General features: G+C 41.9%; 5 protein-coding genes across 5 annotated transcripts; 3 read left to right on the forward strand and 2 right to left on the reverse strand.

Annotated features, from left to right (window-relative positions):
• The first annotated feature begins 12,570 nt into the window (after positions 1 to 12,570).
• pdgfbb (platelet-derived growth factor beta polypeptide b) lies at positions 12,571 to 24,899 on the forward strand. Its single transcript, XM_070982103.1, has 8 exons — positions 12,571 to 13,439; positions 17,360 to 17,456; positions 18,584 to 18,640; positions 20,044 to 20,237; positions 20,352 to 20,534; positions 21,001 to 21,853; positions 22,503 to 22,653; positions 22,781 to 24,899. The coding sequence occupies exons 1-7, from the start codon at positions 13,374 to 13,376 to the stop codon at positions 22,634 to 22,636; spliced, it is 1,584 nt and encodes a 527-aa protein (XP_070838204.1). The 5' UTR covers positions 12,571 to 13,373; the 3' UTR covers positions 22,637 to 22,653; positions 22,781 to 24,899.
• Positions 24,900 to 29,708: 4,809 nt separating this feature from the next.
• Positions 29,709 to 36,806, reverse strand: csf2rb (colony stimulating factor 2 receptor subunit beta). The gene is made up of 14 exons (XM_070981099.1): positions 36,592 to 36,806; positions 34,966 to 35,083; positions 34,575 to 34,756; positions 34,253 to 34,407; positions 33,658 to 33,802; positions 33,224 to 33,356; positions 32,970 to 33,124; positions 32,350 to 32,483; positions 32,080 to 32,260; positions 31,861 to 31,957; positions 31,294 to 31,360; positions 31,123 to 31,202; positions 30,827 to 30,989; positions 29,709 to 30,432 (listed from the first exon to the last, which is right to left on the reverse strand). Exons 1-14 carry the CDS (start codon positions 36,755 to 36,757, stop codon positions 30,025 to 30,027), a joined length of 2,184 nt encoding a protein of 727 aa, XP_070837200.1. The 5' UTR covers positions 36,758 to 36,806; the 3' UTR covers positions 29,709 to 30,024.
• Positions 36,807 to 47,628: 10,822 nt separating this feature from the next.
• On the forward strand, positions 47,629 to 90,866 carry pvalb6 (parvalbumin 6). The gene is made up of 5 exons (XM_070981686.1): positions 47,629 to 47,891; positions 88,300 to 88,365; positions 89,227 to 89,359; positions 89,469 to 89,578; positions 90,079 to 90,866. Exons 2-5 carry the CDS (start codon positions 88,305 to 88,307, stop codon positions 90,102 to 90,104), a joined length of 330 nt encoding a protein of 109 aa, XP_070837787.1. The 5' UTR covers positions 47,629 to 47,891; positions 88,300 to 88,304; the 3' UTR covers positions 90,105 to 90,866.
• Positions 90,867 to 93,368: 2,502 nt separating this feature from the next.
• Positions 93,369 to 106,906, reverse strand: baiap2l2a (BAR/IMD domain containing adaptor protein 2 like 2a). Its single transcript, XM_070982092.1, is given in 14 exon segments — positions 93,369 to 93,447; positions 93,906 to 93,946; positions 95,439 to 95,586; positions 96,988 to 97,071; positions 97,649 to 97,862; positions 98,525 to 98,594; positions 99,670 to 99,768; positions 100,954 to 101,085; positions 101,193 to 101,273; positions 101,523 to 101,594; positions 101,679 to 101,740; positions 103,725 to 103,811; positions 106,355 to 106,430; positions 106,853 to 106,906. Coding segments are annotated over 14 exon segments (1,299 nt in total).
• A 5,390-nt stretch (positions 106,907 to 112,296) lies between these two features.
• nptxra (neuronal pentraxin receptor a) lies at positions 112,297 to 123,525 on the forward strand. The gene is made up of 5 exons (XM_070981011.1): positions 112,297 to 113,322; positions 117,485 to 117,767; positions 118,195 to 118,436; positions 119,809 to 119,988; positions 120,570 to 123,525. The coding sequence occupies exons 1-5, from the start codon at positions 112,609 to 112,611 to the stop codon at positions 120,798 to 120,800; spliced, it is 1,650 nt and encodes a 549-aa protein (XP_070837112.1). The 5' UTR covers positions 112,297 to 112,608; the 3' UTR covers positions 120,801 to 123,525.
• The last annotated feature ends 14,170 nt before the right edge of the window (positions 123,526 to 137,695 follow it).

Consider the following 137,695-nt stretch of genomic DNA (forward strand, 5'->3'; position numbering starts at 1 on the left):
GTCCTGGTGGTATGTGTGCTATGACTCATCGCCTCCTTTCTCCCACGCAGGACACACACACATGGTGTGGTTCACACGCACACATGTGCTTAAACAGCCGTACACAGCTGCTGCGAGCCAGAGCTCCATAGTGACACACAGACACACACATACACAAACACACGGTGCATCAGTGGGTATGCGGTGCAGTGCGTGGACAAAAAGGGACAGGGGCTGCATGTAGGATGTGGGGGCGGACTGATGGACATGTTGCCAGGGGCAACTGATATCCCAACACAGGCCTGACCCCGGTAACGACTGTGGCTTATTGAATCAATGACAGTATTGATACACATGGAGAGAGTGAGACAACAGAGGAGAGCAATGAGAGAAGGACACGGAAAGATAGGGTGTGTGTGTGTGTGTGTGTGTGTGTGTGCATGTGTGTGTGTGCATGTGTGTGTGTGTGTGTGTGTGATTAGCTGCTTAGTTTGTATGCTTTATGTATTACTGTTTACAAGTCTTTGTGTACTTTTATTGTTTTTACCCAAATGCTGAACTCTGTTTGTTTATTTATGTGTGAGTAGATGAGATGGAAAGTGAAAAGTGTGTGCGCATGAATGTGTGTGTGTGTGTGTGTGTTTTTGTGTGTGTGTGCCAGTGTGGTGAGCTAAATAAATCACTTCAGCCAGGATTAAGTGCATAAGACATAAGGTACATCGTGAAAGCCTTAACAACATTGGACTTTCTCAATAGCTATCAATGAAAACTTTGTACTTCATGTCGTTTGTTTTATGAAACTTCCTGAAGTCTAATTTCCCTCCTCACTATGTTTCATTTGAAGTAGCTCTTGCCCTGTATGCCATGTCACTGACCATAAAATACCCAAGAAGCCATGTGCCTTATGCAAATCTTCTAATTCTGGAGTGTTGTACTCGAACACATTTGAACGGACTTCATGTGTTGCATTTCTGGAAACTTTAAGATTTAGAGTATTTACAGATTTTTTGGCCTGTGGGGGCAGCAACTATAAACTGTAAATGACAAGAAAAGCCACAATAAAGCAGTTGAATTAAACCAAACTGTAGCACATGTAGAGGAACTTTCTGCAAGCTAACGTGTGGTTGTTCATAACAATACGCATACACAAGAGACCATTTTTTTAAAGTGCTGTCTGTTAATGCAGTTGTCCGTACATCCCGACATCCTGACACTGGTTAAGGATAAAGCTGTTCCATACAGTATGATGCTGACAGGATCTATAGCTCATCTGCTGATGCTGGGGCCGATAAGGGAGTATCTACAACAAACTACCTCTGGCCATCAAAGCTATCCTACTATTGTTCCCCCACACACAGGAAGCAAGATTTGTTGTGTTATTGTTGGATGAGGGAGAAAGAGCAAGGGAGCTGGGCTAAGGCAGTGTGTGTGTGTGTGTATGTGTATGTGTATGTGTGTGTAGCTCTGAATTTGATTATTGTGTATGTGGGGTTCTGTCTGAGTTTCAATCTGTGAACAGTGTGTTGAATGTGTGTATATTGATCAGTGTGTTGTGTATGGCGGCGAGGGGAAGCCATTGGTATGCTGTACCTGAGTCAGAACGGAAGAGGAGCTTAAGCGGCGCTCTGCTCAGCGGAACACAGAGCCGTGCAGGAAAACACCTGGGAGCCGGGGGGAGAACAAACAAACCAGAGGAGGGAAGAGGAAGAAGAGGGAGAGGAGGCAGGATGAGGAGGGGAATTAAGCAGAGAGAGAGAGAGAGAGAGAGAGAGAGAGAGAGAGAGAGAGAGAGAGAGAGAGGCTGAGCAGCTGCTGTTCAAGCTATGTGGAGTCCAGGAAGAGGAAGAGTTCCGCTTTATACGTCAGTGTAGCATCATTGAGATTGAGCTGCCTTAGAAAAAGTTGCTTTGTGACTTTGAAAACTAGTCGTAGGCTTTCATGAATGATCTTGCAGAGTGTCCGATTACTCTCTGGTTCACTGAAGTTGTACAAATGTTCCAGTTGTGTCAGTGGCCAGAAAGTCGTGGCTAAATTAGATTTTAAAGGAAAAGCTTTATGCCCTGCGATTGACTGGCGACCAGTCCAGGGTGTACCCCGCCTCCCGCCCGTTGACAGCTGAGATAGGCTCCAGCCCCCCGCGACCCCGAAAGGGATAAGCGGCATAGAAAATGGATGGATTGGTGGATGGATGGAATAGCTTTACATTTTGGAGATATGCATTTGCTTTCATGTAGAGGTGTAGTAGATGGGAAGATTGATACCACCCTCATGTTTGTACAGAAAATATATGCATAGCTTCCACCACAGCTTATCGTATCTTGTTTATTTTGCTTATCCTATTTTTGTTTAAATCCTTTTCAGAAGGATTACATGTAAGATATTAAATTGTGAGGTTTAGAAGTGCTAGTTGGTGGATTTTATTACCTTACAGATGTTTCCTAAAATGTTGAATCATTGCTTTAAAATGTTTGGAGGTTAAATGTAGAATTAGCTACATGTTTTTCATTTCCTCCTCTTGTCTCCCAGTTTGGAGCAGCTTCTTCCCCATGTGTCTGAGATTCCTCGTTAATATTAACTCCATCTCTTGGCCTGATAGTGTAGACAGCCTTGAGTTTCTAATGCACCGCTGTGGGTCACCAGTATTTTTCTTTTTTAGCTTTCTTACTTGCAACTTGTGTTTTTTACTTTACAAGCTCTGCTATACCTGCTGTTGTTCTCAGCCACAGTACAAAAAAGAAAGAACAGCAACTCGTGAACATCATCTCAACATAAACTGGATAACACACAACCAGCTGGGGTGCTTCAGCCGTGTGTGTGTCTTAAGGTGGGGGTATGCTCTAGAGGAACTTGTCTGCATGACCAACACATTCCCTTTGGCATTGGGAATAATAAATGTACAATATCGTCAGCAACGTTCACTTACACTTTCAAAATAAAGCTTGCTGTGAACAATTATAAAGACATGGTCAGCATTGTGATATGGTCGCACTTTGGTTAAGTTTAAGCATCAATACTACTTGGTTACGTACGGAAAAGATCAGGGTTGGTTTCAAATAACTACGTTAGTGATGTACGTTCCTTAAGTACGTAACTTTCCTCTGTACCCTTTTGTTCACTTTTGGTCCCACATAAGACATGAACCCTGGTCTTCTGAGAGAAAATTCTGTGCTTGATCCCTTCAGACACCCCAACCTCCTCCAAATGCCGACTTATCTTGCTCTTTATACCACATTATTTAATGAGTTGGGCGTGATAGCGGGCTGTCTAGTGAAGCTTAGCGGACTACCCTACATGTTGAAAAGTGATGCTGAAGAGTTAGTTGGTGCCTTAAAAAGTGATGCCAATGGGTTTGAAGGCAAAAGTGCTTACAGCTGAGAGAGGGTGGAAATGCTAAAGTTGCTTCAACTTTGGGTTTACATTTTCAATCAGTCTCTCCTAGAAGCCATTTGTATGCTACACTCCTTTGTACACATGAAAAATGATGGAAGTAGTTGATTGATGAATGAAAACAGAGGGGTTTTGTTAACTTTATGCAGAAAAAAAAAGAAAAAAGAAGCAGGTCAACACAAAGTAACACAGACACACACCATAGACTGGCCCAAACAAGGCGCACAGAGGACCTGCTCTGTTGTAGTTGTCCAGACATCACATCCTTGACACAGTTCCCTGGCTGCCATGCAGCTGAACTGGGCCACTCCGAAGTTTCTTCCCACTCTGTCTCTGCAGATGGCATTGTGTTCAGACACAATTTTCATTGTATCTGGAGTAGGAGGGGATGGAAATGACTGCTACAGCAGACGCCAAGCGGTTTTGTACTCAACGACCCTCAACGACAGTTGAGAGTCCCTTGCAGGTCTTCTTGCCTGCTATCCTCCCTCCCCTGGTCGTGTTGCCCTTCTCCACCCCTCCCACCCCTCCCACCCCTGTCTTCTGGGAGGTAAAGCCTGGATTTCCCCGTTTCCACTCTCCCTAGCTCTTTAACAACTAACGCCTCGCTCTCACCCTTTCATTTAGCACCACTCCTCTCATTTCCTCTCCTCCCCTGTTAAACCATTATGTCCTTTTATTCAAAAAGCTTCCTCCTCCCCTTTTCCTCTGTGCCTACCTGCTCTGATCATCGAACCTGTCTCCATGGCATCAGACACTAACAACAGCATATTTTTCCTTCATTTTTTCATTGTGCCATGTTTCATCAGAGGATCTCATCCTAAAGATCTCATTACTGTCCTTGTCCCTTGAAATTTGCTATTGGAGCACTATTTGCTTCCACATATTTTCATGTTTCCTGTAAAAATGGGAAGCTACGGAGGGACTTGTCATGGATATTGATTGATTTTTAACAGTAGCCAATATCTCTATCTCTGTGCAGCTAACAGTCAGCTAGTCAGCTAACAACTAATAGCTGCCTGATTGGGACATCCCAGTGAACATGGTTGGCCCCTGGCTCCCTGAGGCTGAGTCAACTAACAGAACTGCTAACGTCCATCAAGAAACTTGTAATTACCAAGAGTTGAGACAACTGGTGGACATCTGAGGTAATACCAGAAAATATTTTGTCCATAAAATATGATCCAGTTTCACTCAAATCAGTGAATTAAGTTACAAAGTTGTGCTTCTTTTTACAGTAATCTGTGAGGCCTGGCCCCCAGAAACACTGTGCACTGGTGATGTCCGTCACTTTTTACATCCACGGCACTGTCATAAAAATGAGAGGAAACGTTTGATTGGGTGCAAAATTAGGTCGGTCATCAGCATTTTTTAAAATCAATTTCCAGGAAATTACAAACTCTAAAATACCATTAAGAATACCTGCAAAATTGCTTTTTTTAGCATATAGTTGATGTGTACCGCAAGATGTGATGAAAACACTTCAGCATCGATTTTGACGTCATGGCAACTTTAAAGTTGTATCAGTCACACTGTGATGTAAAAATGCGCATATGCTTGTGTGGCGCAATGTCTCCCAAACTCTGATCTTTGATTACCTAGAGGACCCGTTTTTCTACTTCCAATCACCATGTAGAAAGTGCCAACACTGTTTGCTTTTTTCCTTCTTTCTCCGCACCTTCCCCTAATCCATTGGATAAGTAATTACCTCCATAATGTAATTATCAGGTACGGCAGAGATATTTAAGGCATTTTCGGATGCAGTTTGGTATTCACTGAGTGTTCCCTCTACGCCACTTCTGTGCTGTCTGGACCTGTTTGATTGTTCGCTTTGATTACAGGGTCCTCGGCTCAACCGAAGTATTAGAACTTCCTACAAAGTCTGTTTGAGATGCGGCACAGACTGCAGAGACTGCGTGTGTGTTTGTGGCAGTGTGTGGGACAGATGCACCGCTGGTTGAGTGTGTGTGTGCATGTACAGCTTATGGGTGTGTGCAGTACATTATACATGTGGCTGTGATTGCAGGTGTGCACACTCTCTCTGTATAAAAGCCTTCCAAAAATCTGTGCGGAGGACTTGACATCTGTGTAATTTATGGCACTCAAGGATTTTCAACTTTCGGTGAGCAGCTGCATGGCAAAGCAACAAAGAGAAGCGCTACCAAATTACAAAGGTGTCAAGCGCGGGTGTGTCACATTAATTACCTGCCGCCTCCTGACCTTGTATTTTATGCCTTTTTCAGTGGATCTTTAGAGTCTTCATTTCCCACTTAATAGACCTAACACAGACTAATACGGCACACTAGGGTGCTTATAAGCAATAGATACTAATGACTATGTAGACTTTAAAGCACGTGCTTAAACCCTCAGACTCTCCTGCAGAGTTACTACTGAGTTTTTAGGTTTAATAAAAAATTGGATAGCGGTCTCAGTTTGTCTACAGCCTAATGTCTGCTGAGGAAATGAAGGCAAATTCAATAAATGAACATGTATGAGCAAATTTCACCCTTCTGTGGCCTCAAATTTAAGCAAGAAAACATGCAGGTGTGATGATGACAGATAGAAAAACACAACAGCAGCACAATGGAACACATTTTGTCCAGTGACCAATATTGGGCAAGTCATTTGAAAAAATCTAGTCACTCAAGGTGCCTTTAAATGACTCCACAATTCTGCATTTAACACATGTAGAAACATGATCAAGCAGACAGACTACAGTTCAGCGGTATTTACTTACCACCAACAGCTAGCTTAGCCCCGGTGACTGCACGTATATAGCGCTTTTATCCAAAAGGCTTTACAATTTGCCTCTCATTTATCCATTCACACACACTCTCACGTCATGCCCCAAATGGCTACAAAGCCAGAAACTTCACCTCAGCATGTGGGCTGCCAACCCTGTGATTAGTGGACAACCTGCTCTGACTCCTGAGCCACAGCTGCTCCAAGTAGCCATACCTGCCCAAGACTGCATCAGACCTACAGCTGTTACATAGTTGCTTGCTTCTTTGCTATAAGTACTAATGATCCCCTGATTTTCTGTGTATTTAATACTACCTTGCTTTGGTCTTTTGCTGGGTCCTTCTTCTTAACTTGCCTCTGTTGTTACTGAGCCCTTTAAGGGTTTTTTTGGCTTGATGGTTTTATTTTGGTTTTATATTCACACACACATAAAAGCACACAGCCCTTCTATAAGCTACTTAAGCAGCTATCACACAATAAATCTTTAAATCGATCTTTAAATTTGCTGGTAACCAATTTTGGTTGTGGTCCAGCTGGCCAGGTTATGACAGCTAGATCAACTATTTCAAATTTGCCATTCAGAGAACAAGGCCATGTCCTCTGTTCCAGGATGTGAGCATGTGCAACCAACAGACAGCACAGCACACATTTAGAAAAGTGAACTCGTCACCAAACAGTTGATGATACTGAACCTCAATCGGAGACGGTTTAGAAAGGAACGTGTGTATGTGAATCTATGTAAAAAGGTTATGTGGAACAATTCATAAGGACAACATTAATTAATAAAGTCACACACGCTCACAGACACACACACACACGCACACACGCATATGCATAGAGGGGTCCTGATTTCTGAGAGGAATACCAGATGACGGGCCATGACACACTCAACGTCATCAGGAAGCAGCCTTGTAAACAGGAATGACTGGGAGGAGGCTCAGCCACTTTGCAGAAAAAAAAACGGACAGAAACAAAGTTCAGGGAGGCATTTTTAGATTGACTGTTACAAATACACCTGTAATCCTTTACCCCCTCCTCCCTTTCTAAATCTGCTTCCCTTTCTATTTCTGCTATGTGATGAATCTCTGTCGCCTTCTTGTCTGTCTGACGCACCATCCCCCTTTACTCCCTCACATGCTTCACTCTCTGATCTTCACCTTTTCACTCCCTTCACTCTCCAAACTGAAAACATGCTGAAAACTAGGAAGTATGTTAACACAGCTGTGTAATGCAGACCCCACCATGTTTCTTTTTTTTGCTTCTGTTGAACCAAAAATTAGATGCTAAACACTTAACATACTACCATATACTGTATTGACGAGGTTGCTTGAATGCAGTAGTAGTCGAGGCTGATGGGAAAGTTGACCTGATGATGGAGCTGGATGAAAAGTGAAGGGATCCCCGAAGTTATTATCCTGAGACCCTTGATCCTGAGAGGAATGAAACTGAAATTGAGCCACTAGCCAACAAGTGGCCTCAGTGCTGATAGATGTAGCCTGTGATTGACGAGACTCATGCACACTTGAATGACAGCATTAAATTCACTGCAGTGCTCATTAATGTAGTACTGGTGTTCAAGGCTCTCAGAATGAGAATAAATTGAGTGAGTCAAGCTTTTCAAGGACAGAGGTAATTCATTAGCACGAATGCATGGCGATATTAATCATATAGCTATTTACAGTATAGCAGGTCTGCGTGGTGCTCATTAGAGCAGTGTCAGTACAGTAGAGAGCAGGGGCGTCCCCTCGAACCAGGACAGGGAGGGGAGGCTGGCAGAGGAATGCTGCTGTATACAGCCTCTCTGAGCTGAACAAAACCAGGCATTCCTCATGGTGGTGTTTATGCTCTGCAGCGTGGTGTGTTCCATCCTCACTGGATCTGTTAGTGTCGCCGTCAGCAGCATGCTCATCCAACAGAAATAAAACATGTTTAGGAAAAAATGTTGACACATTGCGAACAGCTTGCTTTGGCCCTTTGTGGAAAACAGAACACACACAGCATTTTTGGCAAAGGTTGAAGAAAGAATAAAGAATGTGTTGATTATACTGAGAATTTAAATCCATAAAACCTGCCACTGTGGAAATTTCTCCACAACATACCTTATGGTGTGATGGTGTGAACACGATGGTCCAGTCGTGTTGGGTCAACCATGGGTGTAAAATTTAGGAGAAGAAGGGAAGAGACGCACTTTTATTATCACGACACAAACATGCACACACTACATGCACACGCCATGCTTTGTGAAATTACTTCTCTGCATTTGCCCAATCCTGGAATGTCGTTCCTCTGCGGCAGACCAGGAGTGGTGGGCTGCCAGCTGAGAGCGGCGCCCGGGGACCCAGGTTCCTTTCCGTCACCATTGGTCAGGTGGCGATCTTCTTGCATGTTTTTAGTGGGGGTATTTTTATGGAGGATACCCCAGGTGAACACGGGGAGAACATGCAAACTCCACACAGAAATCCCCTTTTTCCCTAACCCGAGCAGCAGGCACCGAAGGCACGGTGAAGGACACGCCCCCAGTGTCCACAGCAGGAATTGAACTGGGACCTTCTAGCTGTGAGGCGACAGTGTTTCCACCGTTCCACTGTGCTGCCTAAAGGGGGATCTATTGGCAATCTATTGACAAAGTATGACAGAGATGTAATGCAATATTCATAAGTATGTTTTCATGAGCCTATAATCGCCTGAAAATAAGAATCATTGATTTTTTGTTACCTTAAAATGACCTCTTCATATCTGCAGAGTGAGCAGGTCCTCTTGCACAGAGGCTGCCATGTTGCACCGCCAACCTCACCACAAGATGCCACTAAATCCTACAGGCTGGTCCTTTAAGTGTACCGAGAGTACAGGCTGGCATTAGCGTACAGGATGCAGCCTTAAAGCGTCTTAGAGAGCAGTATCAGCCTCTCTTGCAACAGCGGGGCTACAAACATCAGACTGCCTGCTGGCTCTGGCCCAGAGGCAGTCTGACAGAAAGGACTGTATTACAACACATAGACACCAATGCACGTCTACCCGCATGTACTGTGGCTTTTTTATCAGGCATTTTTATGGGTTTCAATCAATTCTGTCACTTTGCATATCTCAGTGTCCCTCTCTGTCTGTCTGTCTCCCATTTTCTCTACCTTCCTCTCTCTCCAGCCTTGTTTCAATAGAGTGCATTCCAACAATTCTTCACTGTCAGTCTCTCTCTCTCTCTCTCTCTCTCTCTCTCTCTCTCTCTCTCTCTCTCTCTCTCTCATTCAAACCCATTTGTTAGCTGCTGTTGACAGATCCTTGCTAAGACATGAAGACTTTGAGCTGCTTTAACTCTGTGAGACATGGCAACAGCCACACTCAGCTCATTCCTGTCAGGTTACTGACGTCAAATAGAAACAAAAATGCACCTGAGAACATACTGTTAGAGAATCAAACTCACTTAGAGGCCATTATAACAGCCCCGTGCCTACGCCGCATTGCTTGATGTAACTGTACAGACAGAGTACTCAGGGTGTTTTTTAATGCTGAATATAAATAAATCAGCCACTTGTCTCCTTGCGCCTCAATCTACCCCTGTTTCATCTTTTGATGTGCTTCAGCCACATTCCTCCTCCTGGGATGTGGAAACCTGAGAGCCGGGGTGAGTGGTCATACTCCAGGCTGGAGGGGCCAACTAATGACTTCCCATTAGTCCATTTGGTCAACATGATCCTCTATTATCTCAGAGACACGCGCTAGAGAGAGTCTATCCCCACGGCTAATCGAGGGTCAATTGTCTCCCCTCTTAACTCTGATGCATGTGACAGCAGCCAAACGTGCACCTCTGCACACACACGAGCGCACACACAAACCCATGGCCCTTTTGTACAACATAAATACAGTAGATTCATGTTTTTCATCTAGAAAAGCTGACCGCGCGTGGGGGGGCCCAACTATGCGATTACTGCGTCAAATTAACCACTGAAGCTTTTCAGCTAACGACAGAAGAACGCATGAAATCAAATGCCATCTTTGTTCAATAGGAGATTAGTTCAGGGTGCTCTGACCTTCTCCGGATCTTCTGAAAAGCTCTTAAATATTTGAGCGAGTGCTGTCATTTCTCACTCAATTGTTAAGCATAGAGGGTCCCTCTGTCCTCCATTCATGAAGAAATCGGTCACCAACTCTGGACAGTGAGCATGTGCGTGTTTGTGTATGTGTGTGAGCCAATACTTGAGGGATGGGATGTGCTCTACACAACAGTGCTTTAACATGTGGGAATGCTCTTCATGTGCAAGTTGTGCAATACTGTGTTTGTGGGTATTTGTGTGTACATTTGGGTGTGTGTGTGCACATGCAAGAGTGTATTGGCATGCATGTAGGATTGAACTTTCTTCAGATGCATGTGTTTATATGTATTCATGTATGAGACACACACACACACACACACACACACACACACACACACACACACACACACACACACACACACACACACACACACACACACACACCCCACTGAGCTTTAGAGTGCATGTACAGTTGCCACTGTAAAAAATGATGGATGGCTTTCTCCCAGCGGGATTGTGGTGAAATGTTACGAGCACAGGTGTGAGTGTGTGTGTGAGAGAGCGAGAGAGAGTCAGCTACAGTGTGACATGCATGCATGTCCTGATGGGAAAATCCCTACCTCTAGTCAAGAACCTGCGCCCCCCCTCCTACTCTTCCTCCTCCTTCTCCTCCTTTTCCCTTTTTCCATAGAAACCAAACACACCACACACTCCTCTTTTGAAGGCCACAACCAGAGCATGAAATAAAATATGTTTTCACATGTGCAGGGTCATAAAATTGGCAATGCTAACAGCAAAGGTCAGAGGAGGAACATTATCAAAAACCCGTTAAAACCCTCAATTTTATCTCTTTTTTCTTCCCTACAAGAATATCTTTGGAACTTTTTGCAACACCATTTTTACATCCACATATGCAAAAAGATGTGACGCGCAGTTTGATCATTTCGCTTTACATCACCGGCGTTTCCTTAGTGCTGCATTGCGCTGGTATCCTTAGTCACAATTGTTACCCCATACTGCCGGTGGCCTTGGTCAAACGTGCGAATATGAAACGGCGTGTAAATATAGCTCCATAGCTCATGCTGTTTCCTCCATTGACTCTTGTTAGAAAAACAATGGCATCCTATTATTCACCGAGCCATGATTGAACTGGAAGAAAAGACTAACTGTGGGGACTTTGTTTGTAGCCACAGCACAGTGGTGTTTGAGCAGACTCTGAGGATCTGCCTGAAATGCCTTCAGACACAAACAATGTATGAATTTATTGAGCCTTTTTCTTCTTTCATGCGCCTCACCTTTCAAATGTTTTTTTTTCCTGATAAAAACTTTCCTGCTCTTTCCCTCCTGTCATTGATCATCATACGTCCTCAAGGTTGGCTTGCTGACATACTATTTTCAGGGTCTGGGACTGGCTGAGTTTGAGCGTTCAGAGTCACCGTCAGGCATTGTTCAAAAATGTTCCCTAAACATCAGCGACCGTCAAAGGTCAGGACTCTGAGAATAACTCCTGTGATATTTAGAAACACCTTTTGTTTCCTGATAGCCCAGCTAGCAGTGATGCTGAGGTAACAAGAGGAGTCAGTTGGCATGGCAACTATCCCTGTGACCTCTCCAGTAATAGTACCTGCATAAAGGTCTGTTATGCAATAGGCTCAATTTTGGGTCATGGGTTATTCATAAGTGCTGACCTTGCTTAGAGCACCTTTTGTTTTACATAAACTTCATGAATTAAAACAGTGAGTGCAAGCTGAGTCATGCATCTTTAACTTTTCAGTGAATAACTCACGCAGCAAACTTTCTCACTGTTGACAAATGTTATTATTATCATTATTTAAACAGTTATTTGAAGTTGCTAATTACAATGATGTTGTTAATTATATGTCCGTCAGAGCCAGAATTTGTCTACATTTGCACAAACTCTAAAATAAAAAGGTAAAATAGGCATGTTGAGCAAGTATTCACACCCTGAGTATTCAGATACTGGGATCTGATGGTAGTGGAGTGCTTCTATTGGAAATTGTACTCAAGTAAAAGTACATAAATGTACTTAAATTCTGAAAAGTAAAAGCAGTCGGTGTCGTCAGTCGTGTGACTGTGTTATGTATATGATATTATTAGATTATGAATACTGATGGTTCATGTGTTAGTAGCATTTTACTGTTGTATTTGTCAAGTTGGAGCCAACTTGACTTTAAATACTGTATGTAATAAGCTAGTCTGGTCTACTCTCTGCAACTAGGTTCGTATTTTTACTTAGAGTCATTAATACTTCTCATTCTGTGGTAAAGTTCAGATCTTTTGGCATTAACAGAATTCAGATGAACAGACAAGCCCTCAGCACTTGGCCCAGCCTCAGGAATATCTGCATAAATGATTCACGACAGAGGAAATATTGCTCAGAGGGGCTGGTGTGAGGCTTTGTGGGCTAATGTCGCTCCTTTGTGCGCAGATTATCACCCATTCTTCAGGCAGGGGGCGGGAGAGAGATACTGTTGAGCGGACCAGCAGCAGACTCTTGGAAATCTGCTCTTCCCCTCACCACCACCACCAGCGCTGCGTAATCAGGCAGGTCCAGGGCTGAGGCGCACCGAGCCACACAGAGCTTTGCTTATTGATAAGACTCCTAGGAAGGAGAGGACCGCAAGCTACCGTGCGACGTTATTCAGACGTTCAGCCTGTGAGCTGGGCTTTGGGACGCGACACGGTTAAAGAGAGCCTTCGAAAAGAGAAGTCAGCTGGATTTTTAACTCATTGTCACTGGAATAATTGAAACTTTACTCACTTTCCGTCCTGGATAGCTCTCTCTCTTCTTGTGAAGTTTTGGAAGTTGTTGCTTGGAAATGTCGTTAAATCTTTTCTTAATTAAATGTATCGCAATCCACTTGCGCCTGTAGCGGAAAACGCGCACTTGTGCGCGAGCTGAACTAAATAGAGAAGACTGAGCATCACGCTGAAGAAGAAGAGTTTGAACTTGGATGTTTGTTATTTATCCAGCACGGAGGATTTTTTTTCTACTTTTCAAGTGGGACTTAAAAGTTAGAAGCGCCCAAGCGAGCACGAGCGCTTTCTTTTTCGGATATCTCTGCTGGAGACGCCACAGTGGGCACAGGCGGTCTACGCGCGCGCAGTTCCGCAGGGCGAGCCGCTGTCCCCCCGCGCGCAGTGCTGAGGAGAGAGGGACTCTCGCGCTTCCATAAATGCCCGGTCCGTCGAAGAGGCTCGAGGCTGGGCAGCAAGATGAGCTCGTGGGTACAGCTGCTGCTCGCGTTGCTGGCGGCGTGTCTGCGGTGTGGCGTAGCCGAGGTGAGTGTGCGTCAGTCTGACGAACTTTTAGAGCTCCTTCACCTTCACTGTTACAGCTATAAGTAGTCCGACGTTAGAGTTAACGAATATCATAACAATACATAAAACCCCGAGTAAGTTTTATTGGAAATACTGTAAAAGCATGCTATTATATGTAAACTTACGGTTCTGTTTAAACCATAGATTCTAACAACTACTTCCAAAATATCACTTCAGCATTATAAAATATGGTGAAATACTGCATGGGATGAATATTTTAGAACTCTGGAGCTCGTGCACCTGTTTCGGTCTAGACTCAAAATTCAGTCTTTCCCTTCTTGCTTCTGAGAGATCCTTGCAGAACATAACTGTTATTCCTCTCATTAACTGGCGTTATGAATGGATGCCCAGGGGCAGACACATGCAGAGGTCATCCTCTGTGGGTGATGAGCCAGCAAACAGAGGCTGCCATGATAGGCTCTATTACAGCTGGATGCTCCATGTGGGTGAAGTGAGGCATGCATGGATCCAGATGATGAGCGAGGCCATAAATCAGTCAGAGAGCAGCATCACACTGTAGCATCATGTTATAGAGGCCACATGTCGGTTACAGTAGACGACCAGGGGAGGCCATGGTTGCAGTGACGTTTTTTTTTTTTTCTTCTAACTTTGACACCCAGTGTGAAATATATCTGCATCAATGCAATGTTAATTGCTTGTCTTGCTCAGTGTTGGGTGTCTAAAAGGTGAAATGCAGACAACAGCAGCTGAAAATGTTTGTTTTTTTTTTTTTTAGTTAAGGGATATTGCTGTGGACTCAGGCTATGCTCTTATTAAGCCTGTGTCTGCCTCCAGTTCTGCACTGCTGCTCCATTTTAAAACAATTGAGTCTGAATAAAACTTTCTTAAAAACGTGTGAAAATGAACAGGCAGCGGTGAGATATGGGTGCAGGGTTGATGGGCAAAGTCTGGGGTCAAACAGGAAGACCAAACTTTACTCAGGGTCTTGTCTAGGTCAAGTGAGGCTTGACGATAACTGACATTATGCTCATTTGAGAAAAATCTTGGCCTCTCTTGCTAAAACAAAGTCCATATACAATTTCTGATGCTCATTGAATCATATTTCTGCCTCTGTTCAGATTTCATCTGTGTTTCTCACCAAGACAATTCTTCTCCACAATGAACCGCCAGTGTCAGTCACTTGTAAAAGTAAATAGGGTCAAAACACACACAATTAACATGGGAAGTGGAGGTTTGAACAAGTCAGCAAAGAGGGCACAGCCCATTTGTGAGTTTGCCTTAGTTTTTTTTTTCATCTACTCAGATGGAAGGGGGTGGTTTGCATTGCTCGACTGAGGGACTTTTGCACATGTCGCAAACTATTAGCTGTCAGGTAGAGTTAAAATAATAAAAAAGGATTGGAAACAATGCACACAATCTCACAGCAGGAAGTGAGCTGTTAATGCAATATATGAGACTCATCTCTTATCATGAACTGGCGTCAACAGCGGTTTCATTCCTCCTTTAATTCACTAAACCCATAGAATTTACTGTGTGCATATAGTCTTCCATCACCGGGACTATTTCACATAAAGGCAGAGTTAGGGTGAAGCACGGTTATGATGGATGGCTTTAAACTCCTGTCATCAAGCCCTCGTTTCATCTAATGGCCTCTGCAGGCACCACATGTAAAAGAAAACTCAAATCTGACAGGCCGAGTGTGTTGGAGGGAGAGGGCTGCAAAGGCTTTGAGGTATACAACCAGGAATTCCCCTTGTTTAATTTTAAAGTTACAGTATGGCAGCTGTGAAATGATGGAGCCTGTACACAACGTTCAATCACGTCTTATGAAAAGGACATTATTGTTAGAGAACGTCTTTGAGACACATCTAATCTTGTGAGTGGGTGATAATTCAAAAACCTGCCAACGTAAGAAGTGCTGCTTATACTGAGCATATATATTGAATGGGACCACCAACGAGACTTTTAAATTCAGCGAACACAAACTCATCATTATCCTTACTTGCATCAGGTGCCTTTCCAACTCACAGCTAAATTATGACAACAAAATTAATTAACGTCACATTTATTCACACATTCCAGTTTTGCGCACGTGTAGGCAGTTTCATTGACTACATGTGAAACCTCACACGTGTGCTGCTGCTGCTGCTGCTGCTGCTGCTGCTGCTGCTGCTGCGCCGGCAGCAAACTCGACCCCCTAATTATGTACGATTAGATGTTCCCTCTCCTCCCCTGCCCACTGCAGCCGCTGCCTGTACCTGGCATTCCTCAATGTGTCCAACAGACCTTCAGGGGATGGGAGCTGGCTTCAGGTGAAAAGTGCTGGATTGTGTCAAAAGGGTTTTGTTTTATTTTTTTTTTTGGTTAATTGGTTAATGTTAATTGGCAAAAAGTATACAGACAACAATATGAGAGCAGTTTGGTTCAGCTTCTGAGAAGAAGAAGTCTTCTGTGTTGCTGTAGTCAAAATGAATAGGGCGCTCCTGTACCTATTATACTTCACAGAGCCTCTTTAAGGCATGGATTACCTTAGGCTTACTGATTTCATCCTTTTATACTCCTGTATACGTACGCACAGGTCATATGAAATTCCCCCTATTCCAGTATCTTGAATATGTCATTATCATGCCGGAATTGAACCTTATCAATGTGTGTTTCCACATTCTGTGTGTGGATTCTGAATCTGTTTACATCTGTTTTGTTTATCAGAACCAAAGTGTTTATTTAGTATTTCCTGCTACACAAATCGTCATGACAGCAGGCACCGCCGCGAACAAAGGCACACATCCTATAATTAACATCAGACACAATTAGCCAAGCGGGCAGATTTGCTCCGTTTGGCGAAGGGAAGAAATCATCGTGATGACTCCTCTGGGGCATCGGCAGCTCTGCGGTAGAGATGTGAGCGTAATCCAGAAGGCATTTCCCTGCTGTATAACTTGACTCTGAAAAGAGAACCAACAATAGGGGAAAGTCAATGGCGTACAGTATGGGCAGGATGAGAGTACATGTTCATGCATGGCTGGCTGCTTCCTTTGGCTAAAACCTGCTTCCCGTAGGGCTTCATTATATTCTGCAGAACCTGAAAGGAATCTCACACAAAGACACAAAAATATCAAGGCAGACAACCTTTCACATATTGCATTTTTCCAAAAACTGATCAATGTTAATTATCAGACAGTGAACATTGTGTTTACTGGTGAACCAGCCAGAGCACATGTGCTGCTTTGAGACCATCTTCACGGGTTCCATCTCACCATGAGCTGACAAACCACATTCACAGCATTTAAACCAGTGTGAGGAAGTGTCTCGACCCATGTCTGATCTTTGTCCATTTTAACCCGTCTTTTATTCATCTATTATCCGTCTTTTTTTCAGATCCACCGCCCTTCTCTCCTCCTCTCCATATCACTCCTTCCCCCACTTCCTGACTCCTTCCTGACTCCTTTGACCCCTAAATGTTAGCAGATGAGAAGACACAACGCCAATAGTCATTCACCCTTCTCTTAGTGACCATTGTGTGTCTGCTTTGGTTAATACTCCCACCCCGCCCACCCCCACCCAAGCTGTCTTACCCATTAATGACTCGGGGGGGTTAAACCCACAGTCAGTCCATAGAATCACAAAGCAGAGCTGTTGCTTGGTTTTTGGTGTGGTGGCATGGCATCATATCTTTTGTTATTATCAATAAATCCCATAAGAATGAATTTTCCAACAAAGAAGTGTTTCCTGTGGAGCCACAGCCTGATATTGTTCATGCCTTCATGCTAATGGTTATTCTTCTCATCATGTGCACTGCTGAACAAAATGTTCAAATGCTTCCATTCCTTTTCCCATTATCACGTTCTGAGATGGTGCAGGGTGTCGTATCTTATTTCTTTGGTCTCTGATATTGATTTGTACATACTCATGTGTTTCAGGGGGACCCTCTGCCTGCAGCCCTGGTGGAGCTGGTTAGAAACAGCCCCATCTCCTCCATAGAGGACCTTCAGCTCCTGCTGCTCTCTGACTCCGTAGGTAAAGACCAGCGCATTCTGATATTACTGTTCATAGATGTGGGTGTTATTATGAATCCTAACACAGTTATGCTCAGTTTCTGTTCTTATTTTAATCATAACAACAACATTAAACTTTCACCAGTTTCACCAACAGTTTTATTTCAAATCTTATGCCAACACCTACGCATCTACTTATAATAACACTGTTTATACACAGGTGGCATCCATAATTTTGTGTATCTGGAGCGCATTTATTAAGTTTCATAAAAAAAAAATAAATATATATTTTAGCTGCAAATGCAAAGGTGGAAGGTATTGAATATGTTGGCAACAATCTTATGAGAGACATCATTGTCTGCTTTTCATTGCATGCAGTGTACACATTAAAAAGGCAGCATAAAGCCAAAGTAGAAAGTAGTTGTACAACCTTTGGCGTGTGAAATCCTTTCAAAATAAGTGCATAATGTTTTGAAATCAAGCAAAAAGATTTTCTTACTTCTAACAGATGGCAGTGGAGACATATGGTGGATGTTGTCAACAGCTCAATAAATGAACCCTGGTGATGCAGAGACAACAAATTTAATGCACTAAATATGCTGATTTATGTAAAGATGTTCTGTCATAAGTGTCGATTTTGTCATTTATAGAATGACGTGCAATTTTATCTGCAGAAAATGGATTAATAAAAGGGACGTGGGCTGTGCCAACATGACCTGAAAACTAGCATGACAACAATAAGTAGCTACTTTTCAAGCCTAATTGTGACTTGTAAACATCACCAGCAATAAAACTGACTCAGACAAACACAAAAATACACACACACTGACACACACACACACACACACACACACACACACACACACACACACACACACACACACACACACACACACACACCAACAAACACAAAGTCAGAATTATAATGGTGCAACAATTACTTTACTCACATGTGAGCCCCACACCCTCCATGTTTCTCCCTCTCCTGTCTGTCTTCCTGTTGATGCTCCCATTTACATGGCTGCATGCAGAGGGCGCTATAAGGCCTTAGAATAAAATATACTCCACATGCCAAAAACAGACCATTCATAAATCAGCTGCTATGTTTACATAAGTCAAATGCTGCATTTGTTTATTGTTTTGTCTCAGATGAGGAGGACGGGACTTCTGCAGCCAATGGAGGTCATAGACTGCCGAGGAGCCTGGGTGAGCTAAGCCCCCCTCCTCCCTTTTATGCCATTTGAAAGACCAGTTTGTTGAGTATTGTGAATGGATGCTTCACTGCTTTTACTCTCATGTGGCTTCTTTTAATCTTAAAAACCATGACATAGCTGACGATGAATGCATCAGTTGAATATCTCTCTGTTCATACTCATAAATAGGTTAATAGAAGGTTGTGCTGGCGTGGAAGATTCCTGATTGTGAATGTAGAAGTACTTCATCCTCATTAGTGCGTGTGTGTTTGGTCCCACTTCCTGGGAGCTGATTAATGTGACAAGTATGGCTTTAGTGACACGGTAAAATCCTTCCCATTAACCTTTTTCTGCGATCATGTTAAAGCAGATGTCTGAATTACTAGACACCAATCTACAACAGTGGATCTACACTTTGCTGGATTCCCTCTAGCATGAGGAGATACTAATGACCCTACATTAATTGTCATGTAAACTTTGCCTGATATCTTATCTGTGTCCTTCAAACAGAACAGTCTAATCGAGCAGTGAGACTTTGTGAAGCAAAGCGGAGTGAAATTCCCTCATATTTCTGTGTAACAGACCAACACAAATCACTAATCAACAAAGTAAGATTAGAAGAGGTTGTAGCATATCTACTCATTTGAAATGCATGAGTGTCACATTATAATCCGCCTGGATGTTTCCGCTTCACAGCTGCTAGAAACAGGCTGCTGTGCTAATGCACGATAGTTGTAGGTGAGCAGCATAATCATAGCCACCATTGTGTAAAATGGTACAATGGGCTTCAATGATGAGAACTTCTTATGGCACTTCTGCATAATGTTAACAAGCCAGGTGAGTCACGATGGATGAATGAGCACTGGAAATGAATGTTGTGAATTAATGAGGCCTCTCATATTTGCCAGACGCTCATCTTCAAGCAACCTGGGAGGGTTTAGATTTCTGCATATTTGAATTTTTGTGTTTTAGTCTTTGTTCAATAAACACACATACACACATATTAAACAGGGGTTATTGGTCTTAATAGAATTGATAATAGAGTATGACCGGTAATGGATGGATTACTGAATAGGCACAAGCACAGAGGCCGAGGGATCAAGGGGCCCCCTGTGCTTCACCTGAAAAATGTCAAAGAAAGACATGCAAAGCGAATAGAGACGTAAAAACAACTGGAACAAGATGCAACATGACCACAAATAAAAGCAATATGACATCAAATAGACAGCGTCAAATAGCAGACAACCACAAAGACACACAAAGTGACCACAAAGAGACGCAGAGAGACTGCAAAGAGATGCACAACAACTAAAGATATAAAAACAACAGCAAATAGATTTTTACATGCCTGTGCTCAAGAGCAATATTGCTTCGTAATCCATCCATGCTCACACTCAGTCATGTCTCATCCTTCAGATGCCCAGCCAGCTCAGCAGGCTCTGTGTAAAGTTCGTACAGAGGTGGTGGAGATCACCAGGGCAATGTTGGACCGTAGCAACGCTAACTTCCTGTTATGGCCACCATGCGTCGAGGTGCAGCGTTGCTCTGGCTGCTGCAACACCAAGAGCCTGCAGTGTGTCCCTGTCGTCACACACACCAGATACTTGCAGGTAAACAACCACACACACACAACACAAACGCCTGAACATTTCCACGCGCAGCATCCCAGACAGGTTTGTGTTATCGTCCTCTGACATCTGCCATCGTCCTCTCAACCTCTCCAGGTCATGAAGATTGAGTATGTCAACAAAAGACCCACTTATGCTAAAGCAGTGGTGTCAGTGCTTGATCACGTGGAGTGCCGATGTCAGCCCGCTCCACGTCCACCTGTGCCCAAGAAAAAGTCATCTCGCAGACAACACAGCCACCAGCATCGAAACCAGACACTCAGCTACGGACATGAACAGGTACAGGACAAATGCTATCAGCTGTTGGGTAGTATGTAGTATACTTTATGTACTGCACACCTTAGGTATGCAAAAAAACTTCTGGCACAAAATAATAACAGGACAAACGCATCCCAGCATTGACATTGGCACATTTTAGAATATTGGTTTAATCAAGCGCTAACAGTTTTGTTCAGGCTAAGGTGTGTAATCAATTTTCCTTTGTGGCCTTCATGGTTTTTTAGTAACAGCAATAATGCAGTGGGTTGATTTTAAACTAGATGTTCAGACATATTTTAACAGTAAAATTAAATACATTGAAGAATCTTTCTGTAATTTTGTGTGGATGTCATGCAGATGCCTACAGCATGCATGTTACTGGTACACTGAATGTATGCAAATGTGTAGGATTAACATGTCAGAAGAGTGTCTGTGGGCTAAACTGAGATTTAGCTGAACTGATTTTTGTTGATTTTTATTGTCAAAGGTCAAGATGCACTCCAAGGATGAACTCCATCAGTGGGATGAGCTGAAGCAGAACCAGAGGGCCCACCTGGAGGATCTCCTGGAGCAGCACTGGAACCCCAGAGGAGACACCTTTAATCAGCCAGGAGAAGGATACAGCCTGGCTGGGGAGGACCCGTCTCGCTCTGGAGAGGCTGTTCTTTTTGCTCCGCACTGGGCACATAACTCCAGCGGGCTGCTTGAGATTAAAGACCAAAGTGGGAATCCGGAGAATGTGCAGAGGAAGAATGGTAGGATCTCAGATGGCAACAAGACTGTTTCCTCAGTGGATAATGTTGGTGTTGAGGTAAAGAATAAGCTGGTAGAAGGTGGGGACGGGTTGCTGCCCAACAGGACTGAAGGGAAAGATCATGAGGGAAACGGGAGCAGGGACGAAGGCACCCAAACACTGAGTCCATTATGGCAAGAAGACAAATCCAAATTTTCAAAGAGCCACACGAGTGGTTTCTCTCACCCTGCGACTCACAATCCTCAAGCCAAGCTCAGTCCCACTGAGGCAACCAGTGAGAGAGCTGGGAGCAGGTTCCGACCGACCAAAGAGCCCAATCCAGAACCTCGAGATCAGGCGAGACGGAGAGACAATGAGACTCCTGAGGAGGTGAGGATATTACAGATTGAGGAGGAAAAACTGGAGCAGGAGAGAAAAGAGCTTCTACTTCTCCACAAGAGGCTAGACCAAGAGAAGGAGATACTGAGGCAGCAGCAGATGAAACGAGAAGAAGAGGAAAGGGAGAAAGGAAAGGAAATGGACAGTCAGCATCACGTGCATGGTAAACATCATCATCATCTGCAAACAGTAACAACACAGAAACCAGGTAATTCACATCATCGTGCACACAAATAAGATTCTGGATTTTTTTTTTTTTTTTTACCTTGGAAGCTGCCATTGAATGAAGTGTTAGATTTCTGTCAACTTATTTTATGATGTCCTCACCCTAAAAATAACAACTTAATAATTTATTGTAATTGTGTTAGAGCTCAAATAGATTCCCTCTTAAATGCTGGTGCGTGCCTCTCTTTGTGTGCAGCAAGCAGTGTTTTTACTGCAGTGAAAATGTTTTTGAAAGTCTTAATTCCAGTGAATATGGACTGAACTGAATATTTCATTAGATAAAAACGTGTTATGAATTGTGCAGATGATTAAAACTATCTTTATACAATAAATTTTGACTTTCAGACTTTACAATGCTCTGGAGGAGTGTTGGAATTTGGAGCACAGGAGTCAGAAACAATCATACACAGCCAAATCTTTATCTGCAACTGCACAGAAATAGGAGTTGAAACAGAATGAACGGACAGAAAAATGTTATGAATTCATCTCTTCCAGCTGTCCAGTACAGCCCCACTCTGTGGTCCTGTTGTACATTTTGATCTCAACAGTATTTTCACAGTAACAGGGCCATGACAGAGAAAGTCATAGATTTTTGGGGATTCTTTAGTAATATGTAAATCCTTTTCTGACAGTGACAACATCTACAACGACCACGCGACTGCCATCAGCTCCAGCGGGCCCCAGACCCCCAGCCCGTCCAAAGAAGAGGATGAGGAAAAATCGCAAACGGATCAGCAAGGCAGCTATGAGAGCAATGCTAATGTAGAACTAAAATAAACCCAGGTGAGTTGACAGAATGTTTGAATGAATGAATTTATGAACCAAACAGTGAAGAAGTGAATGTAATATCTCTATTTACTTAACAGTGTGTGTGAGGTTTAAAGTATGTCTCCCTATGTTTCCCCCTCAGGAACACAAAGTGAACTTGGTGCATTTCGTGGATCCAGAGGTGAAGCAGAGTGACTCCCTTCATATAAGTATTTATTCACTTGTCAGTAACCTGCTCGTCCTGTGAGATCTCCTCCGTAACACTACTAATGACCGTCTGGTGAACCTGTAACTACACCTGTAAGGAGTAAGAGGAGAGTAAGAAGAAGATGGGATATAAATAAAAGGTGGACCTTGTCAAGAGAACATTTGCCTCTACAACGACAGTTGCTGGTATGAATTAACGCGGGGCACCCGAAGACTGACAAAATTGTGTGCAAGCACAGTACCTGTGGGGGGACTGAGACTGCATGGCTGTAGAACTGTGGAAAATAGTGCAATTTCAAATCTCTTCTGGAAGCCTTGTCTTGATATCAACAGAGAGAAACTGCACTTATACTTAGAGAAAACCGAGTCTATAGCGGGTTTAAATGACAAAGTTTGTAGCTGAGAGACTTGCTTTGTGAAAACCACAATCAGACTGGACTACAAAGTGCATTTGGTGGGAAAATGGACATAAAAGTGGACACGACTCTCTTGTGTCATTGAAGAACCTGTTGTATTGTGTTTGGATAATCTAAGAGACAATCATCGATAGACTTCAGGAGCAAGTAATGTGGCTAAAATGAGCAGTATTTTCATGTGTGATAGAGGTCACATACTGAGAGCTCAGTGTTGGGAAGATAAACCTGTGCAGATTTACCCCACCAGGGCCTGATATCATGTATTAGCTCCACCAAACAGCAATAGCCTCTCTTTAATCATATTTAATTATATTTAACTCATTGCAAACACTGGAATCATACAGATGTGATCAGAGAACAAAAACAGAAAATGTTGCATTCGTTGGTTTTGTCTTTTTCAAAATCTCATCACAGGTGTGCAGAAAAAGGTGCTATCTGGATACTAAGTGATAGCATTACACTTGTGACCTGACATTGTGCTATGTTTCTTATTTATTTATCTCTACCATTACTGTGGATTAACTTCCTATTGAAACACTGCAAACGAGGTGACAGATGTGGTTGAGATAAGTAACAGTGCTTCATGACGGCTGTGTGGTTCAAACAGAAAACAGAAAGATCAAAACCTTTTGTGACCTCCCAGGATCATGCAGTGTTTAACTTCTGTGTCCAAAAAGTGTGTACATGTGTTTGTTTTGTATGCATAAGTGTGTGGTATAGTGTGTGTATGGGCTCGAGCCCACACCTAGACTTCTGTCATGCATCTCAGTACTCATGTAGAGGCATCTCTCTGTTTCTCTCTTTAATGAAGATCTGTCTTTCCTCCACTGATTCATGTTTGGTAGAAGCAGTCACATTCCTTTTTAACTCTGGGAAGAGGAGAAAGAAACACCTACCTACAACACATTTTTCTTGAAGTGCCCCCACTGTATTTGGTTTTATTAACCTTCACCACATTGTTGTTGACAGTGAATTTACAGGAAACTAAAAGAGTCAAAACAAAGAAATCCAAAAAGTTTAAAAGGACAGCAAAAAGCTTTCAAATGTAGATATTGCTTTCTCTTGTCCTGTGTGTTTCTAGTAGTAACAACATGTAGAAACACACTGGTGAGGCTATCAGTCTATAATCAGCCAAACATCTTAAGTTATTGAAAAAAAAAGGCTTGTATGTTCTTCCTGCCAACTTACAACTGTTATTGAATTTGTCTGTTTTATTATAAGAAATGATGAAAAAAACAGAAAGTTTGTGATAACTTTGCCACCTAATGCTATTTTCATATGGATATAAGAAGCTAATGTGCTCAAATCTACTTCGTTTTGTGTGTTTTTTTTTAAAACCAGTTTGCCCTCCGTATCCATGAATTAGCCTCCAAAGTTTTGTTGTGAAAAGTGTAATATGCAACTCAGAGAAATAGCCACTGGGCCAGCAATGAATGCAAATGAACCAACTGATTTTAACAAGACTAACAAGACTGTAGCCATGCTAGCGACTTTGAGCTAAATACTAACATCAGCACGCTAACATGCTTATAATGACAATGCTAACATGCTGCTGCTAATCAGGTATAATGTTTATCATCTTAGTTATTATGCTTACATTTGCTAATTTGTACTAAACACAAAGTACACCTGAGGCTGATGGGAATATTATTAGTCGTAAATGAAAGTTGGCGGCAAGTTTCTTCCTGATGGTGCTCGATGGAAAAAAAGGATCAGCAATCCAGTAGTTATCAAAACATTTGACTGAAAGTTAAAAATGCCCTCATGGTGGCACTAGATGAAAGATCTCCAAAGTCACTAGGATTCATCTAGCATAAACATAAATTACTGCGACAAAAGTGTGTCTAAAAACAAACCTTGACTTCTGCACAGCTTCACAACAGCCCCATTTTTACCATAAAACACATAAAACAATCCTTCATGCTGCATCCTGGTCATGAAGCCATCGGTTTTATTATGGAGGACACGCTAGAAGTTAGAAGGATAAAACCAGACTTCTATATGACACCATGAACTCTCTGACTTTCTTACCACCTCATGAACACAGGTTTATTTACTAAACCTGTTTGGCGTGTTGTCTCTACACAGTGCTTCTGCAGCTCTCCAGAGACAACATATTGACTCCTCAGATTCACAGGAGTTCAGGACTACACAACGAGGTTTGTTCAGTGTGACAAAAGAGAGAGAGAGAGAGAAGAGAAAGTGGGGGTTGATGTAGTGTAGGTGAACTCTGGCACGCACTCTCTTTGTGGTTTGATTTTCACATTTACTCACTTGACTGTTGGCTGCAAAAAAGCCCCGACTCAGCAGGCAGCTGCAAAGTTATGTCTGCTAATTATCACGTCAAGAACTCATCTGCTCCCCTGTCTAAATGGAATCATACGAGGAATGGCTTTGAAGCATGAAAATGCTAATACCCTTAGGTTTAAAGCATCTTTAAAGTCAACGGGGCTTACTTACACTACACGTGTGCATTTGTAGTTATGGTCTTCACACATTTGGCCTTAAAGAGCCGCACTGTTCGTCTTAATTTGTGAAAGAAATCACCAGGATTAAGTCTGCACCAAATGACAATTTTGCAGAAAGCTTTCTAGCATCCGCATTTCATTCTTAATCCCCCTGCATGTGACTGCTTCGATTCAGTGTGTATTCATGCATTACCTCCTATTGCCCTACTGTCAATCTCACACAGACGTTCTACTTCTAAACAGCAGACCATCTCCAAATTCAGCATTGAGGTGGGATGCCTGTTTTTCCGCGGGTGTCCGAACAGCTCCCAACCCCCCATGGACTTCAAACAAGAACAGAGAAGAGGAGTACGTGGAAGCTTGTTGACTGTGACAAACACACACAGGCATGCTCACGCTCATTCAAACACACACAGGGGTCAACCACCATGACAGTGAGGGAGGGTCTCCGAGGGACCAGAAACTGTGACTAAACACAAGATGGTTCATAGCTGACTGGTTGACCTTAAAGGATGATGTGGCTTGTTGGGTCTCAACAGCACTGTTACCTAACCAGCAAACAACCACTGGAACAATATAAAGACCCATCGTGACCAGAACCTGATGAACAATTTAACAAAGGACAACCCGTTTACGAACTATGACCCCACCTTTATCATTAGTTAGTTCTAGTTAAGTCCTGTTACATAACATTAACTGCGTTGTTATTCATTGGTGGCCTGCTCCTGGAGTTTACATCCTCTCTGAACTCAAGATGAGGCATCAGAGCTTTTGACTACTCGTGCATTGTCAGTTATACTAAAACTACTTTTTCCAAGGTTTCATTTCAACCTATAGCTGACCTACCCTCCTGTTTGCATATGCACCTGGTTATCTGGTCCCAAAACATGCAGGATAGGTGAACGGGTACATGTTAGACAGCAAAAGCATTCACTACTGTTTCAAACAACCACAATTAAAGGCGGGATAAAAAGCCAGCCATCATAAAGATGAGGTCATGGTGTATGGACTCATCAAAGTATCGCCAAGGGGTTAAGATCAGTCTTTGTTTGAAGCGTGAAGCAGGTAAGGCCAAATGTCTCCAGAGAATTATCGCACGCAGTGCCCTCTGAAGTGATGGAGACAAGTTTGTGTGTGTGAAATCAGGTGTCGGAACATGTGGAGGACCTCTGGGAATGTGCATCCATGCAGAACAGGAGCAGCTTCAGTGTTACTTAACTGAAAGCCTGTTCATGCTCTGTGCTTTTCTCTCATCTTGGTGTTTGGAGGACAGAGGACCCCATCATTTCTTAAACTCTTGCCCAAATGTACATTTTAAAACGCCAATGAGAAAATTTGAAAATTCATGTAAACAATGTGTACATGAATGCTCAACAAAGATGTTTCCACCTGTGTCTTTCTAACTTAAGTTAAATGCTCATCTCTCATCCTGTCCAAGGTCAGCATTAAGACATTATAGTAGAAGCAAAAAAAGAAAGAAAGAAAGAAACTAGAGGACCACATCATGCCGCCCCAGCAAAATGCATCTAATTGTCTTATCTTTGGCATAACTGACTCTGGCCTGGATTCCCTGATGTACGGTAGTGAGGAAACAGGAGGCCTTTGAACAGGAGGTTACACAAGCATCCGTGTGGCGCCACGCACTCCCTACACCTTCCAGCTCTTTTATTTTCCTGTTTTTATGTACGACAGAGGACAGGGACACGCTGTACACAGATGACCACATAACTGCCCTGTCATCAAGCACATACACACTAACTCTGCTCTTTCCACCGACACCCTTTGTCCTTCAGCTGTTCTTTTCTCTTTACGCCGATTAGGGTCAATATGAATCTGTCACTCTTCAGTCATTCAGTCATTCAGCCACTCAAAGCTGCGTCTCTCTCCAGGGAACAATAGTCCTCTGACGATGTCTGTGAGGAATGTGTTTTTTGGGGCTTAGCGTCTGAAAAAGCCAGGAAAGCTGAGAAAACACGTCCAACGCACCTTCCTCTTGCCTTCCACTACCATGGTCAAGGCCAAACAGATGAGCGTGTTCACGTCTTTGCGGGCATCATGACTCAGTCAGTGTGTGTCAAGCTGCTCTTCAACTTCACCAGACAGGAAGTTGTACCTAACGATGGGCTGAAAACACAGGAAGTCGATATCAGCATGCCTGGAATTCCAGCCTTGTGTTTTCTCTACAAAAACAAGAATGGCTTATGCATCGCCGAAGCACAGGTTCATGATATTAATGTGTTTCAGTATTTTTGCATTGCAACCTCATACATACTCATACTTTCTTCCAGAAACTGACAGACTGCTGAATACTCCACACAACCCTGTCAGGCTTGACAGATGTGGAGATAAAAAGACCAATATATTAGATAACACTGTGAATTTGTGTGTGTGTGTGTGTGTGTGTGTGTGTGTGTGTGTGTGTGTGTGTGTGTGTGTGTGTGTGTGACAGAAAGAGAGTCTAGCTATACACAGCTCTGCAGACACACAGTCATATCCACCTGCTGCCAAATTGCAGTATGTACATAAACCAGGTGTAACCTGAAACTGTTGCACCTGATAACAAATATAAACACACACTTATTATGTGAGCAGGTTAACAAAGGTGAATGAGACTAAGGAAAAAAATGGACCACACTAAGTTTAGTGTAGTTATTGAAATGCAGTAGATGCCAATTGTACGTGTAATGTGAATGGACAGAAGGGACAGTTCAGCCATTGGCTAACTCAAAACACAGTATTATTATTCCATAGAAATGTGTAATTTTTGTGAAAACAGTTTTCAGTTTTCAGCAAATTTGCAGTATTAACTGCTCTACAAGCTGCTTTCACACTCTCTACCAGAGAGAAACTACAACTACACAGCTAAAACAAACATGCTAGGCCAAGAGAAAGCTAGCTGGAGAGATGGCCATGACTAGTATGAGCTAAAAAGATATATTACTGTATGTTGTTCAAAAAATCTAAATTCTTATATTATCTGGACAGAAAAAATACATTTTTGATTAACTGAGATCTTGTTCTAATCCTGTGAGTCACTCACAGCTAATGAGGCAGTAGATAAATTAAATAATGATGTAGAAAATCTCTGGCTAAACCTGCCGATAAGTCAGCAGACCTCAGCAGGTTAAATTCATTCATTTGTAGATTCGTGCTGTAAAACTATTACCAGTAATAGGCAGACTACCCTCATTGATATTAATGGGATGGACAAAATAATACAAAGCAACATGGTATAAAGCAACACAATTCAACAGCACCACAAACCACATCCTGGCGAAAATGGTGATTTATGTCGATTCCTTCAGTTGAATCAACACCTCTCTGTAACACAGTTTCAACAAAAACTTATCATCATAACCTTGGTGACAGCAGGATTTATTGCAGGACCGTTGCCTTAGTCTTCGTTAGGTGAACCTAATAAAACGTATGTTGTGCAGTTTGCCAGCCAGCCTGGAAACTACACAACATTTAAACCCTCCACAAAACACAGACAAATATCTTACAAGTCTACTAACACAGTGTAAAAGAGCTGCAAACATTGCAAACCATAGCAAACTTATATTATTTCATTGGATGCATTACTCATCAACATAGACATATACAATAAATAACATACATGAAGAAGATGCCTGTTTCATGTATTAAAGGTAGCTTTCATAATCTTTTCATTACCCTGTCATTTCTTTTCAATTGTCTGGATCGGCCTCAGGCCATAAATAAACACAGTGATGGCGCTGGTGCCACACAGTGCAACAGTTTCAGCACATCAGCATGTAGTTAACACTGTATATAAACATTCAACAACAGATAAGCTACAAGATTGACCACAAGACCCAAACTCACTCTGTGCAAATGTGCATACATGAAACATCTATCTATCTATCTATCTATCTATCTATCTATCTATCTATCTATCTATCTATCTATCTATCTATCTATCTATCTATCTATCTATCTATCTATCTATCTATCTATCTATCTATCTATCTATCTATCTATCTATCTATCCCTCAGAATCACATGCACTGCACTCACGGGCTCAGCTCACTACTGCCCTCCATTGGTCAGCCAACTAACCTGTTGTTTGGATAATTCATAAAACCAAAATGGTTCTCAAGAAATCCTTTCTAACATGTAAACAAACATGTATTCATGTGCTTGATTGCATTTTTCACATGCAAGCATAAGTGGCTTAAAATAAAGCTGAATGCTTATGAAAAAAACAAGAAATCACTGATTATGTTTTCCATCTGCTAAGGAAGCCTGATAGGTCCTTCTTGATATGCTCTCCCTTGTCAGGTCATTTTTTTTGCTTGCATGTGGGCTGTAGGAAGGTGGCAGTACCCCGAAGCATGTATGGCGCTCCCTTGAGGCCAGGGAGTGAAAGGTCCTGAGGTGTAAGGTGGAGGTTGGTGGCTGCTGGTGGTCTCGCCGAGGCCTGGCTGAACGTCCATGTTATCTGGCCACATTGTGGAATCTTCATGGTGCTGGTCCTGCTCAGCAGTGTGTGTGTTTGTGTTTGGGTCGCTGTGAGATACAAGATCTTGTGTGGACCTGGATTTGCATCGGTTGGGTAGACACACATAACCTTCCCCGTAAAAGGTGCAGTTCAAAGGGGAGGGAGATGCAGAGTCATCTGACGAGGTGTCTTTCTGTGTCTCTTCTCGCTTGACTTTCACTGAATTGAAGTTTGACTCTGATGCCTGTCAGACAGTAACAGTGCTGTTCAGTATATGACATTTAATGGCTGAAAGCTAATGATATAGCTAATATTTCTGACTTGCCAATTTTCATGTGCATATTTACAATCTGCTATATACAGTAGCATGAACAAGTGCTTCTTCTGAAGTGTTTTTGTTACATTGCCATAACACTCAAGTCATAATATAGATTTGATTTGATTGATATCGGGCAGCAGATATACACTGGAGTGCAGATATTTCAGCAGATATAAAACACAAAAGCATGAAGATATCAAACATTCAGATTAAATTTTAAATCTAATATCATGTTTCTGATTTACATTGAGTGCTCCAGAAGATCAGAGGACCTGGAATAAATGACAAATGACCCTGACTGCGACTGTGAATGACTGACCGGACAGAGGATGTACGGCCCGCTGAAGCTCAGGGAGGACGTGTCAGAGCTGGTAACCTCCACAGCCAGTTGGGGCTCGTTATCAAACCTCCAGCAGCCCTCGCCATGCTCCAAACACTTTTTTTCACTGTCTTTGCTTGACCACAGTGAAACATCTGAGGAGCTACAGGGAGACGCAGAGCAGAAAGTGTTTTTGCCAGATAACAGAGAATTGTCTGTAATTGATCCGCTCATGCAACAGAAGAATTTGCTTTCATTATTATCTGTCTGGAAATGCTGAGTGTGAAGCGCATTACCATGTGGATACGCTGTCCAAATGCTGCACTTTGCACATGGACGTGTTCTCACTCTGCATGAGGGTCCAGCTGGTGGCAGACTGGAGCACAAAAATACATCCTGATATAAAATCAGACAAACACAAACGTGCAGAACCATTTCCAGTCAACTCTGAAATGATGCAGTCTCACCTTGATCTCAGATAGGATTTTGCTTTTGCCTGGAGAAGGAACTGAGTCCACCCACAGAATTACCCTCCTATGTGTTGAAAATATAGCATTTAAAAGACTTACACTTTATATTAAAGTACACATATTCACTATGAGCTAGTTACTTATTATTACATTTGGCTCTTTATTAGTCATTAGAAAGCACTGGGGTTATTAAGGGTAAAGTTATTAAGATCATAATTCATGTACATGCTTCCTTCCCTACTATCAATTAGCAGAAATTAGGAGGTTATTGAAGGAAAACTCTTCGTTGATGGCCTAGTAGTTGTAGAATATGCTCATACAGATTAAGACATTGACAAGTTCTTTATAATGACTAATAAAGAGTCAATATGCTATTAATATGCATGCCAATGTAAATGAAAAAGTAACACTTGAAAACACACTATTTTTTCCCCAGACTTACTGGCTTAATTTGATTACTTTGTAATAATGTATATGTACTCTACTCCATTTATCTGATGGCTGTAGTTACATTTAATTTAACAGAACTTTAATCTTTAATAAAGTGTGTGGAAAATGAAGGACCTTTGACAAGCTGGAATGGTGCAGTAGAGTGTGAGGAAGGCTGCCGCCACAAACACACTGATGGAGAAATAGATCAGGGTGTTGAGGGACCAGGTGGCTGTCAGGGGACAGAAAACACAATAAATGATGATAATGATAATGATCATTCGTGAAATGCATTATGGTGATTTTTCAGCACGTGTTGTTTTCCACTGAACAAACGCTTTATCTACACAGTACCCTCATGTGAAGTCCAATTCACAGGATTAGTCCATTCAGAGGGGAGACCCCCGTAGATGGAATCTTCTCCAGGGACGACCAGGGACCTGACCTTCACCTGGTACTGCTGGGATGGGACCAGAGAAGCCTCCAGGATGTTTATGGAAGTGGACCCCTGTGAAATATTCCTGACAGAGCATTTCTGAAATAGAAATGTGTGCAGAATGCATTCAGATGTGCCAGTTTTGCATTCATCCAATTATGAATGTGTCTGAGTGTAATATTTCTCACCTTATCCTGTATTTTGTAATAGCACAGTTGATAATACAGATTGAGTTTTGAAGCTGTGCTTGGATCAGTCCATTCCACCATCCAGTTCCTGCCTTTCTCCCTCACCTTTACCTGCTGTGGAGGGTTGGGACGAACTGTGCAACAAGAGAGCGGTTTGTAGAATAAAGTCACTCATGTTGAAAAGTTTTTTTTAACGTTATAACTTTTCATATTTGTCTCCTCACTCCTGTAAACAGTACAGTTCAGCTCTCTGACTTCTCCTACTGCTTCAACATTGTTTCCATCTTTTCATGTGTAACAATCTGTGAGTGTTAAATTCTGCTTTATTTTGGTGAATTAGTGTGTTATGCGTTTGCTGTTTTATGACAATAAAATCAAACTGCCTTGTCCTCATGGCCGGTAACAAACTGACTGGGGTGCAGTAGTTCCATTCAGACACTAGGTGGGGGCACTTAATCACCTCTCAGTTGCTCTGCCCTGTGTGTCTGCACAGCTTTCTGCAGTTTTATCGCCCCACTGTGTGTTTTTAATTTGGCAGGACACGTTATCTCTACTCCCCCCTCCCCACCACCTCTCAGTCTTGCCTATAATATTGTGCCTGCTGTCTCGTGTCTACTCACTGTGTTGGTTGGCCTCAAAAACCTTGGCATTGCGTGTTGGTAAGAGCTCCAGCAGCAGATGTGCAGGGTCTGTGACAGTCAGTGAGCAGCTGTACCTCAGCACAGTCCCGCTGAGGTCAGAAGCGACTGTTGGGTTCACACAGCATCTCTCAGACCTGAAGGCCGGGATTAAAATGAGAGGAGGGGGGGTTGATTACATGAATGAATGAATGAAGGATAACCAGGTGGTATTGTCAGCGTCACACTCGGCTTACGGTGCAGTCTGGTTGCGTCGACAGGCCAGCTGGTGGGTAATGAAGTGAGCCAGCTCTCTGCTCACCTCCCAGCTGCACGTCACCTCCTTCTCTCCATCCAGCACACAATGCAAACTGGGAAACTGCCCAGCGTCTACAGCCAGAAAGAGAGAGAGCTGATTGCAACTGCTGCAAAGCTCCAGACTTTTCCCCAGCTCCCATAAAAATGGACAGAGGGAGAAGATTAGAAATGTGAGGAAAGGAGATAAGGAGCAGGGTCTGTTTTGCAAGAAAAGACCCTTCTGGAGTAAAATGATCCAATTCATTAAATATATGAGCTGAGTGGTTAAATGTCAGAGCTGAAGCTAATTTGTGCACATGCAGGAAAGGATTCACGGTGTTGTTAATGGGTTGCATTTAGATTTAAAATGATGTTGAATGCTTCTTTGACTCACCCTCTCCAGTCTGCCACGTCACCACAGGACTCCACTGGCTCCACTGACCCACGGTGGTCCGGGCCCTCACCCTGGCTTCATACCTGTGACCTGGAAGCAACAACCGCTTCTCGAGTGTCAGACTGGTTTTTGTAACATTCTCATTCTGCAGAGAGAATCAAAAGAGAAAATACTGAAGTCCGGGTCAGAAACATGTGTGCATGCTAACATGCTGAGCTAAGATGTGAACACGGTAGGCTACTGCTACGGTAGGGTAAGTGTGCCTGAGTACAACCTTACAGAGCAGCTAGCAAGGCAATGTTTCTTATTTTAGAGTAAATGTAGGATATTTAAATGCTTAATTGCAGCATCACCAGGGTTCAGATTAGACTTGGCCTATAAGCCGTACATTTGAATAAGAGCTGCTCCAGTGGATCTGAGCTTGCACCAATTTTCCTGCCAGAGGAAATCTCCAATATGATTCCCCGACAACCACTACCTGCTTTAGTTATCATTACTAAATATAAAGCATCAGCCTGTTCAAGTTTTCATTAAATGCAACAGAACAATATTAGTCTCTACACAGCAGAGTATATACAGTATATTTGATGCTAACCATCCAGTTGTCCTGTCTGACTGTCCTGTAGCTGAGCTGATATTTGATGTTTTTGTTCAGGGAGGATGAGGAGGGGTAGGGGCTGGACCAGCTGAGCCGTCTGCCTCCATCACCTGCATCATGTGTGGACAGATCGACTGGCGGCCGTGCTCTCACTGTATAACACAAAAACACACAGCTAACAGTGGAAGTGATGACACTGAATTCAAACGTTAGTATATGCTTTTAAAATGTATTCGTCTCTTCTCAGCAGCTCTATGATTTCTATTATTATCCTCACAGTAAAGTGGAGTAAAGTGTGATCGATGTAATGTAAACTCACAGTGCTGAGACAGAGCCAGAGGCTTGTGTGGGACGGATGAGCAGAGGGTCTCTGTCTTCTCCTCGAGGAAGAACACAGTGTGTCTGATGCCGATGGAAAATGCACGAGTTTCATATCTACACTGGACAGTCCTGTGCTCGCGTGCATCTTGTACTGCAGTGCCGTAAGGCAAACACTGCTCCCTGCAGGGACATGGACACAGAGCTGTGGGACAGAGAACTTTGACATACCCCCGCAGTCTTACATTATATCCTCTGTTGTGACCCAAAATAGTTTCAATCCTTCAATGCAGTGCCACATAAAACACCTGTCTACAGCCACCCAGCCCCCGCCTTGCTGTGGACGTCTCTCTGCTCCCCTGTTCCTGTCCTGGCCTCTCTGCTGGTTTTACCTGGTGTTGTCTGTCTTGAACCAGAGCTGCTGCGTTGTGTTTCTGTGTTCACTCCACTCGCAGTGGACATAGGACTTGTAGTCATTGTAGCACTGTAAGGATTTCAGCAGTGGAGACTCTGGGTGGGCAGGAAGAAGTTGTTTTCAGCCAATTGGTCAATTACTGTGCAAGATATCTTATTTGCTATTGTTTTGAATGTATATTATAACCAGTGATGGGAACAGCATTACACTTAAGTAAAAGAGGTAACACAACAATGTAAAAATAGTCAATTACAAATTAAAGTCCTGCATTCAAAATCATACTCAAGTAAAGTTCAGAATTATGAGGAGCCAAATGTAGTTAAAGTACCATAAGTACATGCATGCAAGATTTTCGTAACGAGTTGATTTCTGGTGAAAACACACTTGAATATTCCTACAGTGCACTTTTTCCACTTCTTATAGGAAAGTCACACTTCAAGGACCGAATTCATTTGTCTTCTTAGACCTTAAAGATGACATGCCAAACTATCTGCCTCCTCCTGCACTGACTGGGCAGTGCAGCTGTCTCTGTCTCCCAGGGGCACAGAGGTCATAACAGGCTGTACTCTGCCCGACTCAACACTGACGACTTAGAATGTATTACATGTGACCTGAGTGTCCCGTACAATGGGACTTAAGTGCGCATAGTTTCCTGTTTTAGGATCCAACACCCAACAGATATGTGTCCAACATATGTATAGATGAGTGAAGAACAACCTTACTTGGACATGCAGTAAATCTTGTGGGTGTAGTTAGGCTTAAGTACTTCCTGCCAGGGTGTATCCTCCAGAACTGGGTGTCCTTACAGACTCTCTTGTACTGCTCTGCTCTATTTTCCTCCATCAAGCGTCAGTAAATGTCTCTGTGTAAGACATCCAGGTCTGCTGAACCGTCTTCAGTCACTTCAGTCAATCACTCTCAAGATCTCTTTCACACAGCTGACCTCATCAACAAGGCCAAAGACCCCACTGACACTGATCTCCCTCCCCCATTAACATCACACTTTAATGACATGTCTGTGCCTTCTGACTCAGTCTGACTTTTTTGGATTTCTACCATTTACATTTCAAATATTCTTGTATTGCATAATGTGAACTTTTGCACATTCCTGCACCAAACTGCACACCTCGTTCATTTTAATTGCATATTGTACTTTTTTTTCTTACATTTTTTTTTCCCATTTTTTTTTCCTATTTATGCTTCTAGACTTGTACTTCTTGCTTATTGTCTTTCTTTTGATTTTTCCTCTTCTTATTTTTTTGTTACGCAGCAAAGCACCAAGGCAAGTTCTTTGAATGTGAAAAACTACCTGACAATAAACCTGATTCTGATTCATAAATGTATTTCGACAAAACATTTGCAAATATGATATATCAAAACGGACAAAGACTTGAATAAATATATTCAGTTACATTCAACCACCGATTGCAACCATACCCTATATCTATAATTTATCAAACTACAAAAAAATGATCCAAAGATCTCCAGATTTATCTGAGTAAAGATCCAGTTTAGAATCCAATATATCAAAACTGATGAATTTCAAAAGATTTTGATTCCAAAACAGTCCTGAGTGCACCAGGTGAACACTGAAGAGACTTACTGTTCTGTAAGCTGCTGCTCTCATGGACGCTACAACGATCTGGACCAGAGAAGCGAGCCAGAGGAAAGAGCGTTGACCAGAGCACAATCCAGAAGAGAGGCATCATTCCTGGGGACAGACACGGCTGGGAGCCCCCCTTTTTTTCCGAGCTGGTCTCAGCAAACATTATTGTGTGGAATTCACATCATCGCAAAGTCCCTGGCTGAGAGGAAAGGTTGGGTACATACAGAAAGGTAAGAGACAGAAAGAAATGACTAGTTGATTTACTAGAAATAATGAAGAAATGAGTCATGACCACACTACCGGCACTCACTTCCTCTTTGAACGTCTGCTTGTTGTGGGTTGTTGCCACACATCCGCCTGTCTCTTATCTCTCTCTCTCACACATGTGATATTAAAAAGATACACATGCCGTCTCTGGAGACACACATCAACGAAAACTCCCAAATACTGATGGACACAATACTGATGGCACAGATGAGCGGTTTGCAACTCTGCTAGAAGAGGCCAATAAGTGATTGTTTACAAAAACACCATGCAATTTCTGTTTCTGTTAAAGTGATTGTCATGTGTTTTATTCTGTTTGTTTTTTCTTTAAAATGTGATTGTCTGCTCCTCAAGGCCCCTGCAAGAAAGGCCATGCATTGAACTCATCTTTGCAATTTCTGATTGGAAATATATCCTGCACTGTAAATATCACTAAAAATCCATTAAGATCCTTAAAGAGTGATGAGAATGAAAAGGTGACGAATAACATAATTCCTACATCTCTGAATGCAGGTTGATGATAACAGATTGAATATGGAATCAGAGTAGTTTAAGAAATGTTCAACACTTATTTGTTCATCACAGGTTCAATTCATTAATTTCTTAATTTGTGCCTTTTAGAATGTTTTTTTGTATTTACTGTAGGTCCCAGACGACAAATGATAAGAAATAGTATTAAACTGTTCTACTTGTTTTGTAGCATGACGTGCACAATCTTGTGCGTGTGTGTGTGTTTGTGCACGCAGCCCTTTTCACCCTTAGAATATCTTCAAATAAAACAAGAAAACAGAAAAAGGAGAAAAACAGAGGAGATGTATGATAATCTCAGCACAGCAGGCTCAATGGTAAAAACAAAAAGGGGGGATTTCAAGGGTCACTCAGGCATGAAAGACTCCACTTCTGCCTTCGCTGCTGTCTACAGTAGCAGCTTTGGGGAAAACCCACCAGGAGAATGTGGGAAGCCGACACTGATTCTGAAACCAAAAAACCCTCTTTATTGTCTGCGTGCAGGAGGTCACACTTGACAGCAGAAGACAAAAGAAGCTGACGTGAAACCTGCGGCTGAACAGAGATTGAAACGCACATAAGGCTTGAAAACCTGCGTATGAAGGCAGCTGAAGGTTTGAATAAATGAAAAGCTGACTCCGCTTGGTGGCTGATTTGATCAAACAGCTGCATTGCTTCATTTCTGCTTGCTTGTGAGTGTCACTGTATTACACAACGCTGGTCTTATTATGAAAATTCACTGCAATTCAGCCTTTTTCTGCGTCATTGGGTGTCAAAGAGACGCATGTCACGTCACCACTCAGCACTTTTTCACATCAGCTCTAATGAAGCCCAACACGTCCAGCTGTCTTTGACGTCCTCCAGATAAATGACTGTGTCCTCATGTTGTCATGGCAAATGAAAGCTGGACACACATGAATATCACTACACACTATACATGACATCAAGCTGTGAAATGACATAGACACGAGCAATGTGACCCAACCGATGCACTGAAAAACCATCTGAACAAATCAAGTGCAGTAAATACTCCAGTTACCTACCTCACATGATTTCCTTTGGCCGTCTGTCACCGTGGCCTGCTTCTTGTTAGCCAACTCCTTGTGAACACTGTCGAGAAGTCTGTGGGAGTTTCCTCTCTGACAAGTTCAGTTTCCTCTTTCTGACCACAGCGATAATGTTGTTCTCACTGCAATACAACAGATGTTTTAATTTGCAACCTGCAAAATGCTCCAGCTATTTGTTGTTCATTCAAAAGCTCACATTATTCTGGAGATACCAGGCACGACACCAGAGTCTAAGCCATGGCCACCCTGATACACCCTAACCCCCCCGCCTATGAAAAACTTCTTTAGGAGCCACTGGGATATGCAGCTGACGCAGTTTTGTCTATTCTTCCACTTTTTGGCACAGTAATTATATGAACTCATTAGGAGGTTGTAACAGTAAAGAGTAAACCTGCTAAAAACAGCTAAAACATAACATGTTTTCTTTCACGTTTCCTGTTTAAAGGCAATAAATCAAACCACTTTTTTTCTTTCTTGTCTCACAGAGGATACATATTTTGGTTTCATGATGAAGCCTATTCAAGATTAACCAGGTAGATATAAGTATCAGTGGTTAATCAACCGCATGCTTTGAGATAACACACACAGCTCTGCCACATGCAGATGAAGCCTCTGTTAGAGATCATGATCACTGTGTTCCATTTGTTTACAATTCCAAATTACAACACTTTAATTCATTCATTCATCCATTGTGTGCAGCTGTTTTCTATTAAACTGTCTGATTTACAGTAAACCGCTGCCTCAGAAACTTTACATTTTCCAAATGACTTTAAATGTCCCACAGAACCGGCTGGCTCAAAGGTGGGTGTAGTGAGTGTCGTCAGTCAGCGCTGGTTTCATGTGGTGCAACCACTTCACAGTTTCATAACTGCACGTTAATTAAATGTTCAATTTGGCACAAGACATTAGATTAGATTAGATTAGATTAGATTAGATTAGATTAGATTAGATTAGATTAGATTAGATTAGATTAGATTAGACTGACAGGGAAGTAGAAGAATTTATTATATGGGATAAAATATCTATTAATGGTTTGAGTGATGGAGACAAAAGTTTAAAACTATCTTCTTCTGCTCTGTCACTGAATGAAGCCGAAATGTAACTTATTACATTTACTTAAGTGCAATTTTGAGGCAGCTGTGCTTCACTTGAGCTTTTCTTTATTTTTTATTTTTTTTGCCTCTACTTCATTTCTGAGGAACATTTTGCTCCCTTACATTTATTTGGCATTCATGACTTTACAGATTAATGTTTTTACAAACAAACATTTGATCGGCTTCTAAAATGTGATGCACTGTTACAGATGAAAGCACTGAACCAGGATAGGAGGAAGTTAAAGTTAGCTCCACCTCAAGCAACTACAAGATTGAATTAAACAATAATAGGAAACTCTGAGAAGCTCTTTTCTGCATAATGAGTACTTTACTGCTGCTCTTGTTTCTGTACTTTTACTTAAGTGAGGCATTTTAGTTGTAACTGTGTGCATTTTCTTCCACCTTCACATGCAGAGAGGGAAAACATTCTGAAAGACTTTTACAAACAGGGATGTATATTAATATAAAATATTTTATAGGCGTAGTTAAACATTGAGTGGGCTGTAATTCAATTGTAATTGCTGGCACTTTGCTGTATTTAGATATCAGTGGTTAGTGTTTCATTTTAAGTAAGAGAGAGCTCATCTCTCTGCTTTCCAGTTACGATACTGACAGTTATGCTGGTTGTTTGACTGTTTCTGCTTCACTAAAGTCATGAGACAGAATAACTCATATTGAGTCAGAACATTTCAGTCACCAGCTCATGGTAGTTACACTATCACTGATCAACCTTTAAATTGCCATTATTACAAGAATAGAATAGAATAGAATAGAATAGAATAGAATAGAATAGAATAGAATAGAATAGAATACAATAGAGAGGATTTTTTGGAATTTCCCCTCGCGGGACGAATAAAGCAATATTGAATTGAGAGACACTGGTCAGGTTTGCGCTGATTAAAATAAATTTGAGTCACAAAATATATATTTAAAGCCACCCTCCACCCAAAATACATTTTTTTCTTGTTCCTACAGTTGAATGTTTGCAGACTGATGTATGTGCAGAGTTTGGCTGTTTTCACTTTCACTTGCTGAAAATGGAAATTTTCCCTGTGCTCATAAAAATCCAGTGTTAAAGAGGCGGGCCAAAGAGCTGATTTGTCAAGTCAATCCTGGTCCAGCATTCAACCTCCACAAGCGTGATGTGGACACCTGAAGCCTCCAGTGCACAAACACTGAGGATGGACTTAACAGTAAAGTAGAAATGACACATATTTGTATAATCATAGATTTAGGATGAGGGAAAAGAAGTAGATGTCATTTTAAGGACTTCTAGATAATATATAAATAATTTTTATATACAAAACATATATCAGAAACATATCATAAGCGTTTTATATACATCTAAAAACATTAATTGGATAATAAACAACCATTTCATAAATGAAAATGGGCTTTCATTGACTTGGAACTCCTCTCACTTTTCTCTCAATATTAATTCCTCAACAACAAATTAGAAACTGAACTCTGACTTGACTCAAATATGCTTTTCACATCTTCTTTCTCTGATGCATCAACAGTCTTCTACAAAACCAACGCACATGTTTGAGGTGCTTGCCGATCCCCACTCTGTCCCATCACACGGATTCTAGCAGCACACTTTGCATCAAGTTTGTACAGTTACATTATTTATATATTAATATGATGCCATGTGACACATCAAGGCAGTCTGATGCCTTCGAGTCATGAGGGAAAAAAACAACAAAAAACACATGAAATCCATGCGGCAAAGAGAGCCAGATGAAAAATGCAAAGGCTAGAAAAAAGCAGAAACATACACAGCACCAGATGTTTTTGATGGGATCTAAAAAACAAAGAAAGAAATCTTTGTTTAGAGACAAAAAACAACAGAAAATAATCCCGAGTGATTTTATCTGATAGTGAGTTTACTGTTTGTCTCCGATTGAAAAGCCAGTTCAGGTCAAGTCAGCTTCATTATTCACGCTATTTGTTATTCAAAGACTCAGCTGACCTTTTCTTTCTTTCTTTCTTTCTTTCTTTCTTTCTTTCTTTCTTTCTTTCTTTCTTTCTTTCTTTCTTTCTTTCTCTTGGCCTTTGACTTCCTTCCTGACTTCTGATACAGCATGACCAATTCCTCATTTCAACTGCTGCCGCTTTGCTGTGACTCACATTATTCACATTTGCGACACTATATTTAGATCTTAAGCCTTTCAGTTGTTGCACTAGACATATGAAAACCTGCCGTAAACAAAACATTTATTCAATCAAAACAGATGTACACCTTATCTTTAGATGCCACATGCACGAGAGGCTCAAAATAATAATATCTCCTCAATTTCTTACTGGTTGTCATTCTTTTTCATTGCAACACAAACTTAAACATTCAACCACCGGCAACTGTGGCTATAAAGATGTCAGTATTAGCACTTCACAGTGCAGGAAGTGTTGTGAAGACTATAATGGCTTCATTGTCAGAAAAAGAAAGACAGAAAGAACCTTGCCCTGGTTCTCAGAAATGATGAGGAACTCGTCAGACAACTTGCTGATCTCTACATGTCGGCTACTTGAGGTTTGTTTCAGCCATGAATCACAAAATGTACAAGACATAAAACAAGAGCTGATGAATTACATAGAAAAGTGAGAAGGAGCAGCAAGTGAATAGTGCCAACAGTGGGCACGTAGTTCACTCTTGTTCTACTATATTCTGAGGGGTTTTGGGCCTTAATGCAGTGGTGTAAAGTGAGTAAAGCTAATGATACTCTGTTACACATAAAAGTCCTGCATTCAAAATTTCTCTTCAAAGTAAATTAACTTAAAAAATATAAGTGCTTGATGGGCATAGTGATTGCTTTGAGAGAGTAATATTTGCCTCTGAAATGTAGTTAAGTGGTATAATAAAAGCAAAAGTAAAGAATAAAAGTGCATTATTTGAATGACTTCACAATAAATATAGTCATGCAAAAACAAGACAGTAAATTTCCAAACATTTGAATAATGTCACTTTGAATTTTCCACGCAGCTTAGCAATGCCAGTTCAACCTCAACAGCGCCACCTAGTGGTCACAGACCACAACTGCTGCACGTATGCTTACACCTCTGCTGCAGATGCATGGATGCATGATGATAAAGAGTGTGGGGCTGTTCCTACCATTATTCAACAGACTGGACTTTCAATTTAAGAGCATGACTCATTGATTTTTGAAGAAATGCTCTCCTTTAAAAACCCTGCCTGCTCACACTCAAACAGCCCCTGCTTATACTTAGATTTGCTCTGCTTCTGCTCTCTCAAATTGAAAGAGCCCACTCTTGAATAAAGATAAGAAGAAAGCCCCAGAAAGGAGTAGAAAATAACATGCTTGTGGATTTTTTGTGAAGACAGATGAATGTTCAAAAAGTAGTTTATTTTAACCTTCATTCAAATGTTTTTGCTCAGTCTGGAAGTGAAATAAACAGAGCATTTATTTTGTATGGACTGGACTGAATTGGTGCCGAGTACCAGAGGTCTGGATTGAGAGTTATTTAATTATGCAACCACCTCTGGGGGATCAAATCGGTTTCTGTTTGAACGACTTTATCTCTGTGTTTTAGCGAAGGGTGAATAACATCATCTCCACATGCCCCAAATGAAATGTCAACAGCTACAGTGTGTTTCCATTTCAATTTAATAAAGACACAATGCATTAGACACACACACACACACACACACACACACACACACACACACACACACACACACACACACACACACACACACACACACACACACACACACACACACACACACACACACACAGCTCTGACACATGAAACACATTGTCCAGTGTGCAAGAGAACACATTCAGTCTGTGTTTAACATGATTGCAGTTTGAGGAACAATGAAAGTTTGCGGTGGTCTGCGTGACAGCAGGAACCAACATGAAACTTTTATTTCCTTTTCTACACTAACAGCCATGGCAGCGTGCATCCTGTTCAAATGTGCACAAAAAGAAAATGAAAGACATCAGATTAGTGTTTGTTTGGGTTATTTTTTTTGCTGTCTACAGGGGTTATTTATTCACATATGGCAGAAGTTTGTCATGGCTTTTTATTTTACTCAAGGTGCAACCAGCTTTCTGTGCTCCACTGCTTTCGAATTTCAATTTCCAATGCTGTCCCATTTGTGATTTCTGCTCAGTGATTTGCCGTGATAAATCCAGCCTAGTGTAGCTCTGACAGAGCACGGGAGCATGAATTTATGGTCTCAATTACAGCGCTGAGGTGGATTTTACACTTATATTCATCCTTTAGGCAATTTCGGACACCTATGCAACAGTAAGTAAAAGTAATTTGCATGGAAAAGATTTTTCAGCTCAGAGAGAGGAATCTCATTGGTAGAGACACACAACTCTAACAGCAGAACAAGATTGCATCCTGCATCTGGGTAAATTAAAAAAAAAGAAAAGAATTGATCAACAAAAACAGCAAGATTTTAAATCTGAACTGCCAATTCAGTGCTAATGGCGTTTATACACGGCCTGATCCAAATGACTGCGCCAATCTGTTGTTGTTGACTGACAGTGCTGCCTTAAGGATTGGACAGCCGTCTTCCTGCTGGTGTAAAATGATACCATTTAAAGCTAATGAGAATGTAATGTCAATTAATGAGATCAATAATGAGTGTGTGTGTGTGTGTGCTTTGAGAGAGAGGGTGGGGGGTGGCAGAGCAGGGGAAATAAGGGAGAGAGTCAATTATTGGACTCTTTATTAAGAAAGGCATAGTTGCCCAATAAGAATACATTACAGTAATTATAAAGTAGTTGTAGTTAATCTGAACAGAGTGCTCTGGGCTGATAAACAGCTGCTCTATCTCTCCAGTCTCATTAATTTTGTGTCTCCTGTGCTCTTGCTGTTATTACTTTCAAAGCACAGTTACATTCCATTACTGCCTGTTTCCCAAAATCACTTGAGAAGAATTAAATCAAAAAGCAGGACGAGGAATCACGTTGAAATTTATGCTAGCGTCGATGGTGGGGCATGCAGCCAGTGAAATGACACGAGCACTCAAAAGCGTTCACTTAGCAGTGCATGTAATAGCCTGGGAGCAATGACTCAACAGTCACTTCTCTTACTTTTCTCAGATAGTGCTGAGAAAAGTCCAGATTCAGACAGTGCTTTTTATCTGAGCTAATACAGTTTGTGGTTTTATTTTCAGAGAGTGTGCAGCGCGCTCACTTCACTTCTTTCGCTGCCAGTGGTGCTTCTGCAGGACTGGCGGTCTGATCTGGGATGCTCAAGCTGCAGCTCTGGAGTCGACAGAAACGTAGCAGCTTGTGATGCGAAATCCCTCAAAGCTGCAACTGCAACTGTGCCTCTTTCTCTCTCTGCCGTCCATCTATTTTACAAGCAGAAAATATGTTTTGTGGGCTTCTCTTGCAGGACAAATTCATGCACACACTGCAACACACACACACCCATATTCTGGAGGGTGATTTGCCTGAGAGTCTCACAGGGGTGAATCCCATGGTGCAGCACATTAGTGTGAGGGAAACAACACATTACAGGGAAGCCTTGGGGCATTTTAGATTGTTTTGAAGACCTCTACAGTTGATTTTAGCAGGCTTTTATGAAAATGGACTGCCACTGTAATGTGTTTAAACAGCTGAGTAAAGCTATTTTTTAAGGGAGACAAGAAGCCCTGGGATTAAACTCTGTGTTGGCCAGCATCCACTCTGCTGAAGTGTCCTTGAGAAAATGAATCCTCGCCTCGTCAGCTCCAGAGTACTGTAGCTGACCCAGACCTCTGACACTGAATACAAAAGAGATTTTCAAATCTATCCCATCTGTATTATCACAGGGCCTTTATGCCCCCCCCCCCGCTCTACAATGATGAACAAGGTTTGACCCATAATTTGAAATTACTACTTTTTTTTAAAGCGTGTACAGGAGGTGAAGTATTTTAGCATGCTGCGCTTATTTAGTGCATTAACAGAGGGACAGTCAAATGTGCAACTGCTGAAAAGGACTACAAAGGGATGAAAGAAGAGACAAAAGACAACCACAAAGAGGCAGAACAACACAACGAGAGGCAAAACGACTACAAAGAGACACAAAACAAACATAAATAGATGCAAATGACTATGAAACAACACAAAACTAGAGGTTCAAAATGACAAAGAGGCACAAGATTGTTATGGTCTGATCTGTTTAGTTTTGTGATTTCCTGTTTTATTTCGTAGCCTCGCCTCATGTATCAGATTTGACTTGACTTCCTGTGTTTTCCCGCCCTTGTGATTGTTTGCTTGTGTTCACCTGTGTCTAATTAGGTCTCCTCACCTGTCCGTTTAAGTGAGTGTGTTTCTCTTTGTTCTTGTCGGGTCATCCCTTACATGTGGCCTTCCTGTTCCTTGTCAGTTGTTAGAGTATTTTTTGGTAAGAGTCCCTGTTTCCTCTGTTTGATCCATTTCCCTGGAGCTACTTTTGTTTTTTTTGATATTTGGATTGTTGGACACTGCTTGCCTTTTTCTGTTCGAGGTTTGCTGGTTGTGTGGACATTTTGATGTGGTTTAATTCGCACCAGCTTCGCCTACTGTGAGTCCTTTGTTGCCTTACTTATTTTGTAACATAAATTACTTGAACAGCTTCCGCCCTGCCTTTTGGTTTAAGTCTGCATATTGAGTTCACTTCCTGTTTTTTGCATGGCAGATTATACAAATTATGACAAAGATTCTGTCAAAGATACACAAGGTTATGACAAAGAGACACAAATTTACGACAAACAGCAGCAAAATCACAACAAATACAAAGACACACAAAATGATTAATGACACCAAATGAATGAAGAGTTGCAAAACATTTACAAAAAGACATAACATGACTACAAAGAGACGCAACATTACTACAGAGACAGAAGGTTATTAGAAAGAGAATCAGAATCACTATAAGGATAAACAAAATGACCACAAACAGACACCAAATTACCACAAAGACTTGCTAAATATTTATAAAGAAACATAAAATGACCACAAGAATGAAACCACTAAAGAGAACCATAAAAAGACAGAAAAGAAACACAGATGAAGACTACAAAGAAAAGCAAAATGACTACAAAAAGATGCAAACTGACTGCAGACGATGCTGCCATTGTTTTGTGTCTCTTTCAGTCTAAGTGTCTTGAGGGGGGACATTTACTTGTCTGTGCCCGGGGGGGGGCCTTTTGTTGCATAACCCATCCATAACTGTAAAGTCTTTTGAGTTTGTGTTCAGTGACTCTGTACTGTATGATACCATTCACATATGAAACCATTACCCTCCCCAAACCTTCTGAAAGGCACATGCCAGATCAGTGGCTTTTCACAATATCATCATCCTCCATTCAGCCTTCTTCTTTCTTTGCGCCTCTCTTCTTCACCACCCTTTCATCCTTGATAACATTTAGCCAGGGGCCAATCTGCTCCTCTTCCTCCACTCTCCATGTCCTGTCTATGCCCTCTGTCATTATCACCCCATCCTTTTCTTATTATATCATGTTCCCCAATTCCATTTTTGTCACCAGCTCTCACAAACCTCAGTGGGTTCCTCTTCCCTCATCTTCTCTTTTTCTGTCCCAGCCCTTCGTTCGCCAGGTCTGGCTAAGTTATTGCTCCAAAGTTAATTTCAGTCTCCGTACTGCAATACACTGACACAGGATTGGATTACAGTGTGATTTAATGGATGGAAGGACATTTTCTCCACTCTGAAATTGATTGTGTCCGGGGACTGGCAGCATGTGGCAGCTTGACATGAGTTGTACGTGTATTTTTCGGTGTCTGTAAAAGGTTGCAGTTGTAATAGAGTAACGGCAGAATTGTGATGGTTTCACATAATCCAACAAATCACAGCCCCCCGGATTATAACATACCTCCTTCCACGCTCTTTGCCTCTGTCCTTTTTGCTTCCTTCTTTCTCCCCTCCGACCACCTTTTCCTCTCTTTCTCTTCTGTCTCTGCCTCCTCACCCTTCCTTCCTCCCTCCTCTCTCCAACTTTCCTGTCCCTCCATTCCCTGCAATCCCTCCTCCTCCTCCTCTCAAACATCACACAATCCCCTCCTATCCCAATCCAGCGCACCCTCACTCTCTCCCTCCCTCTTCCTTTATCTCTCCCTCCCTCTCTCTTTCTCCCCTTCATCTCACCTCCAGCCAGCCGGAGCACCCTCCTCCTCTTCACGCAGCCCGTCTGCTCTCGTCCACTTTCTCTCTCTCTCTCTCTTTACACCTCTCACTCTCTGTGCTGTCTCTTGTCTTTTATCTCTCTTTCTTTCTCTTTCTGTCCCTTTCTCTCTTTCTGACCTCCACTTCTCTTCAGCCGCCAGAAGCTCGCAGGCTTGCCGCTCTTCCTTCATCCACTGAGGATTCAGAAGCACTCGGGACGAAGACTCTGTCACTGGAGGTGAGTGTCTACAGTGTGTCTGTGTGTGCTGATGATGGTGGTCATTAACCTGCATCAGCTGCAGCTTTGGAAGGCAGATGGGATGACTGGTGAAAGGAAGAGAATGAGGGAAGAGACAAAAAGATGTATAGGAGAAAGCCAGCTGTTCTGCAGTATAGGAGAGAGTGACATGACAAGACAGTGAAAAAGATGTGAAAGGGGCAAACAGCACTAGATGATGGTGATGATGACGGTGATGGTGTGGCAGGAGAAAAGTGGAAGAAAAGCCTGAGAAGAGAAGGGCTATTTCGATGCAGCAGTCACAATCGACTGCTGCATTAAAAAAAGAGTCAGAGAGAGTTCAAGGAGAAGCAAAGAAAAGCAGAAAATGGAAGTAAGGGCTTGAGAAAATAACTAACCAAAACATGAAAAATTAACTAGAGAGAGCAGCAAACAGAAAGTGAGAGAGACGTTTCAAGTAATGGGAGGAGAAAAAATGCGAATGGGATGGTGATGCTTCCCCGGCGTAGCAGCTACATGCCTACAAATGCAGCGGTGCCTGCCTCCTCCTCCTCTCCCGTAAAAATCCCATTCACAAACAGGACCTGAAAACACGCGATGGTGATTGGCTCCCTGAGCGCTGTGTGTATGTGTGTACTTCATTGTGTGTGTGTCTGTGTGTGCGAGAAAAAGATGGAGCAAGAGAGAGGAAGGTGGGGGGAGAAAACCCATTACGTTCCCGTGCGGTCGATGCTGAGGCTTCGGAGCAGATGCTTGAATGAAACTGCACCGTATGCGCTTGTACATTAACAATGCCATTATTACACAGCCAATATTATACAGCAACAGAGATGGTGTGTAGTGACACTGCATTTTAATTTGTAGATCCATTTTGTCATTGGAATGAAATAATGTCACAGTGACAGACAGATGTGTGGACAGACTGGGGTGCGAGTGCTGATTTTGCACCGGAGTCAAACTTCTTTTTTTTTTTTTTTTTCTAACTCTTTCTCCTTCATTGCGTCATTCTCAGTGCTGCTCCAGATTGTCATCCCTCTCCCCGCCACCGTCACTGCCACAATCTCACTGCCACTGCCAACCCGTCTAGATTAACAGCTGTCCAAACAGCGATGCTCTCCTGCCTCGCCAGCGCCCGCCAATTAGGAAGTGACATTTGTTTGGGGAATGGTGGGGGGCATGTTGGTGCGTGAGGTTTGGAGGGCAGGGATGTGATGAAGGAGGGAGGTGAGAGAAGGGAGGAGGAGGAGGAGGAGGAGGAGGAGGAGAGAAGGGTAACTTCAGATAAATTGTCAGGTCAGAATGAGAAAGAGAGAGAAAAGGAAAATAAGGCTGATGGAAAGTAGATGGAAGTAGGTATTTCTCTATATGTGGGAAAACTTCTACCTGTACATGCCTTGAATATCTGTAGCAAAATTCATGGCAGTCCAGAAAAGAGTTGTACAGATATTTTTCTCTGAACTGCAACCTCATGGTGGCACTACAGGAAAAGCCGAATCAGAGGCAAACTGATGTGGACATCGCCATTACTAGAACTATGCAGATAGCTTTCCTGAGCAGGATAAATGAGGTAGAATAATCAATAATAAAGTTCTGTAAAAACTAAATCATATGCAAAAGTTAAAAGCAAGTTTAAAAAGGTCTGTTTTTGGTTGATGTTTAAAAGAAAAAATAAAGGTCATTGTGTGGACTGTGAATGGTAATCATTCCACCATGACAGAAAATGCATCACCCCTCATTTCAAATCTAGATTTACTGTAGGAACAGCAAAAAGAGCTTTTATGCTGACCTATGTGTGCACCTGTTTATAAATGACGAACAGATATATAGCCAATTTTTTAGAGCAATTTTGTTAGTGAAAAATAAAAATTTGATCCGCATTCTCGACGCAATAGGAAGCTAATGACGGGGCCACTAAAACTGGGCTACTGCGGTTTTTTCTTGATGCTCCACTTAAAATCCAAGCTACTGCATTTGCACCAATTCACTTCAGAGATATTTTTCAACCAGTAAAATTAAGACTGAATAAGCCCTTGTCCTTGATTATCATTTTGTTCAGGTGTCAATGAGAAATAGTCCCAAATTTCTGGAAAATGACATGAAACCAATTTGTCAGGCTGGGTGAGGAGAATCTAATGATCTAAATCTTGTCCTCATTAAAGAGGCTTGAGACTGAACATGCTCAAAGCAGTCTTTTGAGGCAACAAAAGTAGAAGAATCATTCGGATTGACAGGCAGACTTAAGTGTGTATTAATTGCATGTACACAAAATGATATATTGACCAAGGGAAAGCATGTAATAGAAAAAGCAGCAGGACACAGGATTGACTCTTGAGGTACACCTCAAGCACAAGAACTAATGGAGTTACCGAGTTCCAGAGAAAATGGCCTTCAGAGAGACAGGATAAGAAGCACTTTAAAGATCATTTTGGAAAAAGAGTGTGAGACATGCTGGATGACAAAGAAGAAGGCAAAGGAAGAGAAAGAGAAGACAGCCTGTATATAAGAGGCCATTATTGTTAAAAAACAGCAGGATGCTACAGAGTACATATGGACTACACTTCAACCATCCACAAACCCCTCTGGCCATCCCTCCAGCCCTCTCTCTCTACTCTTCAACCCACACATCATACAGTACATTGCCATAAACTTTATCACCACCTCTCCATTAGATATAAAAGTCAGGCGTGATACATGGTATATCTTCTCCTTATTCCCAGGGAATTCAGTGATTTAATGAGCATGGAGCTCTGTGGAGTGTGAAATACCCAGGTGTGATATAATGCTCCTGGGGGAGGAGACCTCACACTGAGTGTGCGACATTTGTGTGTGTTGGAGACAAGAAAATGGTTCTACATGTCTGTATATGAGCTGGGCAAGAAAGAGAAGAAGAGGGACAGACATGTGGACGTGTGGATGAGTGAAGGGGATGGGTGTGTGTGTGTGTGTGTGTGTGTGTGTGTGTGTGTGTGTGTGTGTGTGTGTGTGTGTGTGTGTGTGGGGCTGTGCAGTGCTGATGCTGGTGTGTTTAGGGAAGCGTGGAGAACCAGTGTAGGAGAATTTCAGGCTGGTGTCAGTGGAATTGGCACAGGTAGACTGGGAAAGGTATTCAAGAACCGTAACAGACTTGGTGTTCACCAAGTGTGTGTGTGTGTGTGTGTGTGTGTGTGTGTGCGTGTGTGTGTGTGTGTGTGTGTGTATTGGTAATATGTGGTCTAGGTTGTCCTATTAAGAGCTAAGTGCCTCTAGTCCTCTCTGTTTTGAGGTGGCTCTTGTGGCCTGTCAGTTGCTTGCATCTGTGTGTGTGTGTGTGTGTGTGAGATGGATCCAGACAGTCCTTCACACTAACACATCATTCACTCTATGGTGGAGGGGCAGTCAGCATTGTTGTCAGCACATCTGCTGCATCTTCATGTGAAAATCATCACACTAAAATGAGAAATCCACAATTTGGGAAAAACTGAGACAGACTTGCAAGGAGTTGTAAACATAAAAAAGTTTGGGAGTGGGATTGAAACAGTATTTCATATTTTAGTGTATTGTATTATTTCATTTCTTTTGCCACTATTGCATTAAAAACAGTAAGGTGTTCTCCCTCAGCATTGCATGTAAGGGGTGATAAACTGTTCTTCTGTGTATACGACCACTTAATGGCATCTGATGTAGTCTATGATGAGGTGAATGGTGCGAGGAAGGCTTGCTCCACTGGGTTGTGTGACTGAGTCCTTACACTCAAGGATCATTGTCAGTGGGGTATGCAGATTTCTGTCCTGATGTTACTACAAATTAAGAATTCATCTAAAACTGTGAAATTATTTAAGATATAATTAGGTGTAATGTAGGGTAATTCTAAAACCTCAACTGATTTAATTTCTGGCTCTTTCAAACAGCATTAATGAAAATTAAGCACTGAACACAAAGTACAGCTAAGGCTGATGGGAGTGTCATGAGTTTTGCAGATGTTAATGGAAATCCATTAGCTTGTGGTTGTTCAGACCCATACATGAACATCTGGAACAAATGTCTTGGCAATCCATCCAATTGTTGTTGAGTGCTGTCTGGTGACTGACTGATGTTCTTCGAGTCACATGGTTAATGTGGCTAAAAATGCAAAAAGGAACAGAAACACACACAATCAGCAACCAAACAACCACTCAAGCTTCACATAGAAATTGGTTCATTATCCGCTGCTACTTTGGCTGCATTGCAGAACTATATTCAAACCATACACAATGAAGGAAAAAACACTACTAGCGGTTGGGCGATTGTGTGTAGGCATTCGTGTGTGTGTATACTTGCAGTATGCTTGTGTGTATTGTTGGGGAGCCTATCCTTTGTCCTACATTGTCAATTGCCCTCTGGTACTCTATCTTGTCTCCTCTGCAGTTCACTGCTGTATGGAGCCCTGCCTATGAATGTGAGTGAGTAGGATGGAAGCCTCCAGTGGGTGGGCTAGATAGGAATTATCAATTTACTGGGAAAGATAGAGGGGTGGTTGTTTGTGTGGGCTTGCTATTGTAGGTGAGGGGAAGGGTCAGTTAATTGTCAGAGGGAAGCACGGTGCTTATGTGGAAATACGTTTTCTAAGGTGCCTTTCATTTGATCTTGGCTTTTCTTCTGGGTGCATTTTCTTTATATTTAACATCATCATCATTCTTCTTTTTCTCTCCTCCCGTGTCTCCATTCCCCACTCATCCTCATTTCACTGTTGTATAAATCTGTTGTCAGTGTTTATGTTTTCCTCCCCTTTCTTAACGTCCTCCACCAGCTGAGCTGATACAGAACTCTAAGATAATTTGTGATTGTTGAGCATATGGTCACCTCATCACTTTGGTTTCTCCACCACTTAAGAGGTTGTCTGGATAATTAAAACACCGTTCCCAGCCACGGCACAGAGGAGGCTCAGAGACAATTTGCATTTGCGCTGATTTTGTCATGAAAAGCACAATTAACCCAGTGTTCAGGGCCCTTGTTAAAAGGCATTAATTAAAACAGATTTTGATAACGGAGAATGAAGAAGAAGATGTCTCACTTTGGCTAAGGTTTGACAAAATAAGGGAAACTGAGGGTACGGTGGCGATCAGAACACTCAGTGTTGAAGCATAATTGCATTCATCTTGTATAGCACGTGTACAGTGCACTTTGTGCAGCGCTTGCTTATCAGGCTGCATGCAAAGTCATCCAGGCTGACCGTACACACAATTTATGACATGCTGTAGTACCACAGGTCACTGAACTTTGTCGGGCAGATGCAAACTGATACAAATACGCTTGTACAGGTGCACACACAGACAAACTGTGTACCGATGCAGGACAGGTCACAGATGACATGCAGTTCTTCCCTTCCCTTCAATCACATTTACACAACACACACACACGCACCTTTAAAAATGATATCTCCATTGGCCGAGACAGAAGGCTCTGATAGGCAGACAGGCTCTCTGGAGATGTCACTAGTGAGGGTCAAGGACAGATGTTGTGTTCGACGGCTGGCATCTGGACGAGCGCTTGATAATCAGTGGAAAACGTGCCTGCTGCTGCAGGCTTGGGGCTTATTACAGTGTGTGTGAGAGCGTGTGTGTGTGTGTGTCTGCAGAGACTAATTTACACTGATGCCTGTACGTGCATTGTTGTGTGTGTGGCACCAGTGTGTGGTGGATCCGAGCCACCCACTAATAAAGAATTCTGAGCGCGAAGTGAACAGCATCTATTGAAACATCAGATGTTGAGCTTTAGCTAATATTTGAATAAGTGATGGGATCATAGCGGCACACAGTGTTCAGCTGAACTTTGTGAGGACATGTGAAGGTGTTGTACATAGTCACAATGAATAGAAAGGTGTGTGGTGTTATGCTGCCCTGTGGTGGCTAAACTGTGATACCTGCACTACTTTAAATTCCTTTGGTTTAAAGGTGTTCTGTGCTGTAGCTCATCGGTCCTTAAAAGCTTTCTCACTGCAGCTCATCTCATTTTCTCTTTGCTAAAATAAGTCACAAAACACGTCTAAGACCACGCACACCTACATGCCAGCTAAAGAGCAACTTACATTTTTTCATATAATCTTAAAGCAAAGTAGTTTTTCCCTCAAGGGGGAACTTGGGTCCAAAGGTTGTTTGAGCAGTTTGAAGGGTTGGCATGTTTGTGAGGACAGAAGTATTTTAAGAGTATTTTAAGCGAGGTCAAAAAGTGGATTCTAACTTTAGACTGTCACTAAGGTCAGCTCAGTGCAAGAGGAGTCAGCCCACTTCCAATTAGAAAGCCCGTGACCTCTTAAATGAGCTCATTAATGAACTCATGGTCAGGTGGGAGAGACGGCAAGCAAAAATGGATTGAGACTTATTTTAGAGCGTGGTCTTTTTTTTTTTTTTTAGAAAAGGAAAATTAAGCAGGGTGATGATGTGACCTATTTTGTCAAAGCCACTTAAAGACTCCATCTTTGGGGAACAAAGTCACAGTATATATAGATTCACATTGGTTTTTAAGCAGTGAATAGTAGCAGTCCGAAGGTTACACCCTTACTTGGCCAACAAATGTATAAATTCTGCTCTTTCACTGGCTAACACTTAATTTAAGGCAGCTTCCAGCTGGATTTATCGTGTCAAATGAAAATGAAAATGTGGATTCAGACATTAACTCTTTAATGACAACAGAGCTTGTACAGACACTCTACATACTCTACAATCGTTATTAAAAGCATAAATTAGACAGCTGTTTATCCTTCATTCACTCATTTATTATTAAATATTAACAAACCTGTGTGCACCTCATCATTACTTGTGCTAATTTAAGAGATGATTACTCATCCATTGAAAGAGGAACAATCATAAGATGGGTCTAATATTCTTGAAGCAATAGATTGATACCACTGTACGATGACTATGAAGCTACATCCAGCAGCTAGGCTAGCTTATTTTGCAAAATGTTGAGCAATTGATTTATTTCATAGGATTCAACAATCCTTAAGTAAAGTTCACGTTACCTACTGTATTGTACTGTACTGCATTGAGTATTTTGCTTCAGATTTTACAAAAATGTCCCCCCTCAGCATCGCTGCATCCCTCTCCCAGTCTTTAATCTTAGGCTCTTTAGTTAGTGTCCTTAAAAGTTCAAACCCGAAAAAGACATTTCCAGAAATGGAGCAGCACTTTAAATTCTTTACCTGTTCCCTTCTCCTGTTCCACGTTTAATATTTTCAAAGTAGGATTATTCAAAGTGAGTTAAAGCCTCTTGGCTCCCTGGGCAACAGAAGAGAACAAGTGGGGAAAGGAAGAACAGCGGTGAAAGCCCAATGCCCTATATGCACAGCACAGTTATCTTGAAACAGCTCAGGCTAATGTGGAGCAACGAACTGCCAATGGTCAGATGGCATGGCATTATCAACCCATGAAGTGAACGACAGCTCGTCTCAATAGCGGAGATTGGGCGAGATGAGCCGTAGCGGTGGCCTTGAAAAGCAGCATTCGTTGTGAACAATATCCATCAATCCCCTTTGAATGTCACATCCCAGGCCACATCCCGCCCCTCAGGAACAAAAGCCAGGACAGCTGCAGGGGAGTTCCATTTAGCGCTTCCTCCTCTTACTGTACTCCCCTTTCGCCTGACCTTCACTTCCAATTCCCTGACTCTACATTTAATTTAATCCGCTATCCTTCTTCCCCGCCTCAATCTCTGAATGTTGCCTGCTCTGCATCTCGCTTTTCAAAACTTCCCGCCTCTCTCCCCGTCACTCTCATTCTCTCTCCTGTGCGCACAATTGATGAGGGGTGGATGGGTTTAAAAGTGTTAATGTGCTATAAATTGTGCAAAATATTTGTGCATATGTCATGCTGCATGACTTCATTTCATGAAAAGAGATGAACAAGAGGACAATGGAGAGTCTGGAGGGAACACTTAACACAGCTGATACTTATCCAATTCAGCATTGCACTCTTACAACATTGTTGGAATAAAATTAAGATTAAAAAAAGGAAAAAAGGTAAAAATTAAAGCAGCAGAAGCAGAGATATCGTCTGATTTATTCCACGTGTTCTTCTTCCTTGTCAAAAGCTGCTGCCTGCATTACCCACAAAGCAACAAAACCTCCAACAGTTTGATGTTTGGCTGCATTATTCTAATAGCAGCTAATGTAGCCTCAAGCCACCAGCTTCAAGCAGAGATGAGGAGTGGGCTACAGAGGTCTTTTTGACTTCACACCTCAAGATTTTGTTAATATTGAAACTTGAACGTGAAATCACATGAGGAAATGTCCTCAGCAATAGCCATTTAATGTATTTACATTCTGTAATTTACCTCTCCACATAGGGGTTTCATTGTTAGTGGCGGAGTCTGCCATTCCCTGTCCTGGAGTCAGTTTGATGTCTCTGGATGCCTTTGAATACCTGACCAAAATTTGAGTAAAGTTTTGGTATCTTGGGATGAATTTGTGATGATAGACCCGTCAAAACGCCTGTCGAGTTGAACAGTAAACATTTCATATTAATCATATAGCACTAAGGCTCCATACATCTTTGAAATACAGCAAAGGAAATGATTGAATTCGTGTAGTATTTCTCTGCAGGCAGTAAGCAATAAAATGCATCTCAAATACATACTGTGAGGTTTTCATTCAGCATTCAGTGATCTGATCCAGAAGGATAAACAAAAGCCCACAGCAGACGCAACACTCACTGACAGTGTTTATCCCATATTGCACTCTTTCATGAGACCCATTCACTTCAGTGTCATATTCAATCTGCCGATGCCAGGCTGAGGCCTGTGGTACCATCGGTAAGAGGCATTAGAGACAGGCGATGCTTTGAGGCTATTTTCCTTTCATATCGGACTCTTATGGAACAAAAACTTTTGCAGCTGACTTTTTCAGAAGGAGTTGTGGGTGCATGTGTGTGTGTGCTTTTCTGTGGAAGTCAGTGTGAATGTGACAGCATTATATAGCAGTTTAATTGAAATTACCCATCCTGTGTGGACGTGAGGCATTTTTGTACATGTATGTGTCTCTACACATCTATGTAAGTGTGCACCATCATAGAAGGTGTTTGTCTCTCCTCCCCTCAGGCTTTAACACAGTTACATTGTCTCCGTCTTTTGTGGCTTTATGAATGGCTGCACATTTCTCTCCTTTATCGGAACGTGCATGTTCCATCCTCAACCCCCTCCCCTCCACCCATTTTCCATCCTGCTCACTTTCCCTTGCTTTGCAAGAGGGCTGGCCCCGGCAAAGTGGCCTGAGGCAAGTCCTAAGCACTAGAGTGCGGGCCGAGTGTCAGAATGAACATGAGAGACTGAGGGGGAGTGTGTGTGTGTGTGTGTGTGTGTGTGTGTGTGTGTGTGTGTGTGTGTGTGTGTGTGTGTGTGTGTGTGTGTGTGTGTGTGTGTGTGTGTGTGTGTGTGTGTGTGTGTGTGTGTGTGTGTGGTGTGTGTGCCCCTCTTGCTTCTTGGAGTGGGTGTCTTTGTGTGTGAGCAGTCGAGAGTGCGCTACTACCGGTGTAACTGTTAGGGTTTTCTGCTGCAAGGTCAATGGAGAGTAACCTCCTCCCATATCTCTCTCCTCCTCACAGCACTGCAGGAGTTGCTGTCAGTGACAAGAGGGTGTCAGCTGCTGCTGCTGACCAGGCATCACTGCCGGGGTTAGGGTTACGGGGCAGCACACACATACTGGCACAAATTGGCATTCATGTGCACACTCATGCGTGCAGGCCAGCAACGCTAACTCATGCGAATGCAGATTCAAATGCATGTACACACACCATGCCACCAGCACTGCAAAAAGTGTATTGATGAGCACTTGAGTCGTGATGTGTGGGCAGTCGTCCCACTCACTCCCCTACACCGCTAAAGGCATCATTGTCCAACTGTGAGGATACACTGTGAGCCTATATTTAGACCATCCTAAACAGCCACCAGTGAACTCAAGCGCACTGCAGAGAAGTCATGTGTCAATATGCAAACCACTTGTGTAATGAAGTCTAAAATGAGATGGATGAATAGTACTCCACAAGATGAATGCCTAATTACAAGCAGCAGCAGACGTGAGAATCATTATTACGATATGAAGTGGATGACGGTGCGGTGAAGGACCTTCTCTCATGAGTTTATTCTGTCTTGCTGCCTCAAGGTCAAAGTTTCCTTCCTAAGAAGAAACAAATGTGCCAACAATGTAAGCGAATGCCCCCAGACACCCGACTTTATGTCCAATGAATTTAACCAGCCTTCAAACTGTGACTTTAACAACCCCCCCTCCCCTCCTCCCCCCGCCTCTCCCCCCTCTGCTTTTTCCTCTCGCATCACAGACATGGTCCAGAATACAAATTGTGTTTTCCTTTCTTTATTTGGGTAGCCTATAATGCTGTAGGCCAGAGCAGAATGGGAGATGGGAGTGAATGTGTCCCACCAAACAAAAAGGGAGGCAACAATGGGGTGGTAAAGCTGCTTCACCGACAAAAAGAAGAGAAGACAAAGAGGTGTAGAAATAGAGACACATTGACAGGGAGAGAGAATATGTAGAGATGAATGGAAGATACAGGAGCAGCGAGAAAAGACACAAAGGCAGAATGTAAAATGATGATAAGGGAGGGTGTGCTTGAGATGTGCTAGAGGACGGGCGGCTGAATGGTCTTCAAAGATGTCGTTCGCTGTTTGTTCCAAGCGACAATGCTACAATACACTTTGTCCTCATTAGGGACCGAACGCTGAATAGTGCTGCAGTGTGTTGATTCTCAGTGGGATCAACAGTGCGAGTGACCCTTTCCACATTCAGATCTAACACATTGATCAATGGGGGTTTGACTTTTCCCCGTAAGATAATACAACACATCAGTGACTACCCGAGCCTGCTCTCACAGGGTACATCAGAAATGTGCCTCTTGTTTTAGAATGAAGGGCAACAAGAAGCAGTGAGACAAATTCAAACTGATGAATGGGAACCAAACAATTTGTTTTGCCCTTTTGCTGATATTATAAGTCGTGCACAGATCAGACATGAGACCCCTCTTGATGTCACCGGTGGCATTGATATGCAGCACCTCCTTGAGAAGTGTATATAGTGAAATGCACAGTGTGTCATTTCTGCTGCTAGGGGTCTTTCAGTCAAAAGGTGGGGTTTAGGAGTAGTGTGGGAACATGGAAGTTGATAATACTTACTGTAAAATAAGATTAAAGTATGAAAATAAAAATAAAGACAATGCATAAAAGCACACAATAAAGATGATAGATGTTGGTAAAATTGAGTTCATAGAATGCACAGAATACAACATTTTAAAAGAAGATGTCTTCATTGTTAAACCTTTGCTGAAGAAAATTAATAAGTGAGCAATACATACAATAATCAACAATAGTTCAGGGTTGGATTTCAGGTAAACGGTACATCGTGTTTTAATCACAAAATCAGTTTAATATCCTGAATTACCCCCTCTCATTTAGTGTTGCACTTTCAAATCATATCCCGACGTTTAGCTCCAAGCCCACAATCTTATGTTTCCTCTAATGTAACCCCACAGCGTCTTTCATTTGACTGCCTCAGCCTCTTTAATGCCACTTCTTTCAAACTCCACACCTTCAAACTTTGGAAAGCTCTCTCCCCTTGGAGTAGCCCTTTGACAATAACTGAATGGAAGATCACTGGTTTCATTTGTCACTGATCTCCAGAATATCCAATGCAGGGAAAATGACTCAGAGACACAAACCTTTCATCTCCAAATTAGTCTTTCAGTGACCCCAAACTGAACTTGAAGGAGCTTGTGTGTGATTACACTGGGAAGGTAGACGTATGTACTGTGTGTATACTTCATCCTCACTTCAGTCCACTAGGCCAATGAGGCATCAATATGTCATAGAGAGAAGGAAGCGATTTTCTGCACGAATAAGCATCTGCCTGAGGTGCCTCTGAGCAGTACACTTAAAGGGGTTGTTCCTACCTGTGGTATACTGACCATGATGAAGTAAGCTGCTGCTCTTCACTGGGCAAGGCTGTCCTGTGGCCCTCACAGACATTATGCAGTGAGTCAGAGTCCATCAACCCTCATTAAAATCAATGGAAACAGGCCTGTCTGCCGCTCACCCCATAGGATCCCTCACTTTGTCCGCTGGACGGAAGGGTAAACACTGTCAGTGCTTCACTCAGGCTGGCCTGCTGCGTGGGGCGGCTGGCAGAGAGCAAGACAGAGTGACGACATCCGAGGAAACAAAGCGGAACAGCGAGAAAGGACAAGGGACAGGGATGGATCGGCACCAAAAGGCCAAGGGTGTTTGTGAATAATATGCTTCATATTTTCTGTGTGTGTGTGTGTGTGTGCAGACCACTGCCTCAAAGAGGTGTGTGTGTGTGTGTGTGTGTGTGTGTGTGTGTGTGTGTGTGTGTGTGTGTGTGTGTGTGTGTGCGTGTGCGTGTGCGTGTGCGTGTGCGTGTGTGTGTGTGTGAGTAAAAAAGGAGACATGTGGCCGTCATGACTCTCTCTCACCCCATTTACTCAGGACTGAAACTGTGTCTGTGTTGCATTGCCCTGAATGCCAGAACAGCTACCACACACACACACACACACACACACACACACACACACACACACACACAGAGTTGGTGCAATCGACAGCTGTCTCGTCTGATTTAATGTTTTCCCTAAACAAAGCTCAACCAAACTGGACTCCATCACTTTAAAGCAGCCAAGGAAAAAATAGGCCCTTACATCACACTGCTGTGAGCCAGCCGGGCATGACGAAGACTGCAGTATTTTCAGAAGGGAGACACACACACATACACACACTCACTATGGCCCCCGCCACACTTTTTAAGACACCACAGTAAAAGAGTCACCCCCCCCATAATGCCGCACCTTCAGTGACAAATCACAGCATTTAGAGAATCTTAAAGTGGAGAGTAACTCAGAGTGGAGCAGCGTTTCCTCTGCACAGTCGCAGGTGAAGGTTAAAGTTACACTGATGCTTTTCCACCTGGCTCCACTTTTTTAGTTTTCGCATTGCATGAATCCATCATCAAATGCGCGAAGCCATTCATCTTAGGGTGACCGTGTGTGTACGGGTGCGTTACAGCTGCTGTGTGTTTGCGACGCTGGTTTCAAGACCTGCTTCCTGTTGAAATGAATTACATGACAGTGTTGTGACTCTTCCGGTCAGTGCGTTGTCCATCACTGTCATTCACAAGTGTGTGTATGTGTGTCGTTTTGTATTTGTGTGTGCGTTTGTGCAGTACCTGTTCTCTAAGTGTGCATGCATGCATGAGTGTGTGGGTGGATTTTAAGTGTGTGTGTATGTGTGTGTCGGCAGCTACCCTGGCCTCCGGGCTCTCTGGCCTGCAATGCTGAAAAATAAAACAAGAGAACAAGACAGTAAAAAGGATGAGGCAGCGCCGTAAAGAGACAGAGGAGGGGAGATCACTCTGACGGACGCACAGGCTGCAGGATGGTGACACCAAAAACAGACAACACTTAAAATGAGACATTTTGCTGTCAGAGGCAAGGTCGTGTGCATCATTTGGATCGGATAAGTTCTGCTTGTGAAGCAACAGCTATCACATCCTGTTCTCAGCGTGCTCATATTCAGTTCAATAGCGTTCAGTTGTGGTGTGATCATGCTGATGTCCTGGGTTTGGGCCTGTGGTGTGAGAGTGGGTCTCAAAACATGCATGTTTGATGAATAAGGGGCTCTGAGTTGCTGGTTAGTGTGAGCGGTTTTTGTCTTTCACATGCTGCATGTGTCAGGACTGGCAACCTGTCCAGGATAATCTGCCTCTCGCCCAGTGCATGCTGGGATCGGCTCCAGTCCCCCACCCATCCACATGCAACCCTGAGAGGGATGAAGCAAGTATAAAAGATGAATGAACCTCAACTCCGTGAAAACATTTTTACGATCCACCTTTAGGATTTGCAGAGACTTCCTGTCAACAGCATGCAGCATATCATCCAGACCTTTTTCTACTGCTTCACCAGGCAAATATGAAGCTAAAACAAGGGTTTAAAACATATGTAGCTGTGAGCCTTGTTATACATTTAATATGGAAGTTGTATTTATTTCTTTAAGCAGATTGTCTGAGCTATTTATAGTGTCATTGGCTCCTATGATTAGTCTTTTTTGTGTCTCAGTTTCGAGTATTAGTCTCGTTTCTCGACCTTGTCTGCAGCTTAACACACAGCACATCCTCCACCCATTCTCTCCTCTGCTTGGTGGAGCAACAGAAGGGTGTCTGTTTTCTTTACACTTGTGTTCTTGCCCCCAGAAGAAAAATGCCATTTTCTTCTGAATACCAAAGAACGCCATGCAATGACGCCTTACATGCTTGACAAAGATAGACTTTCTGGAGTAAAGCTGCTGTTTTGCAGAGCTGGGGATTGCGTAAATGAGATATTTCATTTATTATGTCTGCATTGTTTCCTCTGCACTTCAAAACCTCTTATCTACTTTTGCTTGATTGAAATTATTAACAACGGAGCCATTTCCATTTTGTGATAAATGAAGAAACGGCATAAATCTGCTCCTCCAGTTGGCCTCACACAAACATCCATACGAAAAGTAATTAATTCAAAAATTCTCTTCTGCAGTTGCAAATGTCTTACTGATTTCTACAATGAAAGATTACCTCCATTCAGAAACTCCTATTCAGATGCAGTGATTCTTCTGTCTTGCCCAACAAGTTATAATAGCCATTTCTACACCTCATTGAGCCTGGAGGCAAAATTATGATAGCGCAGTCTCAGAAACTATTGATGCTTCTGTCTGTTTAATCGGCTAGACGAATTAATCCATTTGGAATGAGAAGAAGGGAGAGGTGGCAGTAATGGCTTGGCGGAGGACTCAGTGGACGAGGAGATGGATATGCAGTACGCATTAGTCACATGTAGCCTCCAAAGGACTGGACCATGCTTGTCTATGTGTTTCTGGGTGCGTGTGTTTGTGTCTGTTTATGTGAAACTTTAACTAACTATATATAGTTTTATATTATATAAACGTATTTATTAGCTGCTGTGTGGCACTATTTTCTGAATCGGGCATTGTAGCAGAGGCTGACTGGCAAAACATGACAGATAATTCTTCTGGAAAGAGAAGAAAGAAAAATAGGAGAAACGCTGGGCATTGAAAGGTTTGTGCAATGATGGGGCCATTGGCCGCTCACTGTGCGTGTGTGTGTATGTGGACATGTACTACTCATGTTGTGGGGACATAAATCTGCTTAAACAGACAAATTGTGAGAACTCACCTTAATGTAGGTTTAGGTTATGTTCAGGTTATGGTTAAGGTAAGTCTCCAGGAAGTGTGTGTGTGTGTGTGTGTGTGTGTGTGTGTGTGTGTGTGTGTGTGTGTGTGTGTGTGTGTGTGTGTGCGTGCGAGCCATATCCTGGTCCTCATGTGGTCATCATTCAGTGCACCACACCTGGAGTATAAGAGCTCCTCTGCTGCGGCCAAATGATCGTGCCAGAGGGGTGGAGGGACACAGGAATGGAGGAAGAGCGATAAGGAGGAGGGGGAGGTGAAGGATTTAGGAGTTAGAGATGATGTTGAGGGGGATGATGCGATCACTGGTGTGTTGCTGAGAGAAAATTAAAGTGTAAAATTTAAAGAGATTTGGAGATGGGAAAAAGAGAGAGAGAAAGAGAGAGGCTCAGGGAAGGATGGCCAAATGAGAGGGAGGAGATGGATGGAGAGTCAGCGAGATAGATGAGGGTCTTAATTTGGGTTGCAGGGACGCATTGTTTCTGCAGCTTCAAGAGGATGGAGAGGAGCCACCCAGACAAATGAGGCAAGTGAAATTAAAAAAGCAAAAGGAGGAACGAATGAATAAAAAACAAAACAAGAATGGAGGAAAGACATGAAGTAAGACATAAAACATAGAATAGAAAGAACAGGTAGGGATGCCACATTCAGTGTTACTCTCTGTTTAACATTTTCACTCTGCTGGCCAGCATGGCTTCAGTCCCAATGGCTGACATCAGAGCACTGCTTTGGAGGCACTTTAACATCATTCTGGCATTAAATGGATAAAAGTTAGATCCAAGGACACACCTCCCTCCCTCCTTTGCTCACAAACTCAGTCACCCTAAAAAAGCATCTTTCAAATTGTGGAGCTGGCAGAGGCGGACTGACGCAGTGTGTAATTACTCTGTAATCTGGAGACCACGAAGAGTTTTCACACACTTTTTTTTTGGTTGATTTTTTTTTTTTTTTACTTTGGTGTGAAATGGAAGCAAATGACATATTAGAGATGAATGTTAAACTTATAGTCAGTTTAAAGGTTAGTTTATCCCCATATTTTACACCATCAGTGTATGAGTTAATACAGGTGCTATATATATATTAATATTTGAATATCAGGCCAAACACTAAATGACAAAGGTCAACATTTTGAACACTTTCCTTACATTTGACATACAATGACATACAAAGAGCCACCTGGCCATCGAGGCACAGAGTTAGGGTTAGTCTCACCTGAATAGAGAGCGACGTGATGATGAAATGAGAGAAATCAGGAACTCATCATAGACTTTGGTGAAGCTGACAGCTGGCAGCATCCAGCTAAGAGAGAGAGAGAGATGTTTTTCCTGAAGAGCAAGAAAGAAAAACACATTACTCTGGACTAGCAGCAGATGTTAGGAGAGGGGTGGAGAGAACATGGGATGACATAAAAAGTCAGGGGATCACCAAAGTGATTACATTTTATTCTGAGAGGATAATGAACGTCTGTAGCAGATGTCATGACAATCCATCCAAAAGTTCTTGAGAAACTTCATTCACAAGGTGCTGGAGGAAAAGTTAGCAAACCTGTTAGTATTCACTATCAGAGGATCATCAGTGTCTGCAGCAAATTTCATGGTAACCTACCCAGTAGTTGTTAACATATTTCAGCGTGGACCAAAATGGTGGCCAATCGGCCAAGACTTCCCTCCCCAGAGCCGTAAGACAGTCGCACACGGTTTGGCCCCTCATGCGTCTCATCACTGCAGTCGAATCACAATCACCACTGAATGAGGGGACATCAGTTCTGTTATATTTCCTCTTTCACCCCCACCTTTCCACTCTCCACCGTCTCCTTCCCACATCCCCCTCTCCAGCATCACACGCCTCTTCTGATTACTCCCCCTGTCTGTCTCCTTGTCTCCACTTCCCCCACCTCCCTGCTCCTCTCCTCACCTGTCTCATCTGTCACCTCTGATTTCATGTGAGGAGCCTTTATTGGTGGGCCCAGTTCAACAACTACTACAACCGAAATCCTCCGTGTGAGGGTGTGTGTGTCCCTCTCTGTGGGTGTGTGTGATGTGATTTGAGAGTGGCGGGTGGAAAGAGGGGAAAAAGTCTGTATGACCTGATGTGTGTGTCCCAACTCCTGGCAGCTGCCGTTAATGTTGCTTAACAGGCAGAGGAGATGGAGAATGATAAACCAAAGCCAATCAGAGGAAATCACTCTCACTCAAGCACTCCCTCAGCTCCTTCTCTTTCTGCCAGTCACTCCCTTTGTTTCCTGCTCTCTCTGTCTGTCACTCATGGTCTAATCGGATCCGTTTCCCTTCATCTCTCTGAGCGTTAGCGATCTTTGGAGCACTGGAGTACAGTGTGTAGGAAATATAGTAAAGTCTGCAGCTTTCTGTGTGCTGCCCCAACACGAACACAGAGAGAGATTTTTGACAGAGATCCTGCAACATGGCCGTAAAGAAGACCTGTCATCATGCATGCTTTGCCTTTTTACACTGAAACAAACAACTCCAGCATAAGGTGTCCGCTGTGTGAGATTTTAGAAAAAGAGGTGTGACTTCTCACCCTTTTCACATAGACGTTGATTTGCCGCCGCTCCTACCTCCACTGCCGGCTTAACAGCGGAACAACAATGCACCCCCATCCCATGTTAGCATGTTTTATGCAGAGCGGCGAGGCAGACTGACGGGGGAACGCTCCCGCCTTGAACAGGATGTATAAAAGAGGCTCGTTGTGTGTAAATGCTGACATGCAGTAGTGAGGTGTTTCAGTTTCGATGCAGGCCGCTGGGCGCTCACTCCCTTGGGTGCAGCAGCTACCCTTCAGGTGGAAACAACAAAGGTCAAAGTATTGATCATTATTCATTCTCACGAGCTCCGTGAGTTAGTGAACACAGTCTACCTTTTCTTCCGACACACACACACACACACACACACACACACACACACACACACACACACACACACACACACACACACACACACACACACACACACACACACACACACACACACTCTCTCTTCCTCTACAGAGCCTGATGGCCAGGGGGACTGCAGTCTGATGTTATGGAGCTCTGCTGACTGACTCACTCCTACATTATTGTAGCGCTTGAGGCTATAGAGTCATGGATTCCAATACTGATACTGATCACTGTTCAGTGTGCACATAAAGGCATGCACACACACACACACACACACACACACACACACACACACACACACACACACACACACACACACACACACAGGCATGATGCTGCTGTTGAACCAGAGCACTAACAAATCCCACTCACATACTGTACATAAAGTCACATGTTCATATACATCCATGCATGCCTACATAAACACATAACTCTTAATTGGACCCCCACTCTGCTTGAAACATATATATGGTACATTATGTAATGCTTCCCCAAGGCTGATGGAAGCAAGAGTTAATGAACATTAACACTGTGAGGTCACTCAGTTTGCGTTTATTATATCTGGGCCTCGTGTGTGCTACTAAAGTGTAGCAGGTAGCAGGTCAGAGAGGTAAAATGTAAAAGGATAATAATAACTTATCATGACAAGGATCAGTGGACGTGTGTGTGTGTGTGTGCGTGCGTGCGTGCGTGCGTGCGTGCGTGTGTGTGTGTGTGTGTTGTATGAAGAGGGATGACCTGTGGCCAAAGGGTAAGCCAGGAGCAGCCAAAGTCGCATTTGGAGGAGTCTGTTTGATCCAAAGCAAAGCTATGCATGAAAGCACAAAAGAAAAAAAAAAAAACTGCACATGAAATTTATCCTGAGGCTGCTGGATGCTCAGTTTTCAGAGTTCTGACAAAACAATTTTCTAAAACAACTTCTCTTCTTCTTTTTTCTCTTCTCTTTTTTTTCTTTTATCTTCTCTCCTCTACCATTAAATCGCATTAGATAAGTAATTATATTTCAGTCAGAAAGAACCTCATGGTAGTAATGTTTAGCGCCCACTGGCCAACTTCTTCCAATGGGATTTTTAATCTTAATTTGATCAATAACATCAACATTAACCACTAACTTTGTAGAGCTACAAACACTCTAGAGACTCTGTTTATAATTAAGCATTAAGGTACTGTTTGACATTAAGGTATTTGCCAACAAATTTTCGAAAATCCAAGATGATGCAAGTGAGTCTCTCTGTGATCTTGGTCAGGCAAGAATTTCCTGTGTTTCTACAGAGGGCATTATATCTGTTGCCTGATAAGTCATGAATGATGCAGTTTGTTCAAAGGTTTGCCGACACCTCACCCAAACTGCTCAATTATAACTGCACCCTGCTACCATCTCCTCCATAAAATGTACTGCAGCCAATGAACTAATTTTAATGCGGGAATTATAATTAAACCAATTTCTATCATTTGCCTGAATTCATTTAACCATCTTTACCGTCACTGCTGCTGCGTTCATTGACAGCGCCAATGACTCAGCGCGCAGGTAAAGTGAATGCTCTTTTGTCTAATCAGATGATACTGTGGTTGTAGGTTACATTAATAAGTCTAACAAGTCATGCCGCCATGGGACATTAGCAGGCGGTGGATCGATGCACACGAGATGCCAGTGCATTATCTTGACTTAATTATCGTGTCTCTCTCGAGTCAAACCCCACCTCTTCCCCCCCTGCAACACATGGATACACACATAGACTCAATTGCAGGTTAATAATTACACCTACCTAAACCTATTGCAGTCTGATACAACAGTCCTGCAATAAATCCTCCTTTCATGAAAGTTGGAATGATTTGGAGAGATGTGGAATGACAGCCTGGGAAATCTTTCATAGGAGTGGCTAGATGGAGCTTATTATGTATACGTTATGGGGGGGGGGGGGGGGGGGGGTCAGTTATTGTAACTGGATGGCCATTGTGCCCCCTGGCCTCCCCTTGGTGGTGCCCCTGATGGTGACTTTGAGTTTGTGGTACTATTGAACTGTATTTTCTTACACTGATGAGGTGTTTGTAATAGTTTGTCCACCCATTTCACCTCAGTTAGGGTAGGCTAAACAACAGACACGCCTCTGTGAGCCAGTATCAGCAGACTTAGCTAGCTAGCTTTTCCTGTAGTCATCATCGTGGCTGATTTAGCCATGCACAAGGCTTGTCCTGCTCTGGACACCCTTATTGTGAGGCCTACGTACTGGGCTGTTCCTGGGTCAGCCAAACCGAAATCAATGCTGCCAACACATCCAGGAGTGTAGCCTCCTTCCGTCCTTCACAATAAGATAACATTTTTCAGCAACTCCAAATTATACAGTAAATGCTTAAACAGTGCAGTGCAAATACAAACAAACAGGAGAGGAAAGACTTTGTTACTGAACACTGAACTACACATCGGTACCGCTTTCTCTCATCAAAGTCACTGTCATATAGTGTCAGTGTTCATGTATACATACAATATTTGACATGTAGATTCTTAAAAATGTATAAATGACATACAATTACACTTCAGTGGTCATCACCAAAAACGATCCCTCTGAAAAGAAATACGTCAGGCAGGACGTGTCCCTCTCAGGACAATGATGCAACTCAGAACACAGTGTCTATAATTAGTCTCGTACACACAACAACATGTGCTGAAGACATATTTATTAAGTGCGCACACATAATGGGCATAAATAACAAGCACACAATTAGACTGAAGGCACACATACACACACATTCCCCTCATTTAATGTACACTAATGGCTGTAATTTGTCATTTAATTGTTTGATGAATATAATGATATAGGTTCCTCCTCTCTGCCTTGCAAACAGGCAGAGTGCTGTCCAGAAGAATCCTTCACCCGAGTGAGTCCTTGACTTAAATTAGATTTTAACCGCAATGCAGCTGGCTTTCAGTGCACGCAGTTAGCCAGTTAGTATAATGTGTGTTAATGGTCCATCCACTTAGGAATGACTCTTAAACTTATACTGTCCATAAAGAGCAAATAAAGTCGCATATCTGCAGGATGAGACTGCAGAGCAGGTGCTGCTTTCTCCATGACTGCCACATTTACTATTGCTCTAATGTTTTTATAATGTGCAGCATTTAGTGGTACGGTGACACAATACCAAGTTGCCCTTGGATTAACAGAAGGAACACATGAATGTCAGACTGTCTGTGACAAACAGTCGGTGTTGGTTATTATCATAATGTGCAGATGTGGCCATGTGCGGCTGATGTGATTCAAGCTTGAGCAGGATTTAAGGATGGAATAATCTTCAGAGATTTTCTCTTTTTTATTGCCTGACACTAGTGATTTGTTGGAATTCGATATACTTTACTGCTCATAGCCCACACAAACCGTGGCAAACTTCAAGGTCAAACGTTTATTTGTTCAGTTTTAGTACGCATGTGTGCAGCAAACGTGTTACTCTACTCTGTTTGTGCATATTTGCATATTTACATGTATATGTTGGCAACATTGTGTGGATCTGAGAGTAGGAAGGGGGTTGGACGTAGTATGCATACCAAAGTGTGTGAGTGTGTGAATGTGTGAGTGCATGTGGGCAAAGACATATTCTCATTGATTTCTTCCCCTAAACTGCCATTTTTCTTTGAATAACATAAAACTCTGTGGGACAGTTACTTGTAGATATAAAGGAATAAAACACTGACATTCAGATTAATGCACATGTGCGTGTGTGTCTGAATTCAGATCAATGTTATCCCCCTCTAACAAATGCATGATGGGCTGTATGAACCATAACTCAAACATTAAAACCCATTCTGTGACCCGTTTACAGCGCTGTTTCTGCCCATTTGTCACATTGACTCCACATGATTCACAGTGTGTTTGCAACCAATATGATGCCCGTGGTCCACATTCAAACACCATACACAGTGTACGACAATGTGATCCAATCTAATGCTAAACCACAATTTTTGTCTGTATTTAGATCATATTTCATCTTTGCAACTTGAATGATGTCATAAAGATATGAATATGAAAAACTATTTTTGTATGTTTATGTGAAAAATAGTGTCAGTGTTGAAAATATTACTTCCACTTTTAAAAAAAATGGCATTTTGCAAACCAAATAAGAACCAACAATCTAATAAGAATGGCTTCACGCAGTATAAATGAACTCCTGAACATAAAAAGAGTGAGCTGATTTTGCCACAGATTAGGTTGCGGATATTGGACACCTCCTCTAGGGACGCCAGTGACCACAAACGATCTGTTTAGACCCTCACTTACTGAGTGATAACCCACCACAGGATCTGTCTGCATACATGTCTCACCAAGTTTTACTTTACCTTCCAGCTTGCTGTCTCACAGATACTTCCTCCCTCATCCTTTTAACCAAATGCGATCCTAACATAACCTTTCTTTGTTTTTACTTTGTTTGAAAACTTTACTTTTCTCTAAAAAGTTTAGTCTGTTGTTGCCCCTCCTCTCTCTCTCTCTCTCTCTCTCTCTCTCTCTCTCTCTCTCTCTCTCTCTCTCTCTCTCTCTCTCTCTGTGTCTTTGGATACTTACCAACTCTCATATCATGCTGCTGCATCTCAAATTGCCTCTGAAGTCAGTATCAACTGTTCCCTGACACCTGTTGCTGGCTTAACACTATTCTGCCAACCAAGGACCGGCACCAGATACTGTGTGAATCACACAGTCACCCCTCATCTCTCATCTAGACCCCACACCTCAGACATGCCAACTCACATGCCAACTCTTATCAGCATTCCTGCTGTGTGTCCAAGTGTACCACCACCTTTATGTTTTATAGCCATTGGATTTTTTGGTATGTTTTGGGCTTTTTGTGTGCATTTGTCTGTTGCTATATATGTGTTTGTGTATTCATTGCATCATGGCAGTTGTGTTTATACTGTTCTGAATAATACATATTCGAGCAGAATGAGGGCACAGACAAGAGATAGAAGATGTTCCTCCAGGACTATCATGCCACTGCACCTCCACCTCCTTTTGTCATTAGTTCCATCTGTGTTGTAGCATAGCATAGCATCTGTGAGTTGTAGCAGCATGCTGTGGGGACGGCAGTGTCAGTCAGTCGGTCTGCCACTTTGGTAAACACAGTAAAAAATATTAGATGGATTCCAATTTTGCACAGATATTCATGGCTCCCAGAGGATGAATCCTACTGACCTTTCTTCTTTCGCCACCAGCAGGTCAAAGTTTTCTCTTATCCCGTGAAATATCTCAACATTTACTGAATGTAGTGGTGCAAAAAATGGACAGACATTCATGGTTTGCAGATGATGAGTCCTAAAGACTTAAATGATCCTCTGAGTTTTGCTGTGGCACCACCACGAGGTTCCTATTTGTGGTTTTGTGAGAAATGTTTTGACAACTATTAAATGAGTTGCCATGAAATTTGATAGACGTCCTTGTTCCCCTGTGGGTGAAATGTAATAACTTTTCATGTAGCGTCATCATCAGGCCAAACGTTTCCGTCTGTCAAATACTTCAGTACACAACAAAATACCTGCAAACTAATGACATTTCCACTCCCATCTGTTGCACTAATTAGCAAGTGTTCCCTCGATCTCAATAGTATCGTAAGAACGATGGCAAAATGCATGAGGAATTAGACTATAAACCTAATCAGTTGTAAAACAATTCCCTTTAATGAGAAGTGTTCCCACTTGTAATGACCTTAAAGGCTGTTAATATTCCTCATGACGTGTGTACTCTTGTTTTCAACATCAGTACAGACGTCTCCAGCGTCAGCCTGCTATGCCAGCAGTAAGACAACCTTATCGACTCAGTGATGATGACAGTGGAGTGATGAAAGTGATAAAGATGCTGTTGATGACAAGAACCTTGACGCATCGTGGCTTGGATATTTCCAATGCTGACCTGAGAGATCTGATTTTCCTGGCTGTCCAGAGCAATGGACAGACACATAGAAAGACGCCTGACAGTCTTCAGTTATCACACTCATACATCTTCCTCCCTGAATCATATCCAACAAATCAATTTTTGCTCTGTGCAGCCTTTTGCCTCCTCTTCTGCCCTCCATCATCCTCTGTCAAGATTTCCTCTGTGTGTATACAGGCAGGTCAATCATTCTTTCGCTCTTCTCAGTCTCTTGGTATCTCTGTGCTTCTGATAGAGGACTTCTGTCCAATATCCTCAGGCCCTGCAGTGAGGAGTGTTTCTTAGCATCAAAAGGATCTGATTAAATAGTGTGAGAGGGAAGGATTTGTCTTGACGGCTTAATGTTTACGTAGAAAGAACAATAATTAAGCAGGTGGATCACTGCTGCATGAGCATCAGGTGAACATACACATATTGGACACACACGGACAAAAACAGACAGCAGATGAGATTGGATTGGATTTCCTATTAACATACGAATCATTCATCTTCTCTCCTGTCTCATTCACATTTTTGCTGTCAAGTATAACATCCCTGTACCCCCTCTATCTATCTATCTATCTATCTATCTATCTATCTATCTATCTATCTATCTATCTATCTATCTATCTATCTATCTATCTATCTATCTATCTATCTATCTATCTATCTATCTACAGCATCCTGCTGTTCACCATGTCATCTTTCTCATTTTTCTTCTATTTAATCTTTCTCTTCATTTTTCAGCCATCTCTGCCTTTCATGTTTCCCCTCGTCACTCTTAGTTCACTAATGTTTTTCACTGTGCACCTTCTCAGTGTAAGAGAGACAGATTAGAAACAACATGCTGACAGGGGGTAATATAATAGTGTACATGGAGGACAAAGACGATGCTGTATAACAGCTATTTTTTCTCTTTCTGTCTCTCACAAACATGCAGTATGTGTGTGCGTGCGTGCGTGCGTGCGTGCGTGCGTGCGTGTGCGTGTGCGTGTGCGTGTGCGTGTGCGTGTGTGTGTGTGTGTGTGTGTGTGTGTGTCTATCATGATCTTTGCAGTGACTGGCACAACACACAGAGTTATTTCCTCACATCAGTATTGGAGTACTGCAGGATCCCCAAATATCCCATGACATTATTTCCGTTCAACCACATAATCAAAATCTTTGAGCATGCTTTAAATCTAAATGCATTTTGCTTCAAAACTATTACATGCACTCATCCTGAAGTCTTTACTTCAGCATTTTTCCAAGCAATCTTTCTCTTGATCAAGTCTTTCTCCCTCTATCTTGTCTGTGTCTATCAACCCTGTCACTTTGCACAAACTTCAGCACTTGAACGCTGATGTGAACTAAATAAATCAAGCATGCTGACTTTATCTCAATGCAAAACCTTGTCAGAAAGATGCTGATGGTGGAACTTTGTTCTAAATGCATGATGTTCAAAGTCTTCTTGCTGTGGAGACAACCTGCGCAGTGCTGAGAACAAGTGAAGTCAAAGACCTGGAACCTCAGTTCCCCATCAGATGCTGTCTAAGCACTTAGCAGATGTTCTTATGCAATGAGCACTGGAGAGAAACAACAGTAAAATAAGAAAATCTACTGTATTTCATTTACTAGCAGGATAAGTAGTCTGGTAATGTAGTGAGTATATGTAGTATATGAGCAATAAGTGCCACGACATTAATAAAAGAAGTCTGATACTTCCATGTTCATTAAAGTGCTAACTAACATTTTTCTAAAGAAACTGTTGAGCTAAGCAAAGAGCAGGGTCGACCGTGTGGTTAGAGATGACACTGTATTGCTTTCTTTGGTATGCTCACAGTGATTAGTGATTGCATCCGCATTGATGAAAATACATTGACAGTTTCAGGACTTTAACAAATGATCATTTGCCAAAATGTTGCAAGTTATGTATAAATTCATTGTTTAGGCAGGAGCTACAGCCTGCAAGGATGAACACTTTCCTCTGCTTAGTGACATTCAAACAGGAAGTAATGCCCACAGTATGTGTCATGCCCTTTTGCAAATGCAATGATCTAATGCATATGATACTACACTTTGTGTATCATAAAGCTGTTAGTTACTGGTTACTGCTAGGATTAGAAGATGGAGGTGCTGTGCAACAAATGGATATTTGAGGACAGGGACATTCTTAAACCTGTATATTGTGGAAGAAAAGTAGAGTTGAGTATCATCTGCATAGCAAGGCAGTGTTTTGTTGTATGTATAAGAATATTTACAAAGATGATATTCAACAGATGACAAAACATGGTTGGATAATTTCTGAGATGTGATGTCAAAGCCAAGGGGCCCTGTGCCTGTTTGGAACAGGGTCAGGTAAAGGTTTGAACCTCTCAGTGACAAAAGACACTTTGTCCATGAATCTTGATTGATCTGATTGTAAAAGAATAATGAAAAGGTGGCAACGAACAAGCTGAGCAAAAAAAGCAGAGAGTCTGAGTGGTGTGGAGAGGAGGGTGGAGGGGACAGAAGAGAGAGAAAAGGTTTATTAGAGAAGATGCACACAGTTCAGTCAAATGTAACTCTATGTGAAGTTTGGGTGTTTTCTTGAATATTTCTTAAAAAGAAAACATACTTTCTGTGTTTTTATGTCTCTCTATGCTGCCCTCAAATAGGTTCACAATGACTGCATTATGTTGGCTTACCTGGAATCAGGTTCAAAGGCATCTCTCTCTCTCTCTCTCTCTCTCTCTCTCTCTCTCTCTCTCTCTCTCTCTCTCTCGTCTCCTGCCTTTTCTTATTAGGATCACTCTTTCTTTCTTGTTTTTCTCCCTGGAATTCCTCCTTGTACTTTTTTCTCATCCTCTTAGTTGATCCCAAGACTAACTTCCCTTTGTTCAAAGGTACAGGATGTAATATAAATGTAATCTCATGTTTGACTGAAAAAGCTGGAAAAAGTTAGACCAGAAGTTTGTATAGTATGTAAAAAAGAGTAGACAGTGAAAAGTGGTAATTAATAGAAGTTAGTAGTCGTCACAAGACTCACACACATGTAAGTCCAAATCTGAAATATAATTAGTGTATCATTTAAAAATTTGAATGAGTTTGTTCTGCATCACAAATATTTGATTATCATTTGTCTAACAAACTGGTGGGAGATGGCCTCAGGAGAATTTCTGAATGAGCAGTAGTTGTTTGTGTGATTAACAATATATCTGGTGATGGTTTGCATGACTGCCAAGGAATCCCTAAAGGCAAATAACACACACAGTAAATGAACCGGTGTGCAAGGTTGCAATTTTCCATTTGAATAAGTTAGCACACAACTAACTCACATTTCCATCTGAAACAATCTCAAAGAAACCTTTCTGAATGGAAGTCCCATAAGTAATTACACATGCCAAAAGTCTTTTTAATGACAGTCATTAGGAGATAATCAAATAATTTGAAGCATTGAGACAACTGGGAATGATATTCTGATGCTGTTTGGCTAAGAGAAGTTTGAGTTGATTATTAAATATGTTATGTTGCCCTTGATAAGGGAACAGAAGAAAATAACATCTCTGAAAGGTTTCCATTTTGTCTGTGGTAGCAAACCCCGGGTGGTTTTCCTTGTCAGGCCGTAGCTATACAGGCAATGGGTGAGATAAAACCTTTCCCCTGATTTGAATTTTCTCTGCCTTGTTTTTAGTCATTTTGCTTCCTCATCCCTACCCTCCGCCCTGTCCATGGCTCAATATCCCCTGGTGAGATCCATTGTTGACCTTGAGCTCTCTACGACTTCACTGCCCTCTTCTCTCTCAATACTTTTCTCTTTTGCTCTGTTGGAATTCCTCTTTTCATTTCCCCCCTTTCATCATCTACCTTTATCTCCCTCCTGGCTTCATTTGTCTCTACTCCATCTCTTCCTTCTCTCACTCCCTCCTACCTCCTGTTCCCCATGCTGAGCCCCTCGTCTGCACAAAGAGGACCACAAGAAGCACCTGGGCACATCATGGGATCAAGGAAACCCCCTCTGCGGTTCTTTGGCTGCTGTGAGGGGATTGGAGCAGGTGATAAATTTCAAGGAGTGTGTCATTAAGTGGATGGAAGGAGGGAGAGAAACACTTGTCACAAGGTTCCATCAAAATTAGATAAAGATAGTTGGTGGAGAGGTAAAAGAGAGGGGGCATGGTTAAAAAGATTTAGGACTTTGAAGGGGAAGGTTTATGAAGTGGACTGGGAGTGATGTCCCTGTGCAGTTATGCCAAGGGGAACACAGAGCAGAGGACAGAAAGAGACCAGACAGATCAACCAGTCCCCAGTAAATTAAATTAATTACTTGGTCTCGGTTTAGGAATGATTGTGGTTTGGGTGACGCAGAAGGCTGGACTTGACTTCTGGGAAAACACCAACTTCAACTTGTCCGAACATTCACCTCAGTTTTGTCTCTAAGGTCAATGTTTGGACAGCAGGAGCACTGCATTAAAATAGTGACCTCCTCATTAATTTCTATAAGCACAGTGAGAGTGCCAATGGGTAGAGCAAATAGAGAGTTGATCAGTAAGGCACTGCGTTGGCTAATCACATGTGCGCAAACTCACGTTCCTGATATTTCTACTCGTTACCTCATGATTGTGATGATGATTGTGACAAAGGATAAAAAGATTTCCATCATGATAACTTTTGTGATGGTTCATGAGCTGTTAAATCTTTCTGCAAAGCATTATAAACCACTGTTTGGCCCCCTGAGTCTTTAAACTAACTGATGTGTTACTTAAACCAGCCTTCCTGGTGTTGTTTCACTACTACCTAAAACAACACTCTCCAAAATTCTGAATGCTGGTAAGAAGTTCAGCAGTGGTTTAAAGACCTCACACTCTATCTTTGGTCCAAAGTGAAGCCAAGCACTATTCATACATCAAGAGGGCTTTGCCAGTAAGAGTATATCATTTGGCTCAAATGACCCATCTTGTCGTTTTTGTGCTGAGGACGGTCCCTTGGATTTTAGAGCTTCTACAAAACATTTCGTGATTAAGTTGCAAAGATAATAAATCTCTGCTGCTTTTAAAATGATTCTGGCCAAAAAACTACCAACATCAATAAAATATGTATCATAAAATAAATAGCTGTCTCATAAATACAATACCCTGACAGTCACCAAGATAATACCACCTGCTGTCAAAATGTCTCATACACACTCACACCATCCCCAACACGTCAACACACAAAAACATTCACAACACATGGACAGGCACTCAAGAACACATAAATCTATCCCTCCCAAGAAAACTTGTTTATGGCTTCCACGTACTTCCACGTATAGCCCTTAAGCCTCATATCAGTCTTTCCCATCCAATGCTTCCTAAAGGTCAGTGTGGGAGGTTCTTCAGCAGAACCACCAGTGGAAACAGCTGATGTTTGTTGTGATCTTTAAATACTTTATATCTGTAAGTGAGCCTTAGGGAGGATTCCTGGACTGTCAGTGCTTCACTGTCCCAGAGCGATGTACCGCTTGGCAGTGCCTCAGTGTTTCATTATTGGGGTTAGTGATGAAGAGCAATTGGGACTCTTGCAGATTCTTTTTCTGCAAAGTCATTATAGCCTGCAAAGTGGAGGTTGGAGGTTTTCTGTGTCTCTGCATATCATAGTCTGCCTATTGCTCTCATATAGTTTCACAAACCCACAAACATTTTGCTCAATTCAACCCCTGAAGGAAAATGACCCAAATAGAAGCAACCTTTGAGAGGATAAATTAACTTATGATTAAACCCCTCCCCAGAAAAACAACTGTCCACTCATAGCTTAGCAGCCCTAACTAGGTAAGGCAGGTCTGTCAGGCTTTCGATTTCTCAACAGGCCAAAGAGGTGTGCATGGGGCTGTAGTGAGAGAGACTCTGCATTTAAAGGTCCAATTTGTAGGATTTAGTGGCATCTAGTGGTGAGGTTGCAGATTGCAGCCAACTGAATACCCATCACCTCACCTTCCCCTACAGTGGCCACTAATAACACAGAAAATGTGAAAGGTGCTCTCTCGAGCCAGTGCCTGTTTTGTCACTTCTGGGCTACTGTACAAACATGGTGATGCACCATGGCCGACTCCGAGGACTTGCTCCCTCTGCACATATGAAGGACTGATTCCAAAGTAATGAACTCACAGTGGTTCTTATTTAAAAGTGTTTATACACTAATCAAAACATCGTTCTAAATACTCTATTCCATTTCTACCTCTAGATCCTGTACACCAGACCTTTAAGGAGTTTGGAGAGTGGTGGGGACTTGTTTTTTAGCCTATACAAAACAGAAAACACAACAGAAGAAGTCTAAGTAATTGTTTAAAGGTGCTCTATGTAAGAACTGGTCCCTTGACAAATGTGTACCAGAAAAGGTAGAGGAGATTTGGGCCTCATAATTTGCCACTGATGATGCCAAATGGCTCAAAGGAAGGAATGGTAGATGAGAATTAAAAGTGAAAATTAAAAGTTTAAGAGAGGAGAGACAGAGAGAGGCAAAGAGAAGCAAAGGGGAGAGATCGGATCAGAGGGGGATTAGAGGACTCTGAGCGAGGTCCCTCGGGTGGGAGGTGGAAGAAAATGAGGTGGCGAAATCAAATGGCTGGAAGGAGGAAGGAGCTTGTGTTGGAGGACGGGAGGGGCGGGAAAGGGTGAGCATAAGAAAAGACGTCTGGCTGATAGAGAGATGGAGATGGATTATTATTAATAGTAATGTTTGATTAGCATGAGTGCATTCAGGAAAGCGATACGGGCCAACCGAGTGGTCCAAAATCACTCACCCCATGCTGAACCGGGCACCCATTTTCATCCCAAAATAGTTGGAGGGGACATGTATAAAACAGGAAGAGCACAGCCTCTGATCTGTTACTGGACACCCCTCTTGCAACTATCTGGCCCTTCTTCCACCTCAGCACCCATCAGGTAAGATGAAGAAATAGCATATGTGAACTATTATATGAAGGTGTAAGCTTTGCCAGGGACAGACAGAAGAAAGATCTGTCAATAAACCTTCATGTTTTAGTGTACAGAGCATACATTTTAGCAAGTCCATGTTATTACAAGACACAAATACCTCATAGAGGATGATTGATATTGACTTCAGAGTAGCTCTACAAGTATTGACACTTACTATGTGATCAAATAGGAAACATGAAACTAACAGCAGAGGTGATAGAGAAACGCGTGAAGAAATGCATTTGCATTGTAAAAAAGTTACTTTCTTTTACAAGCTCCTCTACAGCATGAGATTAGATGATTAGAAGGACAGTGTATCAAGAAGGTAATTGCTTTTTGACAATGCTCTGCTGCCAAAATAAGAGGAACAGGTGTAATTTTGTTGGAGTGCTTGTGATTTCTGTCAAGGTCAAATTTTAATTACCCCTAATGAGATTGAATACAGTCTGCATCTGCTCTCCAGGGTAACACAACTTTGTCAAAATGCTGAAGCAGTAAAAGGCACGAAACTCCTGTTGAGAAATAATTTCCACGTACTTCTGATTCTTTGGCTGATTACAGCGACGTTTAAAATGTTACATGTACTCACACAGTAGCGTTATACAGTATGTATGAATATTCATAGACAGAAAGCGACTTAAGTGGATGCAGTCTCAGTTAATTAATGCGTAATATCTTGTATGTTTGTCACAATGAAATATGTAACGCTTTTTACCACTCAGCACTATTGCTTTCAATGGCAGATTAAATGGAATTTACATCTTTAATTTTCCAATATTTTATGCAAATGTGTGTTGAGTCTGAATGCTAAAGACTGCATTCATCCCATGTGTGTTCTGCAAATTCAAAGTAGAGTTTGTGACTTTATTAGATTAGGAATGTTAGTAGTGTCTACAGTATGTTAAGTGGGAGAAGAACTATTGCAAGGCTTCATGCATATACCCTCACACACATTTTAACCATGCTTGCAGCTCTAGAGACTGGCTGTAATGTATTTGAACAGCTACTGGATGGACTGCCATGAAATTCGCACAGAATCCCAATGACTTTGGTGATACGCCACCATAAGGTTGACATTTTCAGTTTTTTTGTGAAATGTCTTGAGGACTGAATGAACTGCTCAGAAATTTGGGAATGATATGTTCCCTTCAAGATGAACTGATACAATTTCAGTGACCCCTCAGTTTTTGCTCAAGCACCATGATCAGGTTAAAGTTTCAATTTGTTAAATTCTTTGCTTTAATACCTGCAAAGTGATATTGACATGAGCCTCTGCAGTCTTACAGTAGAGAATGTTAGCATGCTAACATGATATTGAACACGACATATACCTTCTTAACATCCTCTTTTTCGCACAGCTTCGCAGAGCTGCTGGCGCGGGCGGCTGTTGACTGTAGAATCACTCACTCTAAAATATGTAAAGAGTTCCATTTCAAGATTCTAACCATGTGACTAAAATGATCATCTGAGAGTGAGGCGCCAGAAAAAGAAACTGAAAACACACATAAATAAAAGTGATAATTCACAAGATGACTCAATCAAACAGGAAGACAATTAAATACTGTATAGTTATGAACACACACACACACACACACACACACACACACACACACACACACACACACACACACACACACACACACACACACACACACAGGACTATTGCTGTTGCCAAGATGTAACTGCGTGGTTAAGCTACCCTGTCCTGTACCTGCCAGAGGATTAGACAGTGGACAGTGGTGATAACAGCCAGACAATCCCAGGGCGTCTGCACTGCTTATACATTCACTCTCTATCAGCCACTCTATAAATTCAACCATCAAGCGTATTTGAAGATCAGCTTTGCAGATCAGGCGCAATTCAGATAAAAAGCTTTTATGGAGGAAGAGAATCACCGCTGCCCCTTTGATTCAGGAAACTGGCCTGTTAGAGTTATCCATATTTATTAGATTAATGGTGCAAGTTCCTGGGTCCCTTGATGGAGACTAGACAACAAACATGTGAAAACTTCATCCGATGCCATCCTATGAGAATGCACTATACGGCAGAACTTAATATAAAATGAGAGCAATTTTGTTTTTTGTCATCTGATCACTGGTTAAGAGGCGTTTAAGGTCTGTGCTAACCTTTAGATCTGTTAACTTTTTCAGGTTTTCAGGTATTTTGTTTTTCTCTATTAACTATGTTGGCAATAAAAGCTCACTTCCAATGGAGACCAACATTAAAATAGTTTGCACTCATATTGCTGTAAAGTGCTTTGGATTAGAATACAACAAATGGCGCCTATGCAGTACTGCATATCAGCTATAGACAAACTTACTGGTAATGATACATGTGATATCCATCAAACATAATATTACACTCAAAGTTTATGATAATTCAATATTATCTATTTCTCTTACAGTGCAATTCAAATTCATCATTTTAGATCTCCATTAGACAAAGACAACACTGTTCTACCTTCTGTTTCTATTAATATGAACAAGCCAAAATGCACTGAGTAAATCTATTATTTAGAGAAAATAATAACCTGAATTCTATTATGTAAGTGTTTTTTATGGCAGCAACACAGTTCCCATAAGGACGCAAAGACACACACAGAGGAATAGCTTTTCTTACTCAGTCATTGGTTATAAAAGAAATCCTAATATTGGTGACCTCAGTTTAAACTTAAAACAGCATAAAGCTCAAGAGGTTTATGAGTCACATAAAAACAATGATTCCACAAAACAATGCTCATTGTCAAATGCCTCATTGCTGCACACTGACACGGCAGCAGAAAGGGGGAAAAAGTCAAAGCCTGTGTCTGTGGAGGACTAGAGTTCACCACCAGTTCACAAACGCTTGCAATGATACTGAAGAGGACTATTTTTCTGCAGTATTACTTCCTTGCCTCATTTTCCCCTTAACTGTGTCTTACACCACCAAACACATGCACACATGTCTCTCTGCTTTTTTACAGACTCCCCCATAAACATACATACACCAGTCAAAGGAACGTAATGGGGCTCAGGTTTCTTGACACGCAAGTCCATTCTTCCTTAGACCTTCCACCTCTTCAGCCAAGCCTGTTTGGCACCCTCTTTGGCACACACATAAACACGCACACACATATTCACACGCTCATGCAGCTGTTACAGTAGACTGGGGAGTTGGCAGACCTGCAGCATGGTTAGGTTTCCCACACCTAGAGACCATCAGTGTGATGGGACTTCCCAGGAAGGAAACCCTGGTTCACATACCGTATTACTCTGGTCCCAAAGGCTCACAGATCGACCTCTTGTAGGACAGATGCCATCAGGAACCCTTCAAACACGCTTTTTATGTCACATATCATTAGCTGTTCTCATACAAAGCACATTCAGTTAACTATTTTCTAAATGTGTGAACTGTATCTTCAGCAGCTTTAAAATACACCACACTGAAATGAGTATGCCAACCTTAAGTATAAAGCCTTTTGCGATGAGTAACTTATATATACTTACTGCAGTCTAAATGTGTTTGATTGACTACTATTGCATGACAGAGAAGAATCCAGAGTTTGTGTTCACACAAGCTCTCTTTAAATCTTTTTTCTGACTTCTGGATGCAGACTTCAGAGCAGGCTGTCCGTACATTATATCTTGCCTCAGCATTCTGCTTCAGTCATAAAAATGTTGATTTGAAGCAAACAGCACACCTCAGGGACAGAGTTTCAAGCCTGCAGAAATCAGTGCAGTGAAGAGGAAGACAAAGACCAAGGGCAACCAGCACAACTCAAAGATGGTGGTTATAGGCGATAGCAACGACTAAACAATGCAGAGGTGCACTTATATCAGCAGTGCAGCGCAGCAGATAACCTTGGTGGAGTTTGATTGATGCTCATTTCACACCTAAATAAATTCAGATGGTTGTTTAAATTGGAAAAGATTGCTTTCAAAATTTTTACTAAATAAAAGAAAATTAAGGGTTGCAGTTGCACTCAGGAATCTTCTCAAAGCCTTAACTTACAGAATAAAAGATTGAACAGTCTATGTCAGTAAAATATTGACTGCAGTGTTTTTGAGAAGATGCACACTGTAAATCTGTAGAATCAGATGCTTGAAGCATCCGAACACTAATAAATACCAGAATAAGAAACCAGAACAAGAATCTCTTTGCCCCATGCATTAAAAAAATATCCATTGATTTTGTAGACTTGTAATATTTCTTTATTCTTTTATGTGCATTTGAGGTTTGCAATATCATCCATCTAAATTATATCTATCAATAGTCAAACAACACTGTCCTATAATTTTCACTTAATCATGTAGCAGCTTAAGTGGTACAAAGGGTCCATTATTTGAAGGGTTGGTAAATCGATCACCGGCACCTGCTGTGTACACTGCAGGTGCCGGTGACAGCCAGTGTGTACGTAGGGGAAAAAATCAACTTTTCTTGGACAAAATCTTCTGCCAAATGAATAATATAACATCCCAGTCTTGCAAAAAGTCCAGACTGTAGTAGACCTGTAATGCATAATTAATTAACTAAACCATGTTACTTCAAATGTAACATCTCTTGATTACTCTGTGTTGATCCTCTTGAAAAGCGTCAGCTCACCACCGGTCCTGAAGTTGAGCTCATGATTAGTGGCACCGTGCTGCTCACTGTACATAACACATAATAATACACACAATACACAGCACATGTGAAATCACTAACGTATAATTTTGACAGTGTTTATGCAGATTAAACAAATGAGACACAATGTGTTAATTAGTGAGCTGTAGAGGAGCTGATAAGGCCATTTCATTCAACGCACAGGTAGACAGCAAATTAAAAAGCAAATAATGTAATAATTATTCTTTTAACAGGGAGATATGCAACTTAAAATTAAAACCTGATTACATTCTGCTTCTGATTAAATTCTTCAAAATGTGTTTAAGGCAGCAAAAAATCTATATTTTTCATAGTAAATATCAACTGACAATATAAAAATGATGTGACAGTGTGAAAGGTGTCACTGCAGTGATCAATGCACGGATTATCACCTACCGCTCCACTCGGCTTTAAGCAGTTTCATAACGAGTTTCAGCTCATTTCATTCACAGCAGGCAGCTTCTTTTAAGCAGAAACCTCTACAAACCCACTTTACAATATCCGTTCAACATACATGCACATTTAAAGACAGGAACATGTAGCAGCTGAAGAGCCAAATGTTTCCTTCAGAGACCAAAAACAGAGCTAAGAGGAGAGCAAATGCTCATCTTCAATTCTCTAAACGGACAGAAACACGTCTCCATATGGCAACTGTTTGCTGTCTACTTTGGCAAACCAAGGTAACGATGTGTCAGTGTCGTATTCAGAAATTGTTGCTGCTGCACCCAGTGACCAAAAACAAAAGTTAGTGCACGTTTAACTAGCAAAATAACAAAGTATTTCAGATGATTGACTGGGATCAAAAACCTTCATAGACAGACAGCAGATCAACACAACCGCAAACGGTCTTTATGCTTTCCATTAAATAAATAATGTCTGAATGAAATATCTCAGTAAATCAATCTTATCCTCCTTATTTCACTCTGAATTGTTGCTTTTCCCAGTGGACCCATTTATGATAAAGGTCAGAGAAAGAGCTTGTGCTTTTATAATGATAAAAGACTGAAAGTGCGACTACACAAGTTCAGTGTTCAGTATTGATCTGTGTGTGCAGCAGTAGGTTATGGAAGTAGATAACACCATACCTCAAAGGAAGCTCATACATCACTGAAGCCGAGTGTGTCACCAATGGAAGAAGTCCACATACCACTTCAAATGGTGGCTAACACTACATTTATCTGTGAATAATATCTATCAAAGATCTAGCCAGGGTAAGTTTTAGAATTATATAACTGTGGATGTGTTTAACATATTCTAAGATATGTCTTAATTTCCTTTAATTGGGTCGTAACACAGGAGTCAACACAGCAAACATTGTAAAATGGTAAACTGGGGCCCTCTCAGGTCATTATCCAGTGATTTCCCCACACTGCAGCAAATATTTTACCATGTCTTAGAACTGAACTCATATGAATAATATTAGAGTTTGCTTGTGGATATTAACCTTAAATGCAGCCAAATAGACCGCTCTGTGGCAGACCAAGTAGATGATATTAGAGTAGTTGGTCTGCTTTAGGCGTGACGCAGCAAAATACTATGAGTGATTTGTAATGGGTGGAAATGCACAGGCAACTCAGACCGTATTTCCAATGAGAAGGACAGAGCGACGACACCAGCCAGCTCAGCATTATGTGCTGGGCAGAGGGAACACGGTGATGGTGATGGTACAAGGATGATGGTGATACAGTGTCGTTACTGTGACCTTTCTACGAGACAGCTCACTGTCACTGCTTTGCATCACCATCAAAGTTAGAAGGTTGAAAGAGTTTTCATACATCATACAGTAGTAAGCTGCCCTCACACACAGACAGGTGTAAGTGTGTAGCTACAGTATCTACAGTGTGTGTGTGTGTGTGTGTGTGTGTGTGTGTGTGTGTGTGTGTGTGTGTGTGTGTGTGTGTGTGTGTGTGTGTGTGTGTACGTGTACGTGCAAGAGCTCTAGGGCCTGCTGCAGACACACTATAGTAAACTGAGCTTTGAAGATTGAACAGTTGTGTACAGTGAGCTCTCCTTCACAGAATCCCAGAATCCTTCAAAACTCAGACCGCGTCTTACAAGTTCAATTTCTTCGCCATAGGAGCAGTGTGGCTTTAGGTGTTAGTCAGACAGTGCAGCACTTTCAACACCTATTAGAGCAATTGCCATGAAATTTGGTGCAGTGGTCCACTGAGGCTGAACTGCAATCACTATTTTTGTGGTTACTCATTCTACGCTCATTAACTCACATTTTTAGACAGCAGGCAACTTATACAGTGTACTTTTTCTTTAATGGTCATTTGTAAATGCTTGCATGCTAACATGCTGCACTAAGATGATGAACATTGTAAATATTACCTTCAGAAAATCAGCATGTTACCAGCACTGGTACTGAGACATATGCCTGAGACGCACATCACCATGTGGCCATGAGTCTATTTTTTTTTCTCTGGTATGCCTAGTGAAGCTTAATCTCTGTCTTCTTCTTGTACACTCCTGATAGAAACTTTTTTGTCTGCAACATTTCTGATATTAGTCAGCCCGTTGAGGACATGGAGCCTGGAAGCTGAACAAGCAGCAGTCTGTTTATATGAAGATGAAGATGACTCGCTGCACATGAAACTCTTGAACCTGTTGACTGTCTGTGGGAGCAAAGAGCAGCGACAGCTCAAAGAGGTGGGGAGTTTTGTCCATTTCTAACGGAGCGAATGGACCAGGACTCCTGCAGGCAGCAGAGTGTCTCTATGATCCTCTCACTCTTCCTTGACTACATTACTGCTTGACACTTTGATCATGAAGGTGCCTCTACTACAGATTAGAGATTAGAGAATATTAAAGATCCAAGATGAAATTGACAGAAGTTTGGCACTGAGAGGAAAAGGTGGAATTCTAAATCTGTTACTTCACGACTGATATTTCAGAGCCTCAGTCAGAGGCACAGATTTTAATTTGCTCAAACCTCAGTCAGATAAAGGATCAATGAGTCTGGCAGATTAGACTAACATATTCAACCAAACAACCTCTCTGCTCCTGCTCTCTTTGCTACCAGGGGATGGACGGCAGGTTGACTAGGGCAGTGGTTTTCAACGTGGGGGCTGGGGACCCCTGGGGGGCCGCCAGGGGGTGCTAGGGGGGCCTCAGAAAATTGGAGGGAAGTTAAGAAAAAAAGAAGCAAAAGAGCAAAACATGTTAGTTAATAATATTCTTATGCTAAACAAATGTAATAATTATTGAATAGTGAACACACACACACAATTGAGAGGTTTGATTTCTTTTGTTCTGTTCTCGTCTGTCAACAGTTTGTTGAAAAGTTCATTATTCAGTGGGAATATAAGACAGTGCTGAAAACATGTTCATTAATATTCTTATGCTAAACAAATGGAATAATTATTGAATAGTGAATAAAAGTAAGAAAATCACTCTAAAAGTTGATGTTTCTTTACATATTTTGTAGCATTGTCGGTGGGTTTGCAAAGGGGGTCCCCGGCCAGAAGCTAATGTTGTTTGGGGGGCCATGGCATGGAAAAGTTTAGGAACCCTTGGACTAGGGGGAAACGTTTTGGTCATTTTGCAGGAGGGATGGTATCCCCCTTCTGAAGGCCTGCGGGGTGAAGTTTGAGTGGAGTGACAATCAGGCCTGCTTGAAACAGTGTGTGTCCCAAGCAAATGTCTAATACTGTCTGCCAGACCACAATGCGCAGAGTGAAATCAGAGCACCGCATCCATCCTCTGATCTACGTGTCACTCACTCCTTCTCAGCACCACAGCTCCCCAGACTCCGGTCTCTTTTCACATCTTGTTTGGAGATTCTCTTTGCGCCTCTTTCTGTGTTCAGCTTCAAGTGCACACATGCTGTATATGTGTGTTTGCAATAGCAACAGAGTAGAGGAGGGCATCAGTCAGTGTCTGGGGAAAGCGACAAGCAGCGATCAGGTTCAGTCACACACGCAGAGGAAAAAGTCAAAGCACTATTAAGTGCTGGGTTCACCTTTCATAGCGTGTGAGGTACAAGGAGATTCTCCATCTAGACTGGGCAGACAAACTGAATTCTCCTGTGGTATTTCAGGCACAGCAGCAGACTCAGACAGCATGTTAAACCCCCGTTGACTTGGCCTCTGGCTCTCAGCCCTTCCTTCATCTGTGACAACTAAATGATATCACACTGATAAAATGGAAAACACTGATATGGCAACACTTTCTTGCTCCCATCTTATCACATGGAGGCATTTAACCAGGGCCGTTTGGTATCACTTTTTACTGCACTGGGAACGCCTTTAGCATCATTTCTCAACATGCAGTGCTCTGCGGTCAAGTTAGCAAGAATAAATATGCAACGTCCTGTTAGCAATGTCCAGCTAGAAAATGAAGTTTGCTGAGAATAATAATAAACACACGGTTAATAATATGACACAGTTACACTTTGGTTGGTTTTAGGCACAAAAACTACATGGGGGTCCTGACCAAGTGGTGATGATAATGTAAAGTTGGGAGTGAGAAGAATTTGTCCCTGAATTTGTCATCTGTCCCTCCCTTCATGCTCTCCTTTTCCTTAATCTTTTCCTCGGTCTTGACCCCGGTACTTTGTCCCGTAACCCCACAACTAAAGCTCCTTTCCGTCAGTCTCTCAACACCACCTTGCTACAGGATCTTTCTCTTTCTCCACTTCCAGCACAACTCCGTCCCCTCCCTCCTTTTGTCACTCCTCCTCGACTGTCTCTAATTCACTCTGTCACTCACGTGTCCTGGTTTCCTGCTCCATTTCTAGAGCATCACCACTGTAATACGAGAATGTCTCCGAGTCCTCTCTCTGCTCTCTGGCGACCTTGTTTTTAACCTTGTCCCCTCTCTGTCCTTCTCTTACTTCTCTGTCTCCCTCTCCCCTGTCTTTTTTCATCTCCTTTTTCCAACAGCCAAGATGGCAATGAGCAGCATCCTCAACGCTGATGACATCAAAAAAGCTCTAGATGCATTTGCAGGTAAAGCACTTGTCATGGTAAATCATAGGGTTCAGAGGTAGCATAGTGTGAGGAGCTGATCTCAGCTGTTTCGTCTCTAGCGGAACGAACGTGAGCCGGCCCATATATGAAATCATGCTTTATCCATCATTTGGGCAGCTTGTTCAAAATACCATATCACTCTTGAGCCTTAGCTGCTGTTGCTAGGGAGAATAAGATAGTCAGAGGTGTGAAACCATAGTCACTGAATTAATCTCAAACTGAACCCAAAGAGAATTCATTTAAGATGTAGACTGTGTTCAGTTTCTCCAACACTATAATCTTTAGATTCCACTCACTGTTTTTTAATATAACAGAAGCTAATAGAATTTTAAGCTCTGTGATTTTTTTCCAGGATGCATGGTGGGAATTGTAGTTCTACATTTAAGTTTTCGTGTAAGTTTCCCATGTGAGTCATGGGAAAAATGTCTATGGAATGAATGAATATGGCTTTAAAAAGCCTCTCCCACTTTGTGTCTTGAAGACTGCGTCTAAAACATTTTGTGGTGAAGAAACTGGTACTAATGGGTCATTTTTTGAGTTTCATTCCTACCTGTCGTTTAATGTTTGCTTGCATAACATCGGCAGACAGGAGCTCCATGACCCAGAACTGATGGGTCCTCTGGCAAACACATGCTCTCAATCTATGACTGTCACACTGTATGAAGGCTGCCTTACTCCAATTAAATCATTGCCTTTGGGCCTCATCACCTGCATCAACACAGGACAAGGAACTTAAAGTAACTTTTAGTGTGGTTCTTCACTCTATGAGTATGCACACCCACCGTAATCCAAAAATCAACATATGCCTGTGTGCCTCCTCGTGTGTGTGTGTGTTTGTAGTTGCTGACTCGTTTGACTATAAGAAGTTTTTCGAGATGGTGGGTCTGAAGGCCAAGTCCTCTGACGATGTGAAGAAGGTCTTCACGGTGCTGGACGCCGACAACAGCGGCTTCATAGAGGAGGAGGAGCTCAAGTGAGACAAACAGACATAAAGCCAAAAGATGCAACAAATGATCTTGCTGCACTACAAAACGTTAGTGTTCTGTGACACTGATCCATCCTGCTTTTCTGTCCCCGGATAGATACGTCCTGAAGGGTTTCGCCAAAGATGGCAGAGACCTGACAGACAAAGAAACCAAAGCATTTTTAAAAGCAGCCGACAAGGATGGAGACGGGAAGATTGGAGTCGATGGTAAACATCAAATTCCATTAGTGGGAGTGTCGCAGGGTCACACAAACAGACGTCACACACACACACACACACACACACACACACACACACACACACACAGGCAGACTGTCTTTACGGGCTGCAGTGTGTGTTTTAAGACATTTATCTGTAGGTCATTTATTAAGACTGCAGTTTCGCTGTTTTGATGTTTCATCAGTGAATGCTGGCATTTATTTTGCAATGTCAATGATATTATATCTATGAGATCTTACACAACAGTTGTTTTTCGTGGGTACTTTGGAGCCAAACCTAAATGTGTCAGATGCTATAACAAGCATCACTATTTTATTTTATCATTACTGTGGATGAAAATAAAGCTAAGGCGACTGTTAAATGATGCAATTTTTGCTGGGCTCATGACAGATTGCTGTTAAATATAAAGGTCCAGAAACAGTAGATAGTATATACGCATATTTTACGTGTCGGCATCCTGACTTTTCCTTTTTCTTCCTCTCTTGCAGAGTTTGCTAGCCTGGTGAAAGAATAAATCGTCACCTCGTGTGATTGACTAGCACTCCCAAGATCACCTCCTAACTACAGCTAACTCCTGACACCCACAGCCCCGCCTCCACCTCACCTCCTCACCCTGACTCCCAGCCTAGCAGACTGCAGCCGATTCCTGCTACACACACTCCTCTTCCTCACCCTCGCCCACACCGCTGCCTTCATTAGGTGCAATGCTGCGCTTAAGGAAGTAAGCCGTGGCGTGCCACCCCCTCACACACAACTCCTCAAAAGTCCCCACAGCTGTATTCATCCTATTTATTTTATCCTTTTTATACAAACTGTTCTTGTTTCTGTTTATGTATAGAGATACAACACGCCTGCAGGAATAAACGTCACATTTTAAAGCATAAAGTAGATATTTATAGATACTTAAAGTAAACAGAGATTATAAGAGAAAGACCCTAATTTCCCCTCTGTACTCCTGACTTTTCCATCTGTCTGATCTCTTCATTTTGGTTCCTTTCTTCTCATGGCTTCTCATTCTTTCTTTCTCCCCTGTTCTCTGTTTTCCCTCTTCTGTCTGTCGATTTCACTTCTGGCACCGTTCCCTTCCTGCATTAGCTCCTCTCTGTCCCTCCCACACCATCACCACCCATCCATCCATCTATTTATCTATCTATCTATTCATCCCTTTCTCCTCTGGTAATGAGCTGTTGTAAAACATACCAAAAGAAGAAAGAGGTCAAGCTGTGAAAGAATCAAATAAAATGAGAGAAAACAAAGCCTCGAGAACACCGACTCACTAAGGCTCTTCTGTTAATTCCTTACTTTGATGTCGTTTTTCTGTCTGATTTTACACTCTTAGTCCAGCTCCCCTTCTTTCCTTCCTTCTTCTATTTCGTCGTCACTATTACTCTTATCAAGCAGAACTACTGAAGCATATCTTGACAGCAACCTAATAATGCATAAAGGAGTGTACCTTAATAAGTAAGAAGGTCAAAATTAGCCCCCAGCGTCATTTGTTAGTATTCATTAGCACTGACTGTGTCATCAAAGCAGTGACAGCAGAAGAAGAAACTGCACAAAGAGCCGTTCAGAGGAGCCTTTTCTTCACAGTCCATTATGAATGCATCTTCACTGAAACAGAAAAAGGAGGTGGAGGCCACATTATTCCACTTGCCAACGAGTCTTTACTCAGAAGTGCTGTGCTAGTTTAACAGAACCATGCTGTCAAGCCATTAGCAGAATTGGATTCACACTGAGGTTCAATTTGGGTTAAGTATCCCCAGCGGAGGACCCAAACAGGCAACGCGGGAATCCTGATCTTCTTTAGTAGGCCATTTCACTGCCTGAGCAAATAAACACAGATCTGAAGCTTAGAGGCTATCACTTCAAAGAGGAGGAACAGGACTGTTTAATTCAGCGTAGCTCAGACAAGCTCATCGCCTGTCCCAGCAGATCGCTCAGGTCAGTGTCGTCTATAAGAAGGACAAATGGTGACAGGAGAGACAACGGGTTTATGGGGAGTGACATGTGGATATTTAACCTGTGGCAGTGAAGCAAACATGTTACAAACTGTCCTTTTGATAAACACAGCATTGTAATTGGGAGTGTGACGGCCCTTTTTTTTCTCCTTTTCTCAACCAGTTTTGTATCACGGGTGATGTGGTTTTCATGAGTAATGCTGTTTTCTGCCAAAGTTAGAGCAGTTTCTGAGATTTTCTGGACTTTTTGTTTTTGTCTGTGCTCGTCTTGCTGGTCTGAAGTGGGCGGGCTCTGTTGGAAAAAAGAGACCATGCACTGATCAGAATCTAAAACAAATATTATAAATATTAAAGATTTGAAATCAGTTTGTTTTGCTTTAACAGATGATGTAATACCGGTATTTTTATTTTATAATAACTTTAATCTTTATTCTTGTTAGTTACATTACATTATGGATCACTCATTGTGCCCATAGTAAAAAAAAAAAAAAAAAAAAAAAAAGCCACTCGCTAATAAGATGAAACACAGTGGTTAAAGTAATTATATGATGCTATAAAGATGGTATTACATTATCCATGAATGCACTGCATTTTTCATTACATTTCTGGCTCAGACATTTTATCCTATTTTTTACAAGATATTACATTATCTGCCAGAGGTTACATTTTCATTTTCTGCAAGCCATTTTCCAAAGTAAATTAGTAATTAATATTTATTAATGGACTTCATTCAGTGAACTATCTAGAGAAAAATGGTGTCGATACAATGCAATAAAAACCTGAAACATAAAAAAGATTATGTAAGCAGCTACATGCAGTTCGTGGCATCGTGCATTCATCCCTGAGCTATAAATTACAACTCTTACATAAAAAGGTCAGTTGTGTCACACACCAGCACATAGTTAGCATTGATTCCTAACTTCTACTGTACAGTACATACACACATCATAGATGGTAGTCATTTATTTCAGTCACATGTCAGTGCCAGTAAACAAGCATTTCAGAGAAGGAATGATGATTTCAGATCAGGTGACATCAATGCAACTATTAGGTTTTATATAGTATATATATATATTATATAAGCACATTTATATCACTGTGATTTACTCTCACTATTTTGCTTTTCACAAACACATTTTTCAGCTATGAAAAGATGTTGGTGTCTTGTTTAGGAAGATTTAAAAAATATCTACAGTCCTTGTGCGAAGCAGGAATTCTACAGTATTTATCAAAAGTTTTGTCCTCTGTCTCCAACGTTGTGTGCAGAAGTCTGGCACCATGGCACACTGACCCTACGTTTACACTTAGCAGGGTATTTTGGAAAACGGATATTTCCGTGTATACAACATCGTTTTCAAAAATGTTGTCATTTACATGAACCTGGATAAACACGCCGTCGAGCGCATCATAACGATGCCAAACCTATGGGCGTGAGTGTAAACACAGGTCGCTCACATGACGTTAAGTATTCAGTCGCATGTTGTGACATTTCGGAACCTAAAACGCTGTTTAACCCAGTTTACACGCCGACAAATAACCGCTGTTTTCAGAAATCTCCACTTTCGCCGGAATTTTTAAAAATGATTGTTTTCCATGAAAAAAACTCTTTTTGCGTGTAAACGAGAGGCCAAACCGCATGAAAACATATGCGTCTTCCCTAAGTGTAAACGGGGTCTCAGATCAGAGGTATGAAAACACTAGTTGACTCAACAACCGTCACTCAAGGACCACTTACTCACTTTCAACCATATACTGTATACTGCTATTTCCAGTGGCAAGAATGAACTGACAAGCTCATTTGTGTCAGAGTTAAGGTGTCATCATCGATTCAAACGTGGGGCTGATCTGTCATCGGTGTTCGTGGGCCTCAGCTTCACTGTGGCAAACGGGTTGGTGCCCCTTTAAAAACACAAAAAAAGCAATGAAGAGAGGGCATTAAGCGTGAGAAGAAGAGAAATAAAAGAGACAGAGTGGAGAAAACCAATATGAGAAAAGCATACCATCTTTGAGCCCAACAGTAAAGGTTATAATAAGAGAAATGAGCACTGCATTTCAAACTGTACAAGCATCATCTGGCAACCTGCTCACCTGAAGTGAGAGTGAGCGTCATGGCTTTAAAATGACCATAACTGACACGGTGTCAGCACTGAACCGCACTTCAATCTCAAATGGAAAGAAAGCGATTCTGTGCCATCAAGATCACTGCCCTCATCTGTTGTTCTATGATTTAATGGGTTCATGATATACTTCAAAAAATATCACCCGTCTCTGTAGCAGGGGACATGAGTGGCCTCCATTTAAGCATTTCACAACCTGTCTGTGCTTTAAAAGCAGAGCTACAGTTCCATTAACCGTACCTCGGGAAGAGTTCTGGTGGTGATCCATGTGGGTTTGATCTCTGTAGAAAAAAATAGGAGAACGGTACAGGTGAGTGGAAGCCAATCCAAACCACACAATGTAGACACATGCACTAATGGAGGCTCAGCGGGGTCCAGCACTTGACCCCTCGCCCTTTTGCTTTCAGTAGATCCTCCCACAAGCTGCTCATTGATGTGTTATTGCAGGCAGCTCCACACACACCTCTGAGTGTGTCCAGTTGAAACAAACTGCAAAATCAGATTTTCACAATGGAGATGAGCCAGGGAGCAGCAGAGACCATGCAGAGCCGTCAATGTTATAGTGAAAGAAAAACACACTTACAATGAATAATAAATCTGCTTTGTCGTTGGCCTTGATGACTTGAGAGCAAGTTTCAGAGCTAAATATTCTGCAGCGTCACTGAAAGCGGCACAAATTTCCATTATGACTATGTTCAAGACTTAAGTAAACAATTCACGAGCAAGGGCCCCTCCATCGACTGAGATGTGAATGAATTGTTTATTGAATACGAAATGTGTGAGTAGTGTCTGGCATGGTGGGAGCAGGGTGAGGGCTGTCGTGTGAGGAAGGTGTCAGGAACGATGTACCACTGCTTCTGTGCTCATTCACTGTCCCTTAAATATACCAGCAATTTGGAATATTAGTATAATCTGACGTTTTGCTTTAAAACCAGTCATTTCTAAAACATCACAGGTTAGCAGGGTCATCTATTACCTTAAGCTCCTGCCTGATCAAATCTCTCTGCATGCAGAAACAGAAATGCTTTTCAAACCACTGCGTGCTTGAATAGCACCAAAGAGAAAGGACACGAGCAGTATTATCACACCACAGCTCCCTAAAGGTTACACTGTGTACCAGACCTATTTAGTCACAAGGCCTTCAAATAGGTCTTCAGCTTAGCAGTCTCAAGTTACAGCATGCCAAAACAAGAGCACACACACACGCACACAAACATATGCACACAACCTCCTCTCCCAGACACTATCAGCAGCTGGAGCTTCCTCCCTGCATCCACCAGAAAGAGGGGTGTGGTGCCATTGAGAACAGCACCTTGCCGCAGTGCCCCTGCTGAACAGACTGGGAAATACCACCAAAGATTTACATTCTGTATCTCGTCACCTTTTTCTTTTTACTAATGCTGTAAATGTCAGCAAAAGGCCAATGATAAAAACATCTTTTCGTTTCTCAGGTGATAAAAATTAAAACTTTGAGCCTTATTAACATTAGTAACTGCAGACTAGTGTATGAGACCATGAGAAACACATTTCTAATGTTAAACACCAACTAATAGGCTTTATAAAAGATGCCTTGTTGGGAAGCGCTCCCCAAAATGTCTTTTAAAAAATACATCAAAAGAAGAAGAAAAATACAGCAAACTCCCCAAAAACTACATTTCAGCGTCAATTTGTCGACCGTGTTTAAAAAAGATTGATAATCTTTTGAGAGAGAGAGAACTGATTGGTATGAGCGACATGGACTGATGAATCAGACAAGCTGACTGACAGCCATACCTTTTCTGAATTAAACTCAGGCCTTCTGTCAAGAGTCAGTGTGACTGGTTGCACCTCAGACTGTCTATTTGAAGATGACGTCGGCGGTGGTGGAGGGGGCGGGGCTGCGTTGTAGCTTCCACTTCCGACCAGGCTGCTCATGCTGCTGCTGCTTCCCAGATTGGAGCGACTGAAGTGACAATAAAATGGAATTGTTTTGTTTGTTGAAAAAGTACAGTATGTGTCTTTTTAGCTTTCTTTCCTCTAAAAAAACTTATTGTCGTTCATAGGATACAAAAAAAAAAAAAAAAAAAAAGAGCAAAGCATGATTTGTGTTATAAAGTATGCTAGCTTACAGTATGTTTGATCCATATTAACATTCACATTTTAGGCCTTTAGCCATGGCATGTGTCCGCAGTGACTGTGCAAAGTTTCAGTTTAAAACCTCCTACTGGTTTTCCTCACAGCTATGGGTCACCCAAATATCTTAAATAGTTCATGTTATTATTCCAGGCTTGAGTTTCATGCTGACCCTCTTTTAAAAATGTTGGCCCTATAAAACAATAAGGGCGGCCTGAGGGAACTGCGAAATGTACTGCAAAATTGAAGGCACACATTATGCAGAAGGTGCAGCCTTTGGTTTAAAGCCCCTCCATCAATGTTTAATGACTGCAAATAAAGAATTAATTGTGTTTTCAATGTGCACTCACATGCAGCTATTTGGACTGCGTGAGGTGAGGCATACAAATGTTAGGCAGAGCACATACACGCTGTTTGACCACCAGATTCAAACCTACTTCTTGTGAGGTGGTAGTCTTCAAAATATTTAAAAATCTGATCACAAATAGTTTCATGACGCAAGCAAGGGGGCAGGTGTAGTTCTGTTTGCGCTTCAGAAATGCATGATGTCAGGGTCGAAGTGATTTCAACTCTCTCAGAAGTTTTGTATTTCATGGTTCCCACTCAAAGTAACACTTACAGCTCGTAATATGTTTGGTTGCTTAATGTCCTAAAGTACAGTATACTGTGGTGGTTTGGAAGAACTCTGGTATTGTGTGCTGGAGAGGTGTGGGGCTGTTTCCTGTGCTTCCTTTTTTGGCAGAGGCTGGGTGTGGTTCTCCAGGTGGCTGGGAGCTCCTACACAGCTGTGACTCGTCATAATCAGCACAGTATAAAGACTGTGGACTCATCACCAGATTGCTTCCACTACTCAATGGTATTGTTGGCCAGTTACCAGTGCTACTAGTGTTTGCTTCTTCAGTGTCTGTCCCCCACTGTATCATAATCTGTGACTTTTTCCTTTGTTTTCACAAGCTTTTGAGGCTTTAGGTTATGTTACCTTCAGACAGAGCCAGGCTAGCTGTTTCACCCATTTCCAGTCTTTATGCTAAGCTAAGCGGCTGCTGGCTGTAGCTTCATATTTACCATGAACCAAACTTGCATTTGAATGCTGGAAACTTTTCGCCATGATGTCTGGCATAGCAAGAGTCAGAGAAACAATATATGACAATATATTTCTTAATCAGCCTGCACTTAGCATAATGTAATGTTTCATGGGCATACTGAATACTTTTCACTGGATGTTTACCGAGAGCTGGTTGCATACGGAGGCTCATCCACTGCTTCCACATAGGAGGCCGGAAACCATCCCTGACTGACAGCAGAATAAAGATTGTAGTTAGTGGATGAAATGTAAATGTCATCAGGAATATTAGAAGTACACATATTTAAAACAATTACGAAAGACAAATGCACAAATGCCAAATTGACTTTGGTGATCCTCTAACTTTTCCTCGAGCGCCATCATCAGGTCAAAATATGTCCAGCATTTTGATTTATGACCAAATACCTGGCTGATGGCATTCCCATCAGCCTCAGCTGTATTTTGTGTGTGCCAATTAACTAAAGTTAACATTTTCCATTCATTTTTCATAGTGTAACTATACTCACTGTGTCTTATACTTATTCATCTTCTGTTTATTCCCAACAAACAGTAGCTTCTTGAAATGTAAAATGCATCACTCTTTCTCACCTGATTCTTCTATAGGAAACAGGTCTAGACATTAAATGTGAAACTGACCTACTGAATGGTATCAGTGTGCAACAGAGAGTGCAGCAGCAGCAAAAAAAGGACTATATATCTCACTTGAGCACCAGACATATTTATAATGTGTGCAGATGGTTAAGCAGGAGAAACAGATGCCTCCACATTCACACACCACATCACTCACTGTGAGCCGCTGTCAGCACGTCCAAACAGCCAGCCGTTCTTGGGCTGCTGCACCAGCACAGTGATCATCTCTCCCCTGGAGAAGGGCAGCAGGGTGGGGTTGGAGGCACTAGGCTGGTGGGCCACCAGCGCCCTCATGGATCTTCCTCCACCTCCACCTTCACCTCCCACTGACTCTCTTCTTGAGTAAGAAATGGTTCCCTGGGGAGACGGGACTGGAGGGATGACAAATGAACCACAGGGGAACAGAGAGAGTCGTTTGTTACGGCGCAAGTTAGATGATAAACCTTCCTAAATGGCAAAGTGATTAATTAAAAATATAAATGGCTACAATTTATTTCTTCATTCATTGTGGCCCTGGTATTCATAACTCAAAGAGTTAGCAGACTGCTAAGTGTCTTATTCTATGCATAATTATTGTGCTTGGATGGCGGAGGGTGCAGTTCATTGAATTATACAAAACAGTGTGGCATTGTTTTTCCCTCTAGCCGGTATCAGTTGGCCCACAGACAAGGAGCACGCTGCATACAGCGTTTCACAGAAGCCAAAGTGGAACACAAGTAAAACGAGAGAGAGAAACAGAGATAAAAGGCTTAAAGACTGATAAAGCGGGTGGTGGAGTGAAGGCAAAATCAGCCGTGACATACAGGCTGAGGCACTATGGGCTGCAAATGATTTACAGTCAGGACGTACTTTCATCCTAAACGTGGCATTACACAACTGGCACCAAAGTCAAGATCTTTTATAGTGCCGGTGTTAGCTGTTGACATTTTCAATTTATTGTGTTCAAACATGGTGTCAGTGAAGTGATTACTTCCAGAGGAATAAATATAGAGCTTTGGAATGAAGCCCTGTTCATATTACAGTAACCACTCACCCCTTGACGGCATATCGCCGAGGGTCGGCTCCTCTCTGTTCCTTCTGATCTCTTCCTCCTTCATCCACATCTGTACACATCACATGCACAGGTGCACATGACATGAATAAAGTTGTAAACTCTGGGTTCAAGTTATCTCACACAGACTGGCTTCTCCTGGAGGACTTGTTAGATGTTACAATGAGTAATGCACATCATGAAGCCCAACTCTAATATCTGTCTACACAGGTCTCACTCTGTTATAAGCGCTGATAAATCCCACGTCAAGACAAAACAAACACAGAATCCACGTTAATCCTCTGTTTGTTATTACAGTAGGATGAGGGATCTCTGTGATTCATTGGCACGTCACCATCTGATGAGGAACACACTGAGACTGACAGGGTTTATCACAGAGGCGTCTTTGTTATTCACTTGAATCCTAATTGCAGCCTTCATGAAAAGAACCATATGGTTTCAGACTGTGAATTATCCGTGGTGTTAATCCCGCTGTTCTGAGATGGGGAGACATCTGAATTCATACTCAGAGGCATTCCCTGATGATGTATATTAAAGATAAGAGTGTTTTGACAGGAAAATACTTATAGCCTTATCACAATCATTTTTTAATTACTTTCATACCAGAAAATATATGATTTCTGTCCCTCTTTTTCAGCCACAGGTTAATCTCCCTCAGAAAGCTTCCCTCTAACAGTATTACGCCTCACCGGTGTGATTCATCCTGATGGTTTCAAATTTAATCAGAGTCCAACCACCAGAGGGCACCGTGGTAACAAAAATATAATTGCAGTAATCACTGATTTCTCTATGACACACAGTCTGTGTGGAGGTATTAACCATTTAACCAGATAATACCCAGCTCCATCACAATATGTTTTCTTATCTCATATTTGTTTTATGGTTCCAACAAATCAGACACTTTAAAACAAAATTTTCAAGTTTTGAAAGGCTCACACTCTGTTATCCATTTCCAAACAGATCTTAAAGAGCTTCCCTCACTTCTTTATCTGAAGACAGGCTTATATTTCATGCCAGCAGCATATTCTTAGATTTCTGAAAGATTCAAATGCAATCCGACCTGCCTTGAATAATTCAGTAAACACATTAATATCTATAAACCGATAGAAACTTTGCCCTGAACTCACAGAGTTATCCACAGAGGTGAGCCGTCTGGTTGTGGGTCCTCTGGTGACGTTCACCTTGTCTGTCCAGGCATCAGCTCTCTGCTGGAGAGAGTCTCCTGTCTGCCACACACACACACACACACACACACACACACACACAGAATGTGTGTGTAAACATTAAACACACATGAAGTTACAGCAGTTTATGTTAATATTCACTGGGCAGAAAATGCCTCATAAACATGAATGTATGTTCGGTGCTGGACAATAAGAGAAGAGATGTAAACGGGTTTCCACATGTGGCCCGCGTTTATGATTAATTGTGAGAACTGTCATTATTGTTGTCATAAAAAATGGTTTCAGCTTGTCATTTCTATTATCTCTTTGTGCTTGTGAGACACACCTGCTCTCTTCAAACAGGCTAAAGCTGCAGATTTAACGGGTACTTATGGAAGCTCATTTGTGCCGTTAAAAATTTTTAAAAAAGTTGAGTGCTGGCTCACACATGACTTTCCTCTCCTGTGTGAAACTAATTTTTTATGTAGATGGTGCTTAAACTCACCAAAACAGTGACCATCGCTGACATGTTTGCTAGCAAGCTTTAGTTTAAAAGTCTTATTGGTCGTTACATATTCATTACTGCTTACTGTTGATTTTAATGTCTTGGTGTGACAAGGTGGACTGTCTTTACATGCTTGGGCTTGACACCTGGTCTCACTATCACATAATTTTCCCCTTTTGTTTCTTTATTTTGATTCTTTTATGATGATCTTTTCATCTTCTTTTCTCCTCCGTGTGACCTAAATGACCCTAAGCTGTCTGTGTTCATCTGGTAAATGTTTTCGACTTAATTTTGGCACCTTGCGCTGTTCAATGACGCACAGTGGAGTTATTTACACGCCTCTCATATCACATATCCATATTAAAAAGTAAAACTTTTTTAGGAGCCAAATATTTTTATTGGAGGGTGAGGGATAGAAAGTGTGCAGGGAGTCCTGAATTCAAACAGACAGCCTCGTTTGTCCTGCAGATGAAACTGAATCTGTCTCTGGACCTCAGAAGCCACTAATCTGTGGTTGGCCCTCCTTATGAAGGAGAGGAATTATAACATCTCACATAATGTTTACTCATCATTGTGAGTTCTCTCTGTTAGAGTGCCTTCCTGTTATTTTCCTTCTGACATTCACTGCAAAGAGTTGTAAGACAAACCGACCCATTTGGCACCTGCAGTCAATAAGCCATAACAAACCATAAAATATTGAATTCACAAATGCCACCTGAGGTAAGCTGCCTTATACCTTATACCTTATTCATGAGTTGGGCGATGGATTTTATCAGACCACAGTGTTTCTCAGCCAGGAAACGGTGTCGTCTCTCCTCCTCCTTCACAGCCTCGCTATGGCTCCTCCTGAGGAACTCCACATACTCACTGTTATCCTGAGGATGCACATATTTGACAGTAGTGTATATTCATATATTGTACAAGGACACAGTCATGTACAGTGATTATCCTCCTGCATGCAGAAAGAGGGAAACACACAAACCTGGCTGAATCCTCTCCTCAGCTGCCTCTCCAGAGCTGTTGCCTGGCTGTAGACTTCCATCTCATAATGCTTCCTGCTGTCCTGCATGGCAGAGAATTCACGTCACATCTTTTCCCATTCACTCTAATGGCTTCCCCAGTTGTGATGAGAGACTGTTACTTCTTTATCATCGGGGAGGTAAGTGAGCTATATTTCATCACATTAAATTATCAGATAACTAACTCCATGATGATGCCCTGCAGTTATTAATTGTGCTTTTCATTGCTGAAGGTAACAGCTTGTCATTCTCCTTCATGACCTTGCTGTGGCCCTGCTTTGGCCCTCACTCACTGATATGTAATCTCTGTCCACTCTAATGTTATTTTCCATCTCCTGAATGACCTCCACATTGAACGAGCGGAACTGGAAAGAGAAACACAAAATCATATTAAACACATCCTCAAAGGCTGTGATAGACAGAGAAGTGTCAAGTTGATGAAAACTTACGACTGTCTCCAGCTCCAAGACGAGTTTTCTTTGACTATCAGAGATCTGAATCAGGACATCCCCTTAAAGACAACAGCATTACATGTGACATTATACTCACTTAATGTTACTAGAAAACAATGTAATACCACATAACCTTTCCGTTTTTGTTCATTTCTATCTATTCATGAACCAATAGTCTATACTTTTATTGACTACCTAAGTACTTTATATTCTCTCAATGTCTAATTATCACAGTAATGTGTCTGCCTACCTGCCCAGGGACTACCGGTGGAAAATAGCGAAACCCAGTATGTTACAACTTCTTGTTCTATATGAGGTTAATGTTTTTGTGCATTTATGTCTCAGTTCAACCAAAGACACAGGAAAACATGAAAACTCTAAACACACACACAAACCTTAACCCAAGTCTTCACCCTAAAATCGTTTTGATTTATGTTATGGGGACTTTGAGTCCCCACACTGTGACTGTGTAAACAGATTTATGTCCCTGCAACATGAGTGATAAATGGCCACACACACGCACACCAGCTAACACACAAAACATTAAATCTTTTGCTCCACATAAAAACCAGATCGTGTCACTCTCCGGTCACACTGTCATGATATTAGTGTAGTTTTTTGTAAGAGTTGGGTGTTGGTTCTTCGGGATAAGCAATAGCAAAGAATCCTCCAGTCAGGCGTCATTACAGCATTAGAAGAGGAGGAAGAGGGCCCCAAAAGATGACGTAATTAAAAGAGAGCCTGTCAAATCTCAAATGATGGAGAAAAATGTAAAAAAAATCATGTTTGTTTCATCGACACTCAGTGACTTCCTTCGTGAACGTCATGATTCATTCAGCAAATCTGTTTCCATTACTTTGTTGGATTCTGCCTTTTTCAATTTACCACCTTTTCCACCTCTGCCAAGACTTTTTCAATAGTATTTTTAGGTTTGTTTTTCAAATATTTTTTTCTCTGTATTCATCTTTCAGCTACTCTGCCAATAACTTTGACTGGATTGTAACACTAAATCCAAGGAACAAACTAACATAGTATCTATAGGATCTCCTCTATTACAGCTGTTTTGTGAATTTGCTTGACTCATTTTACTGCTAACCAGTTCACACAGCAAGCCACTATAATAGCTGTCGGAATCTGTCTCTAATTTAGTGTCGGACTGACTGTTAAAGGTGCAAAAAGCGATTCTGGAGAAAGACAGTTGATTGTTTAGTTTCAGTCTCAGCCCCTCAGATACAGATGCTTTGGGTTGGTGGCTCAGGTGGAGCCAATGAGGGCGTAGTGAGGGACAGGTGAGGGACCTAAACATTTGATAAAACACTCAAAACTGCTTCCATGACCATGTTATAACACTGGCCTCGACCTGAGTGGGACTTGCCGCTGTCCTTGGAATTCATTTCCTCACAGTGAGAAAACACTAATGATCCATTTGGGGCGATATCTTTAACTCCAGCCACTAAACCTAACGCGACTCCCCTTAGTGTGGCTGGGTTAAGTGAGCGGAGCACGGCCCGCTGCCTGTCATCATCTATTATTCATGCTGTCTGCTGCCATCTGATAGCCACTCTGCCATCACTCTACTCTTGGCTTGAACTGACATAAAGACAAACTCAAACATGCACTGTGTTGCAATCCAACTTTGAACTGAACTCTTGACAAGAGGAGAAATCTAACTATACAGTTCTGCCGTAGTCTTGACTTGACCTGAGCACAATACAAATTTTAGCTGAGTCTGAGCTGCAGGTAAAAGCCTTTATAAGCACTAACTGTAAAAGATACTGTAAAATACATTCATTCAGTAACTTCTCACAGTCTGTTCTACACATCAAAGAGTATGCTAATCATGCACACCTACAATTTACATTTGCGCAAGGTCTTAGTAATTATGAAAGGAGAAATAAAGTACTGCCTGAGGGTGAACTTTGGTCTTCAGGATAGAGAAGAATATTGTTTAATTAGTTATGCCCATAAACAGAAGACAAAATGCTCACATCCTGGATTATAGATACAGAAAGCCAAACTGCATGAACGTGTGTTCACACATACCCAGGGAGTGTGAGGACATGGTGTGGAAAGCCTTCTCTCCAATCCTTGAAAGGGCACTGAAGTAGGCCTCGCTTGTTACAGCAAGAGCTGAAACACACAAACACACACAGTCATTTGAAATGCAAATTGTTTGGTACAATTCATTTCCCTGGCAAAGGATTACAAATGCAGGTAAACAGAGTGATTCATTACAAAAATGGAATGGAAAGGTTTCAGATATCCAAATCACCATTTAAACAATTATGTCTCTCCAATCATTTGGAAATGTGTTCATTTAAAACACAGTAGCATAAAGTCAGAATGAAATCAGTTTTCAGATCTTGCTCTTTGCTCTCATCGTTATCAATCAGTACATATTAACCGCCTTTCTACTGTACTTCCATACAAAGCCAAAATGCTGAAACGACATACACGGTTTAGCCTTTAGACTAGAGTCTGACTTCTCAACATCTGTTTTAACATTTAAAATGTTTAATGGCACAGACATGTCTAATTTCAAAGAAAATAGCACGTTAATTTGTGCTCACTACAAACCTCAGCTGAAAAACAAAATCCAGTTAAAGCTTGATGGGGATATCCACGGTTAGCCTTAGCCCAAGCTAAATATATTTATGCTATTTTATCCACTTAGCTGCTTCGTGTAACACATTTTGTTGAACTTTGTGAACTTTTCTGCGGTTTTGTTTATTGTACAACATAAATACGGTAGTAGCTAAATCTAATGAGCTAAATCTAAAAACTGCTGCTCATGCTAAAAGGTAACTAGCCTAGCCTAGCAGAGTAGCACCAGCTAGCATTTCAGCTTTTAACACTAGTGGTATTCATGATGTTGGTGTGGTTAAGTTTCTTTTAAATTTCATATTTTAATGTATTTAATTGCAGTATTATATTGTAAATTAAATTATTAAATACATTTGGTAATTTCTAATACGTTATAGATGGAAAGCTACACAGTTTACCCAATCAGTCTCAAAACATTAAAGAACTTTTTTTTTTTTCAACTTTAGTCATCTCTCGTTACTGTTATTTGTCTTTGTAGAGCAGTATACACCAAACAGTGTGAAAACACAGTTTTAAATAGGTAGTCCTGGTCCTTGATTATGATTTTCTGGGTGGTGGAAAGAGATGGATGAGATAGGGGAGGAAAGAAAAGGAGACACACTGAAATTATTGAGAAAGAAATAGAAGGGCTTGAATGGTCAAGACACTTGAACAGACTGCGGTGCTTTCGCTGTTTGTGACCTGGTGGGCAGAGAAAGATCTGGCTCTGATTTTAAAACAGTAACCAAAATAGAGCTTAGCCAGGCTCAGATTTATGCTACTGTGAAAGCGGAGAAAGGTGGACCCTATGGTTTTCTTGCTGGGGCCCAAACTACAAGGCTGCTGGAGCAATATCTTTACTTCTGGCAATGTGCAATTAAAACACCCCTGTATCAGGTGTGCTAACATAACTGGACACTACTTTAACTATTGCACAGTTAATGACGATATCCATTAATAAGTGTTAATAATCACCCCAATATTTAAGCAGGCTTTCCACTGCATGTTGCTTGGCAACCATTCTGTTAATCGTCCCTGAACAATGACACCACTCAACGGAAGAATGATTATTTGTTATCACTAAATTACAGCAATATTTTGGTTGCCAGGTGCTCATTTTATGAAACCTGGCCAGGTATATGTCGTCAGCATTTTACACAAGCAGTAAGACAAACAAGGCCATTGTTCACAGTGAGTCTGACAACGCCCCTTAGCTGGTCTAAAATCACTTTAATCGCTTTATTTGACCCATCTTCAGCCCGGTGTCAACCCACATCCCCGAGCAGAGCTATTCTGGTCTTTTTGACATGCGTGAGTTGTAGCTGGATTTTCAGCAGCTGAGAAAAGCTTGCCTTGTTTTTGCAACAGCCTCTGTGCAGGTGGCAATGACAGACATCAGAATCTGTATTAGTGTCTGTGGTGCAGTGGTGCTATGAATCATTTGTCGACAGTGTTGCATTAGCACTCTTGCATATCTTAAACAAACACCTATGATGTAGAGTAACGTATAAAAGCATCGCCATATAAAACTGCCTCTAGCTGAATCTCATTTGTATTTCAACATTTTAAAGACCTTTCACACTGAACACACCGCACAGGGATTAGAGGTGATTATGGTGTGAATAATTAAGACATAAAATGTCGACGCAATTACTTTATGTTCAGATTCAAATTAAAAGTTAAATCCTGGCTCTGCAATGACCTCCTCTCACAGAAACACAGTCAAAAATAGAGCATCAAAATAAATTCAGCACTGTTAGGCCAAGGCTGCATCCAATATCCTAAATCCCTGCTTCTGTTTATGGAAATCAAATTTAGTTGTGGGGCCTTGCTTGTCTGCTCACAATATGCTCATAACAACCTGTGTTACAGGCTTGTAACCAAGGATTTAAAAGCACAAAGATATCCCCAAAGCATATGGACTTTGGAATCAGGTGAAATAGATACCTGGCAGCTCCCATATTGTCTGTACCGTCGTTGCAGTTTGTTTAGTTTATAGCACTTGTAAAGGTAGGTGTGGGAATATCCCATACAGAATACCTTAAAGTGAGACATTATCAGTAGCATATTGTTCTTTCTTTCTGTCCTACCTCGGAAAGCTTGGATGTAGCTCTGACCCAGTGAAACCAGTTTCTGAAGGCTTGGATTGAACTCCTCCGTCAAGTTCTGTTTGGGAAAAACAAACACACACACGTATGCCACAGTTACTGCTGGGTTTTGAAAGTCAGAGAAACTTTAAGACCCACCTAAAGGAGAATCAATAAAATCCGTCTTTAATTCAATCTGTATTTATGAGCACAAGTCCTCCCTCCCAACACCGGAGCTCAGACAGACTAAGACTCGGCTGTTATCAAGCAAACCAAGTACTCCTTGAATTGGCGTCATGTTTGCTTGGCAGAAATGACATTAGGAGATTAACTGTTTCCATGTTCTCCAGAAACTCTCAGTTTCCTGAAGAATCAAACACAGGACAGGCCCTTCTGCAAGCACTCTTGCTCATGTGGTTATTTATTGCACTCATCTATCTCACAGGTAAGTTTGTGATCTAATTTGAGCAGCTAGCCCACACACAAGAATCTTCTACATACCAAGTAAATCTCCAAGGTGGAGCGATGCAGTTGATCACTATTCATCCCCGACATGTTAATATCCAGAATAGTGCAACTGTCAATGAAACCTTGAGAGGGTCTGCAGGTCTTATATCATCCGGCGAGTGAAGCAAAGCCTCTGTGAGGAAATAGAGTTAATCGTATTGAACTGGACGTGGAGCTGAAGAGAGGAGGCACCTCAGTGTGTTGGTAATCGACACCACTGTGGCCTGAGAGAGACCGGAGTAAATAATTAAACATGGCTCAGCTATAAAACACACGGACATGCTATAAACCCTGACTGTTTGGACGTGTGTTAGTGTGGTGTGTGTCTGTGTGTGCTTGGCCACATCGTATGTTTTATTCAAGACTATAACAGAGAGCTGTTGTATGTATGCCTGAAATCAAGATGTCTGTATATCTATATCTACATTATACACACACACACACACACACACACACACACACACACACACACACACACACACACACATACATACATACATACATACATACATACATATACATATACATATACATATACATATACATATACACACTATCTTCAGGTGTGGTTTAATACATATTTGTGAGTATTTACAGCAGCAGGATGGTGTATGTGGGATTGACTTCAATGTTCATCATAACATATTTGTTGTATGATCAGGAACGTGTCACCTGGTGCACAGGTGTGACTCACTAGCTATAAGACTTTGGCTCAGAGCGTTAACCAGCGGCCTTGGATGCACAGACTGTTCTTGTTATCTCTTTCTGGTGTGTTTTGCTGTTTTGATGATTTGCTGATGACAAAATAGATTCCCTTCCCTCTCCTTTAATATCAGTTCTTCAAACATTGCGTCATTCTGACTAATTCAACACTGAAGTAAGATACCCAAAGACTATATTATACTATGCTATATTTTTTTCTAAATAGGTATTTCTCTGCTTGACTGTGCTCTGTCTGCTTTGTGAGGTTAAAATCTGATTGATTGAAGTGTGATTTGTGTTGATTGCTTATTGAGCTGTCAGAGGAAACAGGCTTCTATTGCCCAGCAGCCATCAGGTTCATTGTATTACTAATTAATAGAGGGTGTGGTTGGCATTTCAGTAGCCAAATGAGCAATCAGCACTTGTTTGGAGCGGTAGTTCATCTAAAGAAGAATCAGTCAAGCAAAGACAATGGAGTCTCTCGCAGGAGTCTTCCCTGGGAGGACAAGTGGGACGGTGGGGGCTAAGTATCTTCTTGGTTTACTTTATCTTCTTCCTTGCACTTGAAGCAGTTCAGATTATTTGATGTACTTGCATGATTCTTGCAGTTTTGGGTCATATCCATATGGTGCATGCACTTACTCTGAGTAGCTTTGGCTGAAACCATCAACCAAATAAATGTAAGTAAACTGTGTAGTTTTGTTCTGGAGACCAAAGAGGCTGAAAATTACTTGCATAGGTAGTGGTGGAGTTAGCATCAACTCTGAGGAAAACCAAAGTGAAAAACATGTCTTCTACACACATGGATGTGAAAAGCAATTGAATTACCACAAACTTGCTGCACTGCATCTGTCTCAGTAAAGTAGAAGAATAGTGTCTCTGTGTGGATGATGCCCTTGAATATTTCTTTTTTTCTCTTGCATGTTTCTGTCCTCTTTCCAGGTCTTTGCGGTGAAGTGGAGGTCATGTGAAGTTGCTCGTCTTCCCAGTTTGTCAGTCCTCATGTGCGTTTGCGGTCTAGCTAATATTGTCTTTGTGTTTTGTTTTTTTTCCATATCATAACTCCACTGTTCTTATTTTGGTCTATTCTGAATACTGTCTGTCCCCTTTGTGTTTCTCCTTCAGGGGTTTCTTCCTTTTCTCCCTGTCAAGTGTTTTTTGGGGGGGAGATCTTCCTCATCTGAATGGAGGGTCTAAGGTGTCATAAGCTGTGCATATCGTAAACCCCTTTAAGGCATATTTGTGATTTTAAGGCACATACAGTAAATGAAATTGACCTGAGTAACATGAGCATATTCTGAAAGCCATGATATATTTAATCCCAATCCTTTAATCCTGTAAATATCACTAGTATTTTTCATTTGCGTGTGGTTCATGCAGAAAATGGTCATTTTTGCTAAAAGTCCTATCCTGATACTTTGATCACCCAAAATCACATAAACTGTTCAAGGTAAAAATGAGGCTGTGTCATGAAATACAGGGAGGGAGCTGCTCTGCCATGTTTGATCAAAACCACAAATGAGTGGAGGTAAAGTTATTGATTTCATTCCTTTACCTCAGCCATCACATTTTGGCACTAGGCCCTTCACCCAGCCAAGCTGAAATACACACAGCGCTGACAGATTCATTATTATCAACCTGTAAATGTCTGACATGTCAGAGTCAGTGAACTCCCCGTGAACTCCCAGAGGAGAAGTGCAGGTGCCATGTGGACAGTGATGTATCCCTGTGTGAATGCATGAGGGGTGGCATGGTGAGAGTTATACGAGTAGAAACACTCCAGACAGAAAGTAAAGAAGTAAACTCTGAAACCTTTTATTCCTGCATTAATTGTTCATTGTTGAACAGATAACAGACCCAGAGAGACAGAGAGAGCTTTGTACACTAGATGGCACCATCAACTCACTGGAGACATGCCTGGAATTTTAAACAGCTTCACAGCACACACTGACTCAAGCTCTTTCTTGTTCCCTCTTCTCATCATTTCTCTTAATAAAATAATATCAACTCTGGTTCAGTATCTCAGGTGTTAGCACAAGCATCCCCCTCTGCATACTAACACTCTCCTGCACTAGAAGCTGAAGTATGCAGATTTTATGCAACATATTGACTGTAGACTGTAACATATTAAATATCATCTGATCACATTGTCCATCCATCCATTATCTATACCGCCTATCCCTTTCGGGGTTGCGGGGGGCTGGAGCCTATCCCAGCTACAATGGGCGAGAGGCGGGGTACACCCTGAACTGGTCGCCAGCTGATTGCAGGGCCACATGTAAGGACAAACAACCATTCACACTCACACTCACACCTACGGACAATTTAGAGTCATCAATTAACCTAATGAGCATGTTTTTGGTCTGTGGGAGGAAGCCGGAGTGCCCGGAGAGAACCCACGCATGCACGGGAAGAACATGCAAACTTCACACAGAAAGGCCCCGCCTGACCCGGGGATCGAACCGGTAACCTTCTTGCTGTGAGGCACGCGCACTACCTGCTGCGCCACCGTGCAGCCCTGATCACATTGTATTTTATATTATTATTTTTATAATTACTTATGCTTCAGCACATGTATTTTAATGTTGTAGCTTAAATATTGTCAATCTGTAACAATTCATCATTTTATGAACTGATCTGCAAAGTACAGCTCTCAGATAAATCCTGAGGAGGAGTTAAAAGTAAAGCATTTCTCATTTCAGCCATGGAGAAGACTGAAAGAGCATCAAAATGGAAGAGACAAATAGAAATAGTACAATTAAGCCAGTATTATAATTAAGCACGGTCCTTTAGCAAATGTATTTCGTTACTGTCCACCACTGCAGACCATTGGTTTGCGCTTTGATTGAGATGTACTGTTCATTGTCCTGCCACAGTGGACCTTTAAACAGTCTACACCAAATGCTTTAGATGTATAATATGAAACAGAAAAACAGAAAACAACAGAAACGTACAAAACAATGATATTAAAAAGCTTGCAATAAGGCTTTAATACCTTTTTTTACTCAGTTATGTAGATGATGAATGCAACAATTTCTTTGTGGTAGAAGCAATCTTTTTAGACTGTCAAGTAATTGAGCAGCTCTCACCAAATCCCCATCATAGATTATGGATTAAATCCTGAGGAAAAAGTAGATTACCACGATGAACAATCCCCAAAGAAAAACTTTAAAGCCCTAATGTCACTGCAGCACACAACATAAAGGTCAAGGGTGACCTCGATGATGAATTGAGCTCAGACTTGCTGGCTGCAGAGTCTCTCACAGAGGCTTTTATAACCATAATACATCAGCAGTATGTGTCAATCATTAACTGTGCAGCAGTGTCCAAAAGTCTTCATCCACACGGGCCATTTTAATGTACTTGCACCCCTTTTATTATAGCTCTGTGGAGTGTGCATGGACTGTGCTGCAGTGTCGAACAATCATTTAGCTCCAATAAGCCAAAAGAAACATCATTTTATTCTTGTATGCTTTAATCCCCAAATGCATTCATAGACAGAGGCACTTCAATCATCCAAAAATACTGAAATAAAAACCCTTAAAAGCTATAAGAATCCCTGCAATCAACATTAGCTGTAGTACAGTGGCAGTGAGAGCCCACATTGCTGCTGCAAAGCTTTTTACAGCCAAACATGCCACTAGTGACTTTTAGTGTATAGGCTGAATACAAATGAGTGTAGCTCAGACATTACTCTTAGTTATGTGTGAGGAGTGATTGTTTTGTACTTACTTTTCCCAGGCTCTTGTCCCCATCTCTACAGCAGTACTTACCCATCTACTTTGCTATTCTGGTGTTCCAGTGAAGACTGAGAGCTATTTTCTGCTGTAGACATGCCAGACGTCTCACGCCGTTTCCCTCACTTGTCTTACATTAGAGCTTTCAGCGCCTGCGACTTTGAGAAGTCTTAGCTTAAATCCCCCTTAATTCTTGTGTGAGAATGCACATCACACCCTAATTTTATACACACAAGCACTACTTCCCTCACACAGTGAGGAGTTTTCTCACACCTGTCTTTGTCTCGCTCTGCGTGCGTGTCTCATTTTCTCTCTGCTACTTGGTCTTACAGGCAAGCATGGTTTAATGAAACTTACTAATAACACCAGGCCTATATCATGCTCTGCAACACACACACACACACACACACACACACACACACACACACACACACACACACACACACACACACACACACACACACACACACACACACACACACACACACAATCCCCCACTAGGGCTATCATTCTGTCATCTATGCTGCTGTAGAGCTGTTCCATAGGGAGCCTTGAGGCTGACTTATGGCCTTCCACACACCACATTACGGCAGGCCTGTAATGTGCTACTGAGCAAAAGAATATTAAGCTGAGAGGAGGAAAAACTAATTCATGGGTTGTTACGCATGCAAGAAAGATCCAGTTTAAAACTGCATCTTCAATGAAAGCTTGAGAAAAGACAGAGGAGACTTTCCTCTTCTTTGAGGCTGCATGCAGCAGGCATCTTAGCACACGTTGCAACATCTGCATGATAGAAAATGTGATGTTTTATATTGTATATCCCCACAATTTAAGAAAAGTACTGATTGCTGATTGATACACTGCTGGGAAAGTTAGCTCTAGGCTGCATAAAGGAGACAAAATGTACAAAAAGTGCTCTATGATACTGCATGGAGGAGTCTAACTCTCTCCCTCTCTCTCCCTCCTTCTACCTCAGTATTAACAGGCTGGATTTTGCCTGAACGCTGAGGACATGCGCGCTGAACAGGGAGAGGAGGTGTAACACAGGCTGCCTGCTTCTGATGTTTTGCTCCATGATCACTCAATTATGTTGCGGAACTCTCATTTTATAGTCGCCAGTTCTTGTGGCAAAGGGGAAAAGTGAGGAGGTGCTTTTTTCTCCATTTAGATAAATGAAAATAATTTGATACTTTTGCTGTTCTGGCACCTTTACTTTCTCAAGCAGACGGAGTGATTTTTATTAGATTTTTCTAATAATCGATCGCACCCGCCGCCACCCTGAAGTTCATTGTTATTATCTTGGCCGCCGGGATGGTGGCCTTCATCGGAGCGGTTATCTGCATCATCGCAGCCGTCCACACCGGATCCTCCAGGGCTGCCGCGGCACAACAGCAACCAGCAAACGACAACCACTCGCTGTACCCGGACGCGGCGGCGCAGACCCCCGCTGCAGGGGGCTCCGCGGCCCGGGCCGGATCCTTGGGCGCTCTCCATGGTTCTGAAACGCCCGATTCTGAGGCACCAACCTTCAACATTGGGCTCGGCGGGCTGGACGGGGTCACTGGACTCACCGGGCATGACCCAACCGTCAGTCGACTCATCTGCACGCCGATTCCCGTCGGGGAGTGCAACCCGAAAAACTTTCAGCAACAAGCGGAAGACCCGTCGCTGTACGCGGGCGAAGATTGGGGCTACCTCCGCACCACCGCGGAAGAGCTCCGGCAGACGGTCCTGCAGCAAAAGGACCAGATATTAACAGACCAGCGGACCATCAGAGAGCTGACGGGGAAACTGACGGAGTGCGAGAAGGGGCTGGACGGCAGGAGCAGCAGCGCGGACAGACGCGGCAGCGCCGCGGGGCTGCTTCGGGGCAAAAGCACGACAGAGGAGACGCACCTGGAGCGGATCATGGTGCGGGACAGCCCGGCTTCGACGCATGATGGTGCCCACCTGCTCACCGTCAGGGCTGTGGACGAACTGGAGCAGGCTATCACTCAGCTCAAAGACCGCATTGACAAACTGGAGGTATGTAGAGTGCGCGGAAAGAAAATCAGCCCTCCACATAAATTATCTCCTGCATGCAACTAAAACAACACTAGAGAATGAACCCCAAGGAGCAGCGTTTGGTCCCACATGAAGGATTTCTCTGTCATAAGATTCACTGAGATGGTGTTCATGGTCTGCCTTTGAATATTTTAACTCTATTCTAGCTCCATTTTGCGGGAATAAGTGACATACATGGCTATATTTGTCTCTTTTTAGTCCCTTTTGTATTTCTGGGCATGCATGAGTGGTTTATGAAGTAAGGGTTTTCAATTTTGAATGAGAATAAGTCAGTTATCCAAAAGGCTTTATGTGTGGCAGTTGATATTGGCAGCCAGATACTTTTTTTAATGCACCAGTTAAGTATTTAAGAAACTTGAAAAGGCAGAAGACAAACACTATCTCCCTTTTGTCTGCATACTTAGAATATAATCAATTAACTGGATCATGTGACTCAATCCGAAGCTGATAATGATGCTCACTGCTGATACCATCAACATTAATGATTTTGTATAATCATAACGTCATCTGTTCATCTCTGGCAAGGTTGCTGATTTGTCACGCCAAGAAAACAGATTGAGATTTGAAATGAAAGAAAGGAGAGAAAGATGAAAAGTGAGGCAGGGGAAACGGTGGGGGACGAGGGAGGGAGGGAGGGAGGGAGGGAGGGAGGGAGGGAGGGAGGGAGGGAGGGAGGGAGAGGGGAGATGAGGATAAAGATAAAGTGAGTAGGAGGAGGAGGAGGAGAAAGAGGAGGAGGAGGAGGAGAGAATATCGCAGGGTAACATGAACCAAGCCCTTATCTGACCAGAATCCGATGATGTATAACCTCATTTTTGGCTGAAGCAATACCATACATTATTTATGAGTTGCCTATATTTGTTGAAAGCACAGACTAAACGTGCTTCTCTACAGTGTAGTACTCCTCAGTAGCTGGTGGTTTATGTAGGACATGTCTGCACGGGTCATTTTCTTTGAAGATTATGCACACTTTGTCTATTTTCCATATTGCCACCGTTGAATAAAAACCCACGCTTCTCAGGAATTCAGACTCCACAGCTGCACAAGTTTCCTTTAACAGAACACAATCTCATTGGGTTTCACAGGTCTCAGGGTGATATGTGGTTAAAGCCTAGAACATGATACTGTAGCCAATTCTCACCCCCGCTCTGTTCCTTTTGCCATCCAAGTCACGTTTCAGTGTATACAGGTACCTGGCCTACTTCAGTGGTGTACTGGTGAATATACAAGAAGAGCACTCACCCGGGAATACTAGTCAGTTCAAATAACTGTGTTAAATTCCTCACCTCCTCAGCTTTCTTCTTGAATCTGGTCTGCCCATATGAGTGCTTGGCTAATCATGCACCATGCATACACTCCAGTAATTCTTAATGCCACTCACTACATTTGTTTCTGCAACCAGAAGAGCTATAGTGCCAACCCTTCCTCGCATGTCAGGAGAGGAAAAAGTGTCTAAAACAAGGTGATGTGGTTGTAAATGGTGTAAATGTGCAGGTACTGTAATGGTTTTCCATTTCTAGCACAGACTGTCTGATAGCAGTTTTTTCTGTAGCATCAGTATAATTTCCAATAGAACCAGAGGCTCAATGGCAGGAGGTGTTCTGTAATAGCATGCTGATCCACCTCCAGTGTGGTGATCCTTTGCACTTTGCTTTACCCTTCGTACACACTGTGTCAGAAACAAAAGTGTGAAGAACAGTGTCTTGGAGCCCATATACTGTGTGGCATCTTTTCTGTTTCAGCATTAGTTTGATCAAATGAAGGAATAGATGCTCTTTTTTCATGCTGTTATTAGGCTAACATAAGGCAGCATGGGTGGGTGTAAATGAACAACAGCATTTCAAATGTTCACATGGGCTCTGAAAATATGCCACTAATGCATTTCTAAATCGAACATTATTGCTGTTTCGTTCTGCCATTTTTGGTCCAAATACATCAAGACACGATGAAGTTCTTCAAAGAACAGTGCAGTATTTCCGGAAATACTGCACAAAACCTTTAACAGCTGCATAAAATCAGACCGAAATCCACAAGATTACAACCTATTACACCAAGTGTTTGCATAACAAGCCATAGCTGCTAGGCTTTACATAGGCAAGAGGTGCTTTGGGCTAAATGCTAATGTCAGCATGCTAACATTCTCCCAATGACAATGTTAACATGCTGATGTTTAGCAGTTTAGCGGTTAATGCTGACCATTGTTCTTCATCTTCGTCTAGTCTTCGTCTAGTCGTCTGTTAGTTAAAAGTTAAAATTAGTTAGTTAAAAGTTCAGATTTTGAACAGAAGATGGCGCTGCATGAAAAGTTATGGGGTCACCAAAGTTATTGCAATTCAACCTGTGAGGAACAAAGTGTCTGAACCAAATTTCATGGCAACCAATTCAATAATTGTTCCTTAGTCTAAACCTCAAGTGTTGACCTCGTGGTGGTGCTAGAGGGAAAAGTCAGGGATGACCAATTCATTCGGATTCATCATCTGGGAACCATGAATGCCTGCATTAAAACAGATGCTATATCTGTTAATGAAACTGACCTGCTGCTAGCATTGCATGAAAGGAAAGTTATCCTCTGGGCAAAATGACTTTCTGCACAATCTCGCTGCAATCCATCTATTAGTTGTTGAGATATTTCATTCTCGACCAAAGTGGTAGACCAACCAACAGGCTGTCAATGTGCAGCCAATAAAAATGTAATGGGCACAAAGATGTGAGTCACATCTCTTCAGCCGTCAAATCAGAGTGAGGTCCAGGCGTGTAGTATTTTAGGATATAAGAACGTAATGATGCCTTCACCACACTTACGCTGCTCAGGATATTTAGAATTTTGTTCACACTAGAAATGTTTGACATCTGCACATGTAAATACCTGCCTTGGAGCCTAACCCCAGGCTCGATAACAGAACTGTCAAATATATTTGCGAGTAGATCACCTATCACAGCAAGACTCACAGGAATTTTTCGAATTGAGGCTCCCTATTAGCATACACATGATTTAAGCAGACACGTCCATAGCAAGATGCATTGCCATCATGGTGTTCGAAGATACTGAAATATTCTGAGAGGGGAATTGTACAAAAGTGACCCAAAACTGGATAGCAAATATGTAGTTCATTTTACCACAGAATGTAATATCACCAGATAAAATTGTGTCTGAGTTTGCTGGAAAAATACTTGCTATCACTTCAGATTGTTCTATTTTCACGCAGTAGTTATCACTGTAAGAAGTGTTTGTATTTTATTCCTGTTAAACAATATGCTTATCCACGCAGGTTTTAGGCATCTTGTTGCGCCTGTATTTCCCACATTCCTTCCCCTGTGGTATGGGTGTTTATTTCAGTCAACCATTATGCAGCAGGGCCTGGCAAATTATTGTTGACTGAAAGAGTTTATTCTCTTGGCGGCCTTTTCTGACTTGCAATTATTTGTTGCGTTTTGCTTAATTGAAAGAAAAAAAAAAAAAAAAAGAATCCCTGGAGACATGAGATGGCACAGCTTAATAACGATCGGCTTATACAAAAACTTGATGAGTGACACTTGGATACAGAAGTATTTTTGTTATCGTCTCTGTGAAATTCACAAAGAATCCAGAGCAATATGAAAACTGGGCAAAATCAACAATGCGTCTTTGCATAAACACAGGGGCAAAGCTAGCATGGATCTGTCTGAAGGTCACAAAATCCACCTTCCAGCACCTCTAAAGCTCACTAATTAACATCTCATTCGAGTAATCCACACAAAACAGTATAAAAAAACTATTTGTGGATTTTATTGGAGTTAATGTTGGGAAACGCGTATTTATTTTATGGTGAGTAATGTACAGGACTATTTCTTAAAGGAATGCTGAAGTACTCTTTAAAGGACAAAACTTCACATTGACTACCGCATAATGAAAGCTCATTAAATCAGCCCTGAGATGTATCACCAGGCGTGATGTAATGTTTCAGCAAAATCAATTATTAATCAGGTCCAATAACTTCTCCTTACATAGGCATGCTCAATCGATGCTGTAACTGCAGACTATAAATGCATTATGAACTGTAGATATGTACTTAATGATAATTTCCTCAGACTGTAAAACCCACACTGTGAACCAGTTTTCATCCACTGTCTCCCTCCTCTGCAGTCAGACATTGGCCCATTTCCTCACAACCAGACGGACAGCAACACCTCAGGAGTGCCAGAGGAAGGCGGGATGTCTGGCGGCCCAGAAAGGGTGGCTGATTCTGGGCCTCGAGCTGGTGCTGACAGGCCCTGGAGGATGGAAGACTTGGAGGGGGAGCTGGAGAGGAAGGTGGAGCTGCTGGACAAAGAGAGAAAAGCCCTGAGGCTGGAAACAGAGAAACATAGACAGGAAATCGACCAAGGCATCAATAAACTACACCACCGAATCTCCGGACTGGAGGAAGGTGGGTATGAACAGAGATGGAAAAAAAGGAAAGAAATAATCAGAGCGTGTGTTTATGTGTGGATAAATGTTAATGTATCAATGAAAATATAAGAAGTGATTACTTGTATGATGACTCATGTCACTAATGATGAGAAATAATCTGGCATAAAAATGACCTCAGATGTTTCTCACTCAAATCAAGCCATGGGGTTTCTTTATGATGAATAAATTATGTTTAACTTATGTAAAAGAAGAAAAGATCAGAAAGACTATGAAATCCATGCCCCGCTTTAAAAAAAAAAACAGATCAGATGTTTTGAAGAAGAAAGTGCAGATCTATTTGATCCTCTTGCCAGATCCCTGTGCATGACTGAGCTCATTTCTCTTTACATTCTTTATCACTTGTTTTATTTCCACATCCATGCTCTCTTTCCTCTTTTCCTCAGGTATCTCGGGGCATTCTTTCCCAGAGGGCTACAGACTGTCCTTCCCAACTCGGACAAATTATATGTATGCTGTTGTGAAACACTCCATCCCAACGCTGCGTGCCTTCACCATCTGCATGTGGCTGCGGCCTGCAGAGGGAGGAATCGGGACACCTCTGTCTTACGCTGTTCCTGCGCAACCCAATGAACTGGTGCTGCTGCAAGGCCTGCATACCCCCACTGAGCTGCTCATCAATGACAAGGTGCTGTATCAGTCAAGCTGCCGCTACTGTATATTTGAACTGACATCTGCTGCTTGGGTGCAACTGATTTGTTGCATGGTTTATGTTATGGTCTATGGGTCATATTTCAAGCAATTTATTGAATAGGTTCTTAACATGTGTTATTAAGTCAACACAAATCTTTCAGCATCTGTAGTTGCAACCACATGTTCTGCAGAACAAGATGCTAAATACCACACATGCAATGGAAATATGTTTCTCAGATATCGACATGCATTTATATTTGTATATATATCTGTATTATCATATTGACAATCAATGTATTAAACAACATATTGGCAGCATACATTGCACAGTGTGCCAACCATTTCTGTTAAAAAGCAAAAGTATTTCTTTTCTGCATGTATTTGAAAATGTATGTCCCTCTATCCATTCAAACATATACTTAAATCTGCAAATGTAATTTTTCAGTCTGTGCCAATACAGTCTGTTTGTGTTAGTGATGTACAAGCTGTGGAGAACTTTGTTAGTTAGCTGTGAAGGTGCAGCCAGAAAAAACGCTTTGAATTAAGAACCTGTTACAGTGTGATGCTCACAGAATCATTCAATGTTTTCTTCAAGAATATTTCAGTGCCTTTTTAAGAAAAACATTAAAGGTAGGGTCGAAATGTATCTCAAACACAGAGTGCTACTGTAACTGTTTCTAACTTTCCTGTCAGGCAGGCTGGATCCAAGAGTCTGCAGCACTAATCTGGGATAGATATAGTGTACATGAGACTTGACGGCAACCAGTGTACATATCTTACATTATTTATTATCACCATAGCATCACCCTAGAAGAATTTCACTACTGCTTTCTACAAGGCTCTCCCACAATCTGATACTCTACCACTTGTACTGTATATAAAAAAGCATTAGAGTCTCGAGTAGAATTTCTAATGTCTATTACAGAAGAAATAGTGCACTATATTAGCATACAAATAAGCAGAACACATCAAATCAAAGAGCCAGTTTAGCAGACAAGCTAAATAGCCTCATTCATGTGCTTAAATGACAAACTAATGTACCACCTTGACAGCAGTGCAGGGTGGTGTAGTGCAGGGCCCTGGCTTTAGGTATAATTCAATGAAGTCATTATGATAATAGAATCCTGGAGGAAAAGTTCTGTGTCCTTGGAGGTAGCGCAATGTCTTTGGGACCGAGGAAATACTGTATAATAGCCAACTCTTGTACCCTGGAGACTTGAGAGAGAAATGAGATGTCAGAGAGGAAGTCAGACACTATAGAGCTGCAGCCTAATGGTACGCCTTACATTCAAATGTGTGACAGTGGAAAACATCAGATTACAAACATCTACTTCATCTGACCTGCTCTTTCGCTGTCTCTTTACTAGGTGGCGCAGTTGCCTCTAAACCTCTCCAGAGGCAGCTGGCAGCACATCTGTGTAAGCTGGACCCAGAAGGGAGGAGCTTGGCATGCCTACCAGGGGGGAAAGCTGAGGGGCGAGGGTCACGCACTGGCAGCCGGACATCACATCAGACCGGGAGGAGTGCTCATACTGGGGCAGGAGCAGGTAAATGCATGAGTGAAGATGTGAAAGGCTGAATTACTTGAGTTTTAACTGATTGGAAGCAGGTAAGGCTGGCAGGTTGCTGCAGACAAAATGCAATTTGCCCATCAATCTACTGCTGACAACAGCAAGCACGCAAATAGAAGTTTACTCACTGCAACCGTGGGTCTACTTTCTCACTCACTTCTCAGTGAGTTGTAAATAAAAGCATGAAACACTTTGAGGGCCTTGGTGAAAGCAGTGTAAATGTACAAATTTGATAGCTTCGAGTCTGCTAGCCTAAGCATTGATAAAGTGTGTGTGCGTGCGTGCGTGCGTGCGTGCGTGCGTGCGTGCGTGCGTGCGTGTGTGTGTATGTGCATAATGGTCATAAGCAACAAGGGTTATAGCTTAGAGGGCCCTCATCCAGAACTGTAGTCCTGCATTCACTTTTTATCACATCTCCTTCATCTCCCCAAAAGCAACTCAACAGTCTTGCCCACAGCACCAAAGCGGTGGAAACTGAAGTCTGTCTGTTTATGAAAGTGAAAGTGTTTTTGTCATCAATCACTTTCCAATCCAACTTGAATCTTCTTTCTCTCCAGGATTCCCTGGGTGGAGGTTTTGACTCATCCCAGGCCCTGGTTGGTGAGTTGTCCCAGGTGGGTCTTTGGGACCGCGTCCTGTCCTCTGGCCAGGTGGCCAGTTTGGCTCGCTGCAGCAGAGTAACCCAGGGCAGTGTGGCCCCCTGGACGGAGAACGGAGTTGAAGTTTATGGCGGAGCGACCAAGGACCCAGGGGAGCCATGTAGTAAACACAACAGGAGCTCCCAATGACAGATGAAGGGAGGCTATGAGGAGAGGGGATATGAAAGAAAAGCATGAGGGGCATAAAGTTGTGGTGATTTCAAGTAGAAAGGATCCAGTTTGCCCAATATTAAAACTGCTACAGGATTTTCTAAACAATGTTATCTGGCATGGACTGACTAGAGAAATGGGCAATTAATGGTATACAGTAAATTTATATGACCTGAGTAGAGGATTTGCAGTTACTTCACCAAACTTCTAGCAACCACAACTGATAGCATGAAGGTCCACTGGAGAATTGTGCAATACAAGATGAGATTTTTCATAAATAGCCCGTACAGTAGCTGTAGTGTGTGTATAGATCACATTTTTATAAGTTATTAAATATTCTAATAAAGTAGATTTGTTTCCAGATTCACGCCACGCTAGTGTTGACACTGGTCCTCACTCCTGCTCCCTGTGCTTTGCTAACAAACCAGCCAGCAGTCTAATTAGTGAAAGCAATCAATGTAAATGTTAATATGAGAAGATTAGCAAACAATTGAACCTTCTGCTAGCTTTCAATTAGTTAGCAAATATGTTAGCAATGACACAGTGATGATTAGCTAACCCAAACTAGTATGCTAACAAACTGACATTATCTAACTCTTAAAGAAACTGTTACACTGTTGAGTAATATGTGTAATCACTTTCTTGCCGAGCAACTTAGCTTAGCATAAAGGCTAAAAACAAGGGGAAGCAGCTGGCCTGGCCCTGTTCAAAGTAATACATTTTGCATACTAGCACCTCTAAAGCTCACTAATTGATTAACGCATGTTTTGTTTCATCTCCACAAAAAAAGGTCATTTTTACACATTGGTTTTTGTACAAGATACAACTTGTTAGTTAGTGAGATATTTCCCCCCCTTTATGCTAAGCTAAGTTAGCCGGCATACATTAATGTGAGTGATTCTGATCAAACTCTCAGCAAGAAAGTGAATATTTCCCAAAATGTTGAACTTTAAGCAGATCAGATCAGGGGAGATGTTTGTCATTTAACAGTTAAAACTGTGCAGAAATCACCACTGTCTATTAATTCTGTAGAGACAGCTGTGAGCTGCTGACCTCCACTATGGCTGCCAGAAGTTGTGTCAAGCCAGCTGAAATCCCTCCATGAATGAGGAGTGAAGTTAATTAAGAGCTGTGACAGCTTTAGAGTTAAGAATCAGTGTAAGGTGATGAAAAATGTGGGAGAAAGTGGTGGGAATATTAAGTAGATGAAAGCAAGTAGTAAATGATGAAAGAGAAAGAAAAGAGGGAGGACAGGAAAAAAACAGACACTTTTAAGGAGTGATGCTACAGTACATTGTTTTCACCTCTGCATGATGTATTCATGTACCTGTAATGTCTTGCCACTGCACTGTGTTGCTCACCAGTTTCACAAAAGAGGACAGTGCCTCCTGCATCCAGGGCTGGCAGGCAGTTGCCTTTGTGTTTGTCTCTGAAGGCGTGAGGGTCTCTTTTGTTCATTAAATAAGTTACTGAACAAATCTAAACCAACGAGTCTTATTCCCTAAGGAAGTCACCACCACCACTTGCAGAATGATGCTCCTTTTTGGGTGCATTTTTGCATTTTACATATTTTTGACAAGCTTTGCCCCATTTATATCATTCTGTGCGAATTTAGAAAATCAAGGTCAAAGTATCTAATCAAGGAAATATGTCTCAGATGACAACTTCGGGCTCATTCTTGTACTACTTCACGTTCTTTAACTTCATGCTATTGAATGCAACCTTCAAGAATACATCACATTTAATTCCTTGTATTAGTTTTAAATCTACATAAACTATCACAGTAATTTTAACATGACTGTTTCGTCTTTGCAATTTTATACACGCAGCCAGTCAATAATGTGGTTTAATGAATCACCAACCTACAACCTCCGACTCCTCCAACGTTCCTACATTCCATGCATGAGTTGCGCTGTATGTTTGCAACATACAGTACCTTGTCATTTTGATGATTATTGTATGAGACAAGACGTTAAATACAGATTGTTCATTTTGAAATCTCTAAAACATGGACTCTCCCTATAGCATAAAAATAATAATCCTTAGTGGAAAGTGCCTGTCAGGGTGTTTGCACCCATGTAAACAAATGATCAAATTTATCATCCTAATGGAAAAATTCACACTGTGAGACATTTTGAACTAATTGTGCATCAGTGTTGCTGTGAATTCCCTGGTGATTTTCTAAAATTTAGGAGGATTGATAAAACATTTTAAACGACAGACACAGGACCTCTGTGCAGTGCCGCCAAACTGATGCCAAATCAGGTCAAAATCATCTCGCTGTGCCTAATAGTGTCTTTGATGATGCCTCTCAGTCTGCAGTGTTATTATTAATATTATGCCTGGTGTCTGTTCAGCTCATGTCAGAGCTTTTTAGAGCTTTTTGATAGTGATGTGGCATTATTCTGTTTACAGTTATTGGAAATGAAAGCTTTTTAACTCTATTGGCAATGTTTGTCTTTTCTTACATACGCCTCTTTTATTTTCACTGTATGCATTGGTATCTTGTCTATTTTCATGTTGTTGTTTGTATAAATACTGTACGTCCGTGTCTTGTATGGTGTTGTATTGTTCTGCGTATGTGCCGTGTACAAACCTCAAATCTTTATTAAAGTCCTAATTTTCAGATGTAAAGAATTTGCTTCTTACCTCAGTGTGTCAAATTATGTGAGCTTTAGGAAGAAAAGTGCTTTGAATTCAGGCTGTAAGAGATTCTGCTTGTTTTATTCAAGGACTTACACACACACACACACACACACACACACACACACACACACACACACACACACACACACACACACACACCTGTGCTGTTCAGAAAGTTACTTCTGAAATGTAATAGGTTACAGATTACATCTTAATGTTAAAATTGTCATAAGTAATGTAACAATTTTAATTACTTCATCAAAGTAATGTAAGTTATTATATTTGAGAACTTTTTTTTTATTACTTAGCAAACAAATGTTTTAAACTTGGAAACAGTTGCTTTACCTGCAGATGTTTCCTTGGGTTTGACACTGAGCATTTCGATGTTGACAGCATGTTCAGTGCTGGTAAACAAACTTACACTGTGCAGTAATGTCAGTATACATTTTTGATTTCATAAGGAAAATAATGTTGAGTTTCCAGCAGCCTTGATGTGGTTGGCTGATCGCTGGCATGCCAGACTCAGGTTCCCTTGAGCAGTTGTATTGATTTGATTGGGCAGATAAGATGTGGTGCAAAGTCAAAGAAGAAAGCTAATTAAAAACAAAGCACAAAGTCATTCTGACCAATGAATGAGGCCAGTCTAGACATAGAGACAGCTCCTCATAAGCCATCCCACCCTTAATGGTGTTGCACTCAGAGTTTTCCCAACAGGTTTGCTGACCCACGTTGTTCAGAAATATGACCCACCATAATCTGCCTCTGATTGGATTCCCCCGATATTCTTCCCCTGACCCTAACTAATCATCACCCCTCATGCCTAAACTTAACTAAACCAAACCAATGAAGGCACTGGCCAATCAGAGGCAGAGTGGGATGGTCATTCCTTCATCATCCTAAGGGAAAAAATGGCTTCCTGCATTGCAAAAAAAATGCATGACAACACAAAGATATTTAGCAAAAAGATCATATTCACATGAAACCCATTCATTAAAACAATTAAAACAGATTACAATTACATTTATTTTGCAATTCACTCACATAATACCATTATATGTAATTACCTTATCTCCAACACTGCACATTTGTAACTTAAGTGCAGCAGTGACTAAACCTGCTGTGAAAGCAAGCCCTCCTCCAGTAACAGTGCTCTCCAGACTCCACAAGAAAAATACTTATTTTTTGAGAAAGTATATTTCTCTGTTCTCCACATCCTCTGTTCATTCTCCTCCGAGCAAATTAAAGGAGAGAGTTCAAGGAGAAAAGCCTGGAGCCTTCTCCCTTGGGTGCAGCAGGCGTAGATGCGAGTTAAGAGTAAAATGAGGATTTGGGAGACCCAGTAAGCATCTGTTGCATATCAGCTACTCATCTAGTCATGAAAAAACTGGTTCTATTTCTGTAGCACATGTTTTAGAAGCATAATGGGTTCAGGACCTCACATTCAGTGAAAGTCTTAACTTGACAGCACACTATACAGTAAGCAGTACAATGAAAATAAGCATACTGCCGATAGAACAGATAGTATTCAGTGTCATGTATACTATGCTGAGGCCTGTGAAGACATTTTATACGCTGTTTGATACTCTAACATGTACTACAATATAAATACCTGCATGATCTAATGCAATCCAATGAAATAGACCAGCAACTTCTTTCACATTTTGGGAAATATGCTTTTTTAAATTCTTGCTGAGAGTACCATAAAAAGACTGATGCTCCTTTCGTATTTGTTCACTACACATAAGGCTAATGCTACAAGCAGCCAGTTATCTTAGCTTACAGACTGGAAACAGGGAGAAACAGCTAATGGCTCAGGAGTCATTTTATGTGCTTGCAACAAGGAAGTAACATCACAGCTGAGTTGACAACAGTGCTCTCAGTGAGGAGCAGCACCATTGAAAGCTCCTGATTCAGTGACAATGTGATTCAGTATTGTCAGATCACTTTGAAGATTCAGTGTTAAAGACTGCTTCATGCACTGAACACCTCCAGTATTGGCCTTTCCAGCTGTAGCCTGCTATTTCCAGTCTTTGTGTTGAGCTAAGCTAACACTGAGAGCTGAAGCCTTAAATTGAATGCACACATATGAAAGTGGAACCAGTCTTCACATCTAAGTCATGGCAAGAAAGAGCTTTCCTGAAATACAGAACTATTCCTTTAATGTGAATTTATGTCTAACATGAACTCCCATATGACCAAAGCCTTCAAAAATCTTTTTTATTGGGTTGCATGAAACTGTACGTGTTTATCTTCGTGTGTATCCCTGTATGCCATTACTGTGTAATTTCCACGTCTCCAGTCTGTATACAATATTAAAATAGACAAATTCAGCTCTCACTCTGCCTCCACTCTCCCCTCCCCTCTGTCATCTTTCAGTCTCACCCTCCTCTCATCTTCTCACTCCCCCACTGCTCCTCTCAGTGGCATTTCTACTTCAGACCCCGCATCCTCCTCCGCTCATTGTCGACTGTCACCTGCTCTTTACTCAGTCCTTGAATTCCTCCCGTCCCATTTCTCAACCATTTCTTCAGCCAAGACACCCTCAACATGTCTACTGACAAACACAGAGATGCACACACAGCGTGAGGTTCTGAGTTTTCAAGACTGCCGTCAGGAAACTGTCACTTTTACACATAATGAAAATTCAAGGGAGCAAGCATACAAGATATTTGTAAAAACAAACAGCTGTGAGTAGGGACTTAAAAACAAATCCATTTATCTATGCTTCTGCACCTCATGACACAAGTCATGCAACATAATTTTTTCAGTCTTGATTCTTTCATAAGCCTGTGTAACAACACATTATGGTGATGATTTGATAAAGTAGGTACAGCAACTAATAGAACCAAAGAACAAAACAGCAATATCTGTAATCCCTAATTAGAAGAGCCAATCTGTTCAACCATTCTAGTGGATAAGAGGCGACTGGGCACCGTTTGTTCACGCTATCCTGTCCGTTAGTAACGGACTTAGAGCTTAAGTCCATCACCGGCTCTCCTGCTCGTGCCAGACAGTCACAGTCATCTGGCTGCTGTCACACAATTTAGATCTAAACCCAATCAAAGTCCTGTTAACCTCATTACTGTGCCGGTGGAGCCTGCTGTGTGTGAGAAACTGCTTAGAACAGAATATTGACCCCTTCAGCACTGATGTTGTCTTGGATGTCTTGTCCATCCATGTTGTGATGGATCTGGGCTGAAGAGGCCACAACATGCTGATTCAAACCATGGGGCGTTCAAGTATCATGGCTGTGCAGCATCTTGCTGTTTAATAGTCCTATCTGAACCAGATTATGTAATATGCAACAGATTTATAGGCTTATTTTTTTGCTATGTGTCTCACATCTGTTATGGTAGTGCAGCTTTCACAAAATTGCCTGTCACAGCGAGCTTCTAACTGCTTTTGGCAGGCTGTCGGGTGTTAATTTCTGTCTCGGTGCTCTCAACATTTCTCAGAGGCAGCAAACAGAGGAGACGCGAATGCGATGTTTGATTCTCACACATCAATTCAAGTTGCCTCTTGTCAGGTTACTTTTTTTCAGTTTAGCACCGCAAACAAAGGTGTCGCACCCAGGAACTGGTATCTTTACTTCTCTCACTGGGACATAATAATGTAGAGCGCAGTGGCAGAGGGCAGCCCGTGAAGAAGGCACAGGAGTCTCACAGGAACAGATATACTGGCTGCAGCAGGGACTTAACCTGTGACCTTCCACTGCCTGTGCAGCCCGCATGACCACCAGGCTGGGTGCCTTTACCACTCAGTACATACCATGCAGAGCCAGAAGATGATATTCCCTCTTGGATTACCAATCTAATCCATTATATTCCATCTCAGAATGGATAGATTGTAATCCCAAGTAATCCATGAAATGGATGGACCAACAGAGTTTGCATCAGGCCGTCATACAGTACAAATGAATTCAGGCTAAAATGTGAAATATTCCATTTGTCCATAGTTTATTATGTCACTGCATGTGCAGTGTTCTGCCTCTCTTTGACTGTTAAAATGTGTTCAAGCTTCCTTCGCTGTAAATTATAGACCAAATGTGTTGGCTCTTCTCTGGAAATGGGGGGAATGTGTTCTGATTCAAAGCTGTAGGGCTGCTGTATAAATGAAACTCATTGGGTTTTAAAAGCTGGAGCAGATATTCAGCCTGGAAGCTGCTTTTTCTCTTTATGTCAAATGAGCAGCTCCAAGAAGTGAAAATGGAGCGTTGCTCTGATGGGATTTGACTTTAGGGGAATTTTTTTCTTTTTCTTTTTTCTTTTTTTTTTTTTTAATTTGCAGCCCTGGTAAATATTTATTGGACTGTCCCATTGGTAATTAATTAACATATTTTTGTTTCAGGGTGGATTTAATCTTAAAACAAAGTGCTCCTCCAGTAGAAACTGCAACTGCAAAATTCCTTTATATGTATGAGATTTACTCCGCTTTGCAAGCCCTTGGGTTACTGTACAATTTCTTAAAGTGATCAAACACATTTTACTGAAAGATGCACTTTATGTCAACCAGCAGTGACTGGTTTGCCAGAGCTGAAACACAAAGCAGCCGTAGCGATGCAGTAGGCTACAGCAACAAGGAGTATGGCGTCAGAAATGCGCCAACAGTGTTTGTAATTACTCTCACTGCCACAAGGGGGAGACAAATCCTCTGCATGGTTATCAACTTAATGAATTTAACACCAGGCCGAAAAGCTGTGTTTTGTTGCCCACTCTGTTGGAAAGGTGCGAGCCTGTTTTGTGTGGTCAGGATTGTGCTCTTTTGAACCGCTAACCACACCTAACAGTGATGTCAACGAGTCCACCTGCACATCACTGCAGCGAGGTGAGAAGTTAAAGCACCAGAGGTCAGCGAAAACAAGATCTTCAGGTGTTGTTGAATTACTTTTGATAGTTATAATCTGTAAAATTTCATTTCAGATTTCACTGTTTCCTGTGAATCCCACAGGTCATCTGGGACGGCGGACTCCACCACTGAGAATGAAATGTACTTATAGAGAGATAATAACAGATTATGATTTGAATGTCTGTTACAAAAAAAATACTGACCATAAATAACATACTGTAAAAAAAAGGAAAAAAGAAAAAAAAAGAAAAGGTTACATTTCATGGATTATATCAATAATATCTGGGTCAGAATAGTGTTCACACCAGACAGAAGCATTTTGACATTATGCGGTCATCGTGATAACTACTTTCTGTCAAAATCCTTAAATCCACCTACTCATCACTTTCCCTTTTGAACCAGAGTAGGTAATCCACCTACTCATCCTCCACATGGCAGTGTACCAGAATCGTTACAATTCATCCACGCACGCACACACACGTCCAAAATCCCCACAGAGGCTCCATCTGGACAGGAACATGCTTTGCTCTTCCTCCGTCTTTGTCACCCACTTTGCATCTCATATTCCTCCCTCCCTCACTTATCCTCCTTGGTTTAATGCAATATTCTTTCAAGTGCAGGTAGGTGGCCTTGTATAACTCCATGGGCATGGCTGTAATGCAGTCAAAGTCAATGGCTTTGTTTCCTCTGAGGCCTCTTGTGCTAAAAATGTATACGCTCACTCTGCTATAAAACTATACCCCAAACAGCATATTTGGTAAAAATAATTCAGCAGTCTTGACTCACTTGAGGTTGTGTAAGCCATGTTATCTCAGTCAGTCAGGATTTTTAGGGCTTTTGGAAAAGCTTTGCTTCACTTTTTCCCATGCTTAATTGTTTTATTGAGTATTTGGTCAGTTCTCTTTCTTCGCCCACATGCATTTGGCTCGGCAGTCAGTGGAAGGTGTCACACATTCAAACCAACATCCCCGCTCAAGTGGAGATAAATCTCTATGTAGTATTAATTGAATAAGCAAGAGAGAAAGTCCTGACTGATTAGACTCCATAAACATGTAGCGTTTGTATGAAATGGGAGCTCATGAAGACAGGAGACAGGGCACGATCCTCTTCATGGATTGTAGATGCTGGTGAAGGGAGAGCAACAAAAGCAGGACTTTATGTTCTGCTCAGGAAGCTGCTTTGTCATGATGTAATACAGCCTGACTGCTGGTCATGTGCATTTGGGCTGCGTTAGCTTAATAAACTACATTTTCCTCCCCTTATTAATCATAAATCATATAGTGTGTCCTCGAGCTATGAGTCATGTTTCTGGTGTGAGAGCTGCTGCTTGATTAAATATCCATGCATTTCTGTTTTGTTAGGTTACACATGGAATACCTGTTTATGGTAATATTCCTGTTTTACACCACTGGTAACATGCACAACATAATGTGCAGGGAAATACGTGAATAAAAGCAACATCTTGGTACACGTGTTGGAAATTCACAGTGTTCTTTGTTAATGTGTGGATTTATGACACATTTGATCTCTGTAACTAGTTGAGGCTTATCTGCATAATCTCTCAACAATTTATGTGTAATCCCGCTGTACCTATCTTTTATTAAATCTTGTAAGAAGATAAAACTGTTAAAAATAGATTTTTTAATTGGAGTTTTAATTGTTTTAAAATCAGGACTGTCTATGAGGGAAGCTGAGGGCTTGGATTTGTTTAGTTTCTTACTGATTACAACTCAAAATGCTGTATGGTCTCATTCCCCGTACACCTACAACGCTCCCTACCTTAAGGCTTGCATGGCTCAAAGCTCAACTTGATTACTCCTCATAACTATTCCTCACATGAATTTTCTATGATCTAAGCAGACAACATGGGCCCTCTTGATGGGTTATTTCCACATGAACACAGTCCCTTCCCTCCAGACCTCCCTCCCCTCTCTCCTTCACTTTCTCTCTTGGTCTGCTGAAGTCTCTGTAGCCTCCTCTTTCTCAACCTTTCATCTCTCACTTCCTCCAATTTTGTTGCAATGGTGCGAGCAGATGCATAATAATTTTTGAAGCATGTGACTCATTTCATAGAGGGCTTTGGCCTCGTTGTCAAGTGTATGCGTGTGTGTGCGTTCAAGTGTTTGCAAATGCAGCTTGCTCAGCTCTTGGTCTTGCTTGTGTGTGACAATCAACTTTATGAATTCATTTATTTATAAAGCACATCCCAAATGATTCACTCTGCGTGCATTGTACTTTTGAAGCACTTGTGTCCTTCATGTACATGAAGGACACAAGTGGTATGTTGTTGGTTGCTAAAGACACATAAAATATCCAAGGTGTCTGTCTCCAGGCAAGAAGCTGTAATGTATTTGTACGTCTTAATGGTAACAGTTCTTGGAGAAGATGAATCGTACGAATTCATCAGTCATCACAATTACACAAGAAATCTTTTATTCATCATTGGGTACATTTATTCCCTGTTTCTGCATACTGCATAAACAATTGGACAATACAAGTGTGGCATGAAGACAAATGAGTGTCAGAAGATGCGTGAGTGGATGAGTGGAGTGTGGGAACGATGGTGGGTGACAGCACGCAGCCCAGTCACCAGAATCAAATGTTGGCATTGCACATTTCTGCAAACCATGGATGCATTGCATCTCTATGTATATATATCACATGTATGATATCAATATTCAAATCAAAGTGACTTAGTTCTGATTAACAGTACATGTGTCTGAGCTGACTTTTTCTCATCATGAGGAGGAGGGGCTGATGGAGGGGTGACAGCTAGACAGCTATCAAACAGCAGATCACTGTTCAAGCCATGCCCATGCCCACATCTGTGTAAAACTTTAAGCCTTAATATAATTCAATGGAGTGAGTTATTTAAAAATTCACCCTCTATACAACAGGGAAATTAGTGTAGCTATAAAGACTAAAACTGTTTTTTGTAGCAGGCTGTAAACATGTTTATTTCTGCTATAAATCTGAGCGTTTTATTATGGAGATCTATGGGAATTGATTCATTTTGGAGCCAGCCTCAAGTGCCCATCTGAGGAACTGCAGAATTGGGCACATAGAGAAATTTTCCAGCTGTGTTTGCCCTGTGTATTTTAAGCCCCAACGTGATCTTAACCTAACTACACCTCAACCACAGAAGCATACAGTACCAACATTTATTCTGGCAACTGGTTTTGCAACACGACAATCAAATTGGAAACAAAAATGAAATGGAATCAAATTTCTTTGTCTTTGTGAACCCCATCACATATTTACATGAAGGTCAATCTCTTTAGAGCATAAAAAAATGAGCAGGTGTGCTGCTGTCAACCTGTTTGCTGTAGCTGCCACATGTATGTACAGGACATAGATCAATCCACAAGCTAATGAGGAGCAATGGAGCCCATTTTATTACATCAACCAAAATATAAATGTGCTGTGCACTCAGTCACCCTCCAGTATTCTGGCTGAATTTCATGGCGCGTATGTGTCTGAATAGGCCTGTTTAAAAATGCATTCATCTCTGTGTTTTGTCCTCCAAATATTTTCTGAGCGAGCACACACACCCGTGTCCTCCGAGGGCTTTTTGTGCCATCTGGAAATCAATTTTCTGTTCACTGGAAAGATATATACAAACACAGGTATGCAAGCGCACGCACACACATTTTGCAATCTTGCCTTTTTGCCAACAACCTTATCTTGAGAAAATGAAGTGACTCTCTCACTCTCCTCATGTGTCCTCTCAACAACCCACGTCTTCAGTCTGACTTCGTGAGTAATGGGTCCTCCAAATCCACCACGCAATCGCTCTAAATAAAACTCATCAATTAAGAATCACGAGCTTGTATTAGCAGCACGACACTGGTGCAGCTCATTGGTCATGAGGCGTGTGGCTGCTTACAAGTCACAAGCTGCAATCTTTTAACACTTACTGTATTTCTGTCTCTCTCCTGTGCATCGTGAAGCAGCTTGACGCTCTTACCAGATGTCTAGGATGGTGTTTAAAGTAACACTTTCTCCCACCTAAATTGCTGAATAGGTCAGTTGCAGATGACTGTAATGCGACTGTAATGCACCTGCTGCCACACAGCTGATTTAGATGTAGGTAGCCCTCCTGCACACACTGCACTTTTCTTTTTAGTTTTTAGTTCATTTATTCATTTAGTTTGACCTTTTGACTTCATTCACACACTATAAATGCTGTTGGTTTTGGTTAATTGATTTCATTAATTTGACTTTGTGTTACCCCATTTGTTTCAGAAATGGTCTGATGAGCCATATGTGTTCCCTTTGTATCCAGTTAGTTAGGTCAGGTTAGTTTAGCCCGTTCAGCTCTTTTCTGTTTATGTTAAGTTAATGTAGCCTGAGTTAAGTTTAGTTGACCTCTTTTATGGGAATTTGAATTTGAATTTTTTTGTATGCTTGGCAACCGGTTCATTTCACTTTTGGGTTAATAAAATTTGATCAACTTGCAACTCCTCAGGTTTATCAGCTCCATCCCTCACATCCCAAAATGACACATCACCGGCGACAGACAGGTACGAAGGTGGATCTTCATTGTTAATGTTGTGACACGGTCTCACTGTCCTTAGGATTAGACACCAAAACTACTTGGTTATATTCAGGAGAGCATCATGGGTCAAAATATATACATTACTGTTACATATGTGATGCAACGGAAGCATATTGTGTAACTAAAATGGCTAAACACTGACTTTCATACACAAACAGCGGTCTACTGTGTTTGTCTGACTCATCCATGCGCCCCACCTTCCTCCATACGCAGACTTTCTTGCTCTTTACACCACGTCACCTGACTTCCTCCATCGCTCCTGTCATACGGCTCGTAGAGGTCATAGCTTAGCAATAAGCATAGATATGGGTTGTAATAAACTAAAGGCAAAGTCAACCTATAGCACCATCTTTCTAGTGAGGACAGGCTTGTTTAAAGTGAGGACATCAGTACCAAAGAGACTTTGTAAGTAGGTTTGGTGAGAAAGTAAGAACCAATCATCAGTCTATTGGGTGAAGTAGAAGAGTCATAAGCAGCGTGGGATGCTGCCTGTCCCAGTGTCACTACCTCATACAGACGGTGCACATGCTGCTGTAAACTATCCACTTCAAAGGCCTACATATTGCTTCATCTAACACCACCTGAGGCTCTGTTTGTGAGCTGTGATGACCTTCGACCTCTCCCATAGCTCTGTGGTAATAATCTTTCTCTTACCACTGCCTACAGGGCTCCACTGAGAAACAAGCTACCAGGACTGGTGCTCGGCTGTGTGTCCTTACCAGCACTGATTGACATTTGAGCCAGACTGCAATAGAGTGGATCAGATGAAGCACTTGGAACAACCATAATGGAACTAATCTAACACTGCAGGTCTAGTCGAGCATGGCAAAGATAGCATGTGGAGCCCTTTAGCTGGGACACAAGGGCAGACTGACAACACTAAAAGCACCTGCGAAGATAAAAAGCACAGATCTGGGACAAAGGTACATTTAAATTTAGCTTTTGATTACGTGTCCTGGTGCTGCTTGTTTTATATTACAGAAAAAATGTGTACAGAACTGAACTCCAAATGGCAGCCTCAGCTAAAATAAGTTTTAGTTTTTATATTGTAGACAACAAAGTGCTTTATGACAAACAGCATAGAAGAGTAAAAGACTGAATAAAAAACAACTTTAGAAAACCCACACAGGATGAATTTAAGATCAGGGAGCAACAATAAAATTGAGAAGAAAATGATTAAAAACACTTTGTGAGACTACAGCAGGAATGTAAGAATCAAATGAATTAAACCATAGTAATTAAAAAGTACAAGAATCTATAATGAACACAATAAAAATAAGTTTTCTGAGGCAGTTTCATACTTCGCAGTGCTGCCAGCTGGCGAGTTTGGCAGCACAGTGAGTTCAGTTTTATTTGGAGAGAGAGTCTCTGTTATTAAAGCTCCATCAGTGCTGCACAGCATGTGACAACGGTTGTGTAATATCTTCTGCCTCTCTGGAGAAGCTCTGACAAGTCTGAGAAAACGCCGCCCATGATGTCATTGTGATGTCATCGGGATTATATCAGTTTTGTCTTGAGAAAGTCCGTGTTACAAACTGAGGGTGCAGAGTTTGAAAGATGTCGCCATTTATCAGGCAGGCAAAATTAGAGATGCTTTCAAGTTGCATTATGGGAAATGCAGGAGCCATGTTTTTCAGACATACAAAGGCCTAAAAGTCAGGATATATCAGCCTCAGCTGCTTCAATCCTGATCATTCTTTTTTAATCTCCCATAAGCCCCCCTGCACTGTGGTGCAATACTAAATCACCACTTTAATTATAAATAGAAATAAACCTGACAGGTGAAAAACAACACACCTGAAGGCTCATCTGTGACAGCAGCACCACCTAAGCTTCCCTTATCCAAGGATGTATTTTTTTGTATTTAAAGCATTGAACATGATGTGACGGAGCTCAGCCAGACACCACAGAAGCTAACGTAGCTAGCCACCTCCTGACTCATTGCACTGTGGTGTGGTGGGTGGAGGAATGATGGACGGGAGGCCTGCATCTATTTCTGTGCTGCCACATATTGTCTGGTAAGGAATTATATTGGTCAGCCATGCTATGGCTCAGCAGCACACGATATAATAAAGGTTATTTCAGCACATACATGTATATGCAACCAGCTCAGCTCTTGACATCCATTTGTTCCTCTTTGAATTTCCCATTGAATGCGTCACAATACTAACTTGCTCATTTCAGGGACATATTGACACCCCTGAGCTAAACCTTGCACTAATGAACTGGCAAGGCTACACGTGCCACGAAGGACATTCACCCACCGACAAAGAAAACATGTGAGCTTACATTACTGTAAGGCATGTGGAATCAAACAATGCACCGATCCTGCTCCATTTGCACACATTCACACCAAGAGATAAAGAGTCGTTATATAATTCATGTGTATTTTTCTGAAGGCTCTAAAGACGAGCCAGGGCTGTGCTCTTCATTCTGCCTTTCTGCCTTAATTTTCTCCTTCCTTCCTTCCTTCCTTCCTTCCTTCCTTCCTTCCTTCCTTCCTTCCTTCCTTCCTTCCTTCCTTCTCTCCTAATTGCCCCATGCTTCCTCTCACAGCAACATGAACATACAAACACACCACAGATCTGAAGCCGATGACAGATTGTCCCATGCCAAGAGATACGGGATTAGATGATCCCACAATCTGTCATCTTGAAATGGATGACAAGAGAGAGAGAGATGCACGAGAGGTTGTGAAAGACGGATGGAGTGAAGAAACGTAGACGATGCATCGGTAAGAATTACTCCTCTGGGAGTACAGGAAGGCTGGGCTGCAGAGGTTTTATGTGATTTTGAATGTGTGTTGTTTTTAGTTATCCCCTGTTTGAGCGTGTTCACAGAGGAGTAAATGTGACTCTCCAAATAAAAATGTGCTTATCAAACACATTGTTGCTCTCACTCTAGTTGGTATTCCACACGAGTTCTCTCCTCATGGTCTCACCCTCCTCCAGCATCTATGGCACCTCTCCTCCCCTCCTTATCTCTCTGCCTTCTACTCTCCTTTCCTTCTCCTCTCCATCTGCATTTGTTCTTCTTTGTCTTTATTTGCAACTGTTGCTCTCACCTGTTTCACTCCATCACTTCTGTCTCTATTCCTCTCCCAATTCCTTCAATCCCCGCCTCCACTCGCTCCCTCCCTCTTCTCTCTCTTTCTCTCCCCAGATGAAATATTCATGCCCATCCATACTGGGAGTGTAGCAGCAGCAGCAGCAGCCAGAGCCACAGGAGTCAATGCTTTCAAAGACTTTGGGCCTCTGAGCTTACAGAGAGAGGGAGAGAGAGGTGGTGGGGGAGGAAGAGAGGAAGTAGGCGTGAAATGGGAGAAGAGGTGAAGACAGAAACGAGCAGGTGAGAGAAAGGAATAGACAGAGCTGTGACAGAGCGAGAGAGGAAGAGAGGGAGTAGGAGGGTGAGGGAAAAACCAAGGAGCACCTCCATCACTTCAAACACCAGATCAACACATGATGAAACGCTTCTTTTGCATTTCACACACACGCACACACACACACACACACACACACACACACACACATACACACACACACACACACACACACACACACACACACACACACACACACACACACACACACACACACACACACACACCTGCCTGCAAACACATACTGTAGGTTAAAGACAAAGAGAAAGTAAACCACAGAGAGATAAAGCGCCTCCAGCACTTCAAACATCGGCCGACACACGCTTAACACACATCACCTCCCTTTAGGTGTGTGCGAGAATGAAATATTTCATTTTCACACACCTAAAGGAAACTCTTGCACCCTCGGGTACTCATAAGGCCACTTAAGCAGCAGTAACCAGGCACACATGCACACACAAACACAAAAAAGCATAAACAAACATTCTCACGCAAGATTACACACAAACACACACAGTGGGTCACCAAGACTTTCACCCCCTCCATGATCCAACAGGCTGCTCGTTCTCCCTCTAACATGCCAGATGTGATCTTGAATTCACTTTGTCTTATTATCCCGAGCTTGCACAACAGAGCCGCCATCCGCCTGCCTGCTGGATAAAGCACATGCACACTCCAATTAGGTGCCAAATTCTAGGTTGTTTCCAAGCAACCTACATTAAGCTGCGACTGCTGTGAGGGGAATCGGGGCTTCAAAGCTTTGAAGGATGTTTGCGCTGTTTGAATGTGAGCGTTTGAGTGTGTTTTATGGGTGTGTGAATGGGAGAAACACAATAAAGAAGAGAGGGGAGAGGCTATAAAGGAATTGTGCAAATTTAAAATCTCTTGTTATATTTGATTTCCTGACATCCTGTCCAGAGTCCAGAGCACAGTGCCATCATTGATGAGAGCAGCCAAAGCGCTTTTGGTTGCTGTTGTTAAGCAGCTGACCGTGGAGTAACCTCTGATCGCCATCTGGAGGAAGAAAAATATAAAAAGATGACCTTTAATAAGGGGCCACATTATATATCTCCTAACTTTTTTTATTGTTAACAAATACCATGAAAAGACCAAGTCACAACACACCAATGAGCCACACTGTTGCACGTGATCCTTCATTAGCATTATTTTGCTTCAATCCTGCCATACACACTGATGAATATCAATCCACTGCAGAAAATAGTCCCCAGCAAATACTTTGTTTTCTCCAGGTTGTGTAACATTGGCTCAAAACTACGGCGCTCAGCTGTCAACTGACAACTCCGCCCCAAGTCCTAATGCACAGTGGGTAATTAACGAGCGCTAAAACTGCCATGGCCTAATAAATTGCTGTGGCGCTTGAAAAACTTCACACTGCTTTTTAATCAATTTCTGTAATTAACACAGCTACACTATGATTTTCTG

The sequence above is a fragment of the Chaetodon trifascialis genome, chromosome 15, assembly GCF_039877785.1.
Source record: "Chaetodon trifascialis isolate fChaTrf1 chromosome 15, fChaTrf1.hap1, whole genome shotgun sequence".
NCBI lineage: Eukaryota > Metazoa > Chordata > Actinopteri > Chaetodontiformes > Chaetodontidae > Chaetodon > Chaetodon trifascialis.

Coding starts and splice junctions, on each gene's coding strand:
- nptxra (XM_070981011.1), top strand. CDS start 112,609: ATGGTGGCCTTCATCGGAGCGGTTATCTGCATCATCGCAGCCGTCCAC. Junction 113,323..117,484: donor ACCGCATTGACAAACTGGAG/GTATGTAGAGTG, acceptor CCTCCTCTGCAG/TCAGACATTGGCCCATTTCC. Junction 119,989..120,569: donor TCATACTGGGGCAGGAGCAG/GTAAATGCATGA, acceptor CTTTCTCTCCAG/GATTCCCTGGGTGGAGGTTT.
- csf2rb (XM_070981099.1), bottom strand. CDS start 36,757: ATGTTTGCTGAGACCAGCTCGGAAAAAAAGGGGGGCTCCCAGCCGTGT. Junction 34,408..34,574: donor TCTGGCTCTGTCTCAGCACT/GTGAGTTTACAT, acceptor TGTGTTATACAG/TGAGAGCACGGCCGCCAGTC. Junction 32,261..32,349: donor ATTACAAAATACAGGATAAG/GTGAGAAATATT, acceptor TTTCTATTTCAG/AAATGCTCTGTCAGGAATAT.
- pvalb6 (XM_070981686.1), top strand. CDS start 88,305: ATGGCAATGAGCAGCATCCTCAACGCTGATGACATCAAAAAAGCTCTA. Junction 88,366..89,226: donor AGCTCTAGATGCATTTGCAG/GTAAAGCACTTG, acceptor GTGTGTTTGTAG/TTGCTGACTCGTTTGACTAT. Junction 89,360..89,468: donor ATAGAGGAGGAGGAGCTCAA/GTGAGACAAACA, acceptor GTCCCCGGATAG/ATACGTCCTGAAGGGTTTCG.
- pdgfbb (XM_070982103.1), top strand. CDS start 13,374: ATGAGCTCGTGGGTACAGCTGCTGCTCGCGTTGCTGGCGGCGTGTCTG. Junction 20,238..20,351: donor CACACACCAGATACTTGCAG/GTAAACAACCAC, acceptor CAACCTCTCCAG/GTCATGAAGATTGAGTATGT. Junction 21,854..22,502: donor AGTAACAACACAGAAACCAG/GTAATTCACATC, acceptor CTTTTCTGACAG/TGACAACATCTACAACGACC.